General features: G+C 40.2%; 2 protein-coding genes and 1 long non-coding RNA gene across 4 annotated transcripts; 2 read left to right on the top strand and 1 right to left on the bottom strand.

The window, feature by feature from the left end:
* Nucleotides 1–15,050: 15,050 nt before the first annotated feature.
* tspan4a (tetraspanin 4a) lies at nt 15,051–120,806 on the bottom strand. Its single transcript, XM_063882321.1, is given in 8 exon segments — nt 15,051–15,580; nt 17,350–17,433; nt 24,417–24,548; nt 26,578–26,679; nt 58,257–58,331; nt 75,865–76,056; nt 119,136–119,397; nt 119,399–120,806. Coding segments are annotated over 8 exon segments (975 nt in total). The 5' UTR covers nt 119,458–120,806; the 3' UTR covers nt 15,051–15,511.
* Nucleotides 38,300–58,911, top strand: LOC134863682 (uncharacterized). 2 transcript variants are annotated; one of them, XR_010165700.1, is made up of 3 exons: nt 38,300–38,567; nt 38,892–38,973; nt 58,803–58,911. It is a non-coding gene; the product is annotated as an uncharacterized LOC134863682 (long non-coding RNA). The 2 variants fall into 2 exon arrangements; XR_010165701.1 differs by lacking the exon at nt 58,803–58,911 and adding an exon at nt 39,385–40,092.
* Nucleotides 92,853–96,270, top strand: LOC134862850 (zinc finger MYM-type protein 1-like). The gene is made up of 2 exons (XM_063880951.1): nt 92,853–94,686; nt 95,863–96,270. Exons 1-2 carry the CDS (start codon nt 93,004–93,006, stop codon nt 95,899–95,901), a joined length of 1,722 nt encoding a protein of 573 aa, XP_063737021.1. The 5' UTR covers nt 92,853–93,003; the 3' UTR covers nt 95,902–96,270.
* Nucleotides 120,807–125,652: the final 4,846 nt, after the last annotated feature.

Below are 125,652 nucleotides of genomic sequence, written 5' to 3'. Positions count from 1 at the left end.
GTATTCACCAAAAAAAACAACATTTGCAGCTCTCTTTGATGTAAAGTGCTCCAGGTATTCAGGGCTATTTTTTGACCATGATTAAGGCAGTTATTTGAAGCTCTTTAAACGGAATCAACTAAATATGAAGCCTGTTTATTCAGCATGAACCACTTGCTTTTACACAGAACATTTTTATGCTTCTATATAAAACCGTTTATATACACTTTAACAAACTGATCTCTGCAACGCTGATCTTGACCTCGTTTATCAAATTAAAACAGCATTCCGGCCCGGTTTAAAGTTAAAGCAACCTCACGACACGTAGCCCACGCAGCCTTAATAAATGTGTTTGTGTGCATACTAACACAGGGTTTCCTTCTGCTGCTCAAAATGCTGAACTTTACTGTATATTGCTTTCTCAAGCAGCTCATTAATATTTGTAATGTGCATACTTCTTTTCATCAGCAGTAAAACGTGCTAAAAAATGCAAGAAACCAGCTCTTTCAGTCTAAGATATCAAAGGTGACAGACTGAATTTCTGGCAGAGTGATGTTACAAACCAGCTTCAATCACAATTCTCTACAGCGTTGCATTTTTAAACTGAGGTTACTGAAGCCAACTGGCCACAAACTGGCGGTAGACACATCCTCTTCCAGTTACACAAGCTATTTCTGTCCTTCTGACACCATCCTGAGGCAAACAGGCTTTTGTTTTGCTCTTCCCCTGATTCCCTATTGTTTGCATCCTCACCCCTCCTTATATATCTTCACCTGTTTTCTCAATTTGAATAAATATAACAGCTTAACATAAAACCGGCAAACATCATCCTGTTCTGTTAATGGTCGATAGCGCTTATAAAGACTGAAGAGGTGAATAGAAATGGAATAAATGAATAGTAGAAGCTTCCTTTTTTCCTTGATGTTACGTAACATTTTCATTTAAACTCATAAGGAAAACATGCTGGTGGATTCATATTTTAGAATATGTGTGAAGTAGTTGTGATAACTTGTGTGTTAATGCAATACCAAGGACACACTAGAAAGTCTATTCTTGCTCTTGTCATATAAAAAGGCAATTACACACATCTACCCATCCGCTTTAAGAAAAATAACCCTTTACATCGGTATCAGTGTTACTGGTCTTTAACTCAAACACATATACATCTTTAATGGCATTGTGTTGGTGTGGATTGATCTCATTCAGGTGGGGATTCACGGATGCTCTAAAGGTGCTGTAGTTCAGAGAGTATTTGTAAAGGTTGTCCAATATAAAATAGAAACTTTTTTGAGACTAATGGATCTACCGGCTGGACTACTAAGCAGGCCAGGTCAAATCCCAGAACCAGGGCCGCATTCACAAAGCTTCATAGTACAAAGTGATGAAATTCTTAGAAAACTCTTTGAATTATTTTCCTTTGGAGTCAAGACTAGATCCTGGTAGCTATGAAAGCTATTCACTTAGCATTTAAGAGAGCTCCAAAGGTGAAGCATTGTTAGGAGCAGGGGGGAGAACCTTTAAGAGACTGAAAAGCTTTTGAAGCAGAAGAAAATTGTGGGGAAATTGTGTATTAGTCAGCGATAGGGAATATCCTCTCAATCGCTGAAAGACAGTGAGTTAATAAAATGTTACAAATTAGATTGTGGCGTTCTAATGTGTGTGGTCGATCTCATTAGAGTGTTGCTCACTTCACCCAAAGCATTAACACCAGGAATCAAAGTGATCACAACACCAAGACAATACCCTTTCATCAGAAGCCGTTTGCTTTCTGTATGGTAGATATACCAACGTATGATACCAACCAACGCTGCTACTTGTATTGAATGGCATTTACAGAAGTCGATGAAAGCTGGACCTTTTTTCCCTCAGAACAAATAAATTACGTACTAATAAAGCATGGTAAATAAACATAAGCACTTCAAAATAACAACTATCAGCATGTGAATAGGCCACTGTGCAAGTATTACTGTAGTGCCTATGTGTTGGCTAGTTATAGGCTTATAATTTATTCAACGAAGCTGTTCATTACATTGGATAAGTAGCATTCCAAACAAAACATGTCTTAATACAGTCTTTATTATATGATAAAGCTCTCCATTCTGTGCTGAGTATCAATTAGAATGCTTTAACACTTTGTTAAACATTTTAACTATCACCAATCTCATCTTTTTAAAAGAATCAGTCATATCAAGCAACCTCCTCACTCAAAAAGTTCTGCATTTTTCTTGCTCAGAGTTGCCAAAGGCAGTTTCGAAAATTAACTCCAAACTAGAACTCTTTGCTAAAGATTTAGAAGCATTTGGCGGCAGTGGATCAATCTGTAGGGACTTGGTCATTGAACTGAAGATTTACGCATTGATCGGGTCAGTGTGGACTGGTAGCGGAAGAGGACCCAGTTCACCTCCTGGTCACTGCCCTTGAGAAAGCCACCATTCATAATTCTTCTAAATTAGGAGAGTATTGCCAGAATGACATTTACTTTGCGTGGTTGAGAGCAGGAGCTAAAGAAAAGCTTAAAAGTACATTTTAGTGAGTGTTGCTTGTAGATTTTGGAGTTTAGCCGTTACATTTGTGGTGTTAGAGACTGTTTCATCAGCTGCAAAGGGAAAATGTGTTGTACAATGTCAATTCAAGCATTTTATTCTAAATTAGTAAAAAAGGTTATCAGTGCCTTTTTAAAATAATAATTTACATCAGAATTATCCCTAAAGCAACTATAACACCCAAGGCTTAGCTTTAGTCAGATGGTTTTCTATATATGGAACATGAGTAGATGGGTAGTATAGACGATCAAACATGTAATCCCCAAGCAGACCTGCATAAATGTCAACAGTTCAAAACCAGTAACAACAGAGCCTAAATAAAATAAAAAAACAAGCATTCCTACAAATGATGGTTTTACATAACAGCAACTCACTGGAGGTAGCAGGAAAGCCGCGGTGGAACTAATGATATTAAAGATGGCTGAGCTTGTGTCCCAGGAAGATGTGCGAGTGAGCTATTATCCACAACACCAGGGTCCTGCAACTCACAATTAAATGGATAACAGCGGTAATTAATGTTGTTGTTTGCACCTGCTTCTTTTGTGCTATGAGGGTTTAAGCTTCTGCAGCAAGGCTTCCCCCTGCAGACTTAGAGGAACAACAATAATGGACATTTTGTTCTTCAATTAAAAGGGCTTTAAAATGAATCTGTACTTTTAACTGCAACAGAAACCTTAATTCTTATTATAAAAAAACTAATTCAACCATTCAGAGGCATTGTTTGTGCGTTTTTAGTAGTGGCGTCATTCAGAACACACGCAGAAAGTCTAATTCAGGAGACCACTGCGTTACTTGAGATCAAAACGCCATGTACAATACACCAGAAGTCAGAACGCTCAACAGAAACGTGCCCAGGGGGTGAGCAGCTATTAGCTATTCCCACCTCCACACACTGTATAACCCACAGTGTGAAACAAGCTCAGGTTCCTGGTTGCTCTGGAAACATAGGAAATCACTAAGTGAAGTAGAAGTTTGTTCTCTAATGTAAAAAGCAGTGGTGTATTCTGGCTAGATACATGAAATAGACGCTCTGAAATAACTCTTGCGAGGCACCGAACATCACAGAGGTGCTATCCTCGTGTGTAACATGCTCTCAGGGCGGCTTTTACTTCAAAGAGGAGAAGGAAGGTCAACCATGTAGAACCACCTCTGGGAAATGTCCTGTACAACTACAGTCTCGTGCTGATTACACCGAGCGGGTTCACTGGATCCGCTGGGAGGCTGAAGCAAATCATTTCACGTCAGATTGTTTGACGTGTGGTTATGTAGCCAGTCTAAACAGGTGTCGGAGAGCCATGCTTGCTCGCAGTTGGCTAGTTGAATGTTTTCACTGATAAGGTTTCTGCACACCTCGGCCTGTCTGTCTACTAGCTACATCTCTCACATGTTTTAATCCCACTGAGCTTGAGCCAGAGGGCTGGACATTTCCAAGCACCAGAAGTCACTTTGAGTCTTTGATGTCGGGCCCCTATAGCTTTAAAAAAATCCGTCACCGAGAGTTTAAGCCAACGTCAATGTCGTTTTTAGATAAAGTGTTAGTTCTCTTAATTTTTCTTTAACTTGGTATCTTTGTCGGTTTTAAAAAGCACTTTGCTGCATTGTTTTTCAAGTGATATTAAGATAAGGTTCATTAACACAAGTGTGTGACTCCAGGCCTCATTGTCTTAAACAAACATTCAGATTTAAGTTTCCTAAATATTCCCTTTTTTTCTTCGTTCTAGTGGGTGTACAAATACAATTCAAGCATCATTTATTGGCCAATATCAGTAGATATCAACGTCCCTGGATATGGGTAAGAAAGTTCCTGCTTTATCTACAAGAAGGTTTAAAATGTCATTATCATCCATTCAAATGGATGCAGCATCGATAGTAATCATGACAAATACATAGAAGGAAATCCCAAGAGATAGTATAAAGTGTCAGGGTAGGTGGGTCAAAAGAACATGGAACAGTAACACAGAAAAGTTACTTGCTCTAAACCAAAACATATTGTGTTGCATTACCCGTATTTTCATACTATTTAGCATGAACGGAAATGATTCAGTAAGTCCAAAGCAGTTTTCCAAAAATACCAGGGTATTGTAATGCATCATGTTCGATTTCACTATGCAAGCCAGACTATTTTTCTAGCTACTCTGACTCACAATTCTTTGCAAAGGGGATACACAGTATGACAAAGAGGGTCAAAGAAGAAGATGCAATGTTAGGACAAAGTAGTAGTAGTAGTAGTAGTAGTAGTAGTTCCCTGTTGTAAGCATACTGCAGGCAACAGTGAGGTAAGGGCAGCTGCAGTATGTACTAGATTTAAAAAGAAGTATCTGATTAAGAACACAGTAATTATGTTTCTCCTAAACCTTACCAGGTAATTTGAGACCCTAAACCAAATGAAACTGAAACTGAAACTTGAAACACTGCAACCTTTTCATGTTTAATGAGCAAATGACCCTTCAGCTTAATCTTGAGAACACTTGGGATGTCATGACACCCAGGTTTGGATCTTCTTAATTACCTCCATTTTTGGACCCCCCAGAATTGACTGTCTTTTATATATTTTCATGTAAAACACAGTTTTTTTTCCACCAGTTGCTTGTGATTCCGCACCTAGGGATATAGCACTTATTGAAATTGTGTTTGAGCGTTTTATTGGATTCACTCGTCTCCAGAAAGTAAAACTGCGCTCTTTGTCTTTCATTCAAGCAAGTGAAACTCCACATTGTCCCAGGATGAACTCAGTAGGAATTCCCAGAGGAAAGAAGTGGACTATTTTATGGAGTCTAAACAGCATGGTTAATGCATTCAGTCCTGGCAAGAGGCCGATGCTTTCTGGCACAGAATTTGTTTCTGCCATTCCCCGTCCTGCAGCATCTGAGGGGGAGCCTTGCCCTGGTTACTCTATCCTTCTGGAAGTCTATGATCCAACCAGAGTAAATCTGATCCGGGCTGTTTGTTTTTGCTCTTTGTTTATCCCTCAGTTTCTTCTGCTTAAAAGTGTTTAACCAATATTTTCAGAATAAGACTACATGCATTTCTTACCATTCTGACTGAGATTTATTAAAGTAATTTTATGTTCAGCATAAAAATACCCTCTGTAATTTATTTAGACTTTAACACCCTGCAAAACTGTTATGTTATTAGATTACCGTAAGATTGCAGTGTTGATTTTTTTAAAGACTGTCTCTATTGCCATCCCCATCCCACAATCATCCATACAGTAATTAACACAGGAGGGAGGAGATGCCTGTGAGCACTGACAGGGATGTGGAGACTTCAAGGTCGACTTTAATGCATAAATCATGATGGTCTGGCTAAAAAATAAGCTGAGGACCCCTCTCTGTACTAGTGATAAGAACAACACATCTGTCTTTATTATTAGTCAGAAATGACCAGAGCTTCCATGAAATCACACTTCAACGTGAAGATAAAATTTGATGGGAAACTGTGCTGGAGATGACTAATGCACACTCTCTGGAATCATTTCCACCCAATTGTGTTAATAATGTAGCGCCTCTAATCACGTTAGTGTCGACGTAAAATGGGACTGGTTTTGAATCTCGGGCGAACCGCATGAAATATTCAAATAGAGGTGCCCTACATTAGGCAGTGAATCTTAATTTCTCTTTTTTTGGCACACTGGAGGCGAGATTCTGATAACACAGCCTATCTCTGAAAGCTGTGTTGAGATGCTAATCTGGTTGTCCAAACATATAATTATGCTGTAGAGGGAGAGCCCAGACATTTTGTAGTGCTTTGTAATGATAACATGACGATAGAAGTGTGTGTGCTAAGGACAAAAACATTCAGGATGTAGTATCTTATTGACTGAGGAGTAAAAGCGTTCAACTTTCTGTGGTGTTAAGATTGTATTTATGAGCAAACTTCAAGAAAACAAGCTAGCAGCTCTGTGAGGCTAATGCTAACATAAACTTGCTAACATGCTCTTAAAGATAGTGCTTGCATGTGGATGTATGTATTTATTAGTATATGTCTCACAACCCACTTAGGCAATACCAAAGTGGGAGACACAACCTTTAAAAGATTGAGGAAAGTAAATGATTTAATTAAAGTATGTGCACACCACACATTCCAAAGCATACGGGCATCAGTTTTAGGGTGTGCATACAAGGTGAGAATGGTGTGTGAATGTGTTAAAATGCATAAAATAAGGAAAAGAGAACCAAGGAAAAACAAATACTGACCTGACACATAACCATAGGGGAGCCTGCAGAGAGGGAGTAATGACCAACCTGCAAACCGAAGGGTGAATTGAATTCTAGAAACAGGCAAAAGCAGGAATCACCACTCATTTTTACCGTATTCTTCATCTTAGTTTAGCTTCGTTGATTTGGTTTGCCCATTACTACTAAACAGAGTAGAGCAGGCCGGTGTTATTTAAATTAAACAATGCCAAATGAACACGTTAAAGTGGATCAAGTGAAAAGCTGAGTAATTACCAGAGTAATTACAATTCATCTGGGGGGATCTTAATAGAGTGCTTCAGGAATTGTTCCTAAAACCCCGAAATGAGTTAGTGTTCAGCACTTTTCAAAGACAATGGATTTGAATATGTTTCTTGTGAAATGCCTAAAACATGGTTTGTGGTTAAAGCAATCTTTAGAGAGGTTTTAGTTTTGTTCCACCACACAGTGAGTTTTGAAGCTTTTAACAAGTCCTAAAAAAGGTGGTTGCTGGAAAGTCTCTGAATAAGGCTAGTCAGTTTGAGCTTATGGAGCTGAATTTGGCTATTTGTAACAATTTATTTGTGAAAATTATCTTGCTAAACAAAACTTGAAAGTACCATAGGGTGTGTTTAATGAAAGCTTCAGCTACAATCCAAAATCCTTTAAAAAAATCCCATTGACTTTGTGTTAAGGGAAACTACATCATCCCTGCAGCACTCTGTGTCTCTAACAAATGGCAAATCTGTGGGCAAGACATTTCAGTAGAAACCATAAAGGTCAAACTCAGATGGACAGATGGAATCCCCAACATCTATAGTATTCATCTATTGGAACATGAATACAGTATGTACAAAAGATGATTGATATTTCAATCTGGACTAAAGTGAAAAACTGAACAACTGACTGACACTGATAATCCCACAGCCAAAAACTATTACAAATAAAATGTTATGCTTTTATAATGTGATTAATTCGTTGAACCAAAGGTGATGATCTCTTCATGCTCAGGAATATATAAAACATTTAAACTCTGGTCATGAATTGTGCATGTAAGCTTGTCTCATGACCTGGAACTGAGGGACGGCTATAAAACATTCATCTTAAACCTGACGCTGCACTGTACACTCACATGGACCTGGAGGTAAGCACCATCCTGCTGCTGTCTCTGAAGTGAAGGTTTTACTGTTGTTGTTTTTTTAGGTACTTTAAATCATTCAACACTAGTTATTTTGTCATTAGATGAGTCTTTGAAATATCTGTGTGCCCACAGAGGTTCAAAGTTTAAAAACATTGTTCAGCCCCCATGACAAGAGATTTGATTTGTGATGCTGGTTGGAAGATTTCCCATTTACTTATACTTGTTTTATTCAAATGACCTCAAAGCTTTAAACTCATGTTACTTTATGGATAAATATTTAAGCTTGCTGTGTTTCAACAAGAAGCGCTGGCAACATGATGTTGTGACTTGTGTTAACGTATCAGTCTGCCATGAGTGAAAACTACTGTATAAGTCAGGAAACAATTTCAAGTTGACTTTAATAATATTTTGTCTCTTTGATTTTTAAAAAAGGATAGAAATTCATTACCCCATATGTCTATAAATCCATGGTGTTCATGGAGCAGGGTTGGTCCAAACAGCGATATACAGACTATGTTTAAAGAAGTCAGAAATATTACAGAACTTTGTTTTACACTTGTTTGCCTAAACCTTCCCTTAAGACCTTAAGATTTGTTTGTTTTGAAGTCACAATGTTTTGATGTTTGAAGACGCAAAGTAAAAGTATACAGCATTATATTACCGGTAAAATAATTTGACATAATGGAATATCAGTCTAGTGAATCTCCACTGACACTTCAAGGTGTATATTCACTTCTTGACCCAGTGCAGTCACGCCCTGCTGAGCTCTGTATCAGGACAGTGTTATCAATGTGGACATCCTAATTTAGCATCAAGGCATGACATGGTTTTAAATTGTAAATCAAAGGTTAAACAAAGCGGCACATTGGAAAAGCAATTGGAAGAGTTTTAACAGTCAGTAGTTTGTCATTTGTGATTTTTTACCTGTCACACTTAGAGAAATGTACACATTCATTGAGGTAGGAGTTGTTTTGTGCTTCATGAAAACTGCGCTGTTATGTGTTATGTCACTGAATTGGTGGAGATTTAAACAAACTAAGCCAGTATTTGATGGATGTCCGCACACGGGAGAGGCAGCCAAGTGCAAACTTTCAGTTTAACACAGTCAGTTCAAAGCCAAACCAAGCAAGCACACACATTTTATTCACTGTTTCACCTTAAACTGGAGAACAGAGATTTAAAAAGAAGATCTGGAAACTTTTTCAACTTGAAAATCAGAGAGATATTTAAGCCCCTGATTTCTTAACATTATGTAAACTGGGACTGTTCTGATGTGTGGATGCTGCTAGCAATTATTAGCTTCAACTGCCATTTAACAGGTGCATACAATCAGGCTTGCAGCCTCAACAGACCTGCTACACGTCACACTTTTTAACCTGTCATGGGAGAAAGCACAGTTGAAACTAAATGCTGGTATTAACAATGAATTTGTTCAATCAAGTATCCTAGAAAGAAAAGCCAGTATGCACAGCAGACCTTAATAATAGCTGTACTCCATGAGGCTGCTGCAGTTGTGGACTCTGGGCTGTTTTGATGGGAACATATTTTTTTAAATGTGGAGTTAGTGGCAGCCATGATTTGAACTGCCCAGATTTTTTAAATGCTAAGCAAAGGTGCTCCAATACTTCATCGCATTTTGATTGATGATTCTTCACCAGACCCCCATTCTTCTGGTTATGTTTTCCAGTTTTGAACGATTACCGTGTCATACTTTGGGGTTCAAGCTTGTTGCGTTTCTGAGCCAGTACACTGTTCCTCTTTAAGAACAACACTCTTACGACACGACATAGTGGGTGAGTAATTAATTAATTTTCCATGACTCAAAATTGAGCAAATGTAAAGTAAAGGTGCTCCAATGCTTCATCGCGTTTTCCATCGAGGTGAGAGAATAAATCTTTTACATAGGATGTAATATTTTTTAAATAAATTTGAACAAAGCCTTGTAAATGTGTATGTAGACTCACTGTCACTCGGTTTGACTTATTAGGACAGATGTCAATGTTTTTTAGGAACACCTTTGCTTTTCCTATTATGAGTAGGCAACATGTCTGATGTGAAAAACGCCCTCTACCTGTGCCCTGGTCCTATAGCTCACCGAAATGCGTTTTCAACGTTGTTACTCATGTGTATTCATCCATGACAAGCCAAAATGTCTACTATGGAAGAGGTCCATTGACACATTTGTTAAAGTCTGGGTTGTACTGAAGAGCTCGATAAATTTCCAGATAACGTGGCGCTATCACAAGTGGGAATCTTTCAAATGAATCAGTTAGATTTGCTGGATCTGCCAAACTGTGTGCTGTTATTGTGAAAAGGAAATATACAACACCACTGCCACTGTAGCTCACAGAGGGGCTGCTGACAGATGAAGTCAGGGTAGCACATTCAGATAGCAACGTAGAACTGCACTGGAAAAATAAGTGATGACCTGATAGTTGCTGAATCATTAATAAGTATTTCCTGAATATCTATTTAATATAATTGAGAGCTACGTAGTAAAAAAATGATCACATCACATCATGATTATCATATTATGACCTTTCGTTTTCGTGCCCCCTCAAATGAAGTAAACAGCCAGGACTCTGTGAAAGTAGGCTATCATTTGAGAGAAGCTGATCCCTGTAGCCATAGCTGTAGTGTTTCTAGCTTTTCTGAGCAGAGTTTCAGCAGACGATTATTGTTCAACAATCACATACAGGTGTAATGTTTGGGTAACCAAATCATTTTGTGTTGAAGAGGGCTCTGATCAAATCTGAGCTGCCATTAGTGGAGTTTTCAGTGTTAAGTCTCTACTTATGTGTCACAGTAATGAGGAATTATGTATGCCAGCGTTTCCCTAGATAAGTGTCAACTTTCATTGTGTTTATTTCGAGGGTTTTTCATCAGTATAAACCATTGTAAAGTTCAAACATGAGAAGCACAGTCAGTGATTAATGACCTTTCCTTTCTGATAAAGTCCAGACACTCAAGTGGAGTATAATCAACCTGGGCTCGATTGTATTTGGTGCAGAATGTGTGGTTCCCCTTGTGTAAAAATCCTTTCGAGGTTTAGAGAACATTTCACTCCGGAAATTCAGAGGTTAACAAGCAGGACACTGACCCCTCTCAAACCCTTAAAATGATTCTGTGGTGATGAAATATCCTTGTTTGTGCTTCCTTTTTGCATCATGACACTCAGAAAGTGATTCAAATTTATGTAAAGCCCCACAAAAACTCCATGAGAGTGACAACGACCCTGATCTGCTTCCACTACCCGAATTAGAGACACAACTCACGAAACAAGCGATGCCCTGAAATGCAGTCATTTTCTGCCAGTTTGAAAAGGTCATCCATCCATGCTGTTTTATCAGCTCAGCATGGGCTCGCTGTTTGGCTGCAGGAACAAGACAAGAGGATGGGGAGGTGAGGGAGCAAACACACAGGTATGTTTTATTGATCAAGCACAAGACGGGAGAAAGCCGGTGAACATGAGAATGAATAATGCATCAGGTGGGGGGAAAGGAAACAGAGATGTGCTGAAGAGGTAAGGTGAATTTGAAAGGCAACCATGAGACCAGAGATGATGTTCGGATTTGGAAAGTGTGCTGGCCGAGTTGTTAGTCAACCACATTTCCAGATGAATGGAGTCAACAAGGCATCTTATACTTGTGTTTTAGCCTTTTGCATGTCTGATTTCAGGTAAATGGTTTTGTCACTCTTGATAAATCGCCTTTATTCCCCCCTAGAGTACTTCACTTTGAAAGTGGGATATAATGGGCCCCTGGGTGCAGACATAAAGGCCCCCTGTCACAACTGTTTAATAGCAATACACCCAGACTGGAAGCTGTGCAAAAGTACTCCAAACCACAAATTGTCTAACGCCCAATGTAATTTGGAGTCATATTTAGGTAGTTTGGTTTCAATTTATAGTTGTTTTGTGTCAGTTTTTAGTTGTTCTGTGCCTCTTTGTAGCAGATTTGAATATGTTTGTAGTCGTTTTGCGTTTACTTGTGCTAATTTTGTGTATCTGTGTGGATATTTTGTACCACTCATTGGTCATTTTGTGGAACCCTGCATTTCTTTATGGTCGTTCAGTGTCTCTTTGTCTTCATTTTATGGCCCCCTGGGGTTTTTCTTTTGTGTGTCAAAAAGGTCTTTATTTTTCTCATACTGCCTGTGCTGCAGCACCTCTTTTCACCCAGCCCAGTCTGCTCTGATTGGATAGTTGGCCGGCTCGGTTGTGATTGATCAACTGCTTAGAGATGTCCTGCCCTTAGCCTAGCGTACAATGTTTTGGAGTGCTGGCCAATAGAAGAGTGTTACATAGTGATGTCACTCCTTTACAGAATAAAAGAAAAAAAGGGAGAGAAACTCCCTCTGTAGGGAACTTGGGAATTTTGCCTTTGCAGACAATTTACATACACAAAAACCTATACAAACCACGACAGGAAAGGAAGAACCCTCAAAACCTTAGTAGGGCCTCTTTAACCTAGTGTCTTTTTGTCTTCTTTATGTGCTCTGTAAAAACAATACAACATGTTGTAAAGGTCACATCGACCAGTGATATTCAAGGCTCATTTTCACCCTCAGAATAGTTGTTTTTTATATTATAGCTGCTGCACTTGAATTACAGTTCCAGCACCATTAGATGCTGGGACATGAACATGCACTATATTCCACTGTGCTGTGAAAGGCTTGTGCACATTTGTTTTTGCTGTTACAGTTGCTCCATTTTGTGTTATGAGATTTTAATGAGTCTTTCCTCGCTGTCAATGAAAGCCGGGCATTGTGATTTGTCATTTTCATTTATCGTTTTGTTTTATTGTCTCATAATGCCGGCGCAGTGAAGCCTTTTGAGACTCTAACTGCATTCAAGGGCTGTACACATAAACTTGACATATTTGTTAATAAAACACTACAGAGCTACATGAACACAGAGGTGTTCAAATCCATGACCTATAACACCTCAAATTAATGCGTGTAAATACCATGATACTTGTTTTTGTGTTGCAACTCAGAAAATAGGCTACATCCATCTTTGCGTTTTCAAACTTTATCTCATCGTGTGGAATTTAATGTAGGTATCAACAATACAGATATGGGGATATAACTGCTGCAGCTGGTCAAAGGGTCCAGGCTATCAGCCAGACTGCCTTAGATATTAAAAACATGTATCCTCACATTACAGAAAATCAGCTTTTGACACAACCTGGGGCCCCTTCATATACTCGTGTTAGCCACATTTAAGTGTCAAGATTTGACATAACACTGTCATTGGTTGTTTAATTTAACATCATGATCTGGTGGAGGATCACTCAGTTTAACCGGAATATACTGGATACATAAACTATGTGAATGTAAGTGTTGTGTCTGTCTATATGTGATTGTCTTACACTGCCCTTTACCCTGCGCATGCTGGCATTAGATTCAGCTAAATTTGATGTCACTACACCATGTGAAATAGTTTTTTATCGCTCCTAACTGAAAGTGGAGATCTACTGCTGCAAGATCTGTTGATCCCCCTGTATCCAGCAGCAGCATTGTTGTGACAGTGGTGAAGTTGATAGTAAACTATAAAAACACTTCAGATTTTATTTGTACGGGTAGCCTTGGGACGTGCTCTACATGTATATGCCAGTCAACAACAGAACTTCCTTTGTAAGCTCATCCATGGTTGTCAGTTCCATTGTGTAAAAAACAGAACGTCCTTCTCCTCTTTGCTTGTGTTGCAAACCAGTTACGTTCCCAACAACGAAAACGGCATCTCAAAGAATTGAGTGCAAAGGATGTTATCAGTTGGTCAGGAAGCTTTTAGTAGGTAGACTGAATGCATCATTGTCAACTAACAGCAGAAACCAGATAGCAGGAACTAAAGTAACTTATTGTTTAGCTTGGGCAAAGTCATTTCTGGCTGCCTGGACAGGAAATGAAGTTTGGCAGTTTTTTAGTGTACAGACAAAGTCCAAAACTGTGTGTCAAAAACCAGTCCAGACAATATTTATTCTGCTGCCTCTTTTACTCACCCATGCAGACTTATTCTGTGAATTCACATCCAGCCTCTACTACGTACCCCCCCTCTTTACTTCCATTTCTATCACCTGACCTTCCACTTACTCACCTGCTTACCATTTCCTGATCAGCGTAGCAATATTTATACTGGCCTATCTCCTCTTATTCTCAGGCACATTGCATATAGGTTGCATCCATTCTTGCTTTTCAGCCTTTGTTTTTGCCTGTTTGACCCTTTGCTTGAAATTGATTGATGATTCTTCACCAGACCCCCATTCTTCTGGTTATGTTTTCCAGTTTAGACTGATTACCGTGTCATACTTTGGGGTTCAAGCTTGTTGTGTTTCAGAGCCAGTGCACTGTTCCTCTTTTAGAACAACACTCTTACAACACCACATAGTAGGTGAGTAAATTATTCATTTTCCATGACTCAAAATTTAGCAAATGTAATCCAGTCACAGCCCCACCGACAGGCTTATCTGTGAAATTAAATAAGGGGGGAATAAAATGTTGCCACATATTTGAAGGCATGTTGGTCTCATAAGTCTAGATGGTTTGAAAAAAAGGAAGCACAGGGAGAAGAAACTCATAATAAATGATTAAACAGTTCCAGTGCCTGCAGTGCTTGGACCTCAATCTGCAGCTAAAGACACCTCTTAAGGCCTTTTCCCCGTTGAGCTATTAAATCAAAGTGTGTCTCTGGTGTACTTATAGGCTGGATTATACTAGACGCCCAAGGTAAGGAAGGAGGAAAAAACAGAATTGAAGGAGTCACCAAAGAGCCAGAGGGGGCGTCAAAGCCTGCAGAGGAATCTTTGTCATTGGAGCAGTGATGGGTGCTGGGAGGGAAATCGCCCAAGGCAAGTCTGCAGGATCCCGTTACTTGTTCATTTTAAATTTCTCCGGAAATAGTCTTTTTTCATTGTAGTCTGTCTCTTGTGTCGTATATAAATCTACCCAGTGAAAAAGTCACATAGGGCAAGAAGATGTCACAAAGCAGTACCCTTTCCCTTTTTTGATTTATCTAATGTATTCCTGTTTAGTTAAGTGATTCCTAATTTTTTTATGACTCCAGTATGTCTCAGCTTAGGCAATATATAAATAATTTGAAATACCAGCTACGGTAGAATATCCTGTGTTTGTCATCCAGGGTTTAGAGCATAAATACAGCAGGATTACACGTGAAACCCTTCCTGTTGAGGAATGACAAGATGACGCATGCTGTTTAGTGGAGCCAGAACATTTAATACACATCATCGCAGGAGACATGCACTTGCAGCACTTCACTCAGTCCCCAATTGTAGCTCTCATTTTGAAAACACATACAAACCATGAAATAATTTAGAACAAAACATATATTAAAAAAAAGGGGGGTTACACTTTTTTATACATGTTCATAATACCGCTTCATAAAATGTATCACAAAAATTAGCTTTTCGACACAGAGCAAACCATAGGAACCGACTCAGATAAAACACTGACACTGTGCGTCTTGATAGTTAGCAGAAAAACTGTGAAGTGGTGACACCCGAGAGGGAATGTCACAGAGAGGACAAGGGAAGAAGAGTCTGTCGAGGGAGGAGGAAGAGGTGGAGGAGGAGGAGGAGGGAGGAGGGGGTCTATATTTGTCCCTCTCTGATGAGAAACAATCCAAGTGTGCTGAAGAGCGAGGGAAGGGTCGATCGCTAGGCGTAGAAGGTCTCTACTTTCACTGCCTGGCAGAACATCGTCATGGAGAAGACGAGGCCCAGGATCTGCACAAACACAAATCAGCCATTAAAACCTGCCATTAATAGCTTCAGATGTAGAGCCAGAGTAATGTTAGTCATTATATATATATTTTTACAATAAACTGCAAATAGATCATACCTAAACATTTATTTCTTGAATAATAAAAAGAAAAGCATCCACAACAGCATCCAATCTGTGCAATATTCTTTTCATTTATCGCACAGATTGGAGTTTGAGGACACACTTCTGTTTTTCCAATAAAACGCAAAGTGTTTTCCTCTTTCTCTGTGAAATTCGCATAATCACTTTTTCAATTTAAATGACACTCTGTTGTTATCACTTTTTCTTATTGTTTACCAGATGTCTATCTAAATTCTAAGTAAGTCAACATTTGTGTTGAACAAAATATAGACATTAAAGTGTTACAGTTACTTTCCCTGTTGACATCAGATGGCCCATTTCTCCATTGTTTTTGTTCGTCAGTAAGTAAAGAAAAGAAATGTACGCAAAAGACAGTAGTCCTCACAAAAGATTAAAATACACATAAACATACAAACTGAACATTAGTTATGAGGGCAATAATATAATGACAATGCAACTTTCTGTACATAACTCTGCAGTATGTACAGCAGGGTAAGAGGACATCCACATTAAGCTGGTCAAATTTGAGCATCTTTTATTTCTCTGTGTCAGCCTTCCAATGAAACTAAAGCAGCATTTTTTCTCACCCCAAAAATAAGCGTCACCAAAATGGCCTCCAGAGTGTACATCCTAACATTCCAGCTTTTTTTTTAATGGGGTAAACAGAGCAAAACTGTGACGTAAGACAGCAATTGAAAGTTGGGTTTGGGTGCCAGAAAAGTTTAAAGGACAACTTTAAGTCCCCTCCTACTTTATCTGCCATCACTCATTTTAAATGTCAATAGAGCCAAATACACAGCTGTGGTATAATAGTAACACGACCAGATAACTGTTCATCTGGGCTGCCTCTTGGCTGTGGTGCAGTAGAACACATTGTAAGAGAAAAACAAGAGGTCTACTCTGCTCTGACATGTGGGTGTGCAAGTCCTTAATGCAAAATAAGTAAGTCTTTTTCCAAACAGACTATTAATAATAAATTAAAGGTAATGAATAATGCTAAAGTGTAACATAACAACGGCTAAAGCAGAAAGACATTACTGTCATTGAGCTGATTTAGTAATGTCGTTATGTATCAGTTCATCTAAAGTTGGCTAACATTGGACATCATAACTACTGGTCATACCTGACATGGTAGATCTGCAGCAGCTGAAGATGATTTAAACGTGCTTTTCTATCCTGAACTTAAAGCTTAACCGAGTCAGCTGGTAAACATCTCAGATATTGACTTGAAATGGCAGAGATTGTGTCTTTTTCTCATTCTCTTTTTTCTGTAAAGATTTTGAAAAAGGGCACAGAGGATGTAACCGGTGACTGAAAATGAGCCTGCAGCATCACAGCATCCTCTTGTGATTGATGCTTTCAAGAACAGAGTATTTCTCCTCTCAGCTTGTGTAAACGCATCACGTACCACTTGGCTGAAAAGGAGAAATACATTTTTCTTACAGAAAGTCAAATCCTCCTATGTGGTCCACAGCGGAAACACAAGAGGCTTATAAGTCCAGAGAAATCCTCTGTTCAGCTTTTAATGCAGAGGACGTTGTGAGTGTTATTCATCACAAAGAAAAAGCCTCCGTCTCAGGCTGCAGATAGCAAGCACCCAGTTAATGACTACTGAAAAAAATAACTTGCACAACTTAAAAGCTGTAATTACCTGAGTAAGTGCTGTGCATAGAGCAAAGATCCAAAGTGCCACCAGGTTCTCATTAAGCCAGTCCTTTACCCTCTCGTAGCATGGCTGTGGAGACAAACACACACACAGCATTAGCAAAAACAACACAAAATATAAGCATTTAGATGTAAAGAGCTACAGTATAAAAAACATTACACCATACCTTTCCTACTGTAGCTGTGGAAAGAACTGTTCTTAGGCTAAATTATTCCCAGTAGCAACAACTTTATCTTACTTCTACTCCTCTGACCTAATATTCTTTGGGTAAACTTTCTAATACTTAAGCAACTCTCCACTGTCCTTGTTTCCCCTGAGCTGTGAACACAGGAGTAATGTGAATATGGGAGCAGCACATACAGCATAGATGTCATTTAGACATGGGAATAGGCTGAATTTTTCATGTCTGGCATTGCTTGAATGCATCTTGAAGGCAACTTGACAAAAAACCCTTTCACTGCTTTTCCTTTTTTTGTCAGAACATAGAATATATTTCAAAATCACTTTTCAAGCTCTGGGAAAATGGCTCCGAGCAGTATAGGGCCCAAAAAAGAAGAAAGAAAAGAAAGATAACTATTATTAATAGAGAAAATAGCGCAATGCCCTTCTGGGTCAGGGATGTGAGCAAGTAATGAAAAGAGGATGAATGTTGAAAGCACAGAAAGCTTTCTAAGAACAGTTAAGGGTGACATTAAAGTAGATGGGAGTAACAATTGCCAGGTGGCACATGGCTCCTTCACCTCTTCAGAAGACATTTAGAAGATGTGTGTGCCACACTGTGTGTTTGACTATGTAACATTGGAGCAAAGACAGTCTGACATACTGTAAAAAATGAAAAAGGTGCTATCATAACGGTCTACACCGCTGCTCTAAATTAATTATTAATTTCTGCAGACATGCCTTCACGATTGTGCTTGTTTAAAAATCCCGTTAGATCAAGAAGCTGAGTCGGAGCAGGGGAAACCGAACACCATCTACTCTACATATAACTGCTGCCTGAGAGAAAAAAAATACATGTATTCATAACACAAGGGGAACTAATTCTCTGCTGGATCAATATGGAAAGTCTTGCAGTCGGCCAAAAAAATGTATTTAATAAACTTCAGCTAAACTGCAACCTAGACAACAGAGCTGCACCTGAAAATAAATAAATTCATATTTTCATTGTACACCATCCACTGCAGACTCCTACCATAAAAACCATAAAAAAGCTAATAAGTAAACCTGCTCGACCAATCCCAGCACAGGGACTCAGAGTGTTAGAAAGTTGTGTGCTATGTGACTTTAAAACTCTGGCTACAGCTCCAGTGGGGTGCTCTCGGTGGTCCGTGCTGACGATGCAGTCTTTGTCCCAGTCTATATGTGATTTCTCATCATCCACTTCTTTGCCTGGACCTGCTGCCCTCTCTGTCCTCCTCCTCACTGATAATAAGATGTTCTGCTCTGCGTAGGATGCTCATCTGAAAGCTCGGAAAAGCTCAGTAGGTGTATAATTGGCCTTAAATTATTTTGTGACACGGACCATAACAAATTATAATTAATCATATAAACCATGCTGCTCAAAACATCGCTAATCGCTGTTTTATAAAAATAACGTTTGCTGAGGATCAGGAGACTAACTGGTTAAGGACAAAGGAAAACAATAAGTTCACTTTTTCACACAAATCATGTGAGATTGCTCTTTTGGTGAAAGTTGCCCCTATGTTTCCTGAGTATGGCTTGGGGTATAGAAAAAAAACCAGTTCCAATTTTCAACGACATTTGTCCAGCCAACATTACCTACATTAGAAACTTTATTAATCAAAGTCTATAAAGAAAATCCCCATTTAGTTTTTCACAAAGCACAATCACTGCAAGCGTTATTTGATTGCAGCGTGGTTGATTCACTTCTGCAGCAGCCGTACTGCTCTACTGTCTATAGAAATAAAAGTATCAATTCAAGTAGTCTCTCTGCATCAGTATCACTTTAATGGGACTAGTACCGTGCCATCATTACAATTTTATAAACAGAGAGAAGCACTAGATGATTTCTCAGTGTAGAGCTGCAATGGAGGGAGGTAATTATATACTTGGAAAACTGTAACTCAGACTCCTAAAGCCTCAAATAAGCTTCAGTATGCACAGAATAAGGTCTGGTGGATTTTGTCTCACTCTTTCTTGCAGGAATTTAGCATGAGGAACAATGACATCAAGGTAAAAGACTTGAGAAATAACTGAACATATCGTTAACTATGAATCCATATATTTGAGTGAGTAAAATATGTCACATGGCAAATCATTTTGAATGATTTAAATTGCGTGGTTTTTATGTTCTTTTTATTCAGATTGCTTTTACTTTGAAGTGATCCATTGTGTTAATTTTAACTGGTTTTACTTCTTGTTGCATGCTTTTATTTTTGAACTGTTTAGACTGTGATTTTAACCCCTTTACTTCTGCCATGCTGATCGACTCTGAGATGGCAAAATAAGAGGTACATGGAGCCAATTTGCAGGTAACAGCCCTGCCTATAAATATAGTACAAGGAGAAGAGCAGCAGGAAGACATACTGGGAGAGACAGCAGGCAGAGGACAGACAGCGAGAGACAGCAGATACTTGTATACATATAGTGACTGCTGCTTGTCTGCATCTGAACAACCATTGCTGTTATTTTTATGGCAATAACACTTTCAATGTTCAAGAACCCCACATTATCTATCTACAGAAGAAACTTTTAATCGGATGCTTTTAAACTAAGAACGTATCTGTATGTGCATCAAACCAACGTGTGTGTATATTTGAATTTGCTAACATACAATAAGTTTAAAATTGAAAATGAAAATAAATAGATTTAAGAAAAAAAAGGTATTACTGGGAGAGAGAATTGTAATGCTTCAATGTAACCTGAATGAGTTCTTTATTGACGGGGCCAATATTAATAAAACCCCCAGATTAATTTGTATTTCAGAAGGGCCGGTGGGATTCAGAGGTTTGTACGTGAAGGCAAACAAACTGTCACCTGAAGGATTTAAATATGGCTAATTCAGAAAGATCTTTAACTGGTTTATGCAGAATGGGGTTTCCGGGAAGGTAAAAGAAAAGTGTTTTAAAAGGTTATGGCCTTCATTTCTAAAATGGAGAATAGCTGTAGTTTGGCCTTTCCTCTGCTGAGTGGACAAATTGAATCAAGCTGCAAACAATTGGAGTAAAGGCTTTGCATTTAAGGATGAAAGGCTGTCTACTCCCACCTGTGACCATGGTGGCTTGTTCGTTTAATCTGCCATTTACAAGGGTAAACTGGTTTACTAAAGATTGATTTCATGTAATAAACTAAAGAATGAGATAGTTTGGAAGTGGTTCTCTGGCTGACTGCAGAAAATACACAAGGCAGTCTTTCAGGGTTTTAAAACCATTACATTCCACTGCATGATGATAAAAGCTCAACACACGGTTCATTAAGTAGTGCCTGGAAATTTCATCAGCAGAATTTGCTTTGTTGTCGTACCACTTTAGGTACTTTCTCTTTTCAATTAAACAGTTTTAAAGTACTGAATTGTTTCCCATGACAACTAGAGGCTTCCCTTTGCAGATGAAGGTTGTGTGATACTGTAAAAAATCTCCTAACAGCAGGATTTTATATATTTTATACTCTTTGAAATGTGTTTTTATATAAAAAACCAACCAGGTATGTCATTTTTTAAAAGAGATGTGTGACAGACAGATCTAATGTGGAGCTAAACCAACCGTGACTCTTTCTGCAGACAACATCCGGCACACTTGATATGATTTTTGAAATGTTTTCCATTTTGTTGCATCAACTCAATAACATCTGAAGCTACACTGAAATCATTGCCATGTTCATCATCTTCACTCATTATGATTAACAGGGCTGCTGTATGGATGACAGAAGCAGACTACCTCGGCTGGTAATTGGCCTTAGTTTGTTAATGATGACAATGTGTTGACTTCAAACTTATTTTTAATTTCCCTGACATCACTGCTTATTGTGACCCATTATCTTTCATACTGATCCTCCAAATAATAGTGCAATAATCAGCTTTTGCAGCTAGCAGAGCTGAACAGCAGCTGTTTGCAGCTTTTTGTTCCTTCCATTTTGTCTTTCTTGAGTGAACTGAAAAAGTTATGAGAATTTAAATGTAAACAAACAAAGATAGCGTTTATTCTTTTTATAGCTACGAGACTTCTCAGGTAACGCAGGTTTGAAAAGTGCATTACCTTTTTTACCTTAGTATGTTTTAGTTTGTTTTATTGATTGTTTTAGTTTCTCGAGGAAGTGTAATGCAGTATGTGCTATTGAAGCATTAACCTGGTACTTCTGTATTGTTTACATACTGACATATTTAAGTTCATGTAAAAATAAATTACTCATCAGAGATACTCTAACTAATAATTTGAGAGACAAATCTTCAACCAAAATACCCTACAGTTCTCCTCACCTCTTGCGTTCCTTTGCATAAAGCGATGTTTGTGTCTTTAAGCTAATTGCGTTCATATTTTACAGCCTGCAACTTTACAGTTTGGGCTCATTAACCACTTCTGTTAACCTTGTTTCCATCTGCATCAGGCAGCTGTGTTCAGTCAAAAAGCTGGAGCATTCAGTCGCTAAAGAGCCAGATATTTTATCTCAGAAGTTGGCGGAGACCTGCCTAAATATAAAAGGATGCTCAATATTAGCTTGCATTTGCCAGGTGGCCGGAAACACTTCAAACAAATGCAAATGTTTCTCTGAATTTGCTGGATATGTAAATAAGCAAATGTGTACTAAATGTTCATATGAACTTTCCATAATGATAACATTTCAATGTTGTGTTTACAGCTTGTTGGGCTGCCTTCATTTTAATGAAGGTCAAAACATTTTTGTATTGACTGATAGATAAGGTCACCATCAACAACTACAATTGCATCTAAGATTGGATTTTCTGAGCCATTTGGTCAGGTGGGACCATTAAATTAAGAGGACCTAAAATCAAATCCTGAGGGATCAAAGATGGGAATTAAAACAGACCGAGAGCCTTTGGATAAATCTGTTACAGACCAGTCAAGATCAAAAACACTTGCTAAGTATACGTTGCTCTGCTGTGTCGTAGGATGATTATATAAATCTAGAGGAAGCTCACAATTTGATGCATCAGCTGCCAAAAGGATCGTTAGTCAAGAGGCCTGATTCTGTCCTATAGAGTGAGATTTGGTACAATGAAACGGAAAAGCAGAACAGGAGATTTTTCTTTTTTTGTCTTGCATAACACCTGTTGGGTCTAATTGTGTTAATGACAACTTATTGGGAAATTGTCGAGAGAGCCGGTGGTTGCTTTCACGTGAGAAACAATATGCTTCAGTTCAGAAAAGCTACTGCAGTAAACGATTTCAATGCAGCAGAGTTTCTCAGGTCACAATAAGGCGGAGTAATTGATGTTCTGAATGAATGTGTTATTAATACCAGCTGTTCCTAATACATATGATCTCGACACACTCAATTAACTCTCCGGTAACCACACCGAGTCTTGCTAAATCATGTAACGTATTCAAATTAATCTATTTGCATACTTTCTGTGGCAATATTACACCGCATAGTACAGCATTTGTTACATATTCATTAAGACAAACTTGCAAAAATGATGTAGCTTGTGTTTCTTCCCTGTTGGCTGACGTAATTCTCTGCTGCACATCCTGTTTTCACTCGAATCAATAGTCATGCTCACCGCTCTTGGCAGAGTTTTTTTTTCACATGACACTAATGAATTTAAACTCACTTGCCAACCTGTTTTTCCCATCTGGTTTGCCATCAGTTGTCAGTTTAAAACTGGTCAGAATACAAAGTCTGTGGCATTTTAATGCTTTTAAAGATCTCGTTTCCACACACTTTTGTGTTTTCACCATGTGTTACGGAATATGCATCTCGGGAATTACCGATTGGTGCAAATAAATGAATGTTTATCAACTTAATTTCTAACTCTATCACTGTATTTAACTCGATTTAGCTTGTGCAAGCTTCTGTATGCTTACCATATTACCCAACAAATATTACCCAAATTCACAATATATTAAACTTGCTGAAATACTCTCTTTAGTTGTACAAGTACACAACTTGACTATCAACATAGTCAAGCATTGAATTAAATAAATAGCTATTTCCTGTTCAAAATGCATTAAGTCTGTCTGAAAAAATCTTGCTAAATGTAGACTGGAAAAATAATAAGGAGGGAGGAGTTTCGCAAACACATCAGAGATCACAGAGGTACATTTTTGGTTGACTAGCGTACATACACTGAGCTATGTAGAAAATAAACCTTATCAGATATGCACCTCGGGTATGAGACCTTTAAAGCTTAGGTTTCTTTGTATTGGTGAAGTATTTAACGACATCGAACATGTCTGCCATTTAGTTGTGTGGTTGCATTCTTAAATGTATGCCGCAATCTAGAAATTAAAAACAGCTCTCTTCACAGTGAGCTGAAAAAGTGATTGTATCAGATTAACTTAAGTCGCACCAGCAGTCAAGTCCTTCAGGACAGAAGTGACAAATTCAACTTTGAGTCTCTCACTATTGGCTTTGCTTAATTGGACAATTTGGGAGCCAAGTGGTTTTTCAATAGATTACTGTTTACTTCAATCTTTTAAATCTCCTTGGTACCGAAAGAAAAGCAGACATTTTAAGTCATATTAATCATGTTCCCTGAATGATTTGGGATTAAATGAGGAATTAGCCTACCTTTTGGATATTACAAATTAGCATTTAAATTAAATGAGAATAACACTGTGACGACCCCACTCACTTTGTTTTCCTCTTTGTTTTTCTTTTCTTTTTTTCATTCCGTACCTGAAATAAATGTGGACTGTCATTCCCTGATACAGCTAGAAACCAACCGGTAAGGATCATCTAAATATTTAGTTCAGTAGGTTTTCAAACTGTTATCTAACTTGCCTAATAACGGTTATTGGTGGGATTCGATACTGCTGGGAAAGCAAACAGTGATATATAATCCTGTCTGAAAATATTGAAGTTAATTATATGTGTCTTTGGATGCACACTTTGGTTTTCATGCCAGAGCTTACCGCTGTCCACCATGTTCCTGGGTTGTCTAGGCCACAGTTGTCGCTGTACTCCAGGCAGCAGGAGTCCGGCACACGGCTGGCATTGTAAACCTCGAACCAGTCTGTGTGGTTGGTGACTCCACAGCAGCGAAACTGCATTAGAGAAACACAATGAGTCAGGAGAGTCTGGCCTTTTATCACCGTGACCCTAAAATACTAATGCATGATATCTCCACTAATGGAAACTAAATTATTGACCTGAATAGAATACGATTTAGTGGGCAAAACAATCATATGTGCTGGGCATAGAAAACATTTAATCTTTCTGATATTGAGCTCCAACCCCTTTTGGTACAATCCACATCTCATTTGTCTCAGAGCCCTAAAATCATTTTCTAACTTGCCTGCTTCTTGTTATCTACATCTTCCCCCTTTGTGATTGCTATGGATTTTTGATAAGGGATCATGGCTTCCACCACAATCCAATTCATCAGTGTACTTCGTGAAAAGATAAAGTGCCCCTGATGTTTTGTGCATTGAGTAGACATTATTTCCACACAGAAATGATGTTGCTCGAGCTGCTCCACATGCTGCTCTGTGCACAGAATCAGAGATTGTGTGTTAATTTAGAACTTGCTCAGTTAACTACGAATCAATCTGCAATTTATCATGAAATAAACCTCAATTGCAATAACCAGAAAGCATCTGAAGCAAAGTTTTAAGTTTGAGTATAAAAACAATGGCTAAATACAACACAGCCGGAATACTCAAGTGTGTTTCACCTTGAAAGGTTTACAACAATTGAGGCAATATTTCCCTTTTATGATTTATTGAGCCGACATTTTGCGCTTCGTGGATGTTTTTACTACCTCTCCTCATGTGTGAAGATTCTCTTCAATTCCATAAGCAGCCATTAATAATATCCAGGGTGAACTTTGCTCCAGGGACATCTGCTATATTATCTATTCAGTGACTCAGCAGGTACAAGGGAAGCCAGGGAGGGAGAAGGGTGACAGAAGGAGAGCTGCCTTTTAATGGACTTCCTCTCAGCCAGACTTTACGGAGCCCAATACATTCACACAGGAAAAAAAGTGCACATTCATGGTGGCTCATGCAAGCAATTATCCTTGTGTTATTATTGTGTATGCAGAAAAGAAAAATGCTTCAGAAAAAAAAAGAAAACTGCATATTAACACCCACACATGCACACATTTGCATATATTATTTGCACAGCAATACATGTCTCTCTAGTCATAATGCCTCTTCGCTCCCAATACACGCACCCACTTGCACAATATGCCTTGTAGACACTACACATGAATGCACACACACTAAAGCCAAACACTCAGTGATTACTGAATATGTGCTAATGGAGCCAAACTGAAGCAAGCAGTCTGATGTGAAAAAGGTCTAAAGAGCCCTGAAATCTACAATCTATCATTTGATCTCTCCCAGAGGCATTCACCAGCAGTGGCATCCGTCCTCCGCAATCCTTAATTCCAAATCTCTATTCCACACATTACATTGTGAAGAAAAATATAAATAAATAATACAAAGGGAAAAAGCACATCAAAGCGAAAGCTGGAAACAAATATTACCTCAGAGAGTCTACAATGTTTGCATGAATCTCTCTGGCAGCATTTTACCACAGCATTTAAAGCCGCAAAGCTACGAGTGCTTGTTACTGTCGGCTGAGACATTTCATACATTTTAATGATGCCATTTTGTTTTAGATAGCCAGTATTTTATACCAGCCGTGTTAATGTCCAGATCCCGTTGACTACAGTTTTAATAAAATGTAATTTGATTGATATGTAAAATCAAACGGCCCTTCAACATTTGACAACTCCGTTTTAATAAAATGTGATCACAGTGGAACAAATGGTGAAGCCTTGCCAATATCATAAGTAAGCACTACTTCAATGAATAATTCAGTCAAACTGTCATGTATTTCAGCTTTTGACAAGGTCATTCGCAAGAGTTGTTAAATGGCATTGAAGTTAATTTTGAAAAGACTGCATTGTTCTCAACAGATGTTTTTTTAAGAGCTTCATCACCTCAGCAGACTGTGACTGAGAGGAAGAAAAATGTCTTAAAACTTCTAGGCTTCGTGTCATAAATAACTCAGAACTTGTGCTTTATATCAACACCGCCCATCCCCTCCAGTGGCCCCACATCTTACATCAGTTTGTACTATCATCCAGGCGTTGGTCAGACCGACGTTTCCCTCCGTGCCGAAGAGCTGCAGGCCCTTCTTCAGATCCCGCTGGGCGTAGTGATCAATCTGATAAGACAAGAAAGGAAAAATGTTTGTGTCAATCACAGTCATTTAATACATTTCCTTTCTGTGTGAGTTTGAGTGATACAAGCTTATTTCCATTTTCAGAAGGTGAGAAGAAATGTTGTTTGAAGTCAAGTGCTAACAAATAACCCAACATATTCTCAGTTATCTTGTAAATCAAAAGTTTTTAATATAATTATTATGAAAAAGCAGGAGTCATTGTTAATCATGTATTGATGGTAGACCAGGGCTTCACATAACAACATGCATATAATAGTAATAAATAACCTGGATCTTCTTTTTTCTCCTATCAGGCCAGGCCATTTCTCTCACCAAAAAAAAACACAATAAGCACAATGCAAAGAAAAAACAAAACTCAATAAAAAACACACATTACAAATAGAGCACAGCAGAGGGTTGATAAAACATATTGAAATATCTCTGCATTTGAAAACTGTAGTGCTGTTGGTTTATTTTATTGATTGCACAAGGTACAAAGGCTCCCTTTATCTATCCTGTTTGCCCACCATCTTGTATTGCATTGCGCTTTTAGTGACATTAAAGACACTTTGATTCCTGACTGCCTGCAGTTTCTCCTGCCAAGCAGGAAATACTCAGATCTATTACCTATACAAAAAATATCACAGTCTTTTACAATTCTGATACAAAAGCCCTTGATGCAAATCCTACTTGAGTAAATTATATAAAATAACATCAGAAGATAATTATCATTAGATTTTCTGATTAGTGAAGCATGAATGTGTTCATCTCTTGATCGTTGCAGTTGGTAAAGATGGGACTAATTTAATTACCTTAAAAACTAACAGGTAGCTATTTACATTTTGTATGGATTAAAAAAAGTAAAATATTTGCCTCTTAAATGTAGTGAAGTAGAAGTGTTGAATCCATTTTGCCTTTCTACCTGATTTATATGTATAATGAAATGATTATGAATGTTTGCACATGATGTTCTATTATTCATATCCATTGTTTTTGATTGATGCCGCATTCCAATTTTATGATGTCACAGAGGCGTGGCCATTTAACAGGGGACAGGTGGCAGGTGCGGGAATGGATGGAAGGCAAACTTTTATTAACCGCATGATAGACCGCAGGGAAAATGGGGAAGAGTACCCAATCTTCTGTTTAAAAGTGTTGCGTTTCGTTAAACATTTTTGTCAGTTTATCTTTTCTTTAAATAAAAGGCGATAACGGAGCTTCAGTGTGGATGTGCTTTGATTCTTCTGACCACTCACAGCATAGTTAATAAAAGTTTGCCTTCCACTCATTCCCGCACCTGCCACCTATAAAGTGACATAAGATGGAAATGCTTGATCAAAGTAAAAACTGTACTAAAGCAAAAGTCCTTATTTACATTCCACCAACACTAAGCACAATTAAATGGACTGATGCTCACACGCCGCTAATATTTCTTAAACTGGTTTTACATGGTATTAAGACTCACAAACTTTGGCCAGCGGTGGAAACCAATCCACTTTGCTGAAATCAAATGAATCGGCTTTGTCTGAGCCAACACACAGAGTGTCTGTTCAATAAACAAGCTACATGCAGATCCATGTGGGTTTCATTTAAAAGCTTTGGTTCAGCAGTCAAAACCTAAACAAACAAGATAAAAACATTTAACGAAATCAGCTTTTCTATCACAGAAAACAAACTGTAGGTGAGAACACAGTCACAGAGATAAACACGCTCGAAGCGAGTCATTGTGGCTACTGAACCTAAAATACATACATTAGTTTAAAAATCAACAATACAATCAGAGAGAACCACACACACACACACACACACACATACACACACACACAGACACAGACACAGAAGCCGCTCAACCTTGTTGACAGACTGAGATGGTCAATCCCATCAGGCATCGATGCATTGATCTGCACTGACCTTGCTCTGTACTGCACCGCAGTCTTCACCAAACTCCATGTTGACTTTCAAACACTCAAACAAACAACATGACCTTCATTTTGGCAAACAGCATGTCAATGTTGAATATGGGTTGCTGCATTCATTTAGTGTTGAACCTTGGCAGTATAATAAATATTCTAAGGGATGGATAGGATTCGTTATGACCTGAAGTCTTTTTAGGCTGTGGTGCTGAGATCTTTTAAATAAGGTTTTACACCTTTGACTATGTTTTGCGTTGATCGTCTGAATATTCAAAGATACCAAATCTGTCTAAGAAATAAAAGTGCAATATCTGACTATGAATTATAGAAAGTCAGAGTAACATAACAAGGAAATACTCAAGTGACAAACAAACATTTACTCGATTTTACCTGAGTAAATATTTAGTAACTGTCAACCACTGTACGTGAAAAAGCTTTCCAACAAATAACGATCAATGTAATACGTAAAGGATCACCAGGGTGATCATGGATCCCCACACGGGGACAGTTTAGCCATCATGAATACAACGCTTTGTGCAGTGGTGTGTTGGCGCATATTACCTGCCTCTGAGATATCCAAATTCACCAATCAGAATAGAGTCTTCAAATAAGCTGTGTTATAAGAGATGATACAAAGTCCTTTTGGGCACCACCATGATAAAACATACTCTTGTTACACAATTTCATTAACGCACTTGCTAAACTGTTATTGGTTTTAGATTGTTCAGACAAAATACAAATCCACTAATGAACCATGATGCATTGTTATTTGTGAATCTACGCGAAGTACAAGTAATTAGAATTAGACCCATCTTTACCAGCTGCAACACATCAAGAGAAAGACTGAATCAACATAAACGGACCGAAACGTTTCATCTTGAAAATGTGATTTAACAACAGACCATGTTGATCACACAACACAAACTGCCTCTGGGTGTGTCGACCCAGAGAATTGAGAATTGTATCCTTGCAGCCCCCACCCCCAAACCCCTCAAATAAAACAACAAAAAAAGAACAATCTTCTTCATTAAAGCAAGAAAAGCAATCTGACAGTCTGAGGTCGACTTGAAATACAAATGTTACAGGCCCACTTGTATTACTTCATGCCGTGTCATTTAGAAAACAATAAAACTATCATGAACTTGTGCGCCCTTGCTGCCCGGGGAAACAGCAAACTGTGAACAAACACATTTCCAGCCAACAAAAATGAAGTGGTTCTTTCTTCTCATGGTTAAAAAACATGTCTTTGATCAGACATTGTTGTAATTTGCTTTAACAGCTGATGGGGTTTTATTTCAAACACTAACCGTGGTTGAACTTTGTCAGGTTTTGCAACAGGCATTTCATTTTCCATTCACTGTCTTTTTTCCACATTACTTTCATTAATTCCCTAACAGTCAAGAGCACTTTAGTGTCTCTTTTATGCATAAAAGAGCAAAAGTAAAGATGGTCAGATGTTTAAAAGAAAGAGCAGTATACGCCTGAGCCCTGTCAGAAAAACCTAGATTGGGATGTAGAGTATCAAAAGACCAGAAAAAAAGTTTAGGATTATTCCATGTATCTTTATAAACTACTTTAAGTTTTCAATGCCATGAAAGCACATTAAGATAAATAAATTATTTGTTTTGGCCACTGAAGGGCAAACCATTTTCATCCTCATACAGCAGCCACAAAGTCTCATTAGCATTCAATTGGACTTGTGTTTTCAGCTATCTGAAGAATGGAACTCCATTATTCCCTTTCATTCTATGTCTGCTTTAGTCTCTAACTTGTAAATTATCTTTGCTCTCTTAGCAACTCAGGATTGACTCTATAAAGAGACAAGACCACAAACTAAATGAGCTGATAAACTGAGACTGAGGCTACATAGTTCTGCAGAGTTTACTGATAATTCCCTGTGAGTTTTCCGCAAAGTAATTACATTTCTTGTAATTTAATAGTTGATCTTTAAATATTGTGCAAAGCCATTTTCAGTGCACGTTTCACACACTTACACTCACAGCACATCTATTTCATAGGTTAAATCCCGATCACAGTCAAAAGAAGATGACGCATTTAATTTTGTAAACATTTTTTATTAATCATAATTTGGATGCCTCAAAGAGACACAGATGAAAGAGAAGTCTAAATGAGAAAAAACACGACACAGCTTGTTATTTTTTGCAACAATAAAGAATTCTTGATCTGATTTCCACACAGAATGGAGCTATACACTACTGCATGATATCACGACTCTGGCAAAAGGCAACATACAAGCTGTGTGATGCAAGAATCTGGCACAGGGAGCATTTATATCCTATTTGACTGAACTGGATAAAGACTTCTGAAGTTGTGCAAATAAAAAAGAAAAGAACAATACTTTTGTTTATATCTTAGTAGGCCATTAGTAAAGACTGAGTCCTGACAAAGTGTGGAGAGCAGACTGTGCCTAGCACACAGCTGTTCTTTTAGCTCAGTATTGATGTTGTCCTTGGGACTTCAGTTGCCCTTTAACTACACCAGGCAAGTCAAAGATGGGCCATCAATTATTTATATCGCGGGTATACAAGGAGAGATAAGAGATATGTGTATGGAGTGGATAGGAAGTGAGAGAGGAGAGGAGAGGAGAGGAGATGTTTATTTAAAAGTAGATGAGAGGCACGGCCGGGAGTGGGTGTTGTTAAAAAAATGTAAACAGGGGAAAAGAGAGAGAGATGATGAACCAGAAGATGAAGCAGGGCAGGGATATGTAAAAGCAAATACACTGTGGGGCAGATGAAGTGGTTTTATGACTCCTGGACTCTGTGACACAGTCAGAAAATGAGCATGAGATCTTTTCCATCTGTGACAGAACAGGACAAAGGACATTATGTTTGAAGGAAACAGAAGAAAGAGATTTCAGAGGAGAGGAAATAATGAGGGAGAAATGGCTCAATTTACTAGCTCCTTCCAAACAGTGGATGCCCACTACCTGTGTCATAAATGTAGGTGGAAGGCGAAATCAGTGATACAGTGAAGTAGAAAAATGTTGTTGAAAAAGAGGAAAAATCTGTGATCATATTCCCTGCAGACGTCGTAGACACAATTTCACTTTCAGACGCCAAACTGCATAAAACATGTGTTACAATGACGCTGTAGATGCTAAAAGCGGGGGATTTTACATTATTGATTCAAAACGTAAAATACTGTCTTCAACTTTGGAATACATCACTGAAGCCGTGGCAGCTTTATATCACAGGATCACCCTATATCAAGTTTGGATTGAATGTTTATTTAAAAAGTGATGTTTCAGATATTTTAAATGTAATTTGGTCCTCCTGTCTCCTCTGAATATTCCTCTGGGCTCTCAGCCTTACACATATATTGGATGCCTATGCTTATTGGCAAGGGCTGGTTTCCTGCAAATGCTTTCATTTTATCCTTCCTTCGAGGGAGCACAGATTACATTCCCTGGACTCCGACCCAATTTGGCCCAAAGTCAAGGTTTTTCAAGGGCATTTTAACTGCAGACTGAACTTGAGTGTGACCTGCATGCGTTTTATTTCCCCCAGCTTCAGCTTAAATCTTTGGAAGGGTTGCACTGCATTTCGAAAAAGGAGTTATAGTGGAATGCTGCCCTTCTGAAGAATCCACATTTGTTATTCCTGTGCCTCAGGAAAGATTGATCAATAACTTCAGACAACTCTTCTCTAAAGCTAGAAACTTAAGAAGTAACCCTTAAATTTGTAAAGTGGGATGTGAAACCTGGCAGTGCTTCTCAGATAATGAATGGGGCAACCAAGTCACAAATTCGAGGCTCCTGTCTCTGAATTGTAATTCTGTCCCGGGGCACATCAATAACATACGTGAATAAGTTAAAGAGTGTGGCATTCCCCTTTAAGTGACTAATCTCAGTCCTTAGCTGGGGCAAATCAATTACAATTTCCATCCTCTGCTTCTAATCAGTTCCTGATTAACACTTGGCAAACCATGCAAGTAGACAATCAATGCTGCTAACGGGGGAAGCAGTAAACTGGAAGTAAAGGATGATACTTGAACAGACCTCATCAAGGTAGTAGTAGTTGGACAACGACTCAAGGTCGAGGCTCATTATCGGACGTCAAACTGAAACGTCCGTTGTGTTTTTATTAATTTATTGGAACCTGAAATTCAACACAGGGTGTTGTCTTGCCATGGACTGTTCTTAAGCGGCAACCCCCTGTAATTAAAAGTGAATCCAAAGCAGATGTGCCTGTAATTCCTTCTAACAGCCTGCAGGGAGCAAAATACATCTAAGATGCCTAGAAGTCTATAAGAACATGAATCTACTTGTCACATGATGTACAGTATTGGCTTCTTCGAAAAAGCCTGATGTTCATTCTGTAAATGATGTTCCCATTTATAGTAAAAGAGAGGATAAGGCATTCATGCTTTAGGGCAGGACTACTCACTGTATGATTGAGAGGTCACTTCATTGTCTTGGTCTTTAAAGTTTCACAGTGAGTTTTCAGTCAGTTTAAGTCAATTGAAACATTTTGGTCAGCTTTGGTCCGTTGTAATTTGCTACAACTTCTCGTATCACTTCTGATTCCAAAACACCAAGATAGCAACTTTACTAAAATGTAACCAATATGCCAAACTCAAGGCTTCAAAACTGTAATCCACAAACTATTTGGTTACGTTGTGATGACTACATCAACCTATTCATTCCCTCTGTTCTCCATGTTGATGCTATAAGCAGCGCTCTATTTTGTTGCGCAACTGAAACACTTTCTAAAGCTTTCGCCTGCAGCAATTGAAAACAACATGTGCGTATTCCTGAAACACCTATCTGATGCCTTCAGTCCATCCTGAACTATTTCTCATCAATGTATTTTTTTGCGTTTTTCTGAAGTTTTAAGACTTTTTCTTTGTTGCTTCTACATCCCTTTGGTTAAGCCATCCAACTCACATCAAATGGATTATTATGTAAATGTTCAGTATGCACAGCATAGATATTTTGCATCAAGACTTCTTAGCTCCACACAAGAACGCAAAATGTGAGTAGTAGTAACTTATGTTAAATTGATAAAAACGTAAGTCTATGGGGATTATAGAAAATGAGATGGTGTCACAACTTTTGAAATGCTGTACAGCAGCAGAAGCAGCAAAATACACCAAACCTTTCAGGTAGTACATCTGGATGACATTGTCCTTATACATGTTGGCCTTTAGCAGATGCTAAATAAAGTGGCACCTAGTTGAGTGAGTTTGTTAAATGCTAAGTACAGTATGTATGGCTGCTGATAGTCTTTTGTAACAGATGAAGTGGTTTGGGAAGGACCTGTCTGAAGAAAACGCTTGTGTAATTGTATGTGTAATTTAAGACTGCAATAAACCATTACATATGGATTGTTTATTTGAAATGCTTTTTATGACCTGATAGGAGGTTCGCATAATTTTTTCCACACTGTAACTACTGAGCACCCTTATTGATTTTGCAGGGAACCTTTCTGCTGTAAGACATTAACAATGCTGTCAAGATACATTGGAGCAATATCTCACAAAATGTGGACAAAATGTCTTCAAATTTGTCCCAAAGTTTCACTTGGACTAAATGTAAAACTTAGGATATGATCTCGCTGTTCACAGTTCTGAACCCTGAACCGAAGACAGAATACAGAAAATCTCTCTTGTTATAATGCTAATATCCTAAAATATTTGAAATCTGATGTTTTAGTGAGTGTTGAACCTGTACTGTTCTGTCTAATCTCGTAGGGAACCGGTGATGATTGCTTGCAAATTACAGTGTAAATATTTTGTACTTACAGGGAATGAAACACCAACTCCAAATTACAGTGGTGAAAGAACAAACAAGAGTAACCTACCACTTAAACATCAAATACGCCATCACATTCACATCATTACATTCAAATTTGCAGGTTATAATCTGCAGCATTGTAGTGGTTCAGTTCTTGACTGAATCTGGCTGACATAATGCGTTAAACCATTTTATTCAAAATGTATTGTGGGAGTGGTGATATAATGAAAAGTAATTGTGGTTCTTTACATCCGCACCCTAGTTTTTTATTATCCCCGTCTTTGCAGTTCCTCAACTTTCTCTGCAGCAATCAAGCTGCAAACTCCCTTGTCAAACTTTTCCCAAAATGAAAAAAATGTCTTGTCTGTTTGCTGATCATCTCAATCTGTCTTCCATATTAGCATTGCCCTGTCGTGGGTGTATTTTAGCAATGTGATAAGCCAAGGGGGGTTATTTAATTGCATTTTTTAATTTAATTTCTCCAGTCAACATGAAATCAAAATTTCTCGTGCTTGAAATTTCTTCAGACAGGAGTGCTGCATTTTGCTATCTTGACAACCTAAAATGTTTTGACATCTAATGCTGGAACAGTAATGATGTGGAAAAAGTGGAGCTATCAGCCTTGTAATGGGATTTCAGTGCGTCTCACGTGGTGTAAGTCTGCCGTTTTAGATATACGATGCTTGCAGTTTTCTTTATTGCATGAGTGGTTGCACTTCAGCCTACCTGCATGTTAAGTAGTTTGTTTATAAGTGGATATTTTTGCATTTTCTTCTCCTTATTATATCATTCATAATTTTCCTGGTTTAGTCTAACAGCAGCAGAACAGGCCATAGAAGAGAAAACAGTGATGTGAGAGTGAGACTGACAGCAGAAACACACCATGGTTCTCCCAAGAAATTATGCATGTCAACAGAATTTACTGTGAGACGTCTTCTCTCTGGAAAAACTAAATCATATTTTCAAACACATCCAACAGAAGCAATCAACGATTCAGGTAGTAGAAACAAACAATGTGAAGGCAAGTCTTTGTTCAGATGTGAAAGATCACTTTTGATTAAGTTACACTTTGTAAATAGTTTTACAAACTATATTGCAGAGCAGATATAAAGATGTTTTTAAGTATTTTAGAAATTGTGTATGATCATAATCTGTAACTGGTGTATATACATTTATTAATTGTAATACAGAGCAGAACAGAATAAATCACTTTATTGTATTAAGAAACAAAACAGTCATTGAGCTAACATACTATACCTATGAAGATGAACATGATTATGTTCAAAATCTCATCCAAATAATTGGGATATGTCAGTATGGGCCAAAGTGAGGACAAGTTGAGCATGAAGATTTATTGATGATGGCGTCAATATTTATTTTGAAGAAATCTTAAGGAAAAACATGTCCTTAGCTATGCTTACAACTATATAACAATGTGCCTATACCTTCAATTATTTTCATTCTGGATGCAAAAGTTTAAAGAGGTGTTTAAAATAAAGTGTTACAGATTTTTAATAGTAGGCATCTTGGCAGTTTAACAAATGGCACCATCTGAGCGAAATACATGGTCACAAAGTCAGCTGTTGTAGCAGTATAATTCATTTTAACTGCCGGGGTAACCTTTAGGTCACTAAATGAGGTCTTTTGAGGATCAACCCTGACCATAGCTCTAGTGACTTCATCTTTACAGCAGCATTACCTCACCTTGACTTGTCCCAAAGCACACAAGCAGATAGGAAATCAAATCCACAGCTGCCCCCATGACAGGCAGCTCGTTCATCTGTCAGCCTCTGAGCTGCAGAGCAAATACCTCATGCTGCACTGACTTACACCATTACTATTTTTTTAATTACTTTTTTTATGGGTTGATGCGGGGGCCTTGCGATCAAATTTGAAACTACATGAACTAGGAACACAGTTTCATGTCAGAGAAATGAATAGGACATACCAGAACGCATCCATAAGGTAGGAAAACATTTGATTATTTTCCCCCATTAAGAAACCTGTTTTTTCAGAACATTTAAAGACCCTTACTATGTTTTTTTGCACAATTAAGATTCAAATCAGCAAATGTTTCCCCAAACAAGTTAGTAAACTAGATTATAAATATGACAAAGCATTTGTTGCTTATTTTCAGAACTACACTGTTTTCTCTACTATTGACACATTTAGGTCATAACTTAAAAAACTGCATATAACTGCAGTGAACATCACAAAGCAGTAAAAGTAGCTGAGGGCAGAAATGTTGCTTTGATTTGAACCTATCTATGTCAAAATGAAATCATTTTTGCGACAGAGCCTTCAAACCTTGAAACCTTGAAACCTTTGTTGCAATCAGTGTTTGAACTCAGATCCAAACAGATGACAAAGAGTCCCCGTTAGTGTTAAACACATATTGTATTTGAAGCTATATTTTTTGATCGATGCCTTTCAAAATGCTAACACAGCATAGTATGAACCGTGTCTGAGCACATTTTGGATGTGAAAACTATTACAAATATACCATATAAAGAGTACACTGTTTGCAATGTGAAGGTTTCCAGTGTAATACACCTTCTAAATCACTGCACACAAACACAGCCTTTCAGTTATTGATCTCGGGTTGAATCTTTATATAACTGACTCCATGTCCTATCAATATAGCTGCATAACAGCTTTATGCACCTCAGGGGTAACTCATCAAGGAGCTATAGCAAGAAAGGCCGATCATTTATCACTTGTAATGTGCGCGAAGGGTGTCAGCATTTTTCGATTGGCTGTTCACTACTTAGCATCCCTAAAGGCTGTTCGATGAGGTAATGAATCTAACTCTGCTATACTATTATTTCCACAAATGTACTGTATATGTAGGCCTACTGTAGGTGTGTGCAGACATGCATTACCTACAGTGGTACTTCGACTTAATAAACAGTTTTAATTCAGGATCTTTACTTGTAATAGAATACTTTAAGACCATAGTAATTTTTCTTTTACTCAAGTTTTTCCACCACTGATTACATAACACCATATGTTATGTAAACCACATGGTGTCCTTAACATACTGTAAACAGGACACTAAAAGAATAGCCTACTATTTTTAGTGGGATAAAACATACACATTAAAAAAAAGATTGTGGACTGAGGATGCACACACTGTAGTACTGCAGCCTGTTGTCAGCGGTGGGAGAAGTATTTAGATCTTGTAGTAAAAGTACGAGAGTGTAGGAATAGTCTGGTACTTTTGAAAGGAATGTTGCAAAAGTAATAGAGCTGCATAACAGCTTTACTCATTATGCAAATTAATCCATATATTATTTGATCGATTATAATTATTGATGCATTATTGTGTTTGATTTTATCTAGCTGCATCTTTACAAACTTTGATATTGAAGCATCTCGCTATAGGAAATAAAAGAAAACTTTTATTGATTTTATCCGTGAGTTTATTAACTGCAGATCCAGGTTACTGTTGGCCGTAACCACGCCAAAAACAATAAAAGCCGGCAGTCTCACACACATCCCCGTTAGCTTTCTCCTAGTATCCCTCCGTCTCACCCTCCAGGAACCTCCCCTCTCCACACCCAACCAATCAGCAAGCACCCTCCCACTCAACTCAAAGTCACAAGAACCGTCCATCCACAGTGACACTTTCGCTGACACCCTGCAAAATGCAAACCAACTGCAAACAACAAAACCATGAACATCGACATTATAACCAGTCTGTTACAATATTTGGTATGCTGCAGGGTAGCTTGTGAAGTTTGCTCCAGATTTAACCAAAGTCTTAGCACAAGTCTCTCAACATTGTACTTAAATACTTTATAACAAGACCTACTGTGCAACTTGCACTTTCATAGTCCTTATTAGTGCATAACAGAGCCGTATGGGGGTGCATACATAGATTTTGATGAAGTCGCATTTTTATCTTTGCTACACTTCGCCCAAACTCCACCTAAGCAGTGGTCTAACTAGCTGTGAGTGCAAACACCTGTAAGCATGCTAGGCCTTTCAATCCAAATACATCCTTGTTGCTGCCACTGTGGCTCATGTTGCATGAACAAGCTAGCATGTAAACAGTCCTGTTGTGTTGATGGAGGTTCATTTCGAAGGTGGTCGCACCGCTAAATGTTTAAAATGTTTCTACGCGAGGGAGAAATTTGCGTTCATCCCGAATCTGTAAGACTGAAGAACAGAAAGAAGAGGAGTAATTTATGGAAAACACTGCAGCATTCGAGTTCTCGGTGAGTTTGCAAGTGTGAATGTGACGCTATTATGCATTATATACAGTTTATGGGTCATTGCATAAAACAAATGAACATGCTGGCAACGGTGGCTGTCCCAATTTGCTGTCACAAAAACAAAACATGTGCTTAATGTTAATGAATGCAGCTCAAGTCTCACAAGTTCTAACTTCTTGTCGTGCTGATTAACTCTAGCTTCTCTGTTTCAAGAGCTAACGTAAAACATGCTAGTTAGTAGTTGTTAGCTAGCATCTGATTATCTATGCTATAAATATGGATGGTGTGAAATTATAAACTTTTTATGACTTCATTTCCCTCTATTAGGTTTCCTGTTGGTTCTGTTAGCAGCAATTCTCTGCTTCACTGGGGATTTTTGTGTCTGAGATCTTTGCTTCACTTCAACAAGGTAGGAAGCTGCGGTTTGCATGGATACTGTGAAGTGTTTGATATCTGCTCACTATTTGTGAGATTAACGGTATTGACTTTATGGCTGCTGGCTGTTTATTACACAGTCCCAAGGATCTGCTTGTAGGCTTGTATTTTGAAATAGCTGGCCGCTTATTTCTGCAAAGTAGTTATTGAGACTGTATTGGTGTTACCTGGAAGTAAGAGATCAATTAGACAAATATCTTAAATTCACTTTTAGTCAGTGCATGGATGACTAAATTCGGACTGTGATGAGGTCAGATTTTCTTTAGTACTTTTTTACTACTGTGGCTTACTGAAATTATAACAGAAATGATGATCTTTAAATTCTAAAACAAAATCTTGCCGGTGGTCTTCTGTTGCTATTGCTCTGTTTATGTTTGTCTGGCAGAGTCCCTTGAGGCGATAATAAAGCCTAGCGGATAAGGCTGTAAACCCACACGGATGTGCTACAAAACACCCATACATCATATTTCAAAATCACAACGCTGAGTCATGTAACAATAGTATTGTTATGTAGTGTTTGTTTCAACACGGACTTGTTAGAGTGTGGCACCTATGAACAGCAGCTGGACAGAGTTGTTATACTAGGTTGTGAACCAGTGACGGATTTAAATAAACAGTGTAAGCAAACTGGAATATGCTTTAATCGTCCATTCTGTGTCGGGTAGAGACAGGGCAGAATGAAACATGGTGGCAGCGGAAACTTAAAGAGGACGGACAGAAAAACGGGCTTCTACTGTGCAGCTAACTAGCTAACGTTAGCGGAGCGGCTAACAAGAATTTCGCGGGTGTTGAAGAGGACGCTCCAGTCATTCGGCAGTGAAAAATGGAAGGTTTGAAACCTCCACCATCATTGTGTTTGGACACCGGCAACATAGCGAAGTCTTGGAAATCATGGAAGGAGGAGTTTACACTCTACATGGATCTTTCCCTGTCTGAGGCAGCAGAGGATGTGAAAGTGAAACTGTTCTACTACCTGATCGGAGAGACCAGTAGGAAACTTTGTGAAACTGTGATGAGCGATGTCACTTCTTCCAGGAGGAAACTCAGTGACCTGATTGGAAAATTTCATGAACATTGCAACCCTAAGGTAAATGAGACGGTCGAAAGGTATCGCTTTTTCATGAGAAATCAAGGACGGGATGAAAACATTGATACATATGTAACCAGTGTGGTGTATGATGAACACCATCACACTCACTAATGCATAGAGCAGGGGTGCCCAAATACTTCCCGATGGAGGGCCAAAATTGAACGTGAGGGGAGGGCCGAGGGCCAAAATTATAATTTTGCAGTACATTAAGTGTGCGGTAAATATATGAGTGCAGTACATTACGTGTGTAAGTTAAGCATACGTGTGCAAAATAAACACTATATCACAAAGTCATTTTGAAAAATGAATTGCACTGTTTATTGTGCTTCACATTTAGGTCAATAACATTTCATAACATCGATCTGGCTTCTTTAAATTAAAAAAATAACTGAAGCACTATGAAATGTTTGTGGACAGGTGTGGAACATTACCAGTCCTTGGGCCTACCATACTCCCAGGTGACACAATGGGGGCCTAGGTCAGGCCTACATATTCTGCCTGTAGTAGTCCAATCAGTGGGAAACATGAAGCCTGTTCTTGGTTTTTTAAAAGCCTCTCAATATCAGGTTCAAGCTGATTAACTGACAAAGTGAGAATGTCATGTAGGTGAGAGTCAGATAAAGCATTCCTCAGTTTGGACTTGTTAAGATTCATAAGGCTGAAAGCCTGCTCACAGACATAAGTACTTCCAAAGAGGGATAACATAACCTGGGCATGTTTGCAGATCTTGCCATATCTGTGTGCGGGAATAGACCTGTAAAAATCTTGTAAGGAAAGCTCTCTGAACCTGCTATGGAGGTCTGAATCAGACTGAAGTTCCAAAAGTTCCATTTGAAGCTCCTCACTGACTGCATCCACATTCACAGAAAAAGGTTGAGCAAACAGCTCAAATGCCTGTTGTATTTCCACGAAAATCTTCAAAGCGATGGTCGAACTCCACCTCAAGATTGTTGAGAATGTCGAGGTATTTTGGTGTGTCTTCCTCCATCAACCCAACTTCTCTGAGGCTGGGGAAATGTGCCAAATTTCCTGAAAATACAGACACAAAGACAAAAGCAGCAATGTAAGATGCAAGGTTGTTCATGAAATGAAATGAAATACCAATCATCAATCAAATGGTGGGCAGGGGATATATTTTGTTTTGTTTATGGCTGCAGTAGACTATGAAAAGCAATACAACTACTGTTTTGGATTTAATGCCTGGTTTAGTGGTTTTAAAAAGAACATCTATTTTCCACCAACACAAAGTATACATGCATCACAAACAATATATCTATGATAGCATGGTTGTGACAACAAGCGTAATACATTGTTTTATGTTCAATAAAATATTAAAGTTAGATCTCACCTGTTGAAAGATGTCTGCTAAGCAGCTGGAGCTTTTGCTGACATGGTCATACATCTGCGTGATCATCTGGTCTCTCCCTTGGAGCTGAAGATTGAGGATATTCAGCAGCTCTGTGATGTCCACAAGAAAAGCCAGGTCTGCAAGCCAGTGACTGTCCGTGGGCACTTGGATGTTGTTCGTCTTCGTGGCTTGAAACTCTCTTATTTCCTCGCGCAGATCAAAGAAACACCGCAAAACTTTCCTACGGCTCAACCACCGCACCTCCTGATGGTACAATACATCACCATACTGGGCATCCATCTCATCAAGCAGAGCTTTGAATTGACGGTGTGAGAGGGCCTTTGAGCGAATATTGTTGACAATGGCGACGACATCCTGCATTACGTTTTTCAAGCCCATGTTTTTAGCGCACAGTTGCTCCTGATGCAAAATACAATGGTACTTTAAAATCGAGCCACCAAACTCGGAGACCTTGTCCGACACAAGTGCAGTTAGCCCTGCTCGCTTACCGACCATGGCGGGGGCTCCATCAGTCGTGATGCCAGATAGGGTTTCCCACTTCAAACCGTTCTTGTCCATAACTCGCTCCACTGCCATAAAAATATCCACACCTTTTGTTGTCCCTTTCAATGTTTCAAGGCCCGATTGTTCTTGACACACTTCAAAGTCCTCATTGACGCCTCGCAAAAACACCAGCAACTGTGCTGAGTCGGACACGTCGGTGCTTTCATCGCACGCAATGGAGAAGGCAGAAAAGTGACTTGCTCTTTGGGCTATCTGACCTCGAACGTCTTCGGCCATGTCCTCAACGCGGCGGGTGGCAGTGTTCCGTGACAGGCTAATTTGAGAAAATACACGCATCTGATTTGGACACACATCTTGGGCAGCAATTGTCAAACACTCCTTGACGAAATCACCCGCTGCAAAAGCTCTCCCACTTCTCACGATTGCATTGCTAATGCGATAACTAGCCCGAGTGGCATTTTCTTGTGCAGTCGACGGCTGAAGTAGAGTTCGCTGCTGGGTGGTTAGCTTTGTTAGCAAGTCTGCTAACTTGACCTTGCGATGTTCTCCAGTGTACTTTGCGAACTCAGCCGCATGCTTAGTTAGATAGTGACGGCGAATGTTGTATTCCTTTGAAACAGCGACCCTCTGCTTACATACCAGACACACTGCATTGGAATCTACCTCGGTAAAAAAATAGTCCTGTTCCCAAGTTTTTTTAATTTTCGTTTGTCTGTGTGCCACAGCCTACTACGCTCCATCCTTGAATCCTCTCACTCACTGATCTTGGGCGTTATCGGATAGCTAGGAGCTGACTGGAGCTCAACAGCGCCATCCTATGGCATTATTTGGTAGTGCGCCAATAAATAATTTTCAACGAGAGCTTCCGATCGTTTATGGTGGGACAGTGCGGGAAGGCACGGGCCAAATGTAATCGGTCAAGCCAAGTTTGGCCCGCGGGCCCCAATTTGGGCAGCCATGGCATAGAGTATGCATCTTGAGACTGGTTATGTGTCAACATGTCAATGTATTATAAGCATTTTTATGTGACTTTTAACTGCCAGTGACATTAACAAATAAAAGAATGAACATTGATGGAAAAAGCCCACTTATCTTCTAGGGTTGAACAATTAATCGACATTTTTTATCAAAATCTCAATATGGCTTACTGCAATTTTCAAGTAATATACAATACATATGGTCATGATACAGACCTGACCCACACATCATATTCTACACTTAAAACAATCTTTGTTTTCGCATAGATCTGCACAAATATCACACAATAATCATTTTAAACATATTTTTCAATGCATTAGATATTTATTCAAACTTGTTCAGCCCTATTATCTTCCATAAATCATTGTCAAACTATGTACTGTATCAGCTTAAATGAACAAGCAAACATCCTTGAAGTGCTACAAGACAAACTAGCTTCAAACAAGAAACAAATTAACAAATAAGCTTCACCTCAATAAATGAAGGTTGAAAAAGCACTCAACATGTCCATACTGGGTTCACTGTGTTAGTCCACAAGCCCTGAAAAAAGGATGGAACACTTCTAGACATAGTCTGGTAGTCTACAGAGCTTTCCAGATATGTTTGTACTCAGGCATCTGAGGTGTGCATTGCCTCCTTGCTTGCGTGGCAGAGCGATGGCTTCTCAGCCATGTTGTGACGTACTTCCTTGGCTCAAAAAGTGTTACAGGGGGCCCATTGATGCTGATCATCATCAAATTACTTATATTTGACAACAACAGTGTCGATCTCTTGTCTGTGCATATATTGTTCATGACACTGAAGCCCCTTTCACACTCAGTAGTGCTGCAAGGGATGGTCTTCATGCATTGTATGAGTGGCTTTAAGCTTTCAGGCTCACTGTCTGGGTGCTCAAGGAAATCTCTCATACCATTGACTGCTTGCTCTTCACCAAGATTGAACCGCCTGCAGAGTCGTTTCACTTGTGCCTCACCATGCCGTATGCCAGGGGTTGATGGCCAGTTGCCTGTATCCAGAACACTGAGATCATGAAGCATTTCACCATCAAATGAGAGGCGCTTCTCCAAGTTGGTGATCAGACTTTGTAGGAGTTGTTTTGCATTAATTGGAGTGAGCTTTGCATTTGACTCCAAGGGAACAGATCCTAAATGTCCCAAAGCGTGTGCAGTCAGTGCCTCCTCTAATTTCTCTCCTTGGGTATCTGTGAATGATGCCAGCACTCTGATGGTGCGCTTTAGAAGATGGTCTGCTCTCAAGAGTGTGACAGAATGGGCCTGGAGTTGCTGAGACAGGTTTGCAAGTTCAGACAGTGCATCAAACATGAGTCCGAGTGTCACACAGGAATTCCTTGCTTTGCATTCGACGTGCCAGGCCTCTATAAGTTTGTCTCTCTGTGCTTGTTTGGTTGTTTGGTCGCCTGCAGCATTTTCAAAGTGTCTATTGAGTGCTTCATATGATGTCCACACAGCCTTTACAGAACGGAAACTGCTGGCCACCCATCGCGTACTTAAAACTCTGCCAATTTTCAGGACTTGCGAGCCCACTTCTTGTGCTGCTTCCAGAAGCTCTCGTGAATTTTTATTGGACTGACTAGAGATTGTGGATCTTCTCTAGGAACACTTTGAAGTGGTTGACTGCCTGAACCTCATCCACAGCATCAGATACAGCCAGTTCCAAACGGTGGTTCATGCAGTGCCATGTGAAGAGGTTAGGGTACCTTGCTGTCAGCCTGGTTGCCACACCAGAGTTCTTGCCTAACATGACACTGGCTCCATCAGAAACAAATGAGACCCAGTTCTTTTGAAGCCACTCTTCAGTGAAGCCTGCAGTGTCCAAACAGTTCAGCAGAGCTTCTTCTATATCCTTTGCCCTTTGGCTCTCCAGCTCAACCAGCTCCAGGAACAAAAATTCAGGAGTAGCTCCATCCACTGAGGCTTTCAAGTTGACAATCATTGCAGATTTGTGGCTGATAGATGTAGCCTCGTCAATGAGAACAGACAACTTGCTTGAAGATGTCACAATACTGTGAACTATTTTTTTCTGCATTTCTTTTGCTATGTGTTCTACAATTTTTGTGGAACTGTACCTTGAGTGCAGACTAGTGCCCATGTTGGCACCATTTTTTTCCTGAAGCTCAATGAGACTATCATGGTCAGTAAAAGGTCGGTTCATCTTCGCAAGATAGTATGCTGTTCTGAATACAGAATCTGTCTCTGCAAACACAGTCTCTGACACAGCTCTCACCAAATTTCAAACTAAATCCTGTCCACCCTTCTCCGTGAGCTCCTGGGCTATTTTGTGTGCTCTGGACGTCTCATGTCGTCTAATTTTGTTTCTCAGAGAGGCCAGAGATGTTGATCTGCTTGAATCTGAGGACTGGATCTTAAAGTGCACCCACTCCTCAGACATAGACACTCGTGGTTCTGTGAGGACACCGGTTGATTTTGTAGCGCTGCAAAGAGCACAACCTGGAAATAAACAAAACCATGATTAATTAGCATAATACAATTTTTTACCAATAACATCTGCAGAAAAGAGCCAAGATTTACTCAAAAGTATTTAATAAACTGCTTACAATATTTACATCATGGCTAACAAATGCATGAAAAGCAGATAAAAGGAGAAAAATGTTCCACTTTTTCAATAGCTAATTATTTGACAACTACTGATAACTAACATATAGTAATTAAATGGTGCAAAGGTTTTAAATGCACTTTTAACATGACCATGCATTAACTCTCATTTGCATAGTCATTGACTTTATGAATTTCTGTTGTTTAGATCAGCTTTCCTTTGCATGTGTGCTGACATTTACCTAACTTTCTGTCCCTCCACTCTAACCAAGGATGCCTGTTCTTAAATTCCCTAGCCTGACTTTCAGTCCACAAGGCTGGCCAGGAGCTCTCATCTGTGTCATCATCTGAAACAAGGAGATAATATAAACATTGTGTTCTGTTTATGACTGCACATACACACACACACACACACACACACACACACACACACACACACACACACACACACACACACACACACACACACACACACACACACACACACACACACACACGCAGTATCTCGCTCCCTTTCTCTTCCATTGATCCACCACACTAACGTTGATCAAGTTAGCTAGTTCTAACCAACTATCCCCTGCTACAGTTACGTTAATGATAACCATGCTAATTTCACTTACCGGGTAACTTTGCGGTAGCGCCGGGCTCGTTCTCTGTCACCTTTAGGACAGCCGCCTGACCTGGCTCTTCTTCTGTAGTGGTAGTAGGGGAAAACTTCGGAAAACACTGAAATATTGTCGTCTGTTTTCGTTTCATGTTTGCTTCCTGTTTAGCGCTCCGCAAACTTGAATGGTGGACGGATCAAATTGTGATAACGTTAGAGAAACGCGGAGTTTGTCAGAGCCGAACAAAGTGTGTTGCTGTTGCTTAGCAACAGGACACAGGCGACGGAAGCCCCAGACGTCCAAAAGTATTAACACAGAAGGGGCGAAAGCGTGAAAGCACAGTCAAAAAATGATGTTGTTACGTATCATCGCTCATTTTTAAGAGGGTATACGGAAATCACTGGCATTTTCTAGTGGGTATACGGCGTATCACGTAGACTACACCACTGTATGTAACTAATCTCAGAGTGTTAGCCAGCACATGCAACTTTGGAGACATAAAGGACTCACTTATACGTGATAGAATAGTATGTGGCAACAACAACTCAGGACTGAGAGAGAGATTACTCAGAGAGGGAAAGCTGACATTGGACAAGTGTCTACAGTTGTGCAGAGCTACAGAGTTGGCAGTGAAAATAGCAAAACCATTGAAGGAAGCACAGTGGAAGAAGTACACCTAGTGAAACAGACAGCAAGGCAAGATAAAAACATGGACACTGTGTCATGCATGTTCTGTGGAAGACACATGAAAGGAACAAGGCCAAATGTCCAACCTTTGGAAAGCCTATGCAAAAAATGTGGTAAAGAAAATCACTTTGCAGTCAGATGCAAATCCAATACAGAGAAATGGAAAGGGGGATGCTGGTAGGCAAAGAGCTTGTGAAGTTTCAAATAGATTGTGGAGCTACCTGTAATGTAATCCCCATAAATCTATTGAATCCAGACACTCAGATGGAACGCACAAAGAAAGCACTGATTATGTACAACGAAACCAAGCTGCATCCACTTGGAAAATGCAAGGTGAAGGTGAGGAACCAAAGAAACCAGAAACTATACCAGCTGGAGTTTATTGTAGTGAATGAAGACTGCAAACTGCCACTGCTTGGCAAGGAGACAAGTGAAGCTATGAAACGGATCAAAGTACAATATGAGAACATTCTAGCTATAGACAGCATCGTAACTGAAGAGGAACCATCTCAGTGTGAACTAACCATCAAACAAATAAAGAAGGAGTTCGGAGATGTGTTCACAGGTGATGGCTGTCTGGAAGGAGAGTACAGGATTGAGATCGATGAGAGGGTGGAGCCAGTGAAACTTCCTAAATGACGAGTCCCTGTTGCCAGGGTGACTCCACTGAAGGAAGAACTAAAGGATTTTCAAAGGAGAGAGATCATCACACCGGTGGAGAAATGCACGGAGTGGATCAGCAGTCTGGTCACTGTGCAGAAACCTAATGGGAGGATCTAGGACCACTCAACAAGGCACTGAAGCGCAGCCATTTCCCCCTCCCTACCATCGATGATATCCTCCCAGACCTCTCTAGAGCAAAGATGTTGACATTATGTGATGTAAAACATGGGTTTTGGCACGTCAAACTGGAGGAGGAGTCAAGCTATCTGACTACATTCTTGACACCGTTTGGCAGATTTCGGTGGCTCAGGATGCCTATGGGAATCAGCCCAGCGCCTGATATTTTCCAGTTGAAGCTGACACAAGTGCTGGAGGGGACAAAGACCACGATGTGAAAGTGAGACAGTTTCTAAACAGATGCAGGGAAAAGAACATAAAACTGAACGCAGATAAGTTCAGGCTGAGTAGACAGGAAGTGCCATACATCGGTGCCTGCTTACAACCGATGGAATGAAAATTGACCCCGATAAGGTTCGAGCAGTGAGGGACATGCCGAGACCAACAGACATGAAAGGCGTCCTGAGACTTGTTGGCATGGTGAACTATCTCTCTAAATTCTATCAACAACTATCGAACGACTGCGAGATACTGAGACAGCTCACACACAGAGACAATATGTGAGATTGGACAGAGATGCATGAGGAAGCGTTTTGCAGGCTAAAGGACAATATAGCCAAAGCACCTGTACTTAAATACTACAACCCAAAAGAGGAACTGACATTGCAGTGCGACGCATCAGAAACGGGGCTAGGAGCAGCACTGACACAAAAAGGGGAACCTGTAGCTTTCGGGAGCAGATCACTGACACAGACGGAAAGGGGCTATGCCCAAATCGAAAAGGAATGTTTGGCTATTGTCTTTGGGATGGAAAAATTCCATCAATATACTTACGGCTGAAAAGGGACAGTACAGAGTAACCGTTGGAGAACATTGTCAAGAAGCCGCTGTTGAGCGCACCAAAGAGACTCCAAAGAATGTTGCTCAGGCTTCAGAGATATGACATAGATGTGAACTATGTCCCTGGACGTGACATGTTGCTTGCAGATACCTTTAGCAGAGCATACTTGACGGAGAGCTCAACTACAGGTTCAGTGGAGGCAGAGATTGAGACGATCAACATGGTAGACTTCCTACCAATCTCAGAAGAGAGACTAAGCACAATGCGCTCTGCTACCCGAGAATAAGACCATTCAAAAGGGATGGCCACCAAATAAGAAAAGACACGCCAATGGACATCATGCACTAGTACTCATTCCAAGAGGAACTGAGAGTTCAGGAGGAAATTATTTTCAGAGGACAGAGAGCTGTCATCCCGGACACACGCCGCAGTGAGATCATCCGCCGTATTCACTCCGCTCACCTGGGGGTGGAGGGATGCCTCAGGCGCGCGAGAGAATGTGTCTACTGGCCGGGAATGAACAAACATATTAAGACATTCATAGCAACATGTGACATTTGCAGATCAGTTGATGTAAAACAACAAAAGAGACATTACAGCCACATGAAGTACCAAGTAGACCGTGGGCCAGGGTTGGTACAGATTTGTTCACTTGTGACAACAAAGACCACCTAATTACAGTTGATTACTATTCCAACTTTTGGGAAATCGACTACTTACCAGATACAAAAACAAGTACTGTGATAAGGAAGCTGAAGGCTCACTTTGCCTATCAGGTATTCCAGATGTAGTTGTTTCAGATAACGGGCCACAGTACAATTCCCAGGAGTTCCAGTGTTTGTCAGAGGTGGGAATTTCAGCACAGAACTTCATCTCCTGGATACCCACAAAGCAACGGGAAGGCAGAGTCTGCTGTGAAAACAGCAAAACGACTGATGAGGAAAGCCAGAGCTGCAGGAGAGGACCCATACCTGTCAATGTTGGACCACCGCAACACACCAACTGAAGGACTAAAGTCAAGCCCAGCTCAGAGACTGCTGTGTAGGAGAACCAGAACCCTACTACCAACAAGGGATATTCTTCTGCAGCCAGAAGTAAAACAAACACAAGAACTTATTGAGGCAAAGGAGACAAGCCAAATACTTCTACAGGACAGCCAAGGACATGGATACACTGAAACAGGGAGACCGTGTTTTTGATCCCCACAGTCTGGAGGGCACAGCACCCAGTGTGTCGAACCACACAGTGACTGATGAAACTCACACAACACCAGAGACTGTTGCAACCCCTGGCAGAGTCGTGGGTGACACACAACAGACCGTAACTACCAAATCTGGCCGAGCAGTTGTTAGGCCAGGGTACCTGAAGGACTATGCGGGCTGAACTGTGGTATAAGGACACTGAAAATAATAAAACATTGTAAAAAAGGGAGAACATGTTGGAAAGCATTGTTAAATGTTATTTGTACAATATTGTTTTGAGATGTCACAGGGAGAAGATTTATTTTCAACATTGATAAGCAACAAACTTTCATGTGGCAATGTGTTTATTGTTAACAGAAGATACAAAGAAAGTGACATGGTTTAGGTTTACAGTTAGGTGGTGTTACTGAAGTAAGACTGTTGAATAATATATCACACTTCAAAAGGAAAAGAAAAAGGATGTAACAATAGTAGTGTTTGTTTCAACACAGACTTGTTAGAGAGTGACACCTAGGAACGGTAGCTGGACAGAGTTGTTATACTAGGTTGTGAACCAGTGACAGATTTAAATAAACAGTGTAAGCAAACTGGAATATGCTTTAATCGTCCATTCTGTGTCGGGTAGAGACAGGGCAGAATGAAACAAGTCAGACTAGGGCCGGGCGATATATCGATATATTTTTAAATAAGATATGGAATTAGACCATATCGCATATATCGATATAGTTCAAAATTGCGCTGTAATACTTGCTTCAGGCAAGCCGTTGATCGGAACTCTCTGCACTGCTTCCCGAGCCCCGGCTCCGCCCCTCCTCTTTCATGCACAGAGGGGGGAGGGGGAGGGACACTCCGGCACTCTTCAACAAACATGGAGAAGGCAACAACGTCTGCAGAGCGTACGGTGGAGAGCCCCTTGGTTGGTAAAAGAAAAAGCAGTAGCTCAATCATTTGGAGATGGTTCGGATACAAATTGTCAGACGAGCAACAAAACCAAGCTATATGTAGGGAGTGCCATAAGCACATTGCAGCCAGTGGTGGAAGCACTACGAATCTTTTTCATCACCTAAAAACGTGGCACAAAGTGCAATATGAAGAGTGTGTGAAACTGCGCGCTGCAGAAGCCAAAGGCACAAGCCGTCCCCAACCCGACAAAGCTCCAGCCCCAAAACAAAGCTCACTGCAAGCTTCATTTTCCCGCTGTGTGCCGTATGAGGAGAAAAGCGACAAGTGGCGCGCAATAACAAAGGCGGTGTCCTTTCACATTGCCAAAGACACATAGCCGTGGGAAGATGATTTGGGTTGGGGGTGCTGAAGACTGAGAGGTGTTCCGATAGGCTAAATAAAAGACAGGCATACGTGTGCGCAATATTTAAACACCACACGATGTATTTCATTGTAAACCAGATAGGCTACTGTGATGTGAACACTAAAACAAAAGGCTACTTATTTCAATAAAAAAATGTTTACAGCTTTAAAGACGGTATTGTAAATGAGCGACTTCCGAAAAAACATTAAACCAAACAAGCATCAACAGAAACCTGCAGTGTTCTCAGGGGCAGGGAAGAATGCACAATATGTCTATTAGTATCTGTTGAGCTGTGGTGCACTACTGTTGCACAGATAACGTTGCATTCGGAGGAAAAGCATACACGGAGAGTGAATTATCTTTAGCCGTACTTGGCGTATTTATTCGGTGTGCTCTGACACATCAGTCTCACGGTCAGAGCTACTACGGCATCAACTACTACTGAACAAGCATTTAGTTCAACCTTTTATAGGCTGTACCTTAGAATCGCACACAACTGAGAACAGTTATTATATCTCAACAATCTCAACTGACATGAAAAACAAAAAAGTCAGCGTCGAACTATTTACAGTACACTGCTCGGCGGCAGCTGAGCTGATCAAATCAAGCGCTTACCGTTGGGCCTTTCACAGTACTACTCCAAACACGGACTGACGCTCAGGCGTCATGGAAATAAAATCTCTCATGAGCGCATTCATGTCCACATCGTCCATAATGTCTTTGTGGACATTCATCAATGAAAGATGCGTCAGCCTCTTCTGTGTCATTGTGGACCTTAACCAAGTCTTTAACCTTCTCAAAGTGGAGAACGATCGTTCCGATGAGGCCACTGATATTGGCAGAGCCAGACATAACTGGATGACTTTCTCAACCTCAGAAAAGAGAGCTCTCGTCTGTGGATGGAGATTACAAAGACGTGCTGCTACATCTTAACTGTGGTGCACCGAGACTCCTTGGTGACAGTGTTCAGCATTTTAAGCTGGAGATCAAGGCGGCAGTTGTCCAGCTCCATAGGAAGCTGAAGGCTGTCCAAGTCCACTGTTTCTCCCTGTGCTGCTGCTATAACTGCCCTCTCTCTTTTCCCCGCTAGCGTCAAAGTCTCTTGGTCGAACCTTCTTTGAAGCTCCCCTGAAACTAGATCGACAGCCTCATAGAATTCCCGTTTCCAAGAGGCTGTTGGTGCGCTGCGAGTGAGTGCTTCTGGCTCTGCAGTTTGCCTAAATCGTGCCGGGGTTCTGCTCTCTCTCGTTTCTGGCATTTTGAGATCCATTCTTGAGGAATGTTCTTCCACCTTCTGAAACATCTGCACAACATTTGGGTCGTCTCGAAGGGCCGCAATGCTGTTTTTCAGTACATTTGCGCACTCAAGTGTGCCAAGCGCACTCATTGTGGAGCTCTGCAGCTTCCGTGCCACAGCCTCACACGGTTCAAACAGTGCCTGGCAACAGAGCAGGCCGAAGAGAGTTCTGCCTTTACGGGCTTGCTTCCACAGCCCGACAATCTTTGCTCTGCTGTCACCTCTTGTGGTTTTGTCATCTTTCAACAACGTTAGTGTGGCCAGCAGAGTGTTGTAAGATGAACATATGCGCCTGATGGCTGTGGCCCGCACACACCAGCTGGTTGGGCACAGGCCTAGGATGTTAACTGCAACCTCGTCGCAACTACTGAAAAGCGATTCATAAAGCTGTTTACGCTTTGACGACTCTCGTATCACACCAGCAACACCCCGCACAAAGTTTAATGTATCGGCCACTAGGCCAACTTCGCAGGCGACTTCTTGGAGAACTAAATCAAGTGCGTGGTTGTTGCAGTGAACGTACATGGACAGAGGGCACAGTTCTTTCAGACGGGCCTGGACTCCTGAGAAACAGCCGGACATATTACTAGCGCCATCAAAACAATAAGCAATAAGTCTTTCAATCGGAATGTTCAGTCTCAAAAACACATCCTTGATGCAAGAAAATAAAGTTTGTCCGGTAGAGTCAGGAGCATTATAAAAACCCAAAAACAAGCAATGCGCCTCCAGGCTGCTGTCAACAAACTGCAAACAACATGAGAACTGTTCTGTGGTGCTAATGTCAGTAGTGCCATCAGCAACTAGTCCATAAAACATGGATTCGGAAGAATTGGCGACAATGTTCCTCTGAATTGCATGCGCGAACTGTTGAATGACCTCGTTCTGTATGGTGTTTGACATCCAATTGTCTCGTCTCATAATCCACTCTCTTTCCTTCGGAAGATCATATGTTCGCTCCAGCATGTATCCAAACAGTATACCATCACGTGTAGTGTCTCCCCTGAACGGAATACCTTTGCTGCCCAAAAAACGAATACTTCTGAACAGTAGTTCCAAAACATGACGAGCAGTCGCCTGTTGTTTGCAAACCGCATCAGATAAGAGAGCGTTAATCGGTGTGCCTTCCAGTGCAGCAAGTCTCTGAATGGAGTCTGTGTGCAGTTTAGATTTTTCATGTTCGTTGAATTTTGAGGTAGCCTTACGCCAGTTTCCGAAACCACCCGACAGAAATGGGTTGTCTGCACGAACACTATCAGCATTGATCAGTCTTTTTTCTTTGGCTCTCAGGCAAGCAAAACACAAGACACGATCTATCTCTGGAACATAATGTAGCCACTTCCACCTGTTAAACCAGGATGGTGAAAATGTACGACTGTACGTTTCATTCCCACAACGTCGACCAGGAAAATTAAAGTTCAACGGTTGGAAAGGCTCAGTGGGTACACATCCACTGTCAGTGGCAGCAGCATTGTGCAGAGACGTGGCGGGCTTTGGAGGGCCGTTATTACCGTCATCATTTGTGTCAGTGATCTCTGCATCTTCTGAAACGGAGGATGAACTGCTGCTGCTAGCTGGATTTGTTTCCGTTTCTCCAATCTGGAGACACTCTGGTGGTGTAGACCTACTGGTTTTAGACACTGGTATTGGTAATCCACTGAAAAAATCTGAAATTCGTTTCTGTGCCATTTTAACGTTCAGGCTGCCATTTTAGCTTAAACAATCCCGTGGCTACTTCATATGACATCTGATATAACCAGAATGCACAGCGCTATCGAAAACGTTTTGAAGATTATTTTTGTAATAATTAAGAAACTGTATTAAACCATATTACACAACATAATTTTAAATTTTAGACATTTTATGCATTTAATAGTTTATGTATTTTATCGTTAGTTTTTTTTTGTCAACTGGCGGGGCTGCTACGATATTCCAACTGTCGGGACCAGACCTCCAGCAGGGGGTGCTGCAGCACCCCCAGCACCCCTACTTCCCACGGCTATGCAAAGACATGGTCCCTGTTGCAACAGTGGAACAGGTCGGGTTCAAAAAGCTAATTAAAAAGCTGGACCCGAGATACGAGCTTCCCAGTCGAAACTATTTTGCACGAGAAGCACTGCCGCAAAGGTATAGTGAAGTCAGACAGAACGTTGCAGGCCGGCTCGCTAACGTCACCCATTTTGCGTTGACCAGCGATATGTGGTCAAGCAGGACGTGTGAGCCTTATATGAGCGTGACAGTTCACTTCATGCAAGACTGGGAGATGAAAACAGCTTGTCTCCAAACAAGGCTAATTTTATTTAAGATACTTTATTTATTTAGATGTGCACCTTACGGAGCTTTGTTATACAGTGTTTATGTTTACATTTTATAGTGAGTTTTCAATAAAACTACTCGTATTTGGCTTTGACTTTGACTGAGCATTTCATTTCACAGCTCTCACTTTGCGGAAAAAATATCGGGATATATATCGTATATCGATATTCAACTTAAGTATATCGGGATATGACTGTTGGTCCATATCGCCCAGTCCTAAGTCAGACTCATTTTTATTCCTTCTGACACTCTGAAAACACAATGGATCCACTGAAGTTAACCTCAGCGGACCTTTTCATCAGCCTTATAAGAACCAACAAAGTGAAACAAACTGTCACAATTTCAGGTGTAGTAGATCTGTGAGTCGTTTGAAGAAGCTTCCCGCTGCGTCAGAGCTCTCTGTCAGGTCTAAAGCAGGTTTAATAAACTGGACCACTGAGCGTGGCCGTCCCTAGAGAGATAGAGTGTATTTACATGCACACATGCTGCACTCTGTACCGTTATGATATCCTGAAGGCTTTTGCACACTGTAGGTATGGCGTCGGCTTGCACTTCGGCTGCAGGACTGCTTCCAAGACGTTACCATGGTGACAGAGGAGCAGATCCTTATGATCAGAGAAAAAGTAGATCTCTAAAACCATAGGACACGTGGATAAATATCCTAAAATATGGGTACAAAAAGGTTTTCATCCACGATAAGAAACATTGAATGTATATTTCACACTGTGCCAAAACAATAATTTATAACCCGATGTATTTATATTCATAATTTGTATGATTTTTCAACACACGGTTTTAAATGATGTTTCATTTACTTAAATAAGAGGACTAAGACAACACTAACTTCCTGTCTCCTAACTGATCACCCGTGGTGATCTTGTCCAAACCCCAAACAAGAGGTTAAAGTTGGCTGAACATACCTTTTGCATTGGTTGAAAAAGCACTTATAAGTCGTTACTTTTACTAAGTTTTCATATAGTGGACTTTTTTTTAATACAATGTGATGATAAACTGTAACCTAAGAATAATTATTGTTACTTGTAATCTTTCGCCTAATGGAGACGGAGTACCACAGCAAGTTTTCAAGTTTAGTATATGTACAGAAGCTCAAGAAAGTACTTCCTTTGCAAAGATAAAAGGACTGTTGTTGTTAAATATACATATTACACTTAATTAAATGATCCAACAGTGATCAATTTCACCAATCTGCAAGTATAACAACTCTCCTGCTGTATATAAAACAAATAGAAGTGGCAGTACTGTTAATGGCTAGCCATTCTTTCCTGAGAGTTATATCCCTCTGTGCACCAGGCCAGCAGAACATCTTCACTATTACTAACTTTTTACAGCGTTCTGCCGCTTATCACCTCCTGGGTAGACCAAACTGAATTATTCAGAGGCTGAATAATGGGGTGTGCTGAACATCAGGGAACACAGATGCTAAGAGAGAGGTGAAGCATGACAGAAAGACAACATTCATTAAAAATCCAAACAAGGCTGTGCTGATTTGCTAATGCCCAGTATAACGTGCCAGTCCATAAATACTATTACATTACTCCACCAAAGCCATACTGAGATAGAGATACAACACATTAGGCGAGTATAATCATACCAGAATTAGAATAACAAAGAGAAAAAAGCCAGTACAAAGAAATCAGGTCCAAGGTCTGTGGTTGCAAATGTAAATCATACAGAAAGTGGGGGAAACATCAAGGTTGTTATTTACAAACAATGTACAAAGGCATTAGAGTTGGTGTTAGCCTTGGCCTAAGTCTTCAGGGATCACATTCTGTCCCAAAACATGAATAATAAAACAGCAGTGGTTTGAAGTTGCCAATGATTTATGATTGGGCTACATATGTTTTCAAATCCACTATCGTATCAATTACCTTTATGTTGACTTCATCATTTCATAATTGCAGGATACTCCTGTAATGGGTAAAAATAGCTGTCTAAAATTAAGCTGCCCAAATCATCATTTACCATATATCTTTGTTTTGCGCTACGGGATGAACAATTAAGCAATTTATATATGTTACCTTGTGCCATAGAAAATGTTAAGAGCCTTCTTCTGATATTACAAAAAAAACGAGTTTGTCACAGAAACCTACCGCTTGAGCTTCAATGAAACATTTGTCTTTTGTAGACTTTAATACTTTACAGAATTTTAAACAATAGTTGAATTGCTAATTACTAAAAAAAATGTTTTAAAACACAGCAACACATCTTTGGACTTCTGTTATTGCAATTAGCTCAGACTTTAAGAATAATGTTTTATTGAATGACTATGGAAATTGTCAGAGTCGTCCTCTGAGATAACATTTGCATTAACCTCAAGGGCCTTGACTAAGTATTTTTAGAAGGCACAAGTACCATCATTTAAATCTTTTGAGTTATTTGTAGCATCAACAAAGACGTCTTTTGATTTAAAGAATTTCTCTCCAATGCACAACTTATCTCACAAGTGTCCGACTAATACCCAACTGAAGATTATGATTGCCATTCTGTGTTGGTTTATGGACGGACACACTGTCACAGCTTACACAACTTGAATATTTAGGGATTAATACTTGAAATGTTACAATGATATGTTCACATTTAATTTCACAACAATTCTGAAATCCGGCCCCTTCAGACAAATAATTAAGATTAGGATGGATGGGAATTACCCACCCTTTCAATTAATTATTAAAACGGTAGATGAAAATTTGAAGGGATTATGAATTCATATTAGCAGAGGGCTAGCTCATCTGCTTCTTGTCTATTGCCTGACTTGTTTATTTGCAGGGGAAATCATGCAAAATGGATGACTTGGGTAAATTGAAATGTATTGACAAGGAACAGAAATTGTGCAGTGTATGTTTTTCAAATGCAGCCCAGAGATGGTTGTCTGAACATGTGTGTGCATGAAGCATTTCAGAAAATAACTGGTAACGCTTTACTTGAATGGGTGTTCATAAGACTGACATAACATTGTCATAACCATGACATGACACCTGTCCTAAACATTAATGAATACTTATGACAGTTGTCGTTAAGTGTCGTTCGGTAAGTTATGTCACTTTAGATGCAAAGGTGGCATTGTTTGAGATGTCCTTGTTATGACAACTTGACATAAACCAAGACAACAAAACCTGTTATAAACATGTCATAGCAGACATCCATATATGACGGTTTAATGTCGCTTAGATATCAAGCTAAACGTTTTTCTTAAGTTTGACAGTAAGGTCTGCTATGACATGTTTATGACAGGTTTTGTTGTCTTGGTTTATGTCAAGTTGTCATAACAAGGACATCTCAAACAATGCCACCTTTGCATTAAAAGTGACATAACTTACCGAATGACACTTAACGACAACTGTCATAAGTATTCATTAATGTTTATGACAGGTGTCATGTCATGGTTATGACAATGTTATGTCAGTCTTATGAACACCCATTCAAGTAAAGCGTTACCAAATAACTTCTCTGCCAGTTTTTCTTAAAGCATTGTTTATGCTGAATGTCAGCTGATATGCTCTTTTCTGAACAAACAATAACATTGCTTGAATGAATATCAAAATCACCTATGACGCATCATTTTACATGCCGGCTTATCTGAAGCATCAACCACCGCACATATGGATTCCTTTGCCAGAGCCTCTTATTAACTTGTCCAAGCGGAGAAAAATCACTGAAAATATTATACTGGAAACAAATGTAGGTGTCTTACCTCATCTTGGTAGATGAAGAAAAGCATGATGGACAGAATCTCCAGGAAGAAGATGAGCAGGAGCAGGATGAAGAACTGTGGAGACACAGAGGGAAGAGAAAGTGGTTACTAAGACGCAAATTATCAGTGAAAAGAATGCAACAACAAGGGAGATGATCAGCATCTGTCTGTGAAAAATGAATGAAGTATAAATTGAAAAGAAAGGAAAAAGCAGCAGTCTGAACAATGTGTGATGTGTGTGTGTGTGTGTGTGGGCGAACGATAGGAAAAAGTAATAAAAGCAGGAACAAAATGGGCCTAGAGTGTCAAGGAGAAGGAGTTGGTGAAGTAAGGACGATCGAAGAGCCATAGATCGTTCAGCCTCAATATCTACAAGTGACAGGTCAAGAGAGCAGAGAGAGGAGGTGGTGGGGTAATCATAGCAAGTAGGACACATTGGGAGAGGTGATGTATAGTTTTCCTCTGTCCATGTTGGAATTTGTTAATGGAGCCACATTTTATTCCTCACCAGTCCCCCATCCAACCCATCCTCTCCGTGCTTGATAGGTGATGCATCTTCTTCCTGTGGACCTGTGTGAGTGCTTAAAATGGTTACGAGCTCAATCATCAACCACTCTGCTGAGGGGACACGTTTCCCACACATGACTGTCTGAACCATGGAGTGGTGAAATTATTTGAGGACTTTGATTCATAAGAAAGCTGTTTAACTTAGTAATAAATATAAGTAACAATTGAATGAATTGGTGTGCATAAGACTGACGTTATGGTCATAGCAGACCTAATCATCAACTATGTAGCTTTATGTGTTAACGTTACATGATACTGTAAGCTCTGGCTGGTATGGCACTAGCTGTCATGAGAACATTATAAATGTTTAATGAATAAATTCTGTGATCTCAATTCTATCTACAGCGACAGCATTGAGGCTTTTTATTAAAATGTCATTAAATGTTATATGTCCCCTTTGATCACAGGGTATACTGTGATGAGGTCACTAATGGAGTGGTGGATAAAATGCTACTTTTTTGTCATCTAATTGCTAACTATAGCAACCGTTAGCTAGTTAGCCTATTATGCTATCCAGCTAGCGGTCCCACTCGCTGCTAGGACAAAAACACATAAAAGAGAACCATCTCTGTACTGCATTTCCTGTTGTCAAACTGACCTGTCCAGTTGTTGGTTTTGGTCCAGCTGTGTGAAGTTGGTGCTCTATAAAAGAGCCGCTAATGGCATTCCAGGGGACATCACACATTCAGTGCAGTTTGCTATGGTAAAGGCCAATCAATATCTCCCTTGCTTCCTCTAAAAAAATAAATAATAATAATACAAATGTATTATCTTTTTGTAGTCGTAGTTAAACATGTGTGTTCTAAAAGCTCTCTGTAAGCCATTTCTTGGGGAAGTGAGCAGTCAGTAAAGACAGCTGGACACATCTTAGAGTCAATTTATAGCTAACTTTACGGCTAACTGAGCTAATGGCAGCAGTTATTTCACCTTCAAGTAAATCTGTCCACCATTTCATAAAAACTACCCCGGTACTGTTTTCCCTGTGATCAAACTGCCTTTATAACATTTAATGACATCTTAATGAAAATTCTAAATGATTTCACCATAGTTAAGGGCACAGAAATGAATGACACATACACAATATTGTTTCCCAGTTTTATAACACATAACATATTATGAAATGTCTACCTTCTATTGTGTAATGTACGTTAACATATAGAGTTCAATTGTTTTATTTTTATAAGGCCTACTATGACATGTTAATGACTTTAAGTATTTTTTTAGCATTTATTTGTTTCCATTTTATATGGTTTAAAATATACCAACTTGGCTATAAACAGTTCATATTAGCAGTGCATGTAAGTATTCATGTGTTTATTTCACTGGATTACTGAAGAAACCTTTTTTTTTATGGAGTTACTAAGAGCATTTATTTTCCACAATTTCTAAGCGGATTAATGGGCGGACGATTGGAGATAATAATATCTTCAGAAAGCTGGTTAGTGTGCGGAATGGGAGCGTTTGGGGTAAATCACATTGAATCTGAAAATGTGTGTATAATTCATGGTAAGCATAGTTGAAGATTCTGGAAAACATGAGCCCTTCTCAGAGGGCTCAAAACCGATTGTTAAAAGTAGAGATGTTTTTCGAAAACATCATGGTTACATGTCCTCTGTGTATTCCAGCTTGACAGGATGTGAGTGTTGCTAGTTCACAAGAAGGGCATCGAGCAGGGCTCTCAGTGGCCCCACGAGGTCTATTTTGGCAGAACCTGCATGACTGAATCACTAAATGTGGCAGCACTGGACGGACTAGGTAACAGAATATAGCCCACAGTGTGTTTGACTCACTCGCAGTCTTTTCAAGAGGTGCTCCCAAATAACCGAAATCAATTCCTATTGTTCTGTCATGCATCGTTGTCTGAATGTTAGGCTTTTTGTTGTGTGTAATTTCTCCAATTTTGGGTATTTTTTTGTGGCTTTTTTTTTTACTATAGAAATATGCTTTTGTGTGAATGATGAAAATCCTTCAAGCCAGTGCAGAATGACAAAATACTATCCAGTCTAGCAAGGAAGTTTTAAAGTTTTCCCTAACTTTGAAAATTTGACATTTACAACGTTCTGCAACCCAAAGGGAGAGACCAACAGGGGTACAGAGGCAGATCTACAAAAAATGGAAACATTTGGATCCGACTCTTTTTGGCTTTTTTTGTGATTTCTTGTCTTGCTATCGATCCTTGACGGAAAATATGCTCTTCAGTTTTAAGAAAGCGAGGGTCATGGAAAGTTCTGTATAAGAAATGTATCTGGTCAGTATCCGGTCATGAATTCTGGAGCAGTTTCACAAAGCCATGGGCAAACATGTTTGTTATTTGACTCTAAAATAATTATTGCTCACCAAGGCAGTCGGTCCAAAACAAGCACCAATTGCAAACAAATGGTAATAATTTAGCAATCCAGCTCAGTAGCCTGATAATCAAACTGTCATTTTATTTCAACTCATTTTTCAATCTGACACACATTGTTGATTGCTGCTAACTGTAGGGGGGATTATTTAGCTATATTTTTCAGCCGTTTCATTTATAAAATAATCAATAATCACTTTGATTAATCACTCTGCCTATTGTTCTTCACATAATCCTCTATCTCTGGTGGTTTACGAGGACATTGTAGGAACTTATTTTGACAAAAGACAAAAATGAAAAAGTGAACATTGAAGATCCAGGAAAGTTTCATATTTTCTTACCATCTCACTCGCTGTGTCTCTAAGGCTGTTTGCGCTATTGCACTTCTAGGTGTTTGTGTGAGACCATGAAATTACACCACAGAGCAAAGGAACATCGTTAAGAATGAGAAAAGTGATGATAACCAGCACTTGGAAAACAAACAGACCCATCCCCTGTGGCTCTCTGATATTTCCCCATTAATCTGCTCTTAATAAGAAAAACTTCTTGAGACCACAGGCAATCGGCAGTCTCGATGGGATCATTTGATGGCAAAAGATGGCCTTTTGCTTTTATAATGTACTCCAACAAATTGAATTACCTTGAGGAATCTCAAACTGCTGCATTGAATGGGTTACTATTGTCAAGTGGGTTGCAGAAATTAACTGTAAACGATAAAAACCCATTTGTGAACTGTCTGGAAAGGCTGATTTATATAAAAGCGCTAATGGTGTGCCAAATGAGTCAAGTACAGAGGAATCGCTTGTTCTGATTTATTTAAAAGGATAGATGTAACATTTGTTTCATCATGTAACGATCAAAACATATCTTAACAGCTGGTTAATAAAACTATTATGTTTCTCTGAGTAAAGATAAAGATTTAATTGTCACATAAAATAAAAAAAGCATAATTTGATCTGAATTACTACTAAAGGTTGCAATAACGCTGTGTGTGTTGTGACAGATGCAACAGGCAATAACATATTTACATCTGTTTTATTGTGTAAGCTCTTTGTAAATCTGGAAGATACAGTAAATCTCAGCTCTACTGTTAAAAGGGTGAATTTGTTTTGAGCTGGTGCTACTGTGATAAATTATTATAAACAACGACTTGGATCCCATTACGAAAGGAACAATACCGGCTCAATATGTTTTCCTCAATTGTCATCATTCAAAGTGAAATATGTTATTATGTTCGCAGCAGTGACTTCCAGCAGCATAACTATGGGAAAGATTGATAGTGGAACAGATTAAAGGGAAACAAAATGGGGTTATATACAGGTTTTCTATTGAGCTTTATATCTTTCTACAGTTCTCAAACACTTTTGGGTTCAGAGATTCTTCTGTTTTCAGATGTATTGATATTTAGTGTCAGGGATGGAAAAAGTTATCACATCCTTTACTCAATTAATTTAAAATAGCGTGCTGCAGGTAAGAGTCTCTTACAAGTGACTAAACAAAAATACAAAATGTAATTAAGATGAGCGCTATACCTTTAGATTAGTGGTTATGACCTAAGTTATTAATTCTATACCACAGTGTACTAAACTAGCAGCACACATACTATCTGAAATGTGTACTAAACAGTAAGTACATGTTTTGTAGAAAAAAGGCAGGTGGATGTAGTTTGTAATATATGGTATTTTAATCAAGTGTTTCCAAACTTAATGCTCAGGCCCCCTCAAGCTATCTGAAGGATGAGGACCTTTTTTATTTAAAGGGAGAATCAACACTGTAATGCAAACTTTGGCCACTGCAATTGATATTACATTTTTAAGACTTTTCTTCTGTCCTGTATATTGGAAATATTGAACAAATCCCTTTTGGGTCTCAAATGCTTAATTGTGTGAAGAAAATACATTGCTTTTATACAAAATGTCACAAGCTAAAAGGGATGGAAACCACTGGATTAATCTTTAACTGTAAACTGATTTCATACCAGAAATCAAATAAAAGGCGAAGTATAAAGTAAGTACAGTATGTCTTTCTTTCTGAAATAATCGGAAGAAAAAGTGGAAGTATAAAAAGGACCTCCAGAGTTTTACTTAAGTACAATACTTTTGTAAATGTATTTTCCATCACATCCACCACTTTGACGCCCCCTCTGTATAACCCATCACATAACACTCTGTATCTTGTTAGAAAGCTGCTTTCATCCCTGAAATCCTCACCCTGATCATGTAGTCAGTTATAGACGGAGCAAAAGGAAGAAAGATTCCTTTTTAGCTTTGAGACCTCTTTTTACTAAACACCAGATAACACTAACAATGTGAAACCAGGAAAGATTTTGGATTACACTACAGCTCTCACTGTGCACGCCAATGGGATACAAATAGCACTGACACGTGTAATGGTGTATACTATCATGTTGGTCTATCGAAAGCGATAAAACTCAGTAAAGTGGTCCTGTAGGATTTCCAGTTCATGTTGTGTTGGGCCGGTGTCCTGCAGGTTTCTGTTTCCATTACAGTTTTTGTACTGTGAGAGGTAATGAGCCACAGCTGGTCTGCATCTAACGGACGCCTTGGAAGGAGAGAAGAACCCTGCAGGACACCCATTCACAAGGACCAGAATAGAGCTCCTCAGGGTTGAGCTTATTTTTTTTAAAGGTAGTTCAATGTTTGCAGTTTTATTGCGGTACGGGTTTTTAATAGCACAGTGTTTCAATAAGTCACTTGAGTGTTGGGATTTATGTTGTGCCGTTCACTGTACATTTAAGTAGACTTTAATGCATCTGAAGAACAGCAGCTATTATTGGCCACTGAAGACTAAATGCATGTTGCACGCATTATAAGAATTTATACACTGCAGACACCCACCTTGCATGTAGCTGTTATTTATGTTATGACTTGTACGGCCAGCAGTGCTGATATCCCTGTTAAGAAGAGATTGATGTCTCAGCTAGGCCTCGGGATGAGAACTATAATCAAAGTGCAGGAACGGGGATTGATTCCTTTGTGTTCATCCATGCTGTGATTTCCACGCAGTGTGAAGCTACAGAGGCTCTTTGTGTGTGAGGCAGTAATGTCAGACACACATTACGTCCAGGGCTGCAAATCAATACCTTTTGGGATCCTTCCTGACTTGAGTGTATTGAGAAGCCTTTTGAGGCAGTATACCAGCTTTTTTCATGTGACGGGTCTAATCATTTCTACAGGCTCTATATCCCATGTATTTGGTGCTCAGTGTAAACAATTTGTTTCTATTTCCAGCACAATGATCTCACCTCAGACTTATTGGTGGACAGATTAGGTCAGACGCACCAAACCACCTATGTGTCCTTTAACTTGCTCTTGTATTGACCATCCAAAATTTACTGATGTGAAACATGACTTCAGTCACACATAACCCTGGTGATAAGTGGAATTTCTGGGCAAACTCAATTTCTAAATTACTCTTATTTTCAATTTAAAAGGACAGTGTATATTTAAAGTCACAACAGGTGCATTGTTCTAAAATAATGAAGAGTATTTTATCTTTACAACACCTGAAAGGCTCTTATTTTATATAAATAGAAATGTAATTCTCTGTACCGGGCAGCACTCTGAATAATGACGCAGTATATTCAGCTGATATTAAAAGTTACGTGGTATGATAATGAGTTCATCTGTTCAAGCCTTGAAAGTGCTCCGAAGGCCACATAATATTTCAATGAAAGGAACATTTTCTTTTTTCAAATCTTTTTATTGAAAAATCAAGAGTAGTGACAATGACGTATCAGCAAGGTTACATAAGATTTTTCACTCTTTTTGTCTTTTTTAAACACACAAAACAAAACATCCCCTTCCCACCCACCACCCCGACAGGACCCAAACAACAATAATAATGACCAAAAAAAAAGAAAAAAGGTTTTAGTAACAGGTGTCTATAGATAACTACTCCTAAATAAAGTGAAAATACAAACAAATGAATAGGATCACCATGAGATAAAGCATGACTTCAGAGCTCTGCATGTCAGGCCAAGTATGTTATAGCGTGGGCCCAAGCCACAAGATTCCATTACTGACTACTTATAACTTGGTCAGTCAGTGTGCCGGGGAGTTCTGGAAGATTACTAAAGTATGACAAAAGAGGTTCCCAGACTGACCGAAATGTGTCTGAGCCTCTCATTGCAAATGTAATCTTCTCCAAATGTAAAAATAGCATTACATCTTTCAGCCATTGTGATGCAGTGGGTGGGATATTTGATTTCCAATTAAGTAATATTTGTCTCCGCGCAAGCAAAGAAACAAATGCCGTGATGTTGAGTTGCTTCTTAGTCATGCTTGTGTCGTCATTTGGTACACCAAATAATGCAATCATTGCGCAAGGTTGTAAAGTAACTCCAAGGACATTAGACAGTACATCAAATATGGCAGACCAATACCCTGTTAGCCTATGGCAAGACCAAAACATATGTGTCAGTTCTGCCACACAGACATGACATCTGGCACAACTGCTATCAACATCTGGATAAATGGAGGAAATTCTCGCTCTACTCCAATGCAGGCGATGTACTACCTTAAACTGAATTAGACCCAATCTTGCACAGGAGGTGCTATTATTCACCCTATGCAAAGCTTCAGACCAAATATCTTCTGAGATTTCAGTTCCAAGTTCTTTCTCCCAGCTAGTTTTGATCCTGTCCAGCTAGGAATTGTCCATTGGCATGATCATTGAGTAAGAGCGTGCTGTGAAACCCTTCAACCAAAAAGGAACATCCAAAATTAAATGTACAAGTGATTTATCAGGAAGGTTGGGAAACTGTGGGCTATGGGTCTTAGCAAATTGAGGCGTTTGAAAGTAGCGAAATAGGTCCTTTTGTTGGAGGTCATATTTAAGACGTAAATTATTGAAACTAAAAAAGGACCCATCTACATATAAATCACTGAACCTCATGATCCCTTTTCTATGCCATGATGCAAATGTCTGGTCCAATTTGGCTGGTAAGAAGTTGTGGTAGTTACACAGCGGAGTGTAAAACAAAAGGGTTTCCCTCGCGTTGTTCTGCTTCCTAAATTGGGACCATATTTTAAGAGTGGAGATGACAACCGGGTTAGATGTGAACTGTAAAACCTTCACAGGAAGATTTGATGAAATCAGAGCACGGAGGGATGACGATATACATGGCATGCCTTCCAGTTCACACCAGTCTGTATCTGGAGATTGAATCCAGTATGATATCTTGTGTACGTTTGCTGCCCACTAATAGCCTCTAAAGCTCGGCAGAGCCAACCCGCCATATGCTCTCGGTTGTTGGAGGAACTCCTTCCCAATTCTAGGGCACCGCCCACTCCATATAAATCCAGATATCATTTTATCAAGCTGACAGAAAAAAGATTTTGGTAAGAAGATAGGGATACATTGAACGTTTTACTATGGGGATTCAAATAGCCCCAAGGATCGACACAAGCTGCGTGGCTGAAAAAATCCGAAAACTTAGAGGCCATATTAGAGAGAGTCTGCACTTTAGGTCTGGACCTATCCAGGTTTGGATTCATGACGCAATTAAAATCTCCCCCCAAGATCAATAGGTGAGTGTTAAGGTCAGGTAGCTGACAGACAACCGTTTGCACAAATCCAGCATCATCCCAATTAGGAGCATACAGATTCACCAATAATACAGGTATATGAAAAAGTTGCCCAGACACTATAACATAACGGCCTTGTGGATCAGAAACAGAGTTAGATAAAGTGAATTGAATTTTTTTAAAGCTATTATGTATTAAAGCTAGAATTAAATATTTGCCCCGACCAATGCTTCTTTAAGCGCAGCTGATCTGAGTTGCGTAAGTGCGTTTCTTGGAGAAAAGCAATATCGGTTTTCCACAATGTGAACCTGACAGCTGAGCCGCCAGCCTTCGTTCTATCAGCCATAGCCACACAGTACAGGTGTGCATAGATTAGTGATGACAACTCCCTTTACATACAAAACTTGTGTCAAGCCTCTCATTAACACCAATAATGTCAGTAGTACACATTGAAATCCATAACGTTGACAATAATAACGAGAAAAGAAAAGAGTCCAGTCTACCCTGTTATCCCCAATAAGCCCCACCCCTCCTCTCTCTGCTAAACTAGCAGCACGCAGGATTCGTCCCTTTTCTAAACGCTCCCAAAAACTCACCTTTGCTTTCAATAACCCTGCTTTCTAGAGCCCCTGAATTATGATAAAACGAACGAGGAAAAAACTCCTGATACATCCAGAGCACGTACGTACATGAACAAAACCGAATAAACAAGTAAACAAATAAAAGGCCCACACTGAAACATGACTTAACAGTCCACAACCTTAACGTAGAGCCTAGCTCCGACAGTCCGTATGCCAGTTCGTCTACTACAGGGGTGCCCAACCAGTCGATCGCGGTCTACCAGTCGATCGCGGGCTGAGTTCCAGTCGATCGCGAGAAAATGTTGTGTGTAGGCTATCCTCCTACTGTTGTGTTAAATAGGCCTACATTAAAACTTCCAACTTAAAACATCTTAAATAGGCACAATGAACTGCTGATCGCGTGAAGCAGTGTGTAGATTTGTACAGCTGTAGTAAAGTAGATCAGTCATAATCAAAGAAAAAATCTCACGCGCTTCTTTCTATCTGCGCGCGCATGGTATGGTTGCTAGGTTCTAACTAAGGACTCGGAAGGGAAGCTTGACTAGAGCGAGTGGATACTACCATGGCGGCAGAAGCTAAAAAATCTAAAACTTATCATTTTCATTCACAGTGGGAGGAGGATTATTTTTTCGTCTATTCGAATGCCAAGTCCATCTGTCTTATCTGCAATGTAAATGTGGCTTTACCAAAGAAAGGGAATTTGGAGCGGCATTTCAAGACGGTCCACAAGAGCTACGATACAGACTTCCCAGCTAAATCACCACTGCGCGCCCGAAAAGTCAAGGAATTGAAAAGTCAGCTAGCAGCACAACAGTCCATTTTTATGAGGCCCAATACCACGAGTAAGGCTGCAACCATAGCTTCTTATCGTGTCTGTCGTGTTCTTGCAAAAGGAAAGAAATCTTTCAAGGATGGTGAGATTGTGAAAGAAGCGTTCATGGAAGCCGCAGATGCGCTTTTTGCCGATTTTAAAAATCAAAATGAGATTGTGTCTGCTATTCAGGATGCAGCTATCAAGAAATTCTGTTACACGGCGATGCGAGGGAATGGCGGAGGATGTTGAACAGCAATTGAGGAATGATATTGACACATGTGAGTGTGTTTCTCTGCAATTCGATGAATCCACTGATGCTGTGGATGTGGCTCAGCTATGTGTGTTCATTAGAATGGTTTTTCGACAATATGAGTGTAAAAGAAGAGCTGCTGACCATTTTGCCTTTGAAAGGGCACACAAGAGGCACAGATATTTTTCAGGTTTTTATGGAATTTGTTAGTAAGAGCAAGTTGCCGCTCTTCAAACTCCTCTCCATTACAGCCGATGGGGCTCCAGCAATGATTGGACGTACTGCTGGGTTCATTGGATTGTGCAAACAGTCTGAATCTTTCCCAGATTTCCTGAATTACCATTGTATAATTCACCAGCAAGGGTTGTGCGGGAAGATTTTAAATATGAAAGACGTGATGGATGTGGCTAACAAGATTGCCTGTTCTGTTCGGGCCAGGAGTCTGCAGAGGCGATTATTCCGTGCGCAACTGGAGGAGACCGGTGCAGAACACACAGATCTGCTGCTGCACACAGACGTAAGGTGGCTCAGCAGATGTACATTTCTGGAACGGTTTTCTGAATTGTTGCCCGAAATTAAAGACTTTCTGAAACGTTCAAACCATGCTGAGTATGCACAGCTAGAAGACAGTCAGTGGCTCTTGGATTTAGCCTTTCTTACTGATCTGACTGACAAGCTCAATAACTTGAATCTAGAGCTGCAGGGTAAGAACAAACACATCATCAGCATAATCAGCTCCGTGAACACCTTTAAAAGCAAGTTGCTGCTGCTATCAAGCAGGTTGCAACAGTGTGATCTGCGGAACTTTCCACACATGGACACAGAACTTAAGCATCAGGGCAAAGACTGTGCGGAGCTTGAGAGTGCACGTTATGATGATCAAGTGCAAAGCATCTTGTCAGAATTTGACAGGCGCTTTACTGACTTTGCATCCATTGAGCCTGTTGTCAGTTTTCCATTTGGGGAGAATATAGATGTGGATTGTATAACTTCCAAAGTGGCATCACACTTCAACCTGGATAGCGGTGCTATTGAGAATGAGATCCTCACACTAAATAATGACATTGAGCTAAAATCAAGAGCTACATCTGACACAAATGTCCAATTCTGGAATCTAATGCAGAAAGAGAAGTACCCCAACCTCAGACAAACTGCAAAGAATTTGAGTGCACCTTTTGGATCAACATATTTATGTGAGTCTGCCTTTTCACATATGAAAATCATTAAGTCAAAATACAGATCCACCAGGACTGATGACCACCTTGCGGCCTGCTTACGGCTGGCACTCAGCTCCTACTGTCCAGACTATGAGAGACTAGCTTCCTCCTCTCAGTGCCAGAAGTCCCACTAAGGTAGAGAACGACTTTTCCAACTTAAATTAGGCATTGTATGAATTGGGTTGTATGTTGTTGTGTTGTTACGGGCCAGTCCTAGGCCTTCTTGTGCTTATTCTTTGCACGACGTACATTTACTTCAATAAATGTATTATTATTGTTCAAACTTGATCTTTGTGTCAGAACATTGTGTTATTATATAGGTGCACAATTAATTGTGGCTACGCTATGGCTTTCGATATGGCTTGGTAGATCTCGACACACTATCAACTTTAAAAGTAGATCTTGGTTCAAAAAAGGTTGGGCACCCCTGGTCTACTATGTAGCCACTGTAGCTACTTTACCCGGCGTTGGTGAATGGATGTTTTATTAGCTGCTAGCCCTCCTGTTCGGAAGAAGCCGGGTTGTTGATGTTACCCTCAACTCGTCGAGAACAGTAGGTCTCAGCATCCGCTGGCGTCTCAAACATCAAAGTTTCCCCTCCATATAACACTCGTAGACGCGCGGGATAGAGGAGCCTGAATTGAATTCCCTTCCGATAGAGAGCCGCCTTGACGTTCTTGAAGGCTGCACGTTTCTTAGAGAGATCGGCGCTGAGATCGAGGTAAAACCTCAATGTATTCCCCTTGTAAACCACGTCGTTCTGCTTTGCCCAACGTAGAGCTCGCTCTCAGTCCTGATATCTGTGGAAGGCGACGATGACAGGTCTGGGTGTCTGACCTGTTTTAGGTTTCCGCGCCAGAGCCCTATGCGCACGGCCCAGCTCAGGTGGCGTATTGAATAGGTTCCCCATGGCTTTCTTCAAAAGTGTGGAAACCGATGTAACCATGTCTGAGTCCCCTCTGTTTTCACCGTCCTCGGGCAAATTAATAATACGGAGATTCACTCTCCTAGATCGGTTCTCGAAATCGTCAATGCGGTCTACCAGCGTAGCATTCAGGGCTTGCAATCCGGCGATAGCTTTCTCAGCCTTAAACAGGGCCTCAAAGTTTTCGCCCGCTGTGGTCTCCACAGAGGCGACTCTTTTTCCCAGTGTGTCCACCATTTCGTGAAAGTTCAATATAGATGCTTGAATAGGTGCCAGAGATGTTTTAATCAGTCCTGCCATGTCCTCTTTGAGATGTTCGCGTTGTTTCTCCATTTCTGTCGCCAACATCGCAGCGATGTCCGTGGCATTAGCAGCCGCCATGTTAGCTACCTAGCGTCGCACCGGTCTTCTTCGACTCAAGTTCTATCTTTGGCATGTTCCAGCAACACACAACGAAAATATAGTAAAGTAATAAAATGAGAAAACTCTTGAGACTGTTGTTTTGATCCAAATTCAAGTATATTAAGGAGTTTTAAGGTAATTATGACCAAGTTGTCAGGGGACTCCTTATCGCACGTGTTGTTCCTACATATATTCCAAACCGGAAGCCCTCCTTTTGCAATTCTATTGTTGTTATTATTACATATTTCCCTCTTTTGAGTTTTTTCAACAATAAGTCAACCCTCATTCTTTATTTAGTAACTTTGTGTAAAGGCTGAAGTCTTAAATTCATATTAAAGCTTAAATGTCTTTTAAGTCTTCCAGATAACAGGATGTGCCAGAGCCTATTTTCAAAACTACAAAGCCCTAACTCTGATGTTTGGTGCAACAAATAACAAGACACACAAAAAGCAGCAATACTTTTACCAGCACAAAGCTCAACAGTGATTCCTCAAGTGTCTCACAGGGATGTTACAATGCTGTGTGTCTCTCAGCAGCAATCAGCATGCTAATTGGCTTTGAAATTTGAAGGGAGACACGTCTTTTCTAATCTCCATGCAGAACAGGCTGCCCTGTCACTCATTAAAGCAGACTTATAATTCCTGGTCTCATTATATTGACACAGCACAGGAATCGGTGGTCACAGTGGGCAAAATGTCATGGATCATGCTAATGATCGACACTGAGACCCGTTCCCACTGAGCTCATAATTGCCTTCTCCTGCTGTGCCATTTTTCTAAAGATGAATTCTATTTTTTCCCTCACAGACTTTTTTTATTTTTGATAAATGCTGCTGCTGTGTTGCTTCTTGATTACATGAGTTTGTTTGTTTACCAAAATACATTTAAATCTTGTAAGAAGCTGGGTTCTCACTTCAGCCAGGACGCATGGTTCAAGATCAGTGCACATAAGAGTATTGGAATATTTGATACACCTTATGTCCCATGATTTATAGTTTAATGTGTATATATATTTTCCTGTGGCAAATCAAACATTGCTCCTTTAAACTCAAAATTCTTCATGGTGTAATTTGAAATTTAAATGTTTTCCCTGTTTTTACGGATAGTTTAACTGCTATTGCATTAGTATTATTTTATATAAATCTACTATCTATCTATTACTTGTAAAACATAATGACAATAGAAACAAAGTTTGAGCGGTGCTCTATTAACAATCTCTTATGGTGGCCAATTACATAAGAACTGTATTCCTCCAATTAAAATAGTTTCAGCACTTCAAGAGCCACTGAAGCAAAGGCAAAAGGCGATAGAGTGAATAAAAAGAAAATCAACATAATAAGCCATATGCATATTAACACCTTTTCACTTTTTGCACTTGATAATTGCTCCAATACTCTAAACCAGGGGTGGGCAAACTTTTTGACTCAAGGGCCACAATGGGTTCTAAAATTTGACAGAGGGGCCGGGCCAGGAGCATTTGGATGGAGTGTTTGGGTCGGATATACTAAAGCATTACATGTAGTGTGTGCAAACCTTATAGCACAGTAAGAACACTATAACCCAATTTATTAACTATCTTTCAAATGAGCAAAATAGCCCTTATCAGTTAATAAGTTTGTCTCAAGGAATATGCAAGATATGGCGTTTACACACTATTTTGCACGATACTGGGAGGAGGAAATGTAAATAGATTAAAATAGCATACACACTGTGATTTATCAAGATAGCGTCTGTTTTTAATAAGTTTCAATCGAAGGTGCAAAGTTAAAGAAATCAACATTTGTTGATAAAATTGAATCACTTTCAACATTCAAAACATATTATTACACAACGAAATATTCAAGCTCAATAATATCTACTTGTGTTAAACCCCGCAAAATCCTGGATGGATTGTCTTGACTGCGCGCTCTACAAACTCGCCACGGACGCCCTCACCTTCATACGCAAATAGTACACGTATATCGTTCACAAGCACACGGACACAGGCTGTATTAAATATCCTACCTGCAGCTGAAAATTAAAATTAAGAGCGATGTGTGGCGTGTTAATTCAGCTACTGTACCGCTGCTGTGCGTAAATGCGCATTGCTCTTAATTAAAAGACGCACATCCAAACTTTCCATATGCATTTTTTTATAACACAGCAGAAAAACTCACCAATTTCAGTGGGAACAGTGTTGTTGGTCTCCCTTTTTTGCCAGTGCATCAAAGTCTGGAGTTAGTTTTGTTGTGGCAATCCTCAGGACAGATCTGAGGTGTTGGTCAGTTAACTTGGATCTGTGATGGGCTTTGTTGATGTTCATGACGCTAAACGTCTGCTCACACACGTAGGTCGAGCCAAACAACACCAGCATCTTCTGTGCAGTACTCCGGAGGCCTGGAAACGTGGTCTCGTTAAGTGAAGCGTAAAAGTCATTCAGTTTAAGAGACTTGAACTTCTCCTTTAAGACGGAGTCAGACTGAAGATCGATCAGTTCCAATTGCAGCTCCTGCGGTGCTGCTTCGGGGTCTTGAGACAGGGGACAGGACACCAGTTGAAGTGACTTGTCAATTTTTTCAAAATCACAGAACCGACGGCAAAATTCTCTGTGCAGGTCGTCCAGTGATTTGCAGTATTTCTTCGCATTTCGGGCTGCCTCTTTCTGCACGGCGAGTGTGGGAAAATGTGTGAAAGATTTGTTTGACATTTGCCTGGAGAATAAAACCAGCTTGGATTTGAAGGCTCTCACATTTGTGTGCATGTCGTGCACAAACTGATCTTTCCCCTGTAGCTTCACGTTCAGTTCATTCATGTGTGAAAATATGTCCACAGCAAACGCAAAGTCACAAAGCCAGTTTGTGTCGCTCAGCTCGGGGAATTCGTCGAATTTCCCCATTAACTCCAAAAATGAGCGAATCTCCTCTTTGAGCTCCCAGACTCGTTGAAGCACTTTCCCCAAACTTAACCAGCGGACGCGAGAGTGGTAAAGTAGGTCCTGGTGATCCGCATCAGATTCTTCCAGGAACGTAATGAACTGGCGATGATTAAGTCCCCTTGCTCGTATCAAGTTAACAAGTTTTACTACTGGACCCACGACGTGATTAAACTGCAATACAGATTTACACAAAGACTCCTGATGAATGATGCAGTGAAGAAAAATAACATCCTGGTCAGGGTTTTCTTCTTTCACTTTATCCTGGATTCTTTTCAGCAGCCCGACGTTTTTTCCAGTTAAATTTGGCGATCCATCCGTGGTGACATTGGCAAGTTTACTCCAAGGTAGCTTCATTCTCTCGATGACAGCAGACACCTGTTCATATAAGTCCTCTCCTCGCGTTTTCCCTTTCAGTGATTCCATGCTCAAAAGCTCCTCCGTTATCTCAAAACTGTCGTTAATCCCTCGGATAAAAATTAGGAGCTGAGCAGTGTCTTTTATGTCGTTACTTTCATCCATCGCTAGTGAATATAACTTAAAAGACTCCGCCTTTTTGTTTAACTCACTGACCATATCTTCGTCAATCAGTTCCACGCGGCGAGTCACTGTCCTGCGTGATAAACTGATTTTTTCAAACTTGGCTTTGCTCTCCGGACACAAGAGACCTGCTGTCTCAACCATGCAATTCTTTCAAAAACTGGCCTTCGGAGAAAGGCTTGCTAGCCTTTGCTAATTTGAATGCCAGCAAATAACTTGCCTTGGCACTTGACTCTTGAATCGCAGTTTGTCGGTGAAAAAAGTTCTGTTGACTCTGTAAATTAGCTGCCAACCTCTGAGCAGTAGCCACCCATTCTTGTGTTGATTGCTTGCTAGCATAGTTTGCATGCTTCGTGGCAAAGTGACGGCTGATATTGTACTCTTTGAAAACCGCAACAGTTTCTTGGCATATCAGACATACAGCCATTGATCGAACTTCAGTGAAAAAGTATTTTGTTGTCCACTTCTTATTAAACACTCGGCATTCGCTGTCCACTTTCCGTTTCTTTGGTCCGCTCATTTTCACCGAAGGGCTCAAGTGAAAATAAAGAGTGCCGTATTTACCGCACTATAAAGCGGTTTAAAATCCTTATGGTGCGGAAATACGGTAATATTCGCCACTCCAATAATGGTTAATGTGGTTAGAGTGTGCCATCTATTGAGGAAACGTGGGCATTGCAGGGAAAGTGGAAAATGAAGGAGTTTTTACTATAATCTGGACAAGTTCGGCGGGCCGGATTAAAAAGCCTAACGGGCCGTATGTGGCCCGGGGGCCGTAGTTTGCCCATGTCTGCTCTAAACTGTATGGAATTTTTATGTATTTACTATTACTATTTTCTATGTGCATTTTTAAAAACAGTTGTAAGACACGCCGACAATCCCAAAAGGTTTTTTAGTATTCAAATTGAAATGTCAACAAAATGGAGGAAAGAGGACTTGAAGGCAAGTATGCAAGAAAAATAAACAAACATTTCAAACAATAGTTACCAGAAGTTGTGAATCATTGCCGTTACAGCATCTGCACTTTTTATGATTACACTTCAACTTTTACAGCTTCTCTGATACTATTTCTTCTCAACATGTTAATATGTTTATTTAAGTATGCAAGATAACATTGTTTTTGAGTATAGCAACACGTTGAACTACCAAAAATACATTGTAGAAACTACACCAACATGCTTGCCTCAAGGGGCTTCATGCTTAAATTTCGTGTTAATAAAGCTTTTTGTTTTCTGTGGATGCAAATGTCAAAGGCATAACTTCTTGTTCAGGAGAAATATTCCTCAGTGTAGCTCACCCAGGCAGCAGCTGTTCCCAGGTTCAATCACCAGCGTGTCATATCAATCATTTATAGAGAGAAACAGAAACTTCTGTACCACAATGTCAAAGCTTATTACTGTATGAACAGTCACTAACTATTTTTGTCATGCAAACAACAACAACATGTAAGACGTGGCATCACTACATCATCAGCAATGGCATCCAAAACCATCCTGTGAAATAACTTACCGTCAGCAGCAGAGGACGGCTCTCTTTGACGGCTCCTACGCAGCCCAAACAGCCGATCACCATGATTATGGTACCCACCGCGATCAGCAGGTTGGCAGCCGACAGGGAGGGAAGGGATGATGATAGGGTGGCAAAGTTTCCCTGGGTAACTGAGAGCCAAACTCCCACCCCCAGTATGCCACATCCTCCCAACTGCAGGGGACACACAAAGAGGCATAAATGGGTCAGTGTGCCAACAGCATAATCAAACTCACCCTAAAAACTTAAACGCAGTCAAATTTGGGGCTGCATCGAAACCTTGGCAGAATTTTTGTGGTTGTTGGTTTGCTTTCCAACTTCACGATAGTGAACAGGAACAAACGTTGAAGACAGAAAACCAAATGTAAGAAATGAATAAACACTTCAGAAATCAGCAGCAACAACTGGAATAAACAGAGTTAGCACAGCAGAGCAACCAAAACAGCAAAACGTTTCAAGGAACAGTTTTACATTTTCGGAACATATGTTCACTTATTTTACTGCAAATAGTTAGAGATGAATGATGCCACTCGCACATCTGTCCGCTAAGTATCAGGCTGCAACAACTCAGCTTAGCATTGCAAAAGGACCTGCGTGCCGATCAACATCTTGACACTGGAATTCTATTTTTTTTTCCCTTTAACGAGATGTAACAAGTTTTTCACTTTACTTTTGATTGCAGCAGGTCTAGCTCTTTACCCCATTTTGCAGGAATGGTTTGACAACAGAATTTCAAACCATTCCTTTAATTGTGTCTTTTACCCATGCAGTTGGTTAACATGGTCATGACCAAGATAACGAATATATAACAAATGAACATCATACATTTTTATAAATTTGAAATTGTTATACAGTATATTCACACAGATTCATTACACAAAAGCTAGAGAAGTCATGAGGACTGTCGGGTTACTTGTGATTGTATTTATGCATCATTGGTATAGGAACCCACATGAAAATATCAACTACTGGTGACTCACACTTTAATGTAGGACATTGTTGCCAAATATGTATCTGTATGACTGCTCTGGTTCATGAGCATTATTAGTCCCAACTCTAACTGGATCTATTACATGATGAATAATGACGAGTGGGTAGAAAGTAGGATGAAAAAATGCTATCTTGTACTGTACTGTTATAGGAGGGATGTTACTGTGTGGTAGCTTTTCACTCTTTTTAATGAGGAGTTTCTCTTTTTATCTTTCTGATATATGAGGGAAAAGCTCTGCTCATGTGCTGACATGTTAGTATGTTCACCAAATTATCCTGAATAATTATAGAGGGTTATATGGGTTGCTGAAACAGATCTCTTTGAACATTGCTATCTTTAGAAGACAAAAAATAAGCACATTTTACGTTTTCTCATTATGTTATAGTTAACTGAATTATGTGTCCTTTATTTGGTATTGCAGATTCTGTTTGTATACTTGCGTAGTTTCTAGGAAATAATATTGACCCATCGTCCTCTACACTTTATTCAGACGTGGAAAGTCATGTAAAGAGACTCAAGAATGCTTGCACAACATTTGGCAGCAGTGGCATAACTGAGAAGTGTTACAGGGATTTGAAGGAAGTGTTAAGGCCCTATCAGTTTAATAAGCCTTAAGCTTTTAAATCATTGTTAAATCACATATCTACTCTCACGCAGTCCAGCAGTCTGTTTTGACATATGACATATGCCTGACAGAATTAATCAGAACAATACCAGACATCTGATGGCAGTTAAAATGATTAAAACTCTCTCATTCGCCTCACAAACCGAGGACCGATTGTTCACATTGTTACAAATGAGTTTGTGCATCAATTACTAAAGTGCCAAAACATGTACTTGGTAACGTTTTGGGCTGTAATTTGGTTTGGGTTTCAGGTAAATTATTTTGACTCAGTGATAGTTTTTCTTAGCTTTTTTTATGGATCTCCATTTAAACTGTAAAGAGAGCGAGTGAACCATTAGAAGAAATTTTTCCCATCTGGAATCAAACTGGGATTATGATTGGTACATTAATATTAAACTACTCAACCCGTAGCTTGAATCAAGTTTCATACATTTTCTGTAGTGTATTAACAGTTAGGGAAAGTTCCTTGTTTTGGTGAACTTGTAATTATTAAGATGTGTTTCCTAATTCAAGTCAACTTTATCTTAGTGCTGCCTATAGCAATGAAATACTTGTGAATACAAATACTGTAGTCTCTTCTGGTGGATTTTGTATTGTGAGATCATATATTTTTGCTTGAAACAAGTGAAATATGGTCCAAAAGAACAGGTGTTTAATATATGAAATCAGCCAAAGTTATTGTTTGAAGAAATCAGCTGCTTTCCAATCCAAAGCCAGTGTGGATCCTGTGTTTTCTTCTATAAATTCATTTCATAGAATCTTTTCCTTTAGGGGCACCGAAAGATAGCGTATGCATTAATGAAAGGCTTGTCAGATGCATCAATAGGCCGTCACTTGCCAGAGTTCCCAAAGGCAATAAGATGTACATGGTGAAATACACATTTACTGTTTTTCCCTCAAACTTTTTTATTTCTATCCTTAAAACATGATCCTATTTAATGAGCTCTTGAACTCTAAGTAGGGCAAGGCGAAAATAAAAAGCACTCATGAGGGTCTCCATACGATGAGGTTTCTGTTCACTTTCTAACAAAGATGGTAGATTTCAGCAGCTCGGACTGTAATGAGGGTCCATTGTCAGCGACAGCGACCCAAAGACCCTTCATTTGCAGAGAGTATTCTTTAATGAAGATTGGCGGCAGGGGAGAAGGGTGAAGGATCAAGATAAGGGATCTTGATCCTTCACCCTTCTCCCCTGCGGCTGCGAATTGATGATTGTGAATGTTTTAAGGTCAGATCCAAAGCTTGTTTGAAGCAAGTATAACATATGATATAACATATAATATTTTAGCTTTTTGCCAGAAAGATACAAACCACAAGAATGAAAATACAAGTTTTATTTAGGTTTGATATATGATTATGATATGACAACGTAGCTGTATTTTGTCAACCTGTCTTGCACTTCTAGGCTAAAATATTCTTTCTAGACCCATCTGTCATGAGAATCTCCTCAGCAACTTAAAATCAGTCCATTTCTTATTTGTTTTATGGATTATGAAACCCATTTTATTTTCTTTATGTTCACGAGGGAACATTAAATGTTGCATTTAATGTCGGCTCCACCTATTACAAATGCAGAATTTGCCTCAAGGGTCTTTTAGCATCTGTACAGCACACCCTCTATCATTCATCCTTCCAGTGAAAGTTTTCCCTTTGCAGTTCCTATTCTGGTTAACATTTAGCAGTTCTCTCTGTGCGTACTTCATTTTCTACTGCTGTAGCCTTTACATGAGCATGACTCATTCAGTTCAGCCTTGTGCCGTGTTACGGAAATATTATTACTTGTAGGTCTACATGGTTAGATTGCTCTTGTCTTGATTTTAGGTAAGTCACTGATGTGCATAAGATTGACATGTACAATTTAAAATATTTAACAACAATGTGCCTGAATGCTCCTGGCTACATATTAGGATTTTGATTATGAGTATTTTCTTATTTTCTTCAACAACAAATAATCTGAATTGCATACTTTCCCAGATCAACAGTCCAAAATAGGAGTCGTATTACATTCACAGTGATTTATTACTGAGATAAACAAGAAATCCTAACCTTTTGAATAGTATTACATTGAAAACATTGAGTTGTAATATATGACTGACTACTTGGAACCTCTTATTGTCCCACTACTGTTTGGCTGGCTAGTTTTGAAGTTGATCAAAAATCCTTCATGTTACCTTTTCTACAGAGCGTTTTACTTGTGCTCTGAAATGGTGACCTTTCATCTGTAGTCACACAGGTTTGCAGTGTTTAAAATGATACAGCCATCTGGTGTGCCTCCTCCTCTATCAGCGGGTTTGTGTATTTGAAGCAGAGCCTCTGATTCTGGCTGATTAGGGCCCATTAAGGGAACATACATAAAAGACAGTGTAGTTAGTATAGGTGGAAGTCTGTAAAAAAGCAGAAATACTCACGCTGATATAAGGATGAAAAGAAGGCTGAATTACTTCTCTGATTAAATAAACATGTGCAGTAGATATATACTCCCGGGCTCACGATGTATAATACAGGTGAATGTTTTAATGAATCAGTCACACTACCTGACTTTGCTCTGATCTTATTACAATTATGAGCATCCAGAACATGGGTCATGAATATATATTGATATAATAATACAAGTATGATTTGAGGTCATAATCTGAATTGTATTCATATTTGAATATACATTTGAAGCCCTAAGGGCCAAGGATTTGTAGAAAAAATAGGTGCCACAGCTCAAAATGCCCGTGCTTCATGTATTATTTCTTTTGTCACACTTTGATGTGTTAATCATGCATGTAATCATAGTTCTTCCGAAGGAGTGAATTCTGGTGCGTGTATCTGTTCCCATGGTTCAATCTTGGTGATGAGGTTTAAAGGAAGTTGATTTTAAGACATGATATACTTTTGATCTGCATTAAAATTGCAATATATTTGATTTATGAGACTGGCATAAAAAATCTTGAGGGAGCGAGGGTTTACTGTTTATTGGGGCCACAGTTCTAAATCTGATCTCGCCTTTTCAGGGTATTTTGTAATTATAAGAACATGTTTTTTGGCCCCGATCAGAGCCTGCCTATGCTTTTATTATTTACAAAGCAGGAGAATTTAAGCATTGCTCATTGAATATGTATCCGACTCATTGCAAGAACAGCTGCAGCTACTGAATGTAGCGCCTTGTTCTTAATGAGAGTCTTAGGCTAAATAATGAAGGTTCAAATGTATTGAATTGATGGGCTTAAATTGTTAATATGATCTGAAAATGTCAATGTTTTGCCTGTGATGTATACAGTGCGACCCACTAGAGAGAAGACGTGTCACTCTAATGGGACTTTTGTGAAGCTGCTACTTTTTTGTTTTTGTTCACTCTCTATTTCTTATAAGCCCTGGGACCGTCTGTTGAATCGGTTCCCATTCACACACTCCTTTTTTCTTGCGAGTACAGTGTTGTTTTCACTCTGGCTTGGTCTACAGCAGCTTCTGAGGGAAAAATCTGGCTCTCTAATTCCTGAATGTTTGCTAGCCACCACCTTTTGATGCTTGGCAGGTATGGTTGGCTTGTCTAAGCTGCTTGGCTTAATTCTAGAGCTGGGTTTGCCTGATGAGGCCCAAAATTCCTCAGGATCATTTTAATAAAACCTGGAGTTGATAACTTCTCTAAGTCTGTATTGGCCTAAGGCTCTCCAGTATCGCTTTCTGAGGGTCAACCTGTTTCGTTTGCTTAATGCTTGGATCTGAAATTGTATTTATATCTACAGGCAGCCCACAGGCTTTACAGGTGGTGCTCGGTAGGAAACTTTTGAGAACAAGACAAAGCTTTCAACATCAAACTCTGTGTTATGGTGCTGCCAGAAACTGCTAGATAATGCTTTTGTTGTACTTAAAGAAAACTCCACCTTAGGTCCATATCACACAGGAAAAGCAAAGCACTATTTAATATATTTTTAAACCATGTATAAATCGGTGCATTCAGGAAACTTGGACTAACAACCTTGGAGTTTAACAATTCTGGCCCTAATGGCTCTGACAAGATTTGCTGGGTTCTGTAAAAAAAGAAAAGGCTGAATCCTATAAAAACGCTTTTTAACAGCTAGTGGTATTTCTGCCATTCAAATTTTGTTAGCTGTCAATCAAATGCAATTGATTTGGTTCTCACAGTAATACATTTGAAGAAACTCAAAGGCAACATGAAAAACAAGTTGTTCCACAGCAAGGACAGATGTTTTTTATCATAAAATATATGTTATAAAATATTGGCGATTTAAATCTCATTGTCATGTCAAATTAAGGAGGTGGTAATGTGAGCCTTTTTATATGGTCTGCTGCAGCAGGAAGAAGATATAAGCTTTCACACTAGACATAAAGAAGGCATTTGGAAAAATCCTTAACTATTTCTAGGACAACAATGTCGAGTTTACTTTTATAGCAGGGAGGTTTTGGGTAACATATTAATTACACCACTAATGTGCATCGTCTAAAGATGCAGGCACGGCTTTGCTTATTGTATTTTTTTTAATTACTTTTCTTTTTTAAAACAAGAAGCCCCATTTGTTGGCTGAAAAGGTATGAACCCGTCTCAAGTGCCACATGAGTATAATTGTTAAATACTCTGTGTAAGCAGAGGATGGACACAGTCTATTTGAGAAGATTATTTTATTATTGCCACAAGCCTTTACACATTCAGTACCATGATCGACAAAGCTGAAGTGCTGACTTTGTAACCTAACTTTGTTCAATAAAAACCAAATGGAACGATTTCTCTTGAAGGCACAATTGCTGAAGCTGAGCTCTTTTTGCTGAAATCTGTGAAAGGCTTTTTCTCAGGAAGTGCCATGCATGATTGCCGGAGTCACCTCTATAAATGTGTTTAAAATGACGCTATGTGACAGCGTATTCGGAGCCCTTGAATGCAGCAGAGAAAACAAGAATATTATCTTTAATAATACCTCCACTAAACAATTAAATGTAGCTGCTTCACCAGGTTGCACCTTAACACACTATTCTATAAACAATCAAAGAGTAATACACCTATACATCACTATGTTAGCAATGCTCCTTTTCATTTATATACTGCTTTTGTTTTTCAAGTCTGTTATGCAGCTCTGGACTCCTTTTTATTACCTCGACCTGGAGTATTTTCTGTTAACAAACTTTGAGCCTTATGCTTGTGCAAACCTACAAACAAAATAATGGATAAAGTTAATAAACCCTAATCTTGCATATTTCTGTGTGTTTGTTAGTTGTGCCATTGTGTAAACAGGAAACCTTAGGCTGTTTGCTGCCATCATATGGGGAATTTAAAGATGCTAAACTACCTGCCTCTTGTTGCTAAGGAGACCAGAAACACAAAACTTCCCTCCAGCTCTGTCTTTCTGGTTTTCTCAGAGAGCCCTGCAGCTAGAAGCACATAAGGTGCATGTCACTAGCGGGATATACTGCCAGAAAGGACAGATAGGATTAAATTAGGACAAACTAATGTCTTTGAGCAAATATGGCTGAACATTTGTTACCAAAATAATATTTTCTATTTGCGTATTTTGTCAGAGAAAACAACTTGCTTCCGAAATCTGTGGAAGCCTATTAACACCAATCAAGTTTCACCCCAGCATCCCGTTAGTAAAGACAGATTAATTCATTTTTAACTAATGCACCCCCCCCCCTCCCAATCAATTTTTCATTTGAATAATTTGCAGCAAATGCTATGCTCAGTCCCACATCTATTTATTTTATGAATTCTTTTTTTCATGCACTGAAAAGTGAGGAGGAAACTGTTGCAGGCATGATGCAACATTTGAGAGACATGGTCTCCAGCTCAGAGTCAATAATGGAGCGGTGAAATGCATTTTATATCTCATTGATCGGGATTGTGGCAGGAGGTAGATTATTATGTTCCCATCATTGATGTGAAAGTCATAAACTGCTGTTCTAAATCTACTGAATGAGATGACTTTACATACAAGGTTTACTTTCTCCAAACACTTGACAAACATCAAGGCTAAGATAACTTTTCCTTTTGTAAAACTCAGACACCCATGGACACTATAAAACTATATTTATACATTTAAAAAACTCTTGAGTCTGTCTGAGGCTTTATTGAGATTTATACAAACCTGTGACAATTCATCCATAATCCTGTCACTCCACAAACATTTTGTAATGCAAAGCCTTGAAGTACAACCACTAATAAATATGTGAATGTTTACTCTGTGAGAACGACAGAAACTGCTATTGATAAAACAACTCAAACTCTTTAAACAAACTTAAAGTAAATATTTCTGCATCTAGTCACTCTTGCAAAAAAGTATTAATATGTGTCAAATGTGTGATCTTTTTTCGTAATAATACTCAAATTCATAATGGCAGAGATGTGAACCCACAGAAAATACACTGTAATGACTTCTGTACAGCGTTTGTGGCTTTATATTACATTACTACATGTCACTTGTTAGAAGCTTTTACCCAAAGGGACTTACAAACAATCAGTAATGTGGGCAATCCCAACAGGAGCAATTTGGGGTGAGTCTTGCCAAGGGACACAACAACCTGCTTTCCCCTGGTCTGAAACTCGGCGCTTTACCCCACTGCGCCACTGCGCCACTGTGCCACTGCCTCCCAGTCTTTAGTTCCTTGAGGACTCTGCAATACCTCACCTGTCCACTAGTTTTACCACCTTGTTCATCTGATATTAGAATAGAATAATCGTCCCACAGAGGGGAAATTTACATTCGGCATTTGACCCATCATGTGTTAGGAGCAGTGGGCTGCCATATGTACCGCTCCCGAGAAGCAGTGTAGGGAACGGTGCCTTGCTCAGGGACACATCGATAGCACTTGGTGTCAATTCCCCATCTACCTGCTCTTCTGATCTTTGTTTAATTATCAGCACCATTATTTATTATAGTTTCTTAATGGGTGACTATTGTTGTTGGGCCGGGGTTGAAAGGAAGTTCAATTGTTTGCCCTCTGTTTGTCAACCTGCTGCAGTGGTGTAGAAGTTTACTTCAGGGAGTGGTCCGTAATTTAACATTACTGTGTGGTGTGTGCAACACAGCTCATTAATCACAGCCATGTGGCGATACACTGTTTCACAGCTTGTCATTCCTCTAGTAATCGTCACAGCTTCTCAGAGAACGGCTCCAAAACATCAGATACACAGTCTGGTCGAATTTGGGACCTTAAATCTGTTGCCAAAATGGAGCATTTGAATCAAATCCTTATGGCACTGGACACGCTCATATTTAGTCTCTACATTTAACCCAGTTGGCAGTCCATTGGGAAGCTACTATAGAACACTTAGAGAGCAGAATGAGGTCCAGCACCTTGCTCAAGGGCACTTCAGCGGTGTCCAGGCGGTGAACTGGCAGCTGTCATAGTACCAGTCCACACTTGATACTTAGTCTGTTTCAGGCCCTGCTGACCCTTCATTTCAGGCGAAGTCTGATCAACTGCCGCCCACATAACCTCTTAACACTGACATTGTGTGAAGGAGTGCTGTCACTGTCCTGTTCATGTAAGGACTCCTGAGTGCGGCACTGTCACTGTGGGTTTACCTGATGTGGGTGTGTGCATAGGACCTGAATGTTCCCCTGACGGTAGGCAGGTTGGACTAATCTATTTTCTCCCTGATTTGCAGAGTTGGTGCTATAAGATGTAATAATATCTAGGAGTTTGTGGTGTACTATAAAACAGCCTCTGAAATATTATTATACTGATCCAGTAAAGTTAGAGTTAAGTGAAGAAGAAGAAATGTTCAGTAAAGACACTATAAACTAGTTATTGCATTACAAATAAACAACAGGAATAACAATAATGTAGAAAATACGTCAAAACAAAAAAAAAAGCTAAAATAGCATACTTCATAATCTGTTTGTCACACCGGAGTCTCTGTAAAAATCAATTTCTTACACATTCGTTTTTCAGAGGGACCCTGTGAAATGATGTTTTCTAGTCCCTGCTGGTTTATGATGTGCATTTTAAGAGCTAAGCAGGCTACTTCATGTTGTGCGTGTAATGGAATTTCAGCAAAGATAAAAAAGGAGCTGATGGGGCAACAAGTCCTACAGAGATCAGAACAAGAACAAAAGCCTGTTCATTTTCTATTATAATAATAAGGCCTTGAGTTGGGCTGTTTTTCTTTGCTTTAATAATTGATCAAACACGGTTGTAGTTGGAATACTTGCCCAGTTTTTCCTTAATGTCAAACAATTGTATTTCCTTCATAGATTCTTGATATTTCAAAAGTAAACAACACTCTGTGGTTAACTTTGTCAACTTTGTTATTATTATTTACATGTTACTAAATATATACTGGTTTCGCAGTTGTTTGACATTTGTTTGAATATGAAATGCACTGAAGCCGTTTTCTTCCAGTTAGCAAGTAAGATGCAAGACCTGACAGAGATTTGTTTTGAAAATGTATGGGCTATTTTTGTCACATGTATTGTTGCTTTTCTCACTTGTTCTGAAACCAGGGTGGTAATTATAAATGTTTTTTGTTTTGAAAGTTCCTTACTAATGGAAACGGTAGCCATGATAACAACTGGAGCTTATATGTAATTGTCTTTACAGCAGATTATCTAAGCTTTTGATTATTTATATATTGCTCAGTAATGCCTTAGAACATATTTAAATCCAAAGGTTAACCCCTTGATTACTGCTTCTTTAGTAATTAATATTTAAGATGAATACCAGAAAGCAAGATCTTACTGGCATTTTTAATTTTGTCGTAAACAATTGTTAAAAAATATATAATTATCAGGTTAATTCATTCGGCAGTATTTGATTTGCATTTTTCACCAAATGAAAATGTTTTTAAGGCAAAAATAAATGAGATGCAGGTACTGATGGGAACTCAGGGGGGTTTTATTGACATGCCTACAGTCTCCAGGCTCTGAATGCCAATACTTATTCTGATACCTGAACAATAACCACACTTACAAAAGCCTGCTGATCTATTTTCTTTTACACGAAACCAACATTTGGAAACAATAACGCAAGTCCATCTTCCCCTTCTTTTTTTAGGACTCCCATTAGCACTAGCATAAGCTTTGGCTTTTCTACTCTTGCTGTGAAGCATCAGGGTCAAGCACACAACCATTACCTTTATGGATAAATCAGTCCGTCTTTGCTGGTGTAGCCTCTCATGGCCATCAATAGAAACTCTTTAGTCTGATTTGACTGGTAAATAGAAGTGAACCTTTTAGGCTTTCCTGCTTTTGTTTGGTGTCATACAATAAACATTTTAAAGAAAACCCTGAATAGAAGTAGCTGTGCCAAGTGGAGTCACTAAATCAATCCATTCACATAAACAATGTACTCCATTGTAAGTAAAAGTTCTGTATTCGAAATCCTACTGAAGTAAAAGTACAGGAGCATTTTCTTGACTTAGTTCCCCTTTGCACCTCAAACATTTATTTAAATTAAGCTCTTTCAGAAGTGTTGATGGGAAATGTCTTTTGTGTATCTGCTCTAGATATCTAAATCAGGACAAGAAGCCCCAACTACACACTTGTTTTTTTGTGAGGGGTAACAAATGGAGAGCTTGGACCGATTGTATGATAAATGTTATAGGGTTAAAAGCACAATCTCTGACAGCAGTAGAAGTATAAAGAAGCATACAATTAATATGCCTATGTAAAATAAAAGTACCGCCAAATAATTTTCTTTTTAAATAGCAGCTACTGGATATTTTGGGCCACTACTCTTCTGAATTTAGCCATCTTCCATCCCATACAGTACATGCATATATACTGTATACAAACGCCAGAGATTGTAGATGCTAAAACCTGCCTCTTAGCAGCTCAGTATACCCCTGACTGAGTCTTCTGCATTTATTGCAGCCTGGTGAGTTTGCAAATATTGCTTCCTCAGTGATAGGACTCACTGCCCCTATTAGCCACTCCATACCTGGAGAAAAGGGCATGCTTGGCAGACCTGACCTACTTTTCACCTTAAAAGCCTGATGGCTCTGCTCTGACTGGGATTCAGATGTTTTTCTACTCAGAGGAGGAAGGAGTCATAAAAGTCTGACAGTCCGGTCAGCAGAATAAGGCAGTTAAAAGATATTAGACAAAAACGGCAGGAAATGTCTGTGAGTAAAATTGGTATCTGATGCGGCTAAATGATCTTGTGATCTTGAGTCGTAGCAATCAGAATTTAAAGTCACTCTAATCCCTCATGCATCCATCACAGAGCCCATTTTTCTATTCTCATTAAGCACATTTTACACTTCCATTTCTGTCCCTCGGTTATTGCTCCCATATAAACCTAGAAAGAGTGGGACAAAGTGAAACTTGAATTGCATGAGAATTTACAACGACTATTACTGGGCTTATGACTTATATCAGCCTCCTGGAAGTAAAACATATCCAGCTGGTCTTGTTTCACAACAATTCCTCCCAGTATCTACAGTATGTAAAAAAAAAGTGTTTAACCTTTCAGGGCAAACTGAGCTGCTGGTCGCTTATCCCCAAGGTGCTGTCGTGTACGTATTAATGGATTACATTGTGTTTATTATGAAAATGTATTCTTGACGGTCAAACTACATTTAAGTTCAGGAAGGCAACATTGGGGGGGTCAATACTGTTAAACCTGCGAGAAAACCACACTCACAACCCACCCGTCAGGCCCCTCTCGCGAGCCGCTCCCCAAAAATGATGATTATAAACAGCAAACATGACTATTCATCACTGCTGTAAAGCAAGCAAATTGTGAAAGTCTACGGTTACAAACAGTGAGTTGGCCTTATTACAGCCCGACAACAGCCTGATTATGCCTGATTTGATTAATTTTGTATTGTTCTTTCTGAGCATTTGCTTTATTGATTGATTTTAGGACTCGAAGAGTATTTTTATGCAATATATATTTCTAAAATACATGACCAAACCTGGCTTTAAGAGTCCCAATACTGAACACAAAGGCAGTTCAGTGAATTTGTACATAGATTTTTAACGTTGGCTGCTCTGCTGGGAAGCCAAAACATGTTCACTAAATTATCCATCAGTGCTTCTCAGAAGATTGCAAAAAGACATCTGTACTGGGATACTAAATATCTTTGAATCCATTAGAAGGATGTAGCGTGATAACATAATTATACTTCCCCTCAGGTGTTTTAGCTGTTCCGTTATAAAATTGTACTGTAGCAGCTCTCACACAAGTGAAAGCTGAGAAATGTTGCCGTGAATCCTCTGCTGTTTAAAGCCTCCTGCTGTCATCTGCCCACTCTGAAAGTCTGGGACGCATTCAAATACTCATTTTGACTGGACGGATTGTCTCAATCTGGCATTTGTTAAAATCTCTAAACCTGCAGGGGTGTTTTGCTGGAGGCTTTGTGTCTCCCTTCACAAATACAATGCTCCACAAGCATCCATTCCCCTGAATAGGATGTTTATCCTACTGTATTGCATCATTTACTTTGACCTGTTGTAAGGGACTCTTACAGAAAGTTGTATTAGCCCAAGAACTGGCTTCTTGTAAATGAATATCTCCTGCCTTCATGAAAGTTGTCTAATATGAAGATTTTTCAAATAAGATCCACAAAATACATCGCCTGTAACTGCCACCCAGAAGGACATTTTCTTGAATGCTTTCTTGAGTTGATACCAGTTTTTGCAGGAAACGATTGATGCTGTTTTTTTTCTTTGGAGGACAGTCTCATATTTTTGCTCGAAAGATTCAACAGACAGCCCATGTTATATTGTGGGGTCTGCCTCTATGGGAGACTATTCAAGCCAAAAAGCCTTTAGCCTCCAGTAAATCTAAACACACCCTGCCAAGTCTTAACCAATGCTTGCCCTGCATCCTTGTCCGCCCCCGCAGCCCCCCTGCCAACACATTCATTCATATTCTAAACAGTCATTATCAAACACTACAGGTACAAGCGCAACACAATCTTCTTTATGGGAGGGTAGTGTGCAGCCTGCATTTCCATTGGAAGGTTGTTGAAAGTGCTGCTGTTTGAGACATCAAGGCTCATTAACAAAGAATAAGAGGAGGAAGGCCATCTTTATAAAAGCGCATATCGCTTGATGTTCACCTTCCTTTACACGGATGCTCTGGAATGATGTTTTTATAGAAGGCAGGTCACTAGAAGTCTGTAACACATTGCAGAGCTGAAAACACTGTCCCCTACAACCCTCTATAAATAAACTGGTAGAGAATGGAAAATGGAGAAAACCCGGGGAAGAAGGAGAGAGGTAGAGGGGTAGAGACACTGCAAAGGGTAATCAATAAATCTCTAATCCCTTGAGCATTCTCTCCTCCCCCTTCCCTCTGTGCAATCATGAAGCCACACATGCATAAACACTGACGCTCGCACACACAGACCTCAAGCTGCCTGCAGGTCTGCGCTCATTATATCGACTGGGATTGGGAGGAGACTGATTTGTTGCAGCAGCTCCCGGTTTGTCAGACGGTGTGACAGCAGCCATCAAGTCCTAGGGCAAAGTCAGAGTGTTGGGACCAGCGCACACAGCTAATATGCTTCTGCTTATTTCCCTAACGCCAGGTGCTAAAAATGCCCCATAAATCACGCATTGTACAAGAGCACACCCTAAGCGAACGACAACAATTGAGTAACCATCGTGTTGAAACACATAATTGTTTTCTTTTTCAATGTATGTTTGTGTTATGAGTAAGTCTCTCCTCTGTATGGGGAGAGAAGTTGTTTCACTCGACACATGCGCAAAAAGCTTTCTCATGCCCAATTGATGACTCATTGGTTTCAAATCCATGGAAATCATCAAGGCTCTCGCTTTTTTGAACTTTCCTTATCATTTGAGCAGCCATTTTCAAATTCATTATAGAGGAATCATATTAAAGTAAATTACCCTCGATTTCAAGTCCCCTCAAGTGTTCTCTGATCTCAGTGTGGCCTCGTTTCAGAAAAAGGTTCTGTGTGTTCCAGTCTCTTTGCCACACGAGAACATAAAGCTCCCCCAGGAAAGCTTAATGTCTGATAACGATAACAAAGCTAACAGCTGCACAAAAGTGTATATATTGATATTTTATATAATCGTAACAGGGTTTTCGCTAGGATTTTTTCTTGACGGTCAAGTGTCCGGAAATAATTTATTTTACCGGACAAATTCGAAACTTACCGGTCATGTTTTAATAACAGATGTTACAAAGCAACATTAATGTTAACACGTTTTTTTTCCCGCCCCCTGAAGGCTAGAGCCTGAATAAGCTCTGGTTCTTCGCCGGTAGAATATGCCACTGTTGTTGTTGTTGCCGGTTTATGCCACAATAAGATAGCAACAAGTAGTCAAGGTAGCGTGGTGACACATTAAGGGACATAATTCACCGTTGTATTGTTGTTGGTGGGGAATGTGTTAGAGTGTTTCCCCACGGACCCGTTTGTGGGTGGGACTGAAGAGTTCCGTTTAGTGCCCACTCGCCAGTTAGAATGGCGTGGGGGGAGCAGAATGTCACGGCTCCAGGCTGGCGTGGGGACACGGGAGAGTGTTTTTACCACGCGCTCTTCGGGGCCAAGGCGAAGAAGTGCATCACCCCCTGCAGCTACAAGCCACCGGGAAACGAGAGAGCTGGCACTCAGTAGTGGCCCTGAGCGTTGGCGGCACAAGCAGGGTTCTCTTCGTTGTAGACAGTGTCTCCGGTTCCAGGTTTCTCTGTGACACGGGCGAGCAACGGGGCGTGATTCCTGCGTCGTGGGAGGATGTCGCTCGGGGGGGACACGGACCGCAGTTGGCAACAGCCAATGGCAGCCCCATCCGCACTTATGGCGTGAGGCCTGTGCATTTATGTGTTGGGGGGGCAGCGTTTCCACTGGAAGTTCGTCACAGCGGACATTGCTTTTCCCCTCCTCGGGGCAGACTTTTTGTGTGCCCACGGGCTCCTGGTGGACGTTAGGAACAAACGCTTGGTTGATGCCTTAACGTTTTCCTCCCTTGCATGCAAGGCGGCGTACGATGGTCTGTCAAGCTCGCTGTCAGGTGCGGACATGTACCTTGCGTTGTTGGCTGAGTTCCCGGACCTGACGCTGCCCACCTTCTCTGCGCCCACAAGCAAGCAAGGGGTGGAGCACCACCTCACCACTGAGGGACACCCAGTCTACGCCAGGGCCCGGCGGTTGAACCCTTCGCACGCAACGCTACCTGATAGCTACCCGGTTCCGCACATTCAGGACTTTTCGGCGCACCTGGCGGGTAAGCTCGTGTTTACTAAGGTGGACCTGGCACGTGGTTACCACCGGGTGCCCGTACATCCTCTGGACATTCCCAAAACGGCGGTGATAACGCCATTTGGGTTGTTTGAGTTCCTGCGGATGCTGTTCGGGCTCAAGAACGCTGCTCAATCATGCCAGCGCCTGATGGATTCGGTGCTGCGGGACTTGCCATTTGTGTTCGTCTACATGGACGACATACTGGTCGCCAGCACTTCAGCAGAAGAACATCTGTCCCACCTCCAAACCCGTTTTACAAGGCTCAGCCAACACAGGTTGATAATGAACCCGCAAAGTGTCTGTTTGGGATGTCCGAAATTGACTTCCTTGGGCACCGCGTCACCAAGGCCGGCGCCGCGTCCCTGCCGGCAAAGGTTGAAGCTGTCGCTGCTTTTCCTCGCCCGCACACGGCCCGGTCGCTCCGAGAGTTCCTCGGTATGATGACCTTTTACCACCGTTTCATCGCCCTGGCTGCCCACATTATGCGGCCACTGTACGAGGAATTGAAGAGTAAGGCCCAAACCCAGGAGATCAGCTGGACGGCTTCCACTGATGGGAATGGGGGGTATGCATCAGATGCTCGTGTGACAGTCAGACAGTGAATACTTTCCAGCGGCCGCTGCCGTGAGCTAACGCCAGACTAAACGCCGGTGGACGAGCAGCACTGCAGCGGGCGGTAAATGCCGCTGAACTACATTAATAAACAATGAAACATGGCACTCTGGAAAAAAAGAATAAGGTTTGAGAAGTAGTTCTTTAATTCAATCTGGTTTTATATGACAAAAGCAACACCATGATCGACCTGACGCAGTCCCCGAATGTTGTTGTTATCAGGCGCGGTCTTTGCATAGAGGCATAGGTAGGCAACCGCCTTGGGCCCCGCCATCTGTAGGGCCCCCCCTGACTGGGAGCTGTAAACTTCCCATAGGCCTACAGCTGGTAATTGTGGCCCTTTGCACAGTAATTCACAAATAAATGGCGATTTTTATAAATGGTGATTTTTGTATGTTTAAATTGGAAACAAGAACAACAAAATAAATTACAAAGAAATACAGATTCCGTGCACACCCCCTCTCTTTCGCGTTAAAATGGAATATTCCATCCATGCATGCCATGTGCGCTAGACGACAGTTCAAAAACATTCGCTATGTTCTCACACAACATGCCTGTGCATGTATGCGCAACTCAAATGAGCACAGTGCGAAAGGACGCATTGTGATTGAGCAGTGCTGCGCACATATGCGCAATGGGTGCTACCGCGAACGCGCTCCTTGTGAAAGACGGAAGCGAGGTGAAATGAAGTGTTGTGACTCGTGAGCAAAGCCGTGAACTTCTAGAATATTTAGCAACATGAAGCGCCACTACCCAAGTGGCGCTACAAAAAGGAAAACAAAGGGAGAGGCTAAATTAAAAACAGAGTCTCTTCGAAAACTGACAAGCTTTTTTAAAAGCGTGACAACACCGGACCCGAATGTTTTGGTGGAGGAGGAGGTGCCGCCGGCTCCGGCTGTTGATCCAACAGGAGGAGGAGAGGAGCTTAACCCATCGTGCTTGTGCACTGATGACAACAGCAAAGATGAGGAAAATGCCGTGGAGGATGCGGTGAGTAGGCCTACTGCTGCCGTTTCTGATTCTGACCACCCAGAAGAAAGTGATGCTCTTGGTGATGACCCGGGGTTGTGGCCCACAGTAGTCAATGACAGAGAACGGTGCGAATTGGTTAAAAGAGGGCCTGTGCAGCAACAATCAGAATTCCCCAAAAATGCAAAGGGTCGGCGGTTCACAACTGCGAACTACCATATGCAGATGAAAAATGGAGAAAGGATAAGTAGGACGTGGCTAGTGTACAGCAAGGCTAAGGACGCAGCCAAATGTTTTTGTTGCCAACTTTTTGGCAAGGGAGATACACAGCTTAGCTCCACCAACGGTTTTAATCACTGGAATAATCTCCAGGTTCACCTCAAGCAGCACGAGAGGTCTGCTGCACATGTGAAGAATATGGGTGCCTGGCACACACTAAATGCACGCCTTCAAAGTGGCTCAGCTATAGATCAGGAGGCACAGAATCTCATGACAGCTGAAGTCATTAGATGCAGAGAAGTGATGAAAAGATTGCTTGCAATTGTTTGCCATCTTGCTCAGTATAATCTGGCATTTAGAGGGCACAGGGAGAAGTTATTCGAGCATGGGAATGGAAATTTCCTGGGGCAAGTACAGTTAATGGCCAAATTTGACCCTGTGATGAAGGAGCATCTCTGGAAAATGAAAGCGAAACAGATTGCTGATACCTACCTGAGCAAACGCATACAGAATGAATTGATATGCCTTGTCGCCCAGTGCACCACTGATGCCTTAGTGGAGCGTGTGAGGAGGGCCAAATACTATGCAGTCATCATGGACTGCACTCCAGATGTAAGCCACAATGAGCAGCTATCAGTGCTGCTGCGAATTGTCAACTGTGAGCTCACAAAGGGAGTTTCTATCCATGAGCACTTCATGGGATTTCTTGTGGCAGATGACACCACTGGCCAAGGTCTTCTGCAGCTGTTTCTAGGACACCTGGAAAGATTGGGGTTGGACCTCTCCAACTGCCGAGGCCAGTCTTACGATAATGGCAGTAACATGCAAGGCAAAACACAGGGTGTCCAGGCGAGGATGTTGGAACTCAACCCCAAAGCACTGTGTGTGCCATGTGGCAGCCACACCTTAAACCTGGTGGTGGGGGATGCTGCAAAGTCCTCAACCATTTCTCTGGGATACTTTGGCACACTACAAAGGCTGTACACTTTGTTTAGTGGCTCTGTTCAGCGTTGGACCATCCTTCAGGAGCATGTGAAAGCTTTCTCAGTCAAGGCCTTGTCCACTACAAGATGGGAGTGCCGGGTGGATGCTGTCAAGGCTGTGCGCTACCAACTCCCAGAGATCGTTGATGCGTTGACAGCTGTGCACAAGCATGCAACATTGAAGAAAGATCCAGAATGCGCCTCCACTGCTGACAGCCTCAAGGAGAACATGATGAAGTGGTCATTCATGGTGAGCACCTTTGTTTGGTACGACGTGTTATACCACATAAACCGTGTCAGTAAAATCTTGCAGAGCCCCAGTGTGTCTATTGAGACACTAAGGAGAGAGGTCATGGCAGTGGCAGACTATCTGGAAGAATACAGGGAGTGTGGCTTTAATTCTGCACAAACAGATGCCAGGGAAGTGGCAGAAAAGATGGAGGTGGAGATGAGCTGGCCTGTTGTGCGACAGAGAAAAAGGAAGAGGCAGTTTGATTATGAGGGAAGAGATGAGCATATGTCTACTCCGGAGGAGCTCTTTAAAAGAGAGTTTTTTCTCCATCTAGTGGACACAGCCAGGTCCACTTTAAAGGAGCGATTCTCGAACATGGAGGTCTTCTTTGACCTCTATGGGTTCCTCTACTCATCCGATTCATTAAGAGGCACTATTCAGACAGGGAAACTGGATGGTTGCTGCCGAAAGCTGGAGGAAGTGATAGGAGATGTAGATGGAGACGACCTGAAGATGGAGCTCAAAGGAGCTGTCCAGTCCTTCCCTCCACACATCACCTCTCCACTTCAAATGTTAGACCACATCTACAAGGAGAATGTCTTAGACATTTACCCAAACGTCAGCATAGCCTTACGACATCTCCTTACTCTCCCTGTGACGGTGGCTTCAGGTGAGAGAAGCTTCTCCACCCTGAAGCGCCTGAAAACATACATGCGGTCTACAATGGCCCAGGATAGGCTGTCTGCCCTTGCCACAATCTCAATAGAGCATGAGGTCCAACAGTCCCTTGACATGGATGCAGTTATAACCCTATTCGCAGAGGCCAAAGTGAGAAAGGTCAGATTTGTTTAAGAAAAAACTGCCACCTGTTCAGTGTTCATAAGAAGAGAAATAAACAGGACAAAAGAAGCAGGAAGATAGTGACAGTAAGCTTGAGACACATGGACATACCACTGAGAGAGAAGCAGAAGAGGTATAGAAACAGAGAGGCAGAAGGAGAGAGAGGAGGACAGCACAGAGACAGGGACAAGAAGTGAGGTAATGATTTTGCAGTGCATTCCTGTGACTACTTGAACCCTGCTTGATAATTAATCATTATCATCTCAAGCAAATTGAATGGTTGTGCATACTATGTATCATATTACAAAATGTGTTAACTGGTAATGTGTTTGCATTTATTCTTTTCTGTTCTAGATTTCTACAGATGTACACATCCCCGACCCTGATGCATGAAAACCGGTGCCCCACACACATACACACACACACACACACACACACACACACTCTACTCAATCTCTCCTCATTCAGTCACATACCCTTTCTCTCTCTCTCTTTCACTCCCACATATGTTCCCTCTCATACACATGCATTCTCACTCACTCACTCACACACACACACACACACACACACACACACACACACACACACACACACACACACACACACACACACACACACACACACACACACACACACACACACACACACCTCTCTCTCACATACTCATTCTCTCTCTTTCTCTCACACATGCACGTACACAAACTTTGCCTATTTCCTTTTTTAACTAATTTTGTTCAATAAATACTTCGCATTTTGACATACGATGGTGTGCTATCTGAAACTTATTTCTCGCATATTAATGTTGAGGGCCCCCCTAGCTAAATTCGCCTTGGGCCCCCAAATTGCTAAGACCGCCACTGGTTGTTATTGTGAGCAGCGTTGGGTAGAAAATCAGCGAAGTAAACGGTGATGTCATGACACAGCACCACAAATGTAATGTAGCTGTCAAAACATAAATGTGTAGGGATAGCCTACGTTATCTAAGTGTTGTATGAGCATTATTACCGGACATTGTGACTGGCAGGTTTTGAATTTACCGTTTTTCTATACATTTTACCAGCTAAAAACCGGTAATTACCAGCTAACGGAAACCCTGAGTCGTATGTAATCAAACATTTAAATAAGTGCGAAAAAGTGGAGACTAAAACAAACACTTGATAATAATTCTTACAGTTTTACAAAAAACTAATCCGACATCTTTTATGATAGAAACAAGCAGGGCGTACTGTACCAATGGGAACACCCAATTCAACACATTTATATTTCCCAGGATCTAAATGCACAGCAACAGCAGACAGAAAAACACAAGTCAATACCAAAGCAATCAGGAAATCAAGACCTCAATAGGATAAAAACATAGAATAATTGGAAGGGAAGGATATACTGCACAGTCATCAGGAAAACCATTATATAGTGCAGTGCCTAAACCACTCAAACACATCAATATACTCAATCTATGTCATTATATTATATATTACATTATAGTATTTAACCCTGAGGGTGTGAAGCGCCTCATATCAGTGTGCAATACACATGAGAAGAGAGTACAATCGCCACATTTAATGAACAACTAAATTGCAAAGAGAGACACGACAGGATCCTCTTGAGCATTTCACTCATTATAAATGCGTATTGTGCATTCAATCACTGTTCAGATCCAGAAAGCTTTATTTAAAATTATTTTGAAATCCCAAGATACCACATAGCCTATGTCATACTGGTTTACTATAACTAAATTAACAAACAGATGTTCCCTTTTAATATAAACATTATGAACTGTAGGTTTACTGCAGCATGCTTGTTGAAACTAAATGAAAAGTTGACTGTGGGAAAGACGTTTAATCTGACTCTAAGGAAGACATTTCACATTTCACAGAAAATGGCTGTCAAAGTATTGGGAGAGGAGGAAGAGAGGCTCCTTTTTTATATGCTTCATCTATGTTTGCAACAATATTTCCTGCTGAATTAATAAAGACATTAAAAAACACATTCAAGGAACCATGAAGCCTTCCTTGAACGTAATTAACAATTAAATAGTTGGTAGTGATTTAGTTGGACTCTTAAGTACATCAGGAGGAAGCGTTGATTGCACTTTAAGTTGCACCTACTGCAATAAAATGCCCTCATAGACATCAGTCTTTACACGACTGTGCAGACCAATCTGCAGACCTAATGACTCCCACGAGATGGACGCTCAGCACAGATCCAGTCCTGTGTCTAACAGTGGCAGCAGCCGTTGAGAGAACGTGTTAAAGCCTAAAACTGTGTGGCTGTAAGACACAAACCAGTCTGTTGGCCTTGGAGACTATTTGTTTCTGAATGGGAGCCCTGAACACATTTGTAAAGCGTGTTGAGCTCACAACATCCTATGTGTCATTAGCTAGCATGTAACCAGCAATTCTGCATTCATATCATAACATATAAACACTAATTAAGAGCAAACGAGGGAGAGAAACCACTATCTACTGCATATTAAGTGACAAAACTGGTAACAGCATGGCTGCAAATCCAACATTGCTGGCAGTTACATTTAAATATAATTCAACAATTACACTATTAGAAACCTTTTAGCTCTACAGACCACTACGTATCATCTAAGATACAAAATTAAATAGGTATTTATTTAGCAGTGACAGTATTTATATGGTGTGGCTTAGGTGTAGTCTGTTGTAGTGTAGATTAAATAAGATAAACCATAATTGGTCTACAATTTGGAAATTTGGTTTGTTGCAGCAGCTTAAAAAAGAAAGAAGTATATAAATTCAGAATGAGAATTGAATAAATAATGAAAACTATGCAAGAGCACCTGGATAAAGAGTGTAACCAAGAGCTTGTGATACTGTGAGACAGTTTTTAGATGTTTTTTTTTTAATGTTTTTCCCATTCTGTCCTTTTTTGAATGCAGCAAAAGCTAACCAGCCACAGAACTATGAATACAACTTTCCCTTCAAGTAGTCACTCCCAAGAACATCTGTCTAACAAGACACACAAATTAATTTTGCCGTGTCACTTTTTCTTGTGACCAGACTTTTAACCAGAGATTTTTTCAACCCGAGAAAACAAATTCTCTCTGTTTCTGCCTTAGCTTCTGAAGGCAGTCATTACTCTCACGACTGCAAGAGATTGTTTGTCAGTAAAACATGAACATGAGTCATTTGAAGTGTTTAAACAAATGGTGTAGTCTTATTTTTCTGTGAAGCCAGTCTCACTTGGAACATATCAAAGAGGTCAGTGTAATTTCCTTTCTAAGGCAGAGTTACCATCGATCGTGGGAAGGGAAATTAGTCTCACCGTTTTAAAACTTGGATATTAATGAGTAAATGGTTGCACATCTTTTAAAGTCGACACCATTAGTTAACTCTCGGTGGGAACTCATTCGCCTGTGTAGCTGACTGTGTCACTTTAATTCAACTTAGAAGTTAAAATGATTGTTGTCATGATTTGATATTTCCATCAAATTGTCCTCTAACTTGTATTTCCTCATGCACATGCACGCACGCAATCACATCTAATAGGAAACTGGAGTGCACTATTTCACAAAGCATATGCCTTCTCTGTTTGCCAATAATGGCCCCATATTCCCATCTTGCCTTCTAATATGCCTTCTGGTGCATTCAGGTGATACTAATGACAGATTGAAATAGCAATACCCGCACTTTGTGTGCAGCACTGACTAAATAATTCCCCCTGAACGAGAATATGGATAAAACTGCTGGCCTAACACGCAGCCTCACGATACTGCGCACCATTTGTGTTCACGGCTGATAAACGTGTCTCAGATGAAAAACACCTCGGTAGCATGCTGTAGGGAGAAACAAATCTCTGACAGCAAAAGTAAGAGATCAAACAACATGCGGAGTGGAAGGGGGAGGAAGGCGAGAGAGAGGGTAATAGAAAGCTCAGCGGACAGTGACCAATGAGACTTGTACGAGGGAATGGCAGTGGCATAACAAATCAGCCCTGGAGTTAGAAAAATGGAGACCAATGAGAGCTGCCCTAGAGTGGCAAAACAAATTATTAATGGAAACGAAGAGAGGTGGGCTCGATGGAGAGCAGAATGAGATGGAGGAAGGGGCTGCGACTAGAAAGAGTAAGGAACAGTCCCATGAGAACTGCATGACAAAATACAGTGGCAGGCAGTGTTACCAACAAGGAGGCATGAGACGTAGGATGGAGAGAGACAGAGAGGGAGGGAAGGGGCAGCGAGATGGAAATAATCAGAGTTGGTCAACAAGGCAGAGAGTACTGACAAATAGACCAGCGGGCTCCTTCAATCAGAGAGTTGTTAAGCATCGGTGCCCCTCATGAGGCTGCGTTTCAGTTCATCTGCGGAAACAAATGCTTCACATCTGTGTTGAAACTAATGGTGAAAATCAGAGAAAGGGCCTTCAAATCAGATGAGTCCGCAAATCATGATTGGGTGTGTGGAGCATGTTCCCTTCATGCATGAGACTGCAGTCCAAGTTATTTCACAGACCTGCAGGTTTTAATCCATCCCATATCTTTTCCCAAGCTTAATGATACCATAGTTATCGTGTAAAAATACAATCCAAGGTTTTACTAAATATTCCAATCCTCTTTCTTTTCAATTAGTTACGGTTTTAAATAAAATGTTGATTGGACAATGTCAGTTTTTGATAACCTGGGTTTTATTTTCAGAGTTTTGGCCATTTTCTTTTGGTTATACAATCATCTAACACACCAACAACTACACCTAAGAATGGTGCTTTAATACGGGCAAAAACCTTAAGCAGTCGCACAGGGACAGTTCATGACACACACTTCTTGTTACCTAAACTCATTTATAAGAGAACATGACACCTTTCAAATGTTTGTCCAAATGGTCCAATCATTAACAGACAGATGTTATGTGCAATGAGCTTTACTGGTTCTGCTGTTGATGTTATCATAACTGGAAGAAATAAGGGCAAGTCCTTTTAAAGAAGACCCATTTGAGGGATCTTTCAGTATTTGGGGGCTTTTTAATGCAGTAGAGATACAAGGGGAATAAGATGATGAACAACATACAACAAAGGTCCCTGACCAGACTTTAACCAGGTTGGTTGTGATTGATGTTCATCATCTTAAACTCATTTTTCAAGAAAAAAAAATCAACAGTCTCTAGTTTCTCAAATGTGAATATTTTCTTTTTTTTCTTATCTGGTAATCATCTCTGTTCCTTGAATATCTTTGACTTTTCCCATCAGTTCTTGGAAAAACAATTGTGCATTTGTAATTATCCACTGACATTTTGTGGAATAAACAAATAATAATTTCAAGAAACAAAACCAAAAAATCTTTAATCACGATAATCTTTCATTTCAGTCCTGATTATGTCTTAACTGGCTATCAACATCCACGTCTCTCCCACTGTAAGTGATCACACAAGTGTGTTGCTCAGCCTCACTGCTCCAACTGTGTGTGTGTGTGTGTGTGTGTGTGTGTGTGTGTGTGTGTGTGTGTGTGTGTGTGTGTGTGTGTGTGTGTGTGTGTGTGTGTGTGTGTGTGTGTGTGTGTGTGTGTGTGTGTATGTTCATGCTTCACCCAATCGAGGCCATATAAAGCCCTAAAACTCCTCCACCATCTATCCTAGGCATCTCATTCTCCCAGATGACTTCCTTGACATTCTAATTCCTTCTTTCTCAATAGCACATATTTTTCACATTCTCCTCTCTCCTGCTACCCCGTTCCCATCATTAACACTTCATTCCCTAAAGTCCCCCCTTGTTCTGTTACACCTCAGCCCCTCCCCCTCCTCCGTCTTCCTCTCTCCATCATTAGCTTTCTTTTCCCCACAGACTCGCACATCACTCTTCCTCCTTCGCCCCGTCTATCCAATTTTCTTTGCTTCCCTTTGCATCCTTACCTTGTCATCCTTTACCCTCTCTGCCCTCCTGCTATCTACCTGCCCTTTCATCTCATCCTCACCTTCATCCTCTTCCTCAAATAGTCACCAGTTCAAATCATAACCATGTCCAGCAGTCTCCCCAGTATAGCAAATCCTCTGGGGTGAGAGGGACTTAGATTTGAGCAGGCTCAAGCAACCCAATGCTGCCCCAGAGAGCGCACATAGAAGGCAGTGTTAAGAAGAGGATTAATCAAATAAAAGAAGGTTTCTGAGCTTTTTCTGCTTGAACACACACACACACACAGCGGCTGCATAGCGGGGAGCCTTCTGCTACTGTATATCCAGTTGGATACGCAGGTAATAAGATGGAAAGGTTGGCACTGAATATTTCAAAAGGCCTATGCATCAAATAGAATGGGGTGGACCAGAAAACACTAGGGTACAAAAGAAAAATTTGAAAAAGGGGGGTTTGTGTTTTACTTTGCAGAATCAAACAGCTTTGAATGAGCCAGGGAAATAAAACTAGTGCACATGAGAGAGGAGCGATCAAACGCAGCCCAGTTCCTGATCAGTCAAGAGGGAGCCCTGATGCACAGTTTAAATAGTGATGCATTATTAAACCAATCAGTCCCTTCAGTCTAGGTGAAGACAATGTTTGTTTAATACGTTTATACCGGTTTTAGAAAAATGATGTGTGTCTAACTGCGTCCTGGCTCGGGAGTCCAGCATAATTATCAAAATCTAATTTGACTTGGGAGCAAAAGTTTTCCTTGAAACCTCAGGAGACTGATCAGGGTCTAGAGTGAAGCTGAAGTGAGGTAATTTGAGCCGAAAACGGCTGATAACAGTCGACATGAAAAGAGAAAAGTAATAATATCACCTCTGATTAATTAGAAATCCGGACTTAAGTGCAATAACACATTTAGCTAAACTGTCCTAAGAGTCATCAGTGCAGTTACATGAATGTCAAGGGGCCAATCAATCTCTAATGAAATGGTGAGCATTGATGTCTTATTAGAGGCCCCCCCCATCGCCCAATCACAGTCGACTTGAGTAATTATCCAAATTAGGCTTTAGTCTCAAGTGCATCTCACAGCTGCAAATACCTCGCGTCACTCTCTGAATGTTTCAGACAATTTTACTTTTTTCAGGCTGTTATAAAACGGTTTCCCCCACTTTATAACACAAATGATACCTCTGCGGGGGGTGGGTTCACAGTTTCACTGATCAAACTCGTATTACTTTTTGCTGCTTCCAATACCTCACTTTGAAAGCTTCTGTATTTTCACTTTTGTAAAGAGAGCAGAGAAATATGAGCACGTCAGGTAGAATAGAAGATGATAGATATGTCAGAAAATAAAACCGGAGAGTTCTGAAAAGAGATCAGAGAATAAGTGATTTAAAAAAGAAGCAGTTTTACAGATCCTGCACTTCTGGCTAACAGCTGCTGAAAATTGAAAACCCTGTTACTTTATTATGTTTTGTTTTTCCATACTTCTTTCATTTACCTGCCAAGTGTAGTCAATGCCAATTTCGGTCCCTGTCATTTTGTCCCGTAAGAAGTGTGTAAAATACTGTGTTCCTCCTCTGGCTCAAACAAAGTTATCAGCCACTTTGTTTCACCTCAAGATGTGTGATTATGCAAAGGCACTCTCAGTGAGGCTGCTTTGGGAGTAACACTGCAGACATGCTCACATATTGATCAAATGTTTGTATGTCTGCTCTATTCACAGAAGAAACAGGGGCACTGAACAAAATACCACTTAATGTCCTTACGTTTTAATAAAAGCCCTTCGGATTAAATGATAAGAAATTGCTTGTGATTGAACGATCTAAAATGACACATTAGCGGTTTTCGTTCTGACCCCGTCATCAGCAGGGAAACATCATTTGTAAGTGCCTCTTTAAAAATCGTTTTAAAACTCCATTTATTTTCTGACACTGGGATGGATAAGTGTTGAAGATGAGAAGATTGACACTTCTGTCATGTGCTTTAAATTTTAAGCTCAGCCAGAAACCTGTAAGGTTGACTTAGAATAGAGACTGAAAAAACCCAGCTAGCCTAGCGCTGTGTAAAGGTAACACAATCCACCTAAAGCAACCCATCTAAAGCTCCCTCAGTATACAGTATATCTGTTTAATCTGAATTAATATGTTTCAATATAGCAATTTTCAGTTTTATGGGTTGGGTCTTTGTGGGACTATTTTTTTATTATTTTATGGCCAGGCTTATTGACTTGCTGTAGAGTCTATAGGCCGGTTGTTTCCATCCTGTTTCAGTCCTTATGCTAAGCTAAGCTAACTTCTGATAGCTGATTGTTTTATATTTTGAAGACATATAAACAAGCATACATATTTATCATTAAACCCGCCATTATCTTCATGCAGATTACAAAAGCTCCTTACTTGCATAAATTAGTATTTAATTAGCAGTGGCACTGTATTAACTTGGATTAGATATCTTGTTGTGTGGACAGCGTGCCATAATTGACGGTCAGTGAGATATATTTAATGTATCACATCCACATGTGTCGAAGTAGGGGTGTGCACCACATGCCTTCATTTGTTTCCCAGGCACACGGGGAAAACAGATCTTTAATTAAACATGTGATATCCGGCTGCTGTATTAATCAGTAAGCAGTTTGGGAGCCCAATCAATGTGACAGATGGTAAAGCAGCTCCTTTACTGATATTTGAATATGTATTATTTAAGTAACTGATACGTTGTTTTTTCTTTTGCTGGACTGTCTTGTTTACTGAAGTGTTAACTGAAAGTACACATTTGAGGTTTGTGTATTTGAGTGTGTTTACACTTAAGTGTATCTAATATATGCTGATTTATTGTACTTTTCACTACTTTTTATGTTTAATGGGGCGCGGCTGTACTTGTACTTTTAAGAATAACAAATATGTGTATTGCCCACACAGAAAGTTATAAGGAGCTATATAACAGTCCCAATATTTTGTTTAAATATTTGTTATAACTTGTGTGGGCAACTTTTATTCTTGCAATTAAAAACACAATTCAATAGAAGCATTCAAGGACCTTGAAGAAATGTGTACGTTATTGTTTAATACATTTAGCTGGTATTGCTTTTGATTCAGCAGAATTTTAATGCAGGACTACATTAGAGTTGAACACTGTGGTATCGTCACTTCTTACTTAATTAAGAGATAAGAATTCTTCCTCTACCACAATTTTTTCTGTTCTTCACATGGAGCCACTATATTAAACCAGAATGTTTTTAACTTATTTAATCTAAAGATGAAATGGGTAATGCATGAATTGATTAGCACATTGACCGGAAACAAATCCGATCCTTTTTCAAGTTTACTTCCCCATGTTTTGGATGGAATAAATAACAAACTGAACCTACCACGAAGGAGAAAAAAATACACAAAAGACCAAGGAGTGTTTTGTTGGAAGTCTGTGAGAGCACAGAAAGGCGTAACTTCCTTGGATCTCTTATGAACAAATTGATATGAAACAGCATTACTGGAAATCCATATAAACTAATTAGGGATTTGAGAGGGGTAGTGATGCCTAAAAAGTAAATCACAAATATAGAACATATGAAAATCAATTGTATTTAATCTTGTTTTACAGACGCGGCCTTTGGGACAGAAGTAATGTCACATTTTTTGTCGCAGTCATTAGTTCAACTTCATGGCTTGCATGCAGTTTGGTAGTCTGTTTATTGGATTTAATCCAAAGTGGCATAAAAAACGACTCGCACCCTTGCGCTGTCCTCTCCCCCCTGCGAGCAACCTACTTCGTCAAAAGGTAAAGAACGTGATGTGTATTCGGGGAGGAAATTGACCTTCTGTTACAAATTAGCTCAAATACAGGCACCCAAATTCTGCAGGACCCCCCCCCCCACACACACACACACAAACACACACACACACACATCACAAATGTTCTGTTGCTGCTGTGACAAAGGTTAAACACACCGCTCAACACACCCACTGTGACTCCCAGTGATGGGGTTCTCCCTAGCCAAATTTGGAATGATATCATCATTCATTTAGAAAAGATAATTACGACATTCCATTTCATCATGAATGAACACCAAACCCAACAAAGGTAAAGGTTTTTGACCCCAGAGAACATTTGATAACACTTTTTCCTCCCAGTGTCGTCTGGTCTGTTACTTCAAAGTATCTGCAGCAAATGTACAGAAACAACCAAATCATAGGGAATGCTGAACAATGGGAGCAGTATCAGATAAAACTGAAGTTCAAAACCAGGTCCAAAGAACATTTAGCTTTGTCATTATAGCATTTGCGTTGACTTAAAACAGAATATAAAGTTAGTGTTAGATTCCCGTGTTTTAGTACTGGCAGCACAGAGCCTTTTAGATAAACATGCCTCATATACCTTCAGAAATATGCATATTTCACGAGGACATTTGGGCTTGGGGTCCATGTTTATCTTGTCAACAGTTAACAAAGCTGTCTTAAAGGCTGCAGTATCACTTCACATCCCATTATGTGCCCACGCCACGCCTGCCCTGAAGAATCTGACTTGTCTCAATAAAAGGCAACAAAGTGTTTAATAAGAATGGATGTCCTTCATCTTACCTCAAAGATGGTGGGAATGGCCTTTGATCAGTACAAGACTCCGCTGAGGATTTCATTGTGGCAGCTGAAAGGAGGACAGCGTAGGGGTGCCTCTTGGAAATATTCCGGCGGAACTCCGCTTTGTCGGGAGATTGATTGGACGAGCGTTAGTCTCCTTAGAGAAGCAATTTCTCTATCTTGCCTGAGCGTATTATTGTGTCTAAGGCTGAGTCGCTCTGCCTTTTTGCCTAGCCAGACAAGAGTGCGTGGGACTGATAGGGTTGATAACTCGGATACCTTAGGAAGACACTTGAATACCAAGTCATCAGTATGTGTCAGGTGTAGCGAGGTAGGGCTGAATCCTTTAGCATGTTTCTGTCATTGTGTGGAGAGAGAGATGGTACCAAAATGTACATGTAAGACAACAATATTGAACAGCTTTTGATTTAATACAATGTTTGTGGAACTTAAACTTATTGTTATTGTTAGGGACAAAGCTGGGGGCTTATCCCCCCCGAATAAACAGCCTAACGGGACCAACATGTCGGTTACAAACTCAGTGGATAATACATTGTAAGACAACAGTGTAAAAATATATTAAAGACTTGCTGGTTCCTACTGCTACTTGATGAAGGTACAGTGGAGTAAAAGAGGACTATGGAGAACAGAGAAGTGACAATTGAAATTGTACCCAGAGATTATAGTTATATAGGTGAAACAAAACTAAAGGTGATCAATACAATAATGTTCTGCACAACCTAAATACAAAGTTATAACCTATTTCACACTTAAGCTATGAAACCAGAACTGTAGGGCTGAATGCACATAATTGGTACTGTACCTGAACAAATTGCTATAAAACTTCAGGTGTGTCACAAAGTGCCGTGTTAAATTAAAGCTGAAGTATCTTTTTTATTGTAACATAGATTGTTTACAAAATGTTTGGATGCTTTGTAGTTTTAAATGTTTCCCTTGGGAAATGCCTATATTACCAACAATGCAATTTACCTTTACAGTATTAGAGATAACATAACCCTTATCGGTTGATTGGGAACTCATCATTGACTAAAGACAGTGCTGGTTGATTCGTTTTTTTAGACCGTTTTTGTCATTTCATTTAGATAATTTAATGGCCATAAGAGTGAGGAAGAGACTCTCTGTGGGCTCAGAGCGTGACAGTGGGGTAAAAACTGTTTAGAGCCGTCACAGTTGTTCATTGTTGGAATCACACTGCAGCCTCTCTGGAAACTGGAATCAACAGCGCCTCTTCAGCCTACCTCTTGAAGTAGGTATCATTTCTCCCAGGGAAGTGATCAGAAGCCGGCAAGACTCTCATGGGATTTCCCGATCCTTGAAGCACTAGATTCATCAGTATGGGAAATCCTGCAGCATGAGCTCCTTTTGCACCAGCAGCACTGCTGCAGTCCTCTTTAAATGACATTATGCTTCGGTTTCTGTTCATTCTGACAGACTACAAGACTGAGGGGGAACAGCTTTCAGATGTGTGGCTGGAGAGATTCGGTTAACATGACCTCTGTGTCTGGTCAGCTCACTCTGGAGTAGTCTTTAAGCCTATCACTGACTCAAGTGTCATCATTTGAGGATTACAATGTTATACAGCTCCCACTGGAGCCACAGAAGTTTTCACAAGACCCATTTAATAATGAAACGAGGTTTATCAAATCAGTGCTATATTTTAAGTTATCTGGGAGAGGATCATAGAAATTATAAATAATGCTGTGGATATTTTCAATATCAAGCTATAGTTTGAATATAAATACAGCAGTCATTAGAGAATCAACATGATGTCACGCTCAATAAATTATGGATGTGTTTAAAATCATTTAATTTTGAGCTAATTTTCCAAAAAGAAGCCCATTTGGGTCATAAAAGCATCATCAAGGTGCTTTATGGCGCAGCCTGCCTGGACTTTAAACAGGACATTTTTTATCCTTACCCCCTTCAACACCTGCTGTTTCCCCACCTGTTCCTGCAACCTCCACATCTCTCCCCTGCTCCCTCCCTCATCCCTCACTCACCCTCACCGACACCCCTCCCCCTCTCTCCCTCTCATTCAGCTCTTGGCTCTGCACCACTCCACCTGCATTCAGCACAGGTCCCAAGGTGCGCGGGCTTCCTCCGGTTTGTACATGCATGCTGTTCGGACTCTGCTGCACCACACTGCGGTCATTTTTTCCATACTGGTACAACTAAACCTCGATTACACGAACAAGGGCACAAACACCCCCCACACCCTCTAAACCCCCTCAATGCCATTCTCTCCATCTGTCTTTCTCTGGTAGTTAGTGCTCTCCCACTTCTCTCCCTCTCCCAACGCCCGGTTTTTTTTCCCCAACCACCATCTGGTCCTCTCATTGTCCATACTCATTTTGCTCCTGTTTTGGCTTTATTTTATTACAGTCACTCTCTCTCGCGCTTCACCCCCACTCTGCACACAAATCATCTCCCTTTCTCTCTCTCTCACGGTGTCCCTTGCTCTCCCTCTGCCCAGCAGCATCTTTATTCTAAGCAGCTCTGCAGTAAAACCCTCCCGCCCTTCTCCGTTTCCCCCGTCGATAAGAAGATGGAATTTTTTATCAGTGTTAATAAAAAGCCTCTATTTTTACAGCCTGCTGAAAGAGTAGGGCCTCATCTTTGCATCCTCTCACTGTTGTTGAAGTGTGAATGTGAATAATGTTTGTGTACGTGCATGTCGTACAGAGGAGTCACGAGATGAAATGCAAATATACTGTATGTGTTTGTGTGAATTGAGGTCTGAAAGGCCAAGGGAAGGAGAACAGGCGAGGAGAGTCAGAGGAATTTTTGAAATAGTTTTAAAGCTTGCTGGCATAAAGCTGGGATAAAAAAACAACAACATGAGCACTAGAAGCTTGGGTGACTCTTACACTTGCACTGCTAGCACAAACGCTCACAGTGACTTGCAAAGAAAGGTGAAAATAAATGTTCAAATATCGTTTTGGACCAGAGCCATAATTTAGGGCTCAAACATAGGGAACAATATTGCATTGAAATGATTGTTAGTTTCTTCATAGAGAACAATAAAAACTGAGTCAAGTGAAGGCACTGTGAGAGGCAATTTCCTCAAGGGTATAACATTTCTCATGTTGAAATAATTTTATTTTAAAACGGTATTTATGCACTGGCCAATAATCATCTGTGTCGAGTCGGTACACCATGCAGCTGATTTAGACTAGTACCAAAAAGTAAATAAAAGCATGTGCACTATGCAGTGTGTCAGGAGCTGGACGAAGGCAAGCAGTTGTTGGGTGCAATTACAAAGGGAACGTTGCTGGATTAATCTAATTTAATTGATGATCTTGACGGACGTGAAACTTGCTCTCCTGAAAGGATAACATTTTTTGCTTAGCTATGAAATACCAGATTACAAATAGCATTTGTTTCCATGAAGTGACTGATGGGAATGTTGTATGTGAGCGCGTAGAAGAAGCATTTTTCTGATTTGATAAAGGTTTTCAGATGTGGGGGTGTGTGTGCTGTTGCCAAACAAACTCTGTATGAGGAAGGAGCTTACACTGACTCATTGCTAGAAATCACACCACCTCTACACTCTATACATATGACACTGTTGTCCTGCTCTATTTTCTACTATAAACGGTGATTCTTTTGTGTTACAAAATAGCATTTGTTTGGTGTCTTTAAATGGATTCAGAGGTTAGTGTTGAACTATTGATCGTTGTGCTGCCGTTGTTTATTTAAATGGAGATTTTACTCATCCAGGTCAGTTTACCTGACACAAATGCAAACTCTTTTTAAACAACATTTTTTTTTGTGGCTCCTGGAGGTGTTTTGTTAAGTATGGGAAAATAACTGCCAATGTCATCAGGGGTTATTTTGGGATTGGAGACCAGAAATATGTGACAGAAAGCCTGTGGGGCTGTGGTGCTTTAAAGATGAGGGCTTAACCAGTTACAACCGGTTTAAAACATGTTCTTATTGCACCCAGCATTGACAACAGCGGGAGTAAAATCACGATATCTTAACCTCTTCTCTTTAACCCTATACCCTGGAAATGAGGTTTTTTTTTCAACACATTTGTTTTGCCAAAATAAATATTGTCTGATGGTAATTTCTGTCCAAAGATGGAGGTGCAACTGTAAGTTTTTGCAGCAGACAGGCTGAAAGTCTGAGCAAAGCTAAGGTCTTTGGAGCCAATCCTCAAAGCAGAGAGTGGTTTGTTTTAAATATAGTGTATATTGTGTGCTGTAGATTTTTGTTACTCCTAACATGAGTTTCTGATGTTGATTTTGTTCTTACTGACTTACAAGCCCTGCACGAAGGGTCTGTGTAGCACTGTGTGCTGTTCATTGTGGGTGTCTGTGATGTATGGACTATTTACCATTTATTCTTACTATGTATGTTGTTAAAGTATATGCTACATTTTGTGCCAACACTACCACCAATATCTGGGAAAATCAACTCAATAAATCAGTGATGTCCTTTTGCATTGTCAAACTCGAGGAAACTTCCTTTCAAATCTATCAAATACCATTTGATTTAATGGGAAATGTGGAAAACAACATGTCAGACATTTTTTTTCCATTGGATGAATTGGTGCAGCAGTAAAATAAATGTCCTCCCGTGGTTCAATATTTCACTTAATGTTCGTTTCATACAACTTCAATGAAGTACCAGATGAGGCAAACACAGAATATGAATGTGGCTGCGCCAAACACTGTGGGTTTTCAAGTGATGTACTGGGAAATTGAAAGGAAAAATCCTTTTAAACCTTCTGTGCCTTTTTTATTCTTGAACCTATCTCTGCCAATTCTTATGCATTTTAAATGTTTTAAGTGAAGCACGTTGTGTTTCACTTATGCGTGAAATATAATATTAAAAAAGTTTGACTTGCTTTTCATAATCTTACAATGAATAAGCTGTAACACCAGATATATTTTATGACAGTAGGGACAGAACATTGCTAATAAGAGAGGATGGAGCATTTCAATATAAGGTGAGAGATACCACTTTGTGCATGGGAACATCGCAACCATATCAGAAAGACATTTTCCCTCCTTAAACTCACAGTACTGAATACAAATTGTTCTTGAATAAAAACATACTGAGGATGTGGTTCTGTTCTAAAAAATGTCTTAGAGGATCACAGAAGGTCCTCAGTAATACACATAGGCAAAACAGTGAAAGGCTTTTTGATTCTTCAAACAAGAGGGGATCCCAAGGTATATTTAGCTTTTTTCCCGCTATGCCCTCAGAGCTATCGATAATTAACACTGCCTTTGTTTTTGTTTGCATCAGAGAACAAGAAGTTTTGTTCCTGCTCGGTCCTTTAAGCATCTCCTCTGCCGCCGCAGCAGGATGCGCTCCGCTCTGATCAGTGTCTCTCAGCTGTTTATGCATTCCACTTGGGACTCCACTGCACCCTAAACTAAAGCTCCTTTCATGACACCACGCTGTCAATTAGGTGTATCGAGCTGCTTTTTTCCTCGCTGCGTCAGCTGAGTTGGTGGTGTGTTAGAGCTCGATGCCTACATCTGGTTTCCATCTGTGATGAGGCAGACCCTCAGAGGTCTCCTCACAGCGCAGTGCTGTATTAAACACTGAAAACCTCTCCATATGCACATCTCAGATTTGTCCTTGTCTTACACAAAATCATATGCACAGTCTCAATTTCCAGGCCGGCTTTCCCTTTCCTCTGCTTTTCATTGACGCCTGAAGCGGCTTCACACGGTCGGCTGAGAAAAACAAAGTGGTGGGATTATACTGATGGGCAGCCACTTTACGGAGTAAATCTCACTTAAATGGATGATTATTCAAATCATTTCATGGGCTGATGCTCCTTTACCAATTCTGCTATGTGACATCTTAGTCCTATCATAATGACCTAAAAATTATCAATGACAGACTTTTTCACTATGAGTAGAAGAAGCTATCACAACAGTGCAGCTACGTACTGTTTCTACACTGTGCTGCACATCGATTTGACACATCAATACCTCCTGTGCTTTTTTATGAATACTAAAAAAAATCATGACTCAACTGTGACTAAATACTAGTTTTAACACACTCGCAGGGACGTTTTGAGGCAGCGGGTGTTCTAAAATAATCGCTAATGCATTGGCTTTTTTCTTGTTGCTTTCTTACTACTAAATGCATGTATTTATTTATTTGTTTTACCTGTTTCAGGGAAAGTCCTCTGTGTACCCAGAGCAGGCTCACTGAAGCCATGCCAGAGTGATGCAGTTGAGGGAATAATTCACTGTCGACATGCTGACAAAATAGTGAGCACATCTGTCACTAAGTACTTCCACTCAGTCCCTGGGCTAATCTGGAGAAGAGTTGGAGAGAAGTGAGTGAAACAAAGTGTAGCTGACAATGAGTCCTCTTAAGATTCAGTGAATAAAAACAAACATGTTTACTGTCATGGAGCGCATTATCTGAACAGTGGCGGTATTATGGTTCTACAGAATAGATGTAAACATCATTGTGAAGCTGTAAACATCTATAGGAATAGTTTAATTTTTGGGAAATGTGCGTATTTCCTCTCTGCAGGGATTAGATGAGAGACTGGCCATGGATGAAACGGCTAGCTGGCCAAATCCACTTTCAGCACCTTTTTAAAGATCACTGATTAGCACGTAAATTTGTTTGCTTCTTCTGCCATGCTAAATGTCGTAAAAGCCCTTAAGGGGAACTGAACATCAGAGAAATGAAAGCATATCATTATTTGAGAGATGTTGAATGAAAGACATCTAAATAGATTTTAAATCACAGTAAAATACTGCACTGTCTTCTATCCTGTTATCCTGTTATGTTCTTGAAAACTTTTGCTACCATTAGCTTGCCTGTGCATCTATCTCATCCACTTTAATCCAGCCTATAGTAGGCTGATTGGCTGATTGTTTACGTAAACAGCCTTCGATGAAGTGTTTGATCTTTTTTAATCACTGAACAAATTATGATATGATAATGTTAATGGGTGAGCCAGATGTTTTTTGTAGAAAAAACTACATGTCCGTGGTCCTAATCATTCTCTAACACATTGCTATACATAATATACTGTCACTTTGGTTGAATAGGTCTCTGAAGCATAGAAATTAGTATATCTGCCTGGTTGAATAGGCAGTGACGACAGATGTACATTTATCTTTATACATTGGCCTCAGGACAAAAGTACATTTTCATACCTGTGGGAATGTAGATGCTTTTAAAGAAGCTAATTAGAGCACAATAACTAATGGACTGTGACGAGACAGAAGTTGGCAGCACACAAAGGGCACAAGTCATTTTATCAGTATCAACTACACAGTACTATCTGCAGCATTATTTTTAAACTACATCACAGAAAGGAAAATTGCATAGCCTAGTATAGCCTGACTGAATTAAAGGGAGCAAACAAATCCAGCTTGTATCTCAAATATCGTGAATTTATGTCCTTGCTATTATTAAATGTATTTGTTTTATAGGGTAAAGAGGACAAGACAAACATCAGCCTTCATTGTGTCTTCATACATTCAATTAATTTAGCTGAGAAATATACAATTATGATCCAATTTTAAACAACAGAGATCCAACCAAAAGCACATTCATCTGATTTACCACACCATTATAATGGCTGATTCAGCCTATGCCATTAAGGTAATTGTGCTTTATCACGTAAAAAATACATAAAAAGGATCAAGGATCAATTCGAAATATTTTTTGGGGTACAAAAGGTCATGATAGGACACATTTATGGGGCTTGAGAATTGAACTGGGAGCGACAAAGCCAGGGCCGCCTCACCTAAAACAACACCTAAGCCTCTTCATGAGCCGATGAAAACTCTGTAGAGCTTAATCAAAAGAAAGTCAACAACATTGTAAAAAGAAATTTGTTTTAATAGCGAATATTTCAAATGATTCAGCCATAGTTAGATATCCAGCACCCACTGCCGTCACATGACAGATCTGCCAGACCTGACAACACTTCCAATGGTTTTTAGACAAATAAACACGTCATCATCCCTGCACACAACATTACATGTATGTTTACAAAATGAATACATCCCCAATGTCCCCCTTTCTTTTCTTCTCTCCCATTTCCAGACGTTCCCACAAAACCGAATGTGGGTGTGACATTGTTGCCTGTGAGCTTTTGTGTGCACAAATATGCCAAACTCAGCAAAAGCAAACAGCAGGCCCATTATGTGGACCAGTCATGCTGTGCACGTCCCGGCAGACCTGCAGCGAATCGATGGGCTGTGTGAGGGCAGGGGCTGGGCTGGGCGGGGCTCACGCATCTCAAATCCGTAAGAAGACAATTTCTATTGATCTGGCTAAATCAGTGGAGACAGATGCAAACCATTCACAACTCTGGCAATCCATGGTTCCTCCGTTGGGCTCTGACCTACTTTAGGATGACAAGCAAACACAACTTCAGAAGACCCATATTCAGTCCTTCTGCCTGCACTTTCTGTCCAAGTCTCACTCACTGCTGCATGGATTTCACACCCTCACGGTGTTGAAAAGCTACATAAGTGCCAACAAGATTAATTAAAATAGTAGCTGTAAATGAGGGACTTATTTTTGTATGTTGTAGCTGTGGGGTGCTTTTTGCAGCTCTGTGTTTTTGCTGAACACGATTAGTGTTGTGCATCATTGCATATTTTCCTGTTGCCCATTATTGCAAATTTTACGGTGGAGCCATTGCTGCTACATTAAGGAGGATAATCAGCATTTGTCCTGGAGCGTAAATATCCGTCTCTCCATTTGTTACTTTTCTATTACATTTTTTGACACTTTGCCCAGTGTGATTTGCAGACTGCTCTCACCCCGACAGATGATAGTGTACGAGGTCAGACTTGTGAGCTTATTAGACACTCTTACAGTAAGGGGAATTAACACGAGCAACTGACTGTAGCCCAAACTGAGTGAAGAGTCATTGGATTCCACTTTGAGTATATTAACACCTAAAGTGTATGACATACAATGTGTGAAGACTAACACACAAAAACACACACAAACAAACAAATGCAACCTTCATATTTCTTTTCATGCTGTGCTTTGAAAAACATTTGTTTCCATGACAATCTGCAAATGTATACACCTTTTAATGAACATGAAGGAATTGAATCCAACTTAAGAAACAAAATAATATAATATTAACTGTATGGCTCTCCTTTTATTAATATACAGTACATTAAGGTAACCTGTTCTTACTGAAGGGTTATTTTTATGGTTTAAAATGTGTGGGAATTAAATAAAAATAGAATATTCCAGATTAATAATAGATTTCCACAATTCAATTAGCAGCACATCAACACTGCAGTTTATTTTTTCCTCTTTTAAGTTACTTAGAGAAACCCTGATGCCTAATTAGAAAATAATTTGAGTTTTTGCACCTTTTCGTCTCCTCTTTCTTGCACCAGAAGCATTGTCTGAGCTGTCAACTTTACTAAAAGAGGTAATAGGTGTCTGCAGCGAAGATCATATTTGTGGATGCTTGGGGACATACAATTAGAGCGAAAATAGGTCTGAGCCAGTCCACTGCTTTACCAAAACAAAAAAAGCTGGCACCATTTAAGGAGAACATTTCTACAATTTTCAATGAGCTTTAAAGGGTTAAACAATAATTTCAATAAAACAAAATGTCCCTGCAAGTAATAACACATTATTTTTTAACCTATATCAAACTTGTTGTCATGCTGCATAAAAGAAATACCAAGAAGGTTTCATCCTCTGCCACTTCCCATCATCCTGACTCTTCAGCGGCTGCTGCTCTGACCTCAATCATAACAACAGTTCTCTTACTCGTCACAGTTTGACCCATTGACCTGTTGCGATTGCCTTGAGAGCAAATTAGGGGCTGACACCAACATGAGCAGACAGTTTGTCCCAGAACAAACTGACACTTCTGGCTGCTGTCATGAGCCCATTTACTGAAGGAAAGCACCAATACATCCACTTTTTCAACTCCTTCAATTTCAAAAACGTCAACCAGAACCATGTCCTTCAATTCACTCTACAGAAATATACAACACATGTATGTAGAATGTATGTCAAAGCAAAAGCATCTCAGATGGTGTTTAACATAAAATTAACATAAATCTTTATCGATTTTTCTGTCGATCACTAATCGATTTGTCACCTAATCATTGCAGCTCTATTGTACAGAGAGTACTTTGCATCAACTGGTTTGCAGTATTTAACCCCAGGGGTTTTGGAAGGTACACATAGTTGACCCAAACTAGAAAGCAATCCATCCAGTTTGGTGTAACTTCATCCAATTTCATGACTTTCAAACGCAAACATAGTTGTGGTCGGACAAACAGGCTGGAGGCCAAGGAAAGCTGTTAATGTTGGTTAAAATGTGGCTGTCTGTATGTACTGAGAATACAAACACACAGCAAAGAAATATGGCTGAAGGACGGTTGTGAATTTATGTTTTTATATTTGTTTTCATTCACTGTGACCCAAGGTTATCACTGCAGTGCATATTAAGTGCTGAGAACTCCAACTGACCACAGCACGGATACAGCATTTTCAGAGCCACATTTTAAGCCTACAGGCCCTTCAGTATTTATATTCCAAACAAGAGTTACTGTATATTTGCAGACTGATATAAATAGCCTGTCAGTCACATATGTCACATCATCTTGTCACGCAGCATGGGGAGTCATGTTGTGAACAGTATTCAAACTTAAAGTTTTCTGTGTGTGCAGGTCATCACATTTTGATCCGATGGTCATTTCTGCATCATGACAAGTTCATGTACATTTAGTGCATTTGGCAGACAGATGGATTCTGCCCCTGTTTATTTTTGTGATTAACTGGCCCTGCAAATGGGAAAACAAACAAACTGGCTTGGGCTGAGCCACACAGCAGTATTCCAGTAAGGACAGGAAAACACTGTGGATGTATAAGGAGAAACGCAGTGGGAGCAATTAGGGACAGCAAATCTGGCAAAAGTTCTGAAGGAGCACTGAGAAGGGGAGTTTGGAAGACGGAGCCCGGGATGACCTATTCTAATGTCCTCATTTGAACAGTCCCAACTTCAAAGTTATTGCATTTGTTTTAGTATTCAGTAAAAAAACAAACTACAATGTTTTAAGGTCAGGAATGAAGAGATATTGAAAGTGTGTGTGATTAATATTGCCCTTGACTAATTGATTGAGAAAACTAACAAATTGAATATTAATTAAACAAAATGCTGTAGCGCTGTCTCTCAGAGCTTCATACGGTACGTAGTTTTTTTTATCGTTTATTTGGTAGGGACAGATACAATATACATTGACAGACTGGAAACAGCTATCCGATGCAAGTATCGTAGTGTTTATAGCGAATGCTAGTTTGCAACACTCGTCCCTACAACAGTAGAACTAGTAGTAACACATTGTAAGTCCTGATCCTTAAAATGAACCTTTATAGCTCATCAATTTAAAGAATCAATTGATTAAAAATAAAAATGATTGTCGTTTAATTAAAAAATAGCAGATCATTATTCCACTGAAATCCTGTGTCATGTTGTTTCAGAACAGAACATTTATATTTTCTTTAACTGAGCACACACTTTCCTTTTGATTTTTGTAAATTATTTTGTTGAAATCCCTGTTTCAATAGATGAATCGGTGTCGACCCCACTGTATTTTTAAGCTTTTAAGGAAATTTGCAATACCGGTACAAATGGTCTGTCCCTTTAGTCAAAATGATCATATTGCATATTGAATGACACTCTCTTAGTGCACCCCTCTGCAGTTAAAGGTCAATTTAACAATGTGTATAATCGTGCAAAAGACACATCTGACTTATCTGACTTAGGTGAATGTAAGGTTTACAAAAGAATCTGTCAAACTACAAGAATGTTTAAGATGTTTTAGTCCAAACACTTCTAGACTCTTTCCATTTGATAGTTGTTCAAACTAGCCCATAGGACTATAGGAACTACCTTTAGGAATTCAATAAGGTAGTGTTATCCTGCTCAGAAATGATGTGAGAACCTATTATAGCTATTGAGCTTGTGGAGGAGGAAATCTCACCTGTTCCTCTTTTTCACACAGAATGTACTCCCTGCTGCATCACTCAAAGTGAAGTAACGTTGAAATTAAGACTTTTTGATAGGTGCTGTTTTTACAACATTGAGGTCTCCTCCTTTTGTAACATCTTTGAACATTTCTTCCAGTTTTAAGCCCCATCTTTCCATACAATGTTAGGTCTCCATAAAGCCCTCAAAATACTGAATATAAAAACGTGTAAATTGCCGTTGAAATTGTGATGACAATGAGCTCTGACCTTAGCCATCAGCTGCTACGAATACTATATCTTATTATTACAGACGCGTTTATATTCAAAGAGCCCCTCTGTTCTTACCTGCAGGATCCTAACACAATTGGGTTCTTAGGAGAGGCTTGTCATGGTCGTTATTAATAACAGGTGGCCACACACACTCGCACAGTGTGCTAATAGCAAACACTGCAACCCCTCTTTGACAACACTTTATAGCGGAGAGAAGATGTAGAGGTGAAGAGGTCACTTGTTCCCCGAGGGAGATTGCATCTCGGCAGCTAGATTGCATTTCATCGTTCAAGGCTTCATCTCATAGTATTACCAATAAGAACAGAAGTATGACAAATCAAAGTAATCGCAGCAACGTAACCACAGGGGCCAGCCTCACTTAAAACTCTGACAAGTAGCAATGGCTTGCACAAAAATGGGTCTTTGGCAAATAAAAAGCCTAGCTGAAGCTCTGAGGAGATCTTTCAAATGTGAAGCTCAGCTGTGGAGCATGGCTTCACAGTGTGAGGAAAGTGATCTGTAGTGTGGTTATCGGTGTTGGATTGACAGAGACAGACTGACAGCGAGGCACAAAGGTCCCCATGGCAAACAGATACAATGCAGCAGATAGACAGCAGATACTTTGCAGTGCGCTGTTCTGTAGGGAGGAGAGTTTAGCAGAGGTCCAGCAGGTGAGGAATAAAAGCACATCTGTAACGCTGTGATTAACTAGTGTACACACAATGCAAGCTCAAAATTATGCCAAAGCTTAACAATGCAGCGTACACCCACACAGTGGGCTTTGTACACATGATCTAAATGCATGTGCGCATCACTATGGTTGCACACACAAAACCAAGATAACCAAAGTGTAACAGTGAATAAAAAAATGCAGAAGGCAAGAAAGCAGAAAACCACTTTTGGCTAAACAAACAAACACTCAGAGGAATATCAAATGTTTAGGACTCACCCAGAAGAGGAGGTTGAAGAAGACCATTCCGTATCGCAGGGCCATCATGCAACCCTCGGCCATCCTGCAGCGCCGCAGTTCTAGGAGGAATATGAAGGAGAGGTCCAGGTAAAACACCACATACTTCTTCCCCTGGGCATAGCGCCCCTTTGAAGTCTGGGGCCCTTTCGTCGTGTGGAACCCAAACGCAAACGGTGGCCGCTTGTACTCAAACTCCCCACTGAAGCGGTGAAAGCCAGAAGTGAACGGCGGCGTGTCAGGGTTTGCTGTCCAGAGACGGACTGCGCCGGTACGGAGTCTCGTCTGTGCTCGAGCGTCTCATTATGGAGGCTGAAGAAACTTTAAGAGTCTTTTAATAGTCACTCTGTGTACTTCAGTACTGAGTCCGCACCAAGGGACCGAAAGTTATTCCGCTGGGCGTTGACAGATTATATTTGGGATGTTTTGACCTATTCTTCAATGTAGATCCAACCCCTCATCAAATTCTGCAACGACTTATTCAATCCTACCCCAGGTGTGACACATTTGATCTCACTTAATCTATGAAAGATAATGTCCTGCCATTCAGTTGATTTTAGTTCCGTTCTTTAATCCAATAGTGCCACTACATCCAGCAGGAGACTTTGCATAATCCTGCCTCAACAACTGTGTAATTCTGTGTATTTAGGACATAATCCCCACACACACTCTCACATCTGCACATCCCTGTTTCCCTCTCTGTAATCGCCCCAAACACAAGTGTCATGCTCTGAGAGATACGCTGGTTTGCAGTTTCATCTTATAATGATCCAATCAGGTAAATGACCGGAGGGCTTCGAGTCAACCTCTCCAGCTGCTTGGCTGGCGAAACGATCCAAAACGTCCTACCTGGACTCATTGGAAATTCCTGAGCAGGAACTGTCGGCTGGGAGATAACAGCACTCCTGATTCTGCCAATCAACTTCTTGTACTCAGTCACACATCCACTGAGAATGAAATGCTACGCATGGGTCTAAGGCTTATGGTGGTGGCTGTCGATATGCTTTTGCTGACATGCAATGAAAAAGGATAAGAAGAAGAGAGGGAAAGATGGTATTATGAATGTGAGGGGAAGGATGAAAAGCAGCACGAAAGGATGAAAAACCCATGTGAGCAGTACATTCTTTGGCTTTTTCAATAAATCTTTTTGTTAAATTCCTGCCTTGCCCAATTTTCCCCTCGCTTCTTTTGCCCAAACTTGTCCTTTTTTGTCTCTGAAAAGTGTCTAGGGGTTACTCTGCCTCATCTCCACAGCCGGTTCTCCACACATTTAATAATTCACCCTCTTCAACTCCCTCTTATTCTCCTCCTGCACCTTACACTGAGCCCCTCTCTGCGCTCCCCCCTCTGTGCTGCCGGCGGTTAATTAATTTCCAGACTCTCATCAGTGAGGCAAAGTGTGCCGTGTCCCCTCTTCTCGCTCTCCTTCCTCCGCTACAGCATTTCTCCCTTCTTCTCTAGGTGGGCAAGGAGATCAAGGTGTCCACCGGGGTCATGGCCAAGCAGCGAGAGAAGAATGAGCAATAACAAGAGACAGGCAGGCAGAAGAGAAAGACACTGTTTCCACAGAGAAGCAAAAGACTGCAGTGTTTGAGCGGTAGTCCGGACTCTCTGCCTGAAGCTCCCTCCCTCTTTCTCTACACAGGCTCCTGTTCTCTTTCTCTCTCTGTCCCCCCCTCCCCTTTTTCTCTGCTCACTTCTCTCACAAGCTGCGATGCTCTCCCCCCCACACGCACAATCTCAAACACCCCATCCCTCCTCAGAGACTGTTCCCAAAACCTGGCAGTGCGAATGGCAGGGGCAGTCATTCATATTCTGGCCACACCCAACGAGAGAGCGCATCCAATCAGTGTCTCTCAGCCCCATCCTCCCTCGTGCACATGCCAATCATGCCCCACCATCTCCCAGATAACACTCTCACACACAAAATCTGGTGTGTTGTTAACATACCAGTGCTCAGAAGCCGGCTGCACTTGCGCTAGTGCATCCTCCTCCTCTGCTCTCTGCCTGAAACTCATTCCACATGCAGAGGTTGTTTTTGAGCACAGCCCAGGCTGCTTTCAGTGCACGCTTGGCTTCAGTCGTGTTCCTCTCTCCCTCAGGACCTGGACTTGGGTCATACTGCATACATGTCTCCACACTTGGCACAGATTTCCTCTCTACAAACAAGTCACCTCAAGTGTGTGACTGTTTGAAAGTATGGGAATCTCACACTGCTGCTGACATTCACACAAAATTACTGCATGCTCTCCACAACCGGGTGGCCATGTGGGTCAGTGGCTTTATGAGTCCACAGGGACGTTTCAGAGCTGCCAAGGTGCTGACTTTCATCACGTATTTAATGGATTCCTGTCTTTTCTCCTGCATGTCATTTTTTGTCAGACTGCAGAGGTGGCGGTATTAGATATTGAATGGGTCTCACTGACTGATGGACTGACTGTCTGACAGACGCTGTTTAAAACTGCATGCGCAGATGTTCGGCTTATAGTGTTCCCCCTAAAAAGGTGAATGGAACTGAGGCAGTGATATGATTAGAACGTCAAGAGTATCCACGTCGTATACAACAATGGTATGGGTTACATGCAGGTCAACAGGAAGGACTAACCACCATCATATCACATAGCCCATAGACTGGCAAATAGCATGGTAACCAGGTTTAAAGTCAAATGTAGAATTAATTCAAACCAAAACTTCTAAAATAAAATAGAAAATAATAGTGTATTCCCGTTCACTACCGCTTGATGAATATTAGAATTGTCTTCATCTAGACAAGCAGTAAGTGGTGTAATTCTACACTCAGCTGCCATTAAACCATTGCTAAATACAAATGTGCAACAAAATGAAATAATTAAAAGTGAAACCTCTAACTGTAAAAAATAATATAGGAAACATGAACATGGCATTTGTGTGTTCCAAGTATTAATGAGATGAAAGTTAGTCCCCTAATCACTGCATGCCAATCTAATGTTTTAAATTGCTGCCATTTTTATGCTCATGATTCATCTGCAAACTTTGCTTTAATCAATACACCAACTATTCCACCTAAGCCAAGTGTTTCCATCCATCCTTTTCCATCTGCTGTTTACATATGCAGAAATAAAGTATGCATTACAAGGTAGATGCACTATAGACCTATTAGAGCTTTTGCACATTAGAGCACTGTCTGGATCTGAGGTTTTAACCAAAGAAGGTTTTACAAGAAACAGCTATAACACCTTTGTCAATTTGAGTGTGCTTATTCATGCATCATCCATGTTGCTGAATTTCTTGACATATACAGCTCCGGAAAAAATTAAGAGACCACTCCACATTTTTCTTAAATCTTTATCTCTACATGTATGGTAGCCATTCCAGAGACTGTTGAATTCCAACACCGAGAAATGTTGTCAGTACTTTAGAGAATACAATATAAAAAGAATAATAACAATTGAACCCAAAGACATACCTATAAATAGTAAAACAAGAGAAACTGATAATTCTGCGGTGGTCGCTTAATGTTTTCCAGAGCTGTATATCAAATGTATGTGGTCTATCCCATGTATGTACATTTTGTGTGTAATTGCACAATTTTCCGGCCACTTTGACAACATATACAGACTGGGCTGATTCATGAGGCAGGAAACTCATTTTTCTGTAAATGCATTGCCCTTAACATACTGTGACGCCATGAAGTAAAAAACATTACTGCTGTCAGTTTAGTAACACAAATCAAGCACACAAAATACACTTGCAAAGGACCCCACGGGTCACGGCAGCTTTGATGTCTTCAGTGTGTTAAAATTCACAGAGGGAGAAAAAAAAGGTTTTGGCTGCAGAAGGGAAACATGATACACCACGTGATGAAATCCTCCTCAAAGACTGGAGGTTTTATAAGTAGGGGTGCATATTATAGTACTTTATAAATCCGTGTGATGTGACAAAAGGATGTAAATGGATTGACATGCACAGTCGGATACACAAAGCGTGCTGTGCTGCACTCTGGTCTCCACGCAGTCATATAGGGGTATGGGTCTGGCTCGCTTTCCCTTGTTTAAAGCTGCAATATGAGTCTCCCATGAATGTCTCCACTAAATGACAAAACAGGCTACAAGGATAACTGCAGTGTGCACACAGCAGCAATATGAGCATATGAAATGGGAATGGCTCTCCACAGGACTGGCAAATTATTTAGAGCTGTTTGCCTGGTAGGATTTTAGCTTAGACAACCACAATCATTGCATACTTATAACATGAGGCTATTTTTGTTAGAAGGTTAGAAGGTACATATCATGCTAATTTTCATGTCATACTTGAACTTTGGCTTTCTGTTAGAACACGTTACCATGTTTAATGTTTAAAAAACTCGTAATTTTTTCAACACTGTGTCTGAATATAGCTGTGCTCACCCTCTGTCTTCAACGCTTCGTTTTAACACCTGTCTTCAAGGCCCCCTTCTGATGAAAACCCCATTCTGCTCTGATTGGCTTTTTAAAAAGTAGCTATGAGTCTAATGAGACTGCATAGGAAGCAACATAGACTGAGGCATTCAACAAAAACTACTTATTTCACATTGTGGGAGTTAGTAAGCACTCTATGTACCTGATGTATGTGCATAAGCACTATGATTTCATAATATGTCCCCATTTTAACATGTGCAGACTGTCAATGCCTGTTTCAAGGCAACCTGTTTTGTCCTTTCATTAAGAAGGTTGTTAATAAAGGTTAAGTCATCCCAACTCAACAAAGCATTTATTACGTTCATTCATGGTGTTCAAACTGATGCAGAAGGATGGAGCAACTTTGGTTGCTTAAATATTTTTCCAGCTTTTATCTCTGCATTACATCTTGATTATGATTTTTCTAATTTGCCTGGCTCAGTTGTCGTCAAGATGTCACTTTCTAAAAACGCAGCTGTTTACGAAGCACATGAGCCAACCGAAAGCACATTCTCTCACAGCTCGACACCAAGGATCATGTGGAATCATAGCCAAGAAAATAAATAACAACAGCTCTGATAGGAAATAAACATGCTTTAACCAACCAAGCTGAACTCTTGAGGGGTTTAAGCTTGGGTCAATCACAACATTTATGGAAAATAAAACAAAACTAGATGAATGACGATATTGACTGTGTTGAGAACAGAATACAGAGTAGCACAATAAAAAATATATATTGGAAGTGGTTATAAAATAAGATGTATCATACAAAATGCAATTTATTTGGGAATGACTATTCTAATCTTTTATAAGTGACAACATCCATCATCCATCTTCTCCCGCTTTTCCGTCAGGGTCGCGGAGGTAACAGGCTCCAGCAGAGAGCCCCAAACTTCTCTTTCCCTGGCCACATCAACCAGCTCTGACTGTGGGATTCAAAGGCGCTCCCAGGCCAGCGAAGAGATATAATCCCTCCACCTGGTCCGACAACAGTGAAGGGAATTTGTCTATACTGTTGGATTCAGGCAAAAGCTGTGGCTGTCTGAGTTTCCTTGAAGGAAAACATGGCCTCACTCTTGACTTCAGTCAATCTATATTGATTGTAGAAACAGTGGTGCTGAGTACTGCTGGCATAGCAATGGAATTGCTGCCAAAGCATGTAATTAACTTGATTATTAGATGTGGTTCATTGAGATCAAAAAGTTAAATCAACAATCTGTCACAGGCAGACAATAGACAAGTAAGACCCTGGGTTGTAATGGTGAATTCAACAAAGAAATCGATAAATGGGGTCTGGTAGCCTACCTGGTACAATTTGGTGATTTTAATGTATAAGTGGATTCCACTTTGGTTTATTCTCCGTGCACGTAACGAATACAATGACTTAATCACCTATGCCTATTTTAAGCTACTTGTTACATCTACTCAAGATTAAAGATGTATGCACATAAGCTACAGTGTAGAAATGGCAATGAAAATCTTAAGCCCCAAGCTCCTCCAACAATGCAACATAGATCTATAAGACATGAAACAATAAAACAAATGCATAAATAAAATTGAAATAAATAAATAGTGCAAGCAGAACTCTATATACACGCAATAGAATATGATATATACAGGAACAGAATCTAAAATGTAATATTGTACAGTAAGATGAAATTAAATACTGTTTATTACAGTGATAACTATTCAGATAAATAAATTGTAAGATGCAAACAGATGAATTGTTATGGAGGCCCATTACAAAGCTCAGGTGTTTAATATTCTTATGGCCTGTGGAATGAAACTGTCTCTGAAGTTGGAGAGGAGCCAAAGACACGGCAGCGATCATCACCGGCGCCATCTTGTCCAACAACATTTCGGACAGGTTTTACTGTACTACACTTAGCATTTGGGTTGCCCAGGGACACAACGACATACTGAGTGCAGTGGGAATGGAACCAGTGGCCTCCTAATCCCCACACATACAAAATCTAGGTTTATTGCTTAATTTAAACATGTTAATGCATCAAAAACAATGCTCTAATCATATGAAAAATAACAAATAAATAGAGCTTGTAATTAATAATTGTATTACTTTTACT

This window comes from Eleginops maclovinus, chromosome 4, assembly GCF_036324505.1.
Source record: "Eleginops maclovinus isolate JMC-PN-2008 ecotype Puerto Natales chromosome 4, JC_Emac_rtc_rv5, whole genome shotgun sequence".
NCBI lineage: Eukaryota > Metazoa > Chordata > Actinopteri > Perciformes > Eleginopidae > Eleginops > Eleginops maclovinus.
This window is presented reverse-complemented; position numbering and strand designations above follow the sequence as displayed.

Excerpts from the sequence above, each read along its gene's own strand:
- LOC134862850 (XM_063880951.1), top strand. The coding sequence starts at position 93,004 with ATGAAGCGCCACTACCCAAGTGGCGCTACAAAAAGGAAAACAAAGGGA. Across the intron at positions 94,687-95,862 it reads TGATGAAGTGGTCATTCATG|ATTTCTACAGATGTACACAT; the intron begins GTGAGCACCTTT and ends TTTCTGTTCTAG.